This window comes from Falco peregrinus, chromosome 1 (genome assembly GCF_023634155.1).
Source record: "Falco peregrinus isolate bFalPer1 chromosome 1, bFalPer1.pri, whole genome shotgun sequence".
Taxonomy (NCBI): Eukaryota; Metazoa; Chordata; class Aves; order Falconiformes; family Falconidae; genus Falco; species Falco peregrinus.
This window is the reverse complement of record NC_073721.1, coordinates 47,450,418-47,573,669: the sequence shown is the minus strand read 5'-3', so window position 1 is coordinate 47,573,669 and position 123,252 is coordinate 47,450,418. Positions and strand designations below refer to the sequence as shown.

Below are 123,252 nucleotides of genomic sequence, written 5' to 3'. Positions count from 1 at the left end.
TACCAATATTGTCTTTCGGAACAGCTAATGAACACCTAATATCCAATTAGCTGTCTGTTTCCTCAGATACAGTTTAGGAATCTGATACAACCACAGGCACAATCCTAAATCTTATGAATCTGAAATCCTTACTCTTGGTTCTTCTGGACAGTAAGAATTCTGACAATTTTTTTAAAATTACTTTCCAAATGAACATTTCTGTGTCTCCAGCAAGGCCATATGAGCTTTTGACTTGTTTTTAGGATTAGCAGTGAGACTGTTGATAAATGTAAGCCTTCAGAGATTCCCCTGCTTTGCTAAGGGAGGTAAATCTATCTAATCATAGGTTAATTACCAGCTATTTTCACACTACCTAAACATACTTAAAAAACAAATCAATGTCTAATAAATGATTTGTGTGTGTCCAATAATTAAAACCCTAATGCTCAGCACTTTCCAACTTTTACCATGCTGAAATGGTCAAAAGATGCTATTTTATTCTAGTGATACCAGCAGCACTATCCGTTTACATAACCCACTGATTCTTGCATAAGGAAATAAAATTGTCGTACATATGATTATTTAAACCCTCTCCATTCTAAGGAGCTATAACAGTTGCTGGCATAATAAATGAATACGGAGTTACTTTGCTTACTGGCACTATCGGCTACATTCCTATTTCTCCAGGCAAGGAACACCAAGAGATTTGGCTGTACTGAATACAAAAGTGAGCTGCAGACAGGAGTAGGGGTCATTCTGGGGCCAGAGAAATGTTAAGTGTTTTTTTTTTTTTCCTTTCTATGTAATTTTAGCCTTCTTTTGATATGGTTCTTAATTAACTAGTAAACTTGTCTTTTCATTTCCAATTAAATGTATTGATGGTGCATTCTGACTTGGCTTGTAATCTGCTGTTTTCCCTTTGATGTAATCAATACAGAGTTGCCACAAAACTACAGGTGACATTAAAAAGAACTTTTCTTTATCCCACATAATTAATTGCACCTCTCTCTCCATTCAATTATATAACCAGTGTAATAAAGTAGCTTAGAAGGCTGCTTTGTAGGGAAGGTGGGCCTAATTTTTTCAGTAGTAGTGGGTATCCTTGGTTGAAGCAGAGCTTGAAGACAAGTCCTGCAGTTTGGAAAACCAGAGCTTATTGTTTTGTATTTGAGATGGGCTTTTAGGAGAAACACACAAGAATCTGGGAAGCCTTCATCTCTCCTCACCCTACAATTTTTGTGCTAGCAAAATGTCCCTTCAGTGCTTCAAAATAAATGCAAAGCATGTGGCCGGTGGCTAGTACCCTGGCTGGTTTCAAAGCCAAGATGCGCAGTAAAGGAGAAAGCGGGAGGGAAAGCAGTAACAACAGTGCTGTCCCAAAGAACGAACCTGAAGTTGGCGAGCAGCCCAGGTTTGCAAGTTAGGCATGCGGCAGGTAGATCTAAATTAAACTCACTGCCCTCAATCAGAGCCTTACCGCTGCCTCATTTCTGTGTGCTCCGCAAAGTCCAATTGCCCTGGAGGAAGGACAATTCCAGTGTCGGAGCCCATTGCCAGGGGGATGCATGCTGCAGTCTGTGTAACTGGTTTCAGAGCTTCCATTACCCAGAGGAGCACTGTGGCTGCAGGGAGAGGGGCTCCGTGCATGCACGCGTGGTTATGGGAATGCAGCATCCACCCGGCTCTATCAGGTTTTTGGCTCATCAGGTCCTACGTTTGTTTCAGAAGCTTAAACTCACTGCAGAGTTTATGCCAGCTTCTGCAGGGATGAGATGAGGCTGGGGTAAGCAGGAAGAGAAGGTGTGAAGCCCAAAGTAAGTCTTCAAGGTGAATGATTTAGCTTAGTTTGCAACTGGTTTTGCCAGACTTGGCAGCTGTGGTTGTAACCTAGAGACTGAAATCCAGAGGTGGTTCTGGGTGCTGGTGCTGGAGCTGAAGCCCAGGTTAGTTGGGATTGAAAAGCTATTGGAAAAAAATCAAATTCAGACCTCTTTTATGTTTAAGAGGTGGCTGGGTCATGCTCACTGTAGGGGTACAGCTGCAGGGTTACACAGCCCTTCAGAAAACTCATACGCACAAGATGGGGCTGAATCAAGTTGTTCAACAGGTTGACTTCACGCTGCTTCTCTTGTCAACTCTAAAAGTACTTGGTGATAAATAATAGATAAGTACTGGAGGATAATGTTGCTTTGCTGTCGTGAATTGCACGGTGCTTTTATTGTCTCCTGACACAGACTATGTGGTGGGACTATTGTGCCAAATCCCAGAGCTTTTACCTGACAGAAGGAAAGCACAAAAGATGACGGAAAAGGCAAACAGAGGTTATAGTTTTTGTTAATTAACTTCCTTCTTGGCCTTTACTTTCACTACCACCAGCAATCCAATTCCCTGCTTTGTCTGTAAAACCCTACAGCCACAGGTGACTGATCCTGGGGGGAGTTTATGTTACATTTCAGATAAACATAAGGCTGCAGGTAAGCCATAGGTAATGAGTTTGGAAGCACTCCCTGGAGCAGCTGGGCAAGGGGAGCTCCACCAGCCAGCCTGGCAGGGCAGGATCACCCAGCAAGGCAGGCAGCACGCAAAATGGGGCTGGCTGAAGAGTTGGGGCATGGAGAGCAGAGGGGACAGGCAGCGCAGGAGGAAGATGGAGGCCAGGAGAGCTCGGGGACCCGGTGGAGCAGATGAACGCAGTGTGGAAATGGAGGGTTCAGGCCTGGGGGCTTTCTCTCCCTCTGGTACAAGCGTGGCACGATCCCGGCAGGAATCACTGTGCTGAAGGCCTGTCCCCCGTGGCTGCAGAGGTGACGGTGGCTGGCAGGGTGTGACAACAGGGAGCAGGCAGGCTGCCTGCTGCTCTGCCCCCGCAATTCCCTCAAAAATCCCTCAGGAAGCACCCGGGCAGCCACCCCGCCATTCCTCCTGAGGGCCAGCGCCGTGCCCTGAGAGTGGAATAAAATGGAGCCCGAACATTGTGTGGCGGGGATCTCGCCGCCCGCCTGAGGGGGGAATAAAACGGTGAGAGAACAACGTGTGGCGGGGGTCTCGCCGCCCGCCTGAGGGGCTGCCAGCCCAGCGCCTCAGGGACGCGCGTTACCGGCTTTCCCGGCGGCGCGGGCGCGGTGGCGCAGGCTCTGCTGCCCCCTGTCGGCCCGGCCCCGCCGTGCGCCCAGCCCGGGCCAGGCCCCATCGATCCGCCCGTATATTACCCCGGCGCGCTGGCTGGCGGGGCCAAACCGCGGGGTTTTAGAACAGGTTCACCAAATTGTCAATTAAGTGCAAATCAATCCTGAGCCATTTATCACTGTGTTAATCCGTCCACGCAGGCCGAGGCGAAAAAATCGATCGGTTCCTGTCACCGGGGACCAATCGAGGAGAGCTGGAAGACCAACATCTGCTGTATCAGGGCAACAGCTGAAATTTGTAATCTCGGAGAAAAATTGCCGCTTGCCAAGAGGCCCATTAGGAAGTTGGGGAAGTTGAGCGTGCACGGGGGGAAGGGGCCGTGGCAGAAGGCCTGTGTGGGGAGCCGTGGCGCCAGAGGGTCTTGGCAGGCCCACCAGGAGCCTGCAGCCTGAGGAGCCACTGATTTATCCAAGAGAGATAAATAAAGATTATTGTTAACTCAAGATCAATGAGTTAATACGTGTGGCTTGGAGGCTTCCAGGGCATAGCGCGGCTCAGTGAAGGGCTCTGCAGGACTCCCCGCCGGGGAAGGGGGCAACAGACCTCTGGCCCACAGCTGCGCACCAGCGGGCATTTGCCTCCCCGGAATAAATCCCTTTCAATCATATTTTCTATTCTCAAACATATTTGTAATGACTGAGGTAGCCTTGACATGAAGCATGTAAGTAACGTCTATCACACCGGAGTAATCATGGTCATTAATGCAGCAACATGCGTTCTATGGGCTGTGCTCAAATGGACACGATGGGGTGAATGCTCCTCCAGCACGGCTTTGGCCACCGTCATTCCCACTGTGGAGCTGCAGCCTGCAGGGGAGCTCTCCGGCTTCCTTGGGACCACCACACATGGCAGGGGGATGCCCAGGGATGGGCTGGGGCAGGTGGGTCACTGCAGTGCTGGGTGCGTGCTGAGCAGCGTCGCTTGGGTCAGGGCCAGGGTCTGGGCTGCTTCTGGTGGACAAGGGAACTTCTGGGCTCTTTTCATCGTAGAATGATTGAATGATTTCTGTGCAGTTAGACCAGCTCCCAAGTTTTGCCTGAAAAATCTGTGCCGTCACTTTCCACTGGTGACATGGCCAGGGAGACCTGGCCGTGCCTGCGCAGCCAGCATGCCTCTCCCGTGCCACCTCGCTGCACTGCACAAACCACTGCATTTAACACAAACATCTCAAGGGCTCTCCAGAGCCAGCTGCTTTTAACACAGAGTGGTGTTAGGAGCATCATCATGGTTACTTTTTAAAACGCCCACAAAACAAACAGGGTATTTTTTATTCATATTTTTTTTGTGAGGGGAAATAAAACATCTCCATTGTTCTTACCTGGAGCTACCAGGATTGCTAGAGAGGGTGTCAAAATGCCTTCCCTGGAGGCTTGCCAAAGGTTAACGTGGGCAGAGCCTCTTCTGGAAGGGTTCACCAAGAGAAGTGACTGTATTGGGGAGCTCATTTCTTGAGCTTCCTTTAGGGTCTTACTGAATGCAAAGCTTGAAATCATAAGCACAAGCCAAGAGCTGGGGAATTAAAATGGGGAAGTGATTATTAGCTTAAAGAAGTGAACACACAATTATTTCCCCCGAAAAGGATGACTGCGGGCTGTGACTCTAGAGATGCGGGGCCCTGGGCTGGCTGTCACAGGACTTGGGGGCTGCGATTTCTCATTTCTCAGCGGAGGCTGAAACAGCTTCTCTGGCTGCTTTGGGGAGCTGGCATTGCTTCTCACAAGGAGCACAGAGCAGCAGCGTAACTGTGCTCTCATGTCAGCTGGGCTTCCCTTGGTGCAATGCCGAGAATAAGAGAGAGAAACTCCGCTCGTAAAGAAAAATTGAACCAGACAAGAAAAAGTGTAGTCAAAACCCTTGTGGTTTTTATTCCTTTAGTCTGAGTGAAAAATATTCTCTTTTTTTTTTTTTTTTGGTCTATAGCTGCGTGAAGGTCAAGAAGTTTGATTCGAGACCCAGATAAACAATTACAAAACCAAATTTTGTTCTAAAATTTTATATCGGCAATTTTCACAGCTGTAATCACACTGCGTTTCAATATGAACCTAATTGAAAACTGCCGTTATGTTTCTTAGTTTGTTCCTTGCCAGAATCATAATTGGTTAGGTACAGTTTTCTTGCAGAAAGGAAATCTATGTTCAATCAGGATTTGTATTTTTTGGTGATCATTATAACATTATAACATATATATATAACATATAACATTATAACAATCTGGTTATAGATTAAAAAACCAGCTGCTGAATATATTATTGAACTGTTTAGAAACTGCTGTATTTCAACTAAAGAAAAAAGGTACTTGCTAGCTTCTCCTGCCATTCTCATGCTCTTTATCCATAATACTGTTTAGTTATTGGACTTAATGGGAGGAATGGAGAGTTATGTGTGGATCTGCTTACATCCAGCAACTTTCACTGGAATGAAAAAAAAATACTGAAAAGAAATCAAGCCCTGTTAGGTGTGTGTGTACGTTACATTTTTCTTGTAAAATCTGGTAAAATATCACTCAGAATCAGGTTGGTTGGTCTTGGTTCCCAGATTAAGGAATTAAAGATCGACTAAACTCTTCTCAAGTATTTAAGAAATGAACCATCTGTATAAGAATCTAGGACAGATTACACTTAACCTTATTCTGAAGCAAGAGATTAAGATGAGAACAGCTACTGTAATTAAGATTCTGCAGATGCTGTTCACTAAATATTTAGCAAAGGAGATTCTAGACCCTTGTACTGCAACAGAGTGAAAAATAACACAGCATCTTTTCTAAAAGAGCCTTGATATTTTGTGAAAACAGTCTCACTCCAATAATTCTTGACTGAACCTGTTACATTTTCTCATGCAGTGCTGTGCTAGTGATTCAGCACAGGGCTCACATCCCGTGGATGTTTGCCACTGAAGTCTCAGAAACAAGGGCAGGTGCCTGTCAGAAGGTTGTTCGCTTGCCCAATTTCTGCAAACGCTTCTGGAAAAGGGCTTTAGTCCCTTTGCGGGAAGTCAAAGGAAAAGGGTAGGCTGTGCCAGCCCACCTGTACAGCTTATTTTGGGATTCCTAGCTACAACAGATCCTTCTCTTACCTTTTTCTAGGCAAAATTTGCAATTTATAATAAGGGATATTACTCAGGAGCAAGGAACTCTTGACATTAAGATAGGAAGAGGGTTGGTTCTTTGTTTTTTTTTAGTTTTCAGTTTGTAAAGGTTAATGCAATACAAGAGTTGTCATGAAACCTTTTTTGAAAGTCAAGTAAATAAGTGACAGTATGAAATTCTGTATGTCGTGTGTAGAATCTGTCTATCTTGTATTTTGCTGGACAAAAGGACTCCTTGCCAATGTCTGCAAGAAGTCCAGGCTCCTCCTAACTGCAGTGAGCTACATGAAGCATGTCAGACCCCATGGGAGTACATGGGTATTGCTGATTTAGGGATTTTTCATGGCTGCACATGAAAGTCATTTTCTCTGTGACCTTTTCTGTCTGGTAGCTAAGGAAAGATTTTTTGGCTACTATGACTCTTGGGCATAAGGTGAAATACCAGAGCATCAGTTTAACCGGCCTTGAGAAAACCACAAGCAGTAATCTGCTTCGCATTGGGAAGCCCAGTCCTGGAAGTGAGCAGAGTATTTCCCAGCGCTCGTCTGTAAATCGTCTCATAATGCATCAGTTTAATGGTTAATGAAGTGGTTATTATACAGCAATTTTCCAAGTTGTACTAGTAAGACAGAACTAAATCCTTAGAAGTCTTCCAGCACCTTGGGCTCCTAAATAAGACAGAAAGTAGAAATAAAACCAGGAGTGTTTTTTTTAAACTTGTTTACCAGCTTTGGTACAGAGATCTAACTATAAGCAGCAAGAATTTTCTTTCACTTCCCAAGTGGGAGGTTTTCATTAAAAAAAGAGAAAAGACACTGAAGTGTTCCCTGAAGGAACTAAAGTTATTTATCATCATCTGAGTGGAATTCAGAGGCATTCATTGTGCACTAGTGAAATCAACCTGGGAGAATGACCATGGGCTCACGCTCAGGTGAAATTGTCTGGGATGCTCACATTTATCAAGTGAAGTTATCTAGTTAAGCATCACTTTTCCTGCTAGCAGGAGAGCCTTTCCTCATTAATAGACTTGGTCTACATGAATATTGTCAGGGAGCAAATATTTTCCTAATCCTTTCCCAGTTCAACAGCAACCATTGCCCTTCAGGTCAAACGGGCTTCATGGAAGAGACAGTGCATTCCCTCAGCTGCTTTTAGAAGGCTCTGCTGTGACATGCTGTGTTTGTGCTGAGCTTTTCATGCATTGCTGGTTCCAGAAATGCTAGTCACTGGCAAAACCACAGTGCCTTCTTGACTGGGGTGGGGTAGCTGCTATACCAGCACCAGGAAATAATTCTCCCTGTTGCTTTATGCCAAACACGGAGCTTGTGCAGTCCTGCCTGTGCTTCGTGGACATTGCCCAGCCAGGCCACCGTACGAGGCAGACCCGTGTTCTTATGCTTTGTTATTTCAAAAGCCTCACCTGGAAGGAAGGGGGAACATCTTCAGAATATTATCTGTGCTTAATAGAAAGCAACACATTTGAAACTGCTCCAGAAATGAGTTGTGCATTATTTAAAAAGGGAAGAGTATTACTACCTTCCTTGGATCTCACTCTTCTTGCCTATCAGATTATTTTATTTTTTTTTCCCTGGGATGGCAGGGAGTTGCTTAAAATGAAAAATTGATCACAGTGAACAGCTGAAAACTGGTTTGCATAAGTCACAGTTATTATTCAGATATTACAATGCAAGGCAGTGAGACCCATGAATACTTGCATGGAAGCATTTAAATGTAAAAGCTTAGTACTTCCAACCCCAAACAATCCCTGCAGCCTGCCAACAAACGAGAATCTTACTGGAATACACATAAATCATCTTGTTTCTGACAAATCCTGAAGAAGCAGGGGGAGGGGAAACAGAATCCCTTGCTAATTCCCCCAAGCTGCTGTTTATTGAAATTAGGCAGCAAGGATAAACTATAGCTGGATCAATAATTATCTGTCTAATATAATCAAGTGCCTCCTATGAGAGTCTGCCGTTAAGCACAACTTCCTGCCAAACCCTTGGACAATGTTTCATGCCATGAACTATCAGGTGATTCAAATGACGGGAATGCAAACTAGGACGTGTCCTGCTGGGTCGCTGCATTTCTGGAGAGAGGAGCTCCCTTACGCCGTGGACCTCTTGCTTTGTGCTGCTGCTCCTGCAGCTATTACTTACTGCTTGCTTGGTGACAACATGGTGCTAGGTACCATACAAACGTATGGGAAGAGATAGGCAAAGTCTGATGAACTCACAGGCTACGAATTACCTTGGTCCTGCAACAGGCTTGCAGCTGAAGCCAGGCAGGAGTGGACAATCCCTTCACGTAACACACAAAAGGTTCATTTTTTAGCATGTTTTTCATGTTCCAAGCCTTTCGTTCAGTCTGTTCCTGCTCAAATTCTGTGATTCTCCTGCCACCAACTTGCAGGCTTGCTCAGAGGGGTAGATTTGAGGGCCTGCATCTGTACCCGTGAATGACGGGGTGCTCTGACGGAGCGCAAATCTTCTGTAGAGATAAGGCTAGAAACAGAGAGCGTGGCTGTGAATCCCAAAGTGCGCTTAACCAGCACTCCTATTGAAGCAAATGAACTGTGGAATAGAAAGAAGCAAGAAACATTTCCTTGAGTGACAAAATGAGGGGCAGAATCCATTTTGCCATATTCTGCCCACAAAGCCCTGTCGCTTGAAGCCACTATATTTGCTATTCAGATAATGGAGTTGCTAAGGCTGCAGAAAAGCCTGTGATTAGATAGCTGTACAGACAGCACTAATTGAAACTCTCTGTGATGAGGATGAAAGCGGAAAGGTATTTTGCTGTTTTTCTCCTTCTCTAAAATGCTTTTAACATTCATCAAGAAGTTCCTTGCATTTTTCTGATTTTTAGGCTTCCTACTTGAAGTTTCACATCTGAGAGTTATTTTGACAGACAACCCAGTTAAACTGTGAATTAGGCATTTACAAGCAACTTTCTTCTGTTTCCACAGTTCAGCTGCAGAATATTAAAGGCTTGTAGGTGTTACTGATAGTCGTATATTGCAGCAATAATGTGTCCTACTGCTATGAACGTCACTGCAGAATTCATCAATTCCATGAAAAATAGTTCCACGTGCACGAGTGTGTAAGTTCACTGCAGCGCTTGTGCCTGGACTGAGCCGACGCTGCTGACGGCAATAGACATAGATCACTTCGTGACACTGCTGACTGCTTCCCCACATACATATGAAAATGTCTCTCTGAAATGGAATTCACAATTTTGGACCCTCCCCAACACCCCCACAGGTACATATGTTCTTGGAGCAAGGTAATGTACGTTCTTCTAATAGGCACAGCCTTATCTTTAATATCTTTGTTTAAGATAATCCTGCCTGTTTGCTTGTTCTCAGCTTGGATCAGTGTGGTGCAGGGATGGGTGTCAAATCTCCAGAAGTTCTGGGTTAATATAGAGATTCTTATTTCTTTTGGAAATTTGTGTTTCTTATAAATGAAAAATAATGAAGTAATGAACATGAAATCAAAATAAATACACCAGCAAGTATACACTTGCTCAGTACTCTGGTTGGTGTCATCTGCAGATGTAGCTGCTTGCTAGATCCAGTCAGAACAAAGACTATGTATTTTATAAATAATATCATAAACGACAAACAATCTCTCCTGTTGAAGAAGGCCACTTCTAATGCAGATGTCCTTTCTCTAGAGAGTTTGCATTAGGCATTTAGACTTTACTAAAAGCAATAAGCTAATATATCTCTATAACATGTCCTATTTGGTATTTGCTTTTCAGTTGGCCATACAAATCTGAGCAGACACAACAACATTCAGATGCAAAGTCATTTCCTAGCTAGCTAGCAGAAGTCCTAATTAATTCTGTACAAAGTGGTTTATGAGACCAGCTTACTAAACCTCTTCCTACCAAGCAGAACCATGCTGCCTGCTGGGCAGAGGAGCTCTCTTCACAGCCCGCAACTGTGCAAATGCCTCCAGGTGAATCCTATCCACCACCTCCCAGCCAGCCTTCTGCTGGAGCTGGGAAAAGTCTGTTGAGACCAGCAGGCAAAAGAAAGGGTAGCCTTTTCTTTCCTTTCTGAATAGATAATGAATAAACCAAATATTGTCTGTCTCAGTGGAGCTGCGAGGGCTGGTTCTGCTGGAAGGTACAATCTTAGAATGGTTTGGGTTGGAAGGGACCTTAAAGATCACCCAGTTCCACCTCCCTGCCACGGGCAGGGTCACCTGCCACTAGACCAGGTTGCTCCAAGCCCCGTCCAACCTGGCCTGAAACACTTCCAGGGATGGGGCATCCCCAGCTGCTCTGGGCAGCCTGTGCCAGTGTCTCACCACCCTCGCAGTGAAGAATTTCTTCCTTATATCTAATCTAGATCTACCTTCTTCAGCTTAAAGCCATTGCTCCTTGTCTATCACTACATGCCCTTGTAAAATGCCCCTCTCCAGCTTTCAGGTACTGGAAGGCTGCTCTAATGTCTCCCCCCAAGACTTTTCCAACTCTCTCAGCCTGTCTTCATAGGAGAATTTCAGATTTTCAGAAGGATTTCAGGAATGATATTTATTTTAAAGGAGCACAAATGGGTACCCTAGATATTGTTGGCAGGTATAAGCTATGTCAGTTTACAGAAATACCCTATAGAAGCCCTGACCTATGGGGATCTGAGTAGATTGAGCTCGTTTGCTCTAAAGGAAGAATTACTCCTAAATAAAACCTTGTCTTCAGAAAAAGGCTCCTTAAACTCTCTCAAGAATAGGAGACTAATACTGAGCAGATAAAATCAGCTACCAGCTTGTGAAATCTGGCCTCTCAGAAACTGCCTACCAAATGAGTGCGAGAAGCACTTTAAATTCTGATGCTCTGGGGCTACTTTCTGATCTAATTTTACACTTAGGTGAATAAGTTGAGCTGCTTTGAATTTAGCCAAGTGTAATTTAGATAATGAATTTTGCTCCCTCCCCTTCTGTAAAGGTGTTGGGCAAAATGTAAGACTGCTGCTGAGACACTAACCTGTGAGGGGCAGGACAGCTCCAGCTGTGGTCAGAATTAATTCATTTGGGGTGCGTGGATGCCACCTGTGCTTTTGCAAGCTTTTCTTTATCATTTAGCTTTAGCTAGTAGAAGCTCTAGCAATAAAGAGCTAATGAACTTTTGATAGGTATCTACAATTAAAAAGAAATGTAAATCCTTTTGATTCTAGAGGGAGAAAAAGAAATTGGGATCTCTCCGATGTAACAGCAGTTTGGCTGTATAGGTACATGGAAGGAGCCTCAAAACTGTTTGTAGTACTTAGACCTGGTGATTTCTGATTCTGCTGTTCTGAGAGCTCTTATGCTCAAAGGGTTTTACCTAGCCAGAGGTCAGTTCTGGCTGACTTCTGAGAATATAAGTCAGCAGTAGTAATATGTAAACTGAGAAATATTTGACCTCTGGACTGTATTTACTGATAGGCAGAGGGCATCTTTGGCTGTACCTCAAAGTAAGAACGTGCAAATAATAAGAGATGTTAAATTTAAGCCTGATAGTCTTTCACTACTGGATGTCTGTACTGGCTTATACTGAAAACCCTCTGCAAACAGAAGTCCCGTTAACAATGAAATAACTGAGCTCAGTAGGGACACGTGTAAAGTCAAACATGCAGATGTATACTTAGAGGGCTGAAGCCCTCCACAAACACCCCACTCAGTGAATGCAGTGCTTGAAGCCATGAATAAAAGATCTCCATTTGCCTCAGTGGTCTCTTCAGGCTAGGTTCATTTCTACTTATGGATTATTACTCACCAAATGTGTAGTCTATGGAAATCTAACTAATGTGTTGTTGTTTTCTGGTAGCTGCATTCTGCCAAGTTATGGATTGCCTGGACTCAAGGTATGCATGTTATTGTAATAGGCTCCTGAGCTGCTAGCACACCATTGATTCAGTGTTTCTCTGGAGCAAAAGCCTACTGCCAAGGAATTTCCAGGCACTAGGAGGCTGTAACTATTTCTCTATAAATTTTATTCTCAGCACTTTGAACTCAGAGAGAACTCTTCTAGTTGCTGCCAGAACATTTCTCATTATTAGCAGCAGGAGCAGGAAACTGATTAAAAAATGAGAGCAAGAGAAACTCCTCTTCTGAAGGAAAGCTTCTAAACGTGTTTTACTGACTGACCCTATGTTCTCTGCCTCACCCAGCCCCTATGCCAGGGAGGCAGGACACCTCCATGACTAGAGTCCAGAAGCAGTAAATAAAAGCCTCAGTTTTGACCCCAGCTCTAATTTCAGCTGCCTCTATGACCCCAGAGTCAGTCCCGCTCAAGCTCTTGAGATCCGAGGTTACTCGTTATTCTTCCAAGCCTCAGTTTCCTGATTTTCTAACCAGAATCTTGATTCTGTGATTCCCTGTCCACAAATGACCGCGGTGCTGTAGCTCAGGAGCTCTGCACCGTGACTGTTTCACAGTCATTAAGCACGTTGAGTTGAAGTGGGCTAAAAAAAGGCAGTTTGCTCTGTGTTTTGCCCTATGCTTCTGTAATTGTGGAAAGGAGCCAGAGGTCTACAGTGGCACTGCTCAGCAGGTGCCCCCCAGCACCCCCCCGGCTGATGGGATTCTCTTCCTGCGTGGCTGTTGCTACCGGTGCTCCCCAAAAGTGTTACTCCCATTTCACAGGATAACATGCAGAGGTTTCCTCGCTGAGCAAGGACTGAGTAAAGAGACAGAACAATCCTTGTGCACTGTCTTCATCGTTAGTGAAATACAGAGGTAATCAGGAAACATTTAGGAAATGACCATGTGCGTGTTACAATTGCAGGCATCGGTTGATCGCAAGGCTCTGCAGGGTCACAGCTGGAGATTCTCTAACTTCTCACATACACACTCATGTCCAACTGTGTGCTTGACTTTTCTTATTTCGGTTGGCAGAGTACTTCTTGCAGGAGATGTAACATCTCTCATGGAATAAGTGACAATGGGTGGGGTGAGGGCTTTATAGTCGTAAGTAAGGATCAGCTCGTATTTGCCCGCATGGTTAATCCCTCGCCTATTTCATCACTGATTCTCCCAGCTGAGCAACAAAGCCTGCAAGGAACCAACTTAAAAAAAAAAAAAAAAGCAACCTGCATGAAACTAAAGGAAATCAAAAGCAAATTATTTTCCAGATTATAGCCCTCCAGAGCTGCTGAGATATTGCCCATTTTTCACAGCAGACAAAAACATTTTCCTGGGGATCAATTTAGCTTCCAGAAGTCGGCTCCTTTCAACCCATAATCCATCATATTTCCCCATTTGCAATCTCTCTGTGTCTGAGTGTTTTAAGTTTCCTATGAATTATTTTATAAAGAGTATAAAGAGGCCTTTTTTCCTGCTGAAATGAGGGAGTTGCCTTTCTGCCCTATCAGGTCAGATACCATTAGACTGTTGTACAAGGGGGCCCTGCCATCCATACCTCCATATTGGCAACTACCTTAGTAGGCTCATCTGTCAAAGAGATCTAGTAATCAATCACTGCAGTGATCAATATGCAGCTTATGCATTCATCATTCCTTTGAGGAGACTATTAGGATGAAGTTGTCAGTGGAACAGGAACAAAGGGAGAAATATACCGAGATGGCTGAGGGGTGTGAATGTGTGTTGGGGTAAGAAAGAGGAGCTTAAAAAGAGGAAATACAGCTCTACTGAATTAGGGAAAGAATTCTGCACCTTGAGGGAAGGAGAAGTGTGTGACAGATTTATCTGGATGCCCAGGAACATGGTGCAGAAGGTGACTCATCTTTCAAGAGGCAGAGTGGTGTAAAAATTTCCAGATCTCTTGATTGGTGTGTCACTATGATTTGTGGGCTGCTCTGCCAAGGTAAAATGGGTACCACGAGGAGCTGGGCACAAGTAAGCCAAGGAGGAAGATGCAGGAAAGCTTGCGAATGAATCCATGAGAAACACATTGAGGCAGGGAGAGGACTATTTATTTATTGCTCTGAACTTGTGCCTTTATTCCATTTAATCTGAGCCCAGGAATTATTGCAAACATTGATGATCACTTCTGCCTTGAAAAACACACCAGGGTCTCTCCAGGTCTCAGCACAGACACTTGGAGGCATTTCTGATGAGCCTAAGCTCCCTGCCTGGGGCACTCTGTCCACAGGCCCCCGAAAGCACGTATTAAATCTGCCTCTGAGACAGGACTACATTTCCATCTTTGCCTTGCCAGGTGATGCTCTGTACCTACCCTGAGCTCCATGTCCACAGTGGCAGGACATATTTGCACACTGGAGGGAGACAGGTGTGTGAATTGGTGGTGCCAGGGTCTGTACCTTCTGGCTGTGCTTCACTGGGAGGTGGGTGCCCAGCTCTGGCTGGTTCTGTGCCTTGGAGAGTGGGAAATACAGGACGTATCCCTGTGCTCCTGAGCATGGCCCCCTCAATCAGGTGAAATGCTGGCCTCTCTGGGCAGGTACCCCAGCACGAGCATATTTGTCTTCTTCCACTGCTTCATCCACATCCTTCCCTGATGCAGTGAACATCCAGTCACTCTTCTGACCTTGCTATTGAGTTAAGCTGTAGCAGTTTGAGATGTTGCCTTCCTCTCCGTGTCTGCCATTGAGGCAGCGGGGCACCTCAAGAGGTGCAGGGAGAAAGGTGTTTCTTAACTGGTGCCTAGAAGGACAGGTGCTGTGTCTGTCAGCAGGCAGCTGCAGTTACTGTGACTGCTCTGCTGTTGCTCAGACCTTCGTGGATGGTGATAAGAGCATTGGATCAGGCAGACTCAGCTCCTGCAGTCAGAGGAGGAGGGCTGGCACCCAGCTCTCACCCCAGGTCCAGTGGTGTCAGGGGAAAGGGTTAATTCAGTTGGACCTTGGGAAGTTGCAGGCTGGCTTATGATTATTCCCTTATCTGATGGCAGAGACATTATTTAGTCACTGCAATAACTTACATTAATTGGATGTAATGCATAACAAATTTATGAGACTAGGGCTAGGCTCAGCTTTTGCACAAAACTCATCAATGTGATGTGCTGACCAAGCACAACAGGCTCAGATCTGCCAGTCAAAGGAGAAGTGCTGCTGGCCCACGTTGCCTGGGGACAGAAGGGAGACATGGTTGGCCTTGGGCCGGTGTGCAAACGTCTCTCCATAGCAAGGCCATGCAGATATGTAAGGCCATCCCAGGGAAAACACAGGCAAGGAAATCCAGCCTTTGCATACATTTGGATGTGGCTAAAAACCCTTCAGCTGAGGTTGCTGTGGGTCTCTGATCACCATTATCAGTTATGGGTATGTCTCTTCTGCAAGCAGGAGCAGTAGGTGAGAGCCCGTAATAAAACAAATGCAACAAATAAGTGAGAGTGTATTCCCACTGCCTGCCAGCCACCAGCCTAACGCCCATGGAAGGCCCTTGCTGGTCCCTGAGGCTCTGCTGTCCTGTGTAGGTGACCAGCATCTGCCCCATCAGACGGCAGAGTGGGGCAGAGTGGCCCATCTGGTGTCCTCACAAGGGAGTAAGCACAGCCAGAAAAAACACAAGGCGATGTGCTGTAACACCGACGTCCTAGTTTCTCGATCTCTAAACGTTCAACACAATCCTTTCGTGTCAACTCCATACAGGTCATTTTTGAATGTAAGTGTGTATCAGGACTGCCACGAGGAAACAGCATGCCACACCGAAACTGGTTTGAGGGGATCTGATTTCCTTCCTAGCTCTCCAGATCTCTTTCTCCTGCTTTTGTGCTGAGCTGCAGGCACAGCTCGCACCATTTGGAGAGAGGGATGCAGTTGTGTTTGCCATAGGCTGTCTCCTGGCTGGTGGCAAGTTCAACTGCAAGAGGAAGAAACCTGGAGGTTTGTTCAGCTGCATGTCTGAGCTAAGCCAGGGGTCTGTCAGCCAGCTAACTGCAGGCAAGTGGTGACTGGGAGGCTCTGATTGGGGGTCAGAGAGGACCTGGAAACAAAGAGGAAAGGGAAAAGCCGGTGATGTGATCCCTGGTGCTAATTAGCTTGACCCCAGTGATTGTGTCTTAAAGTAACATTGATGACCTCTGACCGCGAGGTTCTTCAACTGTGATCCAATAAAAGTTGCAGGAATGAATTTTGCTTTGCATGTGGCCCCAGGGTATTTGTCTCTTAACTAATTTGTAAGAAACCTGGGAAAACATAGAATCCTTCCATTAACCTTCATATCCTTACTTTACAAGACATAGTTTCCTTCTCAGACCTAATGACCATTCATAAAAACATCAGTCACCTCTAACCTCACAGCTCAGCAGCAAGACACGTGCACAGGCATGGGCTGCTCTGCTGTGTGAGGGCCACGTGGCTGTGACAGATGCTCCAGCATGCCCACCCAGATAAAAGCTCTGCAGTCGGTTCTCTCTGGAGGTTCTGTAGCTGTCAGCATCGCCGTACTTGCACACAGCGTTTACCTTCCTGTAGTTTTCCTCAGGCACCTTAAGGAGCCAAGTGATTATCTTGCATTAAACTTCATGCTTGACCCTCTCTGACCTTGGTGCGCTGATTTCACGGGCTTTTTCTGTACCTTGCATTGCTCCTCTGAAGCAGACCCTGAATTTAGCAGCAACAGTCCAGATCTTAAAAACTGGTGCAGACAAAACTCTCATGCGTGAAACAGATTAGGGTGCCAGCCAGAAAACAGCAAGCAAAACCTCCAGGTCAAGTGGTGCAGGTTATCCATCTTTTAGGGCCACTTTTGCGCTGAGATAAAGAAATGTCATCCTGGCATTTCTCTAGGCAGGATCCCTGGAAAGCAATGGAGAAACTGTCTTGGCTTTCTCCGAAGTGTGGAGCAGAACTGCCGTTCACAAAGACAGTAACGGCCCCTGCAGAGGCACTGTCCTGAGTGCAAAGCACCACAGAGAACAAGGAAAGGATCTGGCATCTCTTCTGCCCTGTGATGGTCCAACCAGCGTCCAAGAGTCTGAAGTCTTTCTCTCTTGACAGTCTCTTCTAGGGTGCAATGTATCTTAGTCATTTGTACTAATAATTTATTACAGAATTAAGTGTATTGCATAGGAAGTATGCCAGTAATGCTTTGCCAGGATATGTACAACACTTTGTTAATTAAAAGTATTAGGCAATATAGACTCCATTGTTATGAGTTAATCAGTTTAATTATGAAGAGGATTAAGTATCAGAGTTAAAATAATAACTTTTGTCATACACCAAGGTGAATGCTTTGCATGTGATACATATTTTTTTCCTCTAAATAGTAAATCATTTCCCATGTTCATGTTTTCCTTTGCTGCTGCACTGTGGGGTCACCAAGCTGCTGCCAAGGCGGAGCACGGGGGGAGCAAAAGGGAACGTGCTCCTGTTTCCCCCTGTCTTTAGCCCACCCAAACCCTCCTTGGAGTTGCTTTTCAAAGGATGAGATCCACTCGTCCTCTTTTCTTAGTGCAGGCTGAAAGCTCCAAGTTTTCTGGGTGTGTTGCCTGTTCCAGTGAGGTGGCTGTAAGTCTGAGCCCAGGGGGGAAGAGGGTCATGGACAAAACCCCTCACCTGCACCGTAGTGCTGCTCTTTCCCTGGCCCCTTCTCTTTTGTCCACCCTTCTCCTAACCCAGTAATCATGGCCATAGACCTTTTTTTCTATTTGGGATAGTGGGATCTTTTTCACTCTAAGAGGAAAAGATCAATTTGCTCTCTTCATTTAAAAAATGATTTATTCTCCTTTTATTTTCTTCTCGTAAATCAACCCTGGCCCAGGCTCCAGGAGGACAGGCTCTAGAAAGAATAAAATGCTGAAGCTTGGGGTTGTAAATAAAAACTGAATCTCAAACAGATTCCAGGCATCCTCTGGAGCCAAAGATTCATCTCAAAGAAAAATAACAGGATGGCACGGGTGCAGGGCAGTGACAACCTCCCGAGCTGTGATGTCGCATCACTTGCACAAGCAGGCTGCAGCAGCTCTGCACTGATCCTGCTACCAGTCACTCTGGAGTGACCCCGCTGTCCCCAGCCAGCAGGTATGAGAGAGACAGAAAATGACTCTTGGTGTGAGAGAGCAGCACTGCGGATCCCACTGCACCCCAGACTGCAGCTGCTCTGCAGACACCGCTCTGCCGAGCCAGGGCAAGCCTGGCTTCACCTAGGGAGGTCCATTTGCTTGGGCAGCTCTGCGTGCAGAATTCACAGGCACCAGCTGCGCAACAGAAGTCCCAGGACTTGCTGATTTGGTAAGAGCTGCATGTGCCTGAGATGCAGGGAAGTGTGGGAATGGGGAGCAATCCCTCGGCTGGTACGAAACCAGAGGCTGCCACAGCTGGGATGGACAAGTGCCACATGCGGTGCAGAGCTGTCACTCCTCCTGCTCTCTCTTCAGACCTGCTGGTATTCAGGCAGAGTGCCTGGAGCCCATGTGACAATCTCACAGGGCTGCTGGAGGTATTGAAATCTATTTTTCCTTATTTATTTGGGGGATTACTCTTTTCTCTCGGGTAGGAGTGGAGTGCAGGGGGGTTGGAGGAGGTTTAATCCCCAAGACAAGAGGAAACCTTCAAAAAGGTTAATTGCTGGGCTTTGCATTTTGTGTAGTGTGGCTGCTCACGTTACAGCAGCGATGCCATCTGCTGAGCATGGCCGGCTGCCCTGCATAATTCACCAGCTTCGCATGTCGTGTTCGGATGAGCGCTCGTGGGCTATTCATGAGGAAGTTACCTTTAGGCAGAGCTCAGGTAACCGGTTACCTGACACCCCAGACTGACTTCTGCTCTCTTGTCCTTTTGCCCTTATTGTTCCTGGCCCCAGGTTGTGGGAGTTAATAGCCAGGGAGGAGGCGGTGGAGAGGGGCTGGCTGGGTGGTCTGCCCCCAGCCGCCTCCTGCAAAGGCACAGGGCACTGTGGGGTCCCCAGCCGGTGCCGCTCCCCACCCCGCCTTCCTCCAGCATTGCAGGCTACAGCCCTTGAGTCCCTCGTTTGGACTGGAATAGCAGCTTTGATGCTATTCCCTATCCAACCCATCTCCTTGCCCTGTGTGTGTGAGCATGGACACGTGCCATGCAAGGACATTTCATTTTTCTTTCCCCGTTAAAAGCTCAGCCCATTTGGAAATTCCCTCTTGCTTCTTTAATGGCCACAAGCTCACGCAGGACTCCACCGGCTGCCAGAGGCGTGCTTTAGGGCTCCAGGCTGCCCAATACACCACTTTACTGATGACATTCAGGTAATAAATGTGCTTTGGCAGCACAATGTGATTGGGATTTTCTCCTCCCTCTCCATGCCCAGGCCTTACGTGGGGTAAGTCATTTCCACGAGGGTTTTTAACTTGATATTGAGTCAGTCTCCTCTCCCAGTGCACCCTTCTCATCTCTGCTGTGTAACCTGAGTTCTCGCCCCTAGTTTAATAGCTACCTCTCCATGAATATTTAACCAAGGATCTTAGCAGATGAGCTCCAGCTAACATGTGGCAAACAGATTTCCAGTACAATAGGGCCTACTAAAATGATGATGCATAAAAGAAACCCTGGAAGGAAAGGGAAGGTTCACGTTCTGGAAAGGGAAACACAGTTTGTCCACAGCGAGCTCCAACTGGCTGCTCCAATTAGCTGAGCAAGAGAGAAGGGAGCACTGGGGGCTCTGGCGGAGCGTGCAAGGAGTGCAGCGGTGAGAGACAGAGAAACAGCTCCAGCAAATAAACTGGGGATCTTTTGGCTGGCCTAAAGCCTTATCTACATGAGCTCGGAGTGGTTTAACTGATACCCCTGTAATATGGCCCTGAGGTCCCCCAGGTGCAGGAGCCATTCAAACGAGGCAGCAGCAAATGCGTTGGGGAAGAGTTTGGAAGAAGGGCCATCCTTCTGCAGTTTGTTGCTGCCCCTTCAGCAACCCACTTCTAGAGACCTCCTGGGTTGAAAGCAGTAGATGGACATATAAAGCACAAATTCAGTCTTCTTCTAGCTCCTTCATAGTGACAACTGACACAACATCCTCCAGCAGCGAGTTCCACAGTTCATTAATGCTCTAGGGGAAAAAAAAATCAGCCTACTGTCTGATAAATTTACTGTGTGCCACTTAATTCTTCTACAGAGAGAAACCCAGAATAATTATTTTTTACTCCTTTTCTTGGATAGTCTTGATTACAGACATCTACTGTATACAGTTTCTCAATACACTCTACCCAGGTAGGTCTGAGGTTCTGAGGTTCATTAATCATGAAATTAAGGATTAATTTCAGATCTAATGACAGATTAATTTGGCAATTTCCCTTCACCAATGAGGTGAAAACCAGCAGTGCTGTCAATAGCAAAAGGTCTTTCTGCTGTATTGAACAGCCTGAATATTAACAATAATCTCTGCTGCTCTCTTCAGCCAAAAAAGAGATGCTCTGACCCCCACTCCCCAAGGACTCATTAATGATAAAGGACCCAGATTACCAAATGAAATGGAATTACTTTGACCCAAGTAAGGGCAACAGGTTAATTTTTGCATAAACCATGGCCATGCTTGTGCCTGAATTGCTCTCCAGTCCCATGCCCGGGTGTGGGGCTCAGAGGACACTGAGAGGTGAAGGTCTCCAGAAGTCTGTGTGCTGCTGAAATATTGGTTGTTTCACTAGGTTTCCCTCGTGAGAAGGATGAGCAAGATTTACAAGGCAGGGCTGATCTGAACTCAGCCATTTGCACAGAATAATTTCCTTTTCAAGCCCTAAATTCAGACTTTATGGCTTCCCCTGCTCCTTTTGGTCTGCCGGGTGTTCTCCCTCTGTTCCCACTTGCCATTCACATAGCTCGAAGCTGGAGGCTGGCCTGCCAGGACCATGGAGAGGTGGGAGTAGCCTGCACTCACAGCCTGGCAAATGTCAATTGGGACACTCGTTCCAGTTTGTAATCCCTGTATGTCATTGTATTTCAAGAGAAAATACACCATGAAGGGCAGGCAGTGAGAGCAGGGCTGTGCTGGATCCATCTGCAGGGCTTGAAGCTTTTAACAGAGATGGACTTTGGGTCTGAGAATCGAGACACGGCTTCTTGGGAGAGGAATCCAACCACTGATGAGATGAAGGCTTGGCCACCTCTCTGCAGGTCCAGACAGGAAATCTGGCATAAAGCCTGTGTGAACTTCCACACTTCTGGGACCAACAAGATTCTCCCTCCTAATACACACTTAGGATTTAAAACAAATCTGTTATGAAATGGAGTCAAGAAATCCCTCAGGAAAACACATGAGGCTTTGATAAAGGAGCTTCAGCAGTTAGGGCTCTCGCTTCAAAATAAGAAGCAGGGTCTGCCCAGCCCAGCCTGCTCCTACCCACCTCCTCTCCCAGGTCCTCCTTGCTCCTTCCCAGCTGCTTGGATTCCCCAGGGCGAGGGGTCCTCCAGGGCAAACCAGGGTCCTCTGCGCTGCAGAGCCTGGGGTGCTGCTGGAGGTGGCCCCAAGGCAAGCGGGGTGCAGGCTGCTCCATGAGCAACTTCTCCCTTTGTGCTAAGCTCCGCAATTTATTGGTGTTAGTCAGGTTAATGTACTATTACTTTGCATATTAATAATATCTTATTACATTTGTTCTTAAGAGTGGTATCATGTTGAGGCAATGAGGATTAATGGCACCTCGGTAATATTTACATATTTACATTATTAAAAAGCAATATATCTTTTAGACAGCCCTGTGCATGGTCTAGAATTGCAGATGCTCTTCCTAAGCCCACCGCAGCCTTCATCCCATGAGACCTGTCCAGCTCACAGCCATCCACCCCGGGTGTTCAGCAGGTTTAGCCAGAGATGGGCACCTGCTGGGAGAGCCTGTGGCTCCCGACACCCACCTCCTGCTAAGCCCACTCATCTGCTTGGCCATGCCCCTCGTGTCTCCCTCCTGCTCCATCGTCCCAGGGAAGACCTCAGCTCTCCCAAATGTCTGAGCAAAGGGTGCCCAAACCACCCATACCCTCAGCAGCGGGGAGAGAGTTGGGGGACACAGCAGGATGGTGGTTCCCTCCCTGGCATAGCTAAGGACGATGGACAAGGGGGCAAAGGTTTCTCCCTCACCAGCAGCCCACGTTGCTCCCCCAGGGAAAGGCTCTGCAACTCAGCTAGAGGCTCCCAGTCACCTCTACAGTCCTAAACTTAATTAAAGCTGCCAGCTTCTAATTAAACCACTTAATTAAGTGCCACATTGTCAGTAGGTAAAGATGGAATAGACTTAATTATTTAACACAATGACATAGAAGAAAAAACCCACTTTAAAAGCGTGACACCGCCTAGGTGGGCAGAAGCCCACATAGCCTTGCCGTGTGCCACCCCACAGTGCCAGCAGCCCAGCCAGCGTGCCCAGCTGCAGCCTGGTGTGAGCAAAGCCTTTTGGAGTTATTTTGAGTTTCTCCAGTAAAGGAGACATCTAAAATTTTCAACAACTGCACCATACCAGTCCTGCCTGGGACACTCCGAGCGGGGTCAGCATCCATCTTCTCACCAGCTCTCTGCTCTCCCAAGTTGCTCCCAGATGTGGATCATAAACCCCGGGATGTGGGGGTGGCACCCTGACCCACTGAATGGATGAGCAGAACCCAGGGGCCTCCCCAAGGCCAGGTCTTTGCCTTCACAAACTTACAGAGGCTGCTCGGTGGACACTCTCCCTGACCCAGGGCCTCCCAGAGCAGCACTCTGCTTCACCCACCAGCTACTTTGTCTTATTTCAATCTTCCTTTTAAAACTTCTCTGGCTAAATGCTCCTGTCTGAAGGGGTGATGTAACCTAAGTAACTCCCAGGCTGGCATTCTGCGGGTAAGATTAATGGCAATGTCCTGTCAATAAATCCATGAAGACCCCAGACCGGGTGATGAACGTGCAGAAGGTAAAGGCAATGGTTAATATCTTCAAAATAGGCCCCAGAGCCTTTGAGTGCAGGGAAAGAGGAAAGCACCAGTGACCCTTGTTAATCTTTTTATTGGCTCCAGCATCTATTGGCACCTTTCGTTGGCCAGAAATTTGCAAGTCTTTGGGGAGCAATGATTTCACAGTCGGGGTCTCTTTGAGAGAGAAAAAAAATTCCCTTTGCTCCTAAAATGGGACCATTCTTCCAAATGAAAATTGACATTTTGGTTTGAACTTTGTGACCTCCAGTAATCACACTAATGGTCTTAGCTGGCTGGCTGGGATGGAGCTGGCTGTGGCCAGGACTGATGGGACCTGTATGGATCGCTGGAAATGGGCTGGGAGATGAGGACGGGAGAGGCTGCTAACAGTGGGCTCTAACTAGCCGAGGCACTGCAGGTTATTTCTGAGCTGCTCTAGAGACTTTCAGCTGCATCAGGTTTGACCATGGGTATTGGCAAAGACATTGGGAAGGCAGTGACTGAGTGCTCTCAGCCAGCCATCCACGCACCCATGCGTCCATCCATCCATGCTGAGCTGTTCCAGCTAACGAGCACCCATAGAGCTGTCTGATTAGCCACAACAGTGTCAGGAGCAGGGCTAGCTGGGGGCAGCTCCTGATCCGCACTCACTGGAGAGCAGACCATGGCTCCCAGCCTTTCTTGGCTGCTGCTGGTGCTCCTCAAAGACCAGCAACCCTGGGTGAGGCTGGAGAGGGGCTCCCTGCCAGCCCCCTCAGTGCCAGGGTCCCAGCCCGGCTGTGCATGGTGGTGGCTGGGAGCAGTATGAGGATGCCGGTTCCCACTGCCATGGTATTACAGGGGCAGCCTCTGCCAGGGTGAAGCTGGAGGCAGGTTCCCCTTCCACCCTTCTACAGACACACGGTGAGCAAAGGTACCCCCTTCTCCTCCTCGCTGACTTCTTTAAGCAAATGCACTTTTCATGAACTCTTAACGGAAGGACAAATTGTTTAGTCAAAAGAGTTGCTCCCTGCAGTAATCTGTAAAAATGAAGGGGGAAGAAACACAATACACCAGAGTCAAGACCATAAACCTGACTGACCAAGCCCTGAGCAGCCCCAGCCGGGTCACGTTAACTTCCAGGCTGAACAAGTTGAATTTATATCTTTCAGCACTTAGCAATTCCCTCCCTGCAAGGGCCTGCAGGCATTTTTTCTAGGTTATTTTCAGACTTCCAGTGTATTTTCACTGGGAACATGGGAGGGTTTTGTCTTCTCCCTGCTATGTTTTTCTTTCATTGCTGATTTTAGAAAACTCGTGTAAACATCTCTCTCATACACACACAGAGAAAACTCCAGTGCAAGCCTCAGCAGCGGGCACCAAGGTCCTGTCCACCGAGCCTGCCAGCCTTTCCACCGCTTGGCCCCGAATCAAAAGACTTCAGGGCGAGGAGGGGGCACAGGGGCTGAGACAATTCCATAGGAAAAGCCTCATCCCTCTGAAGCTGCTCCATTTTATAGCTTGTCCTTGGGTTTTAAAATTAGAAAACTTTAAAATGTATTACGCATCAGTTGTGATCCATCATGGGCTGCACCGGGAGTTGGTCACCCTCCAGGGCCAGGCAGCGAGGTGAGCAGAACCGCTCTCACCTCTTCCGAATGCCGCTGCCATCACGGGAAATCCCGGCAGGTGCTGGTGTTTATTGGTGCCTCTGCAGCAGCACTGCTGTGTTTGGAGGAGGTGATGGGAGAGGTGATACAGAACAGCCATTTCACCCAGCTAAAGGGGTTTTACACAGGCTGTCCTCCCGTGTGTGGGGGAGTGTGTTGGCTGGGCACAAGCAGATCTGGAGGTGGCGAAGGCAGCATCGGGTAAACTCCCCCACATGCCTTATTTTCATGGGTGCCGATTGAGGACCTGTGAGACCTCCCTGAGTGAGGTGTCACAGGTCTGGGCAGGAAAAGTGATGCTGTTACTACTATAAAGAGGGGAAATGGTTTGGGAGTCAGACAGGAGGGAAGCTCTCACCAGCCACCCAGTACCAGCAAAGGTGACCTGGGGGCTGGAGCACTGTGCCTTGGAGCGGCCAAGAGAAGAGTCTCTCCTTCCTCCTGTTCACACAAAACTCCCCTCCATCTGAAGTGTCTGCCCATCAATCTGCTTAATACAAAGGACCGATTTTTAAGTAGTATTGAATAAATTTAAATGAAGTTGCCGCCGTCTGGAGGCGTTATGCAGTCAGTGTGCCTTGAGCTGGCTGCTCCCACTCTCCTGATGGATGGATTCAGCCCTGCGGCAGGCAGCTCGGGAGGACCTGACACACACCGCCAGGGCAGCTCTGCTCCTCCAGCACAGCCCAGACTCCTGACAAAGTTGAGTTCTGGCATCAGATAAAAATTCTTGGACCGTTCAGATGGAAATCCCTGCGGATGGCACACTGTTGTTATCCACCTACATCATGGTAGCCAGGTCAGCAATTGGCTGTAGCTAAGAATGCAAGAGGGTCCTTTTATTTTATTTTTGTAATTCCTCATTTAGTAGGTTAATATTCTATGTTATTTTAGGCTGCTTTCTCCATGCATCTGCCATCCAAGCCCGTACAGATGTTTTAGGATTCTTTAATCCTGACAAAGGACTTAGCGTTAAGGAAAAATGGGTTACATAAAGATCCTTATCTCCTTAAGAAATAAAGCATGTTTTGGGCATATTGTGTACGAAACAAGACTAAAATAGAGGCAGAACATTCTGGGGCCACTTACCAGATGTCCAGGTTGGAGGATGGGGGTCTGGTCTGCCTGCAGTCTTCCTGCCTGTCTCTTGGATCAGCACTGCCGGGATGCCCCGTGGCAGAGCAGCAGCCTGGGGCACGCACTGCTGGGGGGAAGAGTGGGGCAGGGTTTTGTAGGAGGCAAAAGTACCAGCTCTGACATGGCACAGGGGAACTATTGAGCTCTTAGAACTTCTCACTAACAGCATCCTCCTGGATTAGACGGCAAGAGTTTTGCTTGGGAGAGGACTTTTCCCAGGACAGTAACAGCTCAGGCTGATGCTCATTCCTCTATGCCGAGGGCAGGAAAGATCACCCCAAGCTATGCTCCCCTCCCAGCCCTGAGCTGCCGGAGCTTCCAGGTTGACATACAGTATTTCATCCTGTAAAATTGACAAAGTTCTCACATTTTCATGACTCCAGTGATTGATCCAACCCATGTAAATTACAAAAAGGAGTTGCAATCCTCTGGGGTCTGAGGCAGAATATCAAAAGAGCATGGGCTTGTGCTGCTTTAATTAAAACTTAGTTTAATTAAAAACCTTGAGAGCTTTATTAGACTCAGTAATTGATTTAATTTTCTTGTGGAATTCTATTACAAAACACTTCCAGCACGCTGGCTTTGGGATCCTGGCTCCAGGATCATACTCCTTCACGAACAGCATCTTTGCCCTCTCCAAGGGGCAAAACACAAGCTCCTTCTGGGCCAGCCAGATGTCCAACCCTCACAGGGCATTCCCACTCAGCACGGGTCTGACGCCTGTTCCTGGCTGAAACAGGCAGCAGCCTCAAAGCTCTCATCCTTGTAAAATTAAGTTGCTCCCTGCCTCTCAGCTAACAGGGCAGCCAAACTGATCTCCTTCAAAAAGGAATAGGGGTAATAGCTGCTTGCGAGACTCATGCAATCAAACATGCTCTGATCTCTCTGAGGTGACCCAAGAAACCCTCTGGATTCTCTCTAGGGCTTTGCATACTTTGGCACTCTTGGATAACCATGTTTTTCGCAAACAGCCTATTTGCAGGGTGAAGGTAGGAAGACCTAATCCGCATCACAGAAGATTTTGTAGCAATTCCCAAAGGCAAAGGGTACCTGATGCCTCATTGTGCTGCCGAGCTGGGCTGGCACACGAACTCTTGGCCTTGCTAAATTCCCTTTTCACTCCCAGCTCTGCTCTCCACTTACTGCCTTAAACTAAGGTGGGTGGCTCAGTGCTGGGAATCAGCTGTCACATTTTGCCCAGCCCAAGCTGTATTTCTGTGGCAGAAAAGACTGGGCAGGGGAAAGAGCTCAGTGAATTGCCCCAACATCACCTCCCCATCCATCTGGCGGTGGGTGCTCCCCAGAGAGGTGCCTGGTGTTAAAGTCTTTCTGGCCAGGACACAGGGAATCAAACTGTAAAATAAGAATAATAATAAAAAAAACCCCTACCACACAATGATTGTCTGATCTATATTTATTTCATAACATCCAGAATTAATAGGATACAGGAGTTAAAGCAACCATGGCAACTGAATGCAGAAAGGGCTGTCCTTGTAAATAAATGAATTCATAAATAACTCACAAGTGCTGATATAAAAAGTCATGGGAATCTAATGCAATGCTAATGCAATTCAAGCCTTCCCTTTTTTACATGCAGTATTATAATATTAGGTGCGCCTTGCTTTGCTCTGTGCTACAAGTGTCATTCTTAAGATAATAGAACTTGCTAATTGTACGAGGAGCCAGGCTGTGATTGATGAGGGCTTTGGGTTTTTGTCTCCTCCGTGTTCTTGCTAGCAAAACGTTGCACCATTAAGTTACAGGCTGATCTGCTGGCAACAAATTCAGGAAAGTTAGGGAGAAAGGAGCATGATTCACCCTGCTGCGCTGCCCGAGCAGGGTGCTGCAGGGACACCCACCAGCAAAATGTGTCCATTCAGTGGATTTTAGGGCTGTATTTTTGGAAGCAATGTTCTCAGCTCTTATTCCTGTGCTCCCTGTAGTGATAAAATTATATTCCTTACTGATGGAGATGCAATTTTGTCATGGACATCCACATTTCCCCAGTTCCCAGTAATTATAAGGAGAGGGGCAGTGCTCTGATCTACAGCAAAATCAGCGTTATCCCATTGCAGTAGTTTTCCTCCAGTTAGAAAAGACATGCTATTAAATATTGATGTATTTGAAGATAGTTTTGTCTTATCAATCCTTTGTTCATTCTTTCTTGATCATTTTTATTGATATGGATATTGCTGCTGTTATGATGCTGAAAAGTAATTTTCTGCTTTGGGCTGCGCATAAGCAGAAGTGTAAGCATTAGAAATGTCCAAGGGACTCCTGAAATCTATTAAGCATCAGAAGTTTCTCTCAAACTGCCAGCAAAGCGTTTTTCTAAACTGAGGCCAAACTCTTCCTCAGACACCTTGGGCAGCCAGTTCCGATTCCCCTGTGAACATGGGGGCACAATTCAGTTCAGCAAAAAGGGGCAAGGGGTGCAAAAGGGACAAGTTTGCCCCACACAAATGCCAGTTTGGTTTATCCCCCAGGAACCAGAGGCAGAGATGGCTCAGGGGCCTGCAGGGCCACAGACGATGCAGGGGGGTCCCACAGTGGGTTCTTCCCGCACGCACCCTGTTCCCATCTCACATCTTCTTCCCATCTCACATCTTCGGTACAGCAGGAGGGACGGGACAGCCATCACCCGGGGGCTGAGGAGCGGGGGAGCCTGGTTAACCCCTCTTCTCTGCAGAGAGGCTTTGCAAAGCCTTGGAGAAGAGGCTTCGCGCTGCGTAACGCGCTAAATTCAAAGCTCGGAATTTTTTGGAGTTGTTTTTTCCCCTGCTCCCTGCTTCTCCGTTTCTGCTGCTGGCGCTGCGGGGCCGCAGCAGCATCCCCGGGGCAGGAGCACCGCCATGTGGGATGCGGCCGCAGGCACAGCCCTGCTCAGCCCCGCCACGGGGACCCCACGGGGGACACGTTGTGGGGACCCCTCCGGGCCTTCCCGTGCCCGGGGGGAGACGTCGCAGGGACTCGGGTCTGATCCTTGCAATGTGCTTCCGAAATGGGAGGTGGTGCACCCCAGGTTTCGGTGTGAGACTTACTCACCTGCTCTCCCCAGGTGGTTTAAAAAAAAAAACAACGAACTCTTCATTTCTCTTAAAACATTACGGATATATTTTGTGCACCCTAGTGAGAAGCGCTGGAGTATTTCTGGCCCAGTGAACCCTCTAGTGCTGAAAATGATGCCATCACAGCTAATCCTGGCAAGTGGGGCGCTTGGGCACTGACTGATGCTTTATAATGATGCTTAAGAAATATAGGCAAACCCTGCTTTCCATTGATCTCAGAAAAATGAATGCTGTCTCTAAGTTTGACATTTAGCCAATGCCCAGAGTAGACGGCTTCATTGATTCACACCGGAGAGATGGGGGCGGCAGGCAGGGGGAGCTCAGGGAAATACACCTTTGCCGGGAGAAAGGTTTGTCTCCACTCTCTCCTGTCACTCTCCATCTTCCCCAAGCGCCAGCCCTTTCCGTGCATGCAGGTGTTGAATAACTGAGGCTTAAGCATCAGAAAACGGATAGAAGGAGACCTGTCTGGGGTAAAAGTTCAAGTCTGCCTGAGTATCTTGGTGGTGTTTGTATTTTTTCCTCATTGTCTTTTTTTCTCCAGGAAATTGTTGAGGAACGATGGAATGAGATCAGGTTTGTTTCCTCACTGAGGAGCTTGGTCTCAGTCCCCACATTTTGCCCGGTGCAGGGCTCCCTGGGTGGGTATCAGCCTTTAGCTGCTGGTGCTGCTGCTATTTGTCTGCAGAGCTGTACAAACCCCCTGCCCCAAAGCCTTTCTGCTCTAAGTGCCGGCGTGGTGCTGAGCACCCTCCCGGGGTGTTAAAGTACCTCTGAAAATAGAGACAGGGCACTGGAAATGATAGAGACAAGACATGCCCCAGCTCTGCTGCTGACCTGGGGCAGGCTGCTGTTGCTAAAATCACCCTAGAGCAGATCGATCTCCTCTGCACAGACCCGACAGAGCTATGCAATGAGTTTAAGAGGACCCGTCTGCTACTACCAGGATACAATTTGAGATACATTCAGTATTAATGAATGGAAAAACAGGGAACCCAGATTCCCAGAGAAAAGGTGTTACTTTGCCCTGAAACATCACCCTCTGAGAGGTACTTGGCAGAGTCAGAGGAGTTGGGAGGCTTCCCGAGCCTCCCCGCCAAACCTCAGCCTCACAAGGCAGATATGGATTAGGCCTGTTTTAACGCCTCGTGCTTACATTAGACCTAGCCTACAAATTAACAGAAGGCAATAATGACACTTCTCCATGAGAGTTTTCTGCATAACAGGCAGTTTCTAACATCAGCCAGATCAGGACTAGCCAACATGATGCAGCAACAAGCTTTGGCAGGAGTCCTGTCCCTGGCAAAGCATCCGATTCTATTTTCATTTGTTTTAGAGACAGTTTCTCCACTCACCATATGTGTGCAGCTGGCTCCTGCTCCAGCCCCTGGAGGTCAGCAGGAATCTTTCCATGACTCCAGCATCTCTAAAATAACTACCTGCCTGTTCCTCCGGCGGTGGAGGAATAGTAGGAATAGTAAAGCTCTGCCTTTCACCATGTTATCGGGGCAGTTAAGTGTCCCCACTATAGGATGACACACATTTTTTATCTATATCAACCTTTCGCGCCTTCACTGGGATCCCACTCATGCTGATGCTGGTCTTCGTCTTTCTGTCTGGTTTCGTGCAGTGGGGTGGGTGCAGTCTGCAGGGGCAGAGGGGAGGCAGGCTGCCCCCAGCCCCACCGAACATCCCCTGGCTTGCCAGCTTTGTAGTCTGGCAAGGGCTGGCGGCACCACTGGGCAGATTATTATGCCAGAAAGCATGCTGATGTGTCACGTATATTGAATACATCAAACATTACTGTCTCACCATGCCTCACACGAATCATTTATTTCTTTAGAAACTGCAGACGGGTCTAGTTTTATATTTCGCAAGTCACCTGTAAAATATATATCTATAAAAGCGTGACAGGAGCTAGGATTCCTGCAGGAACATGGCAGCCTGCCCTCCTTGTGCTCTGCAACCTCACCATCTGTGCTGGGGTTTGCATTTGTACCTGGCTCTGCTGCTTTCCAGCTTTGCAGTGTGTATTTTAGTTGGGGGGGGGGGGGGGGTGTGTGATGATGCATTGTACATCACTCACTCCCTTGGTTCCCAATGCTACCAAAACCCCAAATAACACCACAAGCCCAGGCCACCGCCTTGCAGCCCTGCCAACTTCCCAGGGAGGTGGGAGAGCCGGCGAGCCGGGGGCTCTGTGGGCTGCTCAGGGGCTAAACGCAAGTATTGCAGTGCTGCAGAAGTGGGAATTAGTTCCACTTTCTGCTACACATATATTTATTTGATTAGTCTAATATACTGCATTATTATTTACCACATGCAAATCTCTTCAAACTGATTAAAGCTGACATTTCAGCTAAGAGATGAGATCTGGAAAGAAGTAATAAGGAAAAATTATTTCACAAGCTTTTGCACTTTAGATTTGCAGGGAGGATCGATTACATTTAAAATTTAAGGCCCAGATCTGGTCCTAAATCTCCTTTAAGGAAAAGGAAAGAATTAATTCCCTAATTTGTTATATTTCAGCTTTACAGGCTGGCTCAGCAAAACCCAAGGGAGTTTGCACAAGATGCCGTTGGTTTTGAATGGTGGTTTTGGATATGACTGGAAGGCAGCAGTGAATGCTAGTTTGAAAAATACCATGTTAACACATTTATTATCTTTAGGACCTTGAGAATTATGGCTATCTATATGGCTATAGAATTACTGTGGAACTAGTTGTTTCTGGGTCACCAAAGGAAACTTGTTAGCTATCTATCTGGATATACTTTTCATCACACAGGTTTTTATTTACTGCTTTCTTCTGGTGACCAAATAGTGATCGGTGCTATACATTTATAAAGCACAATCCCCATTTCAAATAAAAGGTGACAAAAATGGTCAGTTAGACTGTGGAAAGTATATTTTGCAGAGAGAAAAAGAGAGGGAGAGTTTTGCGGTGATGAGTTCATTCCCACAGCAGCTATATGGCCATTGTGATTTTTCGTAAAACAGGCGTTGAAAGGTTAAAGACCAAATAAAGGTCTAGTTTTCAGAGGTCCAGGTATTTTATAGGGTTGAATACCCTACAGCCTCCTTCGCATGAACCTGTAAATGAGAACCTCCCCATAAAACCTTGCTTACGCTTGCAAAAATGAGATGTTTAGCTCTCCACAAGTAATAGTATTGAAAGCTTTTTCCAGACAGGGGTCAGACCCATTTTATTGTAAGTGCGCATCTATTCAAAGTGCAAAAGGACTGAGCTAAAGGACATCTCAATATTACAGGGTTGTTACTGCAGCTCCAGACTAAACAACTTGACCGAGGCTAAAGTATGAATTGGTGCCAGAAAGCAGGGCTGGAAGTCACAGTCCCTAGCCTGGCCTTCAGAGCAAAAGATGACATTCACAAAATGAGTAAAAAATGTGGTGGGCAAGTCTACGTAGGTTTGACATCTTCATTCGTCTCAGATTGAATTGAGATTGACTCTGTGGGCTAACATTGAAGTCATTCATCCAGACAAGGTCTATCCATGACAGGCATTTAAAGCCTTTACTGGAAAAAATTCCTCCCCAAAATGGGAATAAGAAGAAGTTTCCATTATAAAATGATTGTGACAACTCAGCTGTTACTTTTTTGCCCTCAGCCTAGAAAGCATTTCTTGCATTCTTCTCTCAGCACACTACCTTAGCAGCCCTTCATGTGCAGCACCATAGTAATTTATCATTACCCAGTCTCCAAATTATTCTAGTGTTGATTAAATTAGTAAATGCAATCACAATCTGATGCAAGTTAATTGAGAGAATTTATTTGGCCCTGACAGTTTTATGCATGTTTGATTAAGTATTATAAGGTTTGTTTTTGATTTTGCATAATTTAACTTTAAATCCTGCACTGGGGGGGGCCATCAACTATTAATGACCAAAATAAACTCTTTTAAGATGCATATATTTATGATTTATTTCTAAACGCAATATCTTCCAGATTTTTTTGTTCTGTTGCCAAAGTGACAAATATGTTTAAAGTAATATTTTGAGCCATTCGGTTCACGCTATAAATCTTGTGAAATATATACAATTCATTAAAAGTTCTGAAAGAAGTACAAGTTAGCATTTATATTGCAACAAGTGACATATAAATGTGTATGTTTGTCTTCGAAGCGTGCCATAAAATATATCAGCACTAGCTGGCCGCTGTGACTAGTACTAATGGCCCGCTCTCTGGGCTGATGATAAGTTTCATCACAAATCTTCAACGCTGTCAACACAAAACTGTTCAATCAACAGGAATATGAGTTGTGTCTTTAGTAAAATTAGCACAGGAAAGAAATACAACCCAGAGCGCTGCTGGAGTGTTGTGGGCGGGTTCCCTCCAGGCTGAACTACAAGCCCTGCTTCAGGATCTTACCTCTTTGAATGTCAAAGCTTCAATTCACGCCTGACCCGAAAACAGTTTATTTTTTTATGAAGATACACATGCATTGAAGCAGCAAAGGGGTCAAAGCATTTCAGGCAGAAAACTGAATAGGGCCATCTTGCTCTTTTGTCATCCTGACCCAAGAAATTAAAAGGGTCAGTTTTGGCACAGATGCTGCTGCGCCGCCCCCTTGCACACAGGCATTTAGGTTGTGGGGTTGCTCAGTGGAGCTGCCTGGTTTTTTTATTCTGGAGGATAGGAAAGACCTTTCCCACTCTGAGGGGTTCCTTCAGGATGCCAGGAGCGCCCCTTTGCAGCACTTGCATTCAGCAGCATCCCTGTAATTCTCGAAGGCGAAGCTGCAAAGCCAAAGCACCTTTTATAATTTTGTTGCTTGGGCTGGAAATCCCACCTCTGGGCTGTGGCACCAGTCCCAGGCAATGGCGGAGGGAAATAAGTGGAACACGGCTCTCCTGTTATCTTAGTCACCAAACAGATGTTCCCAGTTTCATGCTATTGGGAAAATGCATCGGCTTTGCACCTCCCTTTCTCCCTCCCACCCAAAGCTGTGTGGGAGACACAAGAAATGGCAATTTGCTAGGAGTACACCGCCGCTTATTACCTTGCCTATAATTTCCCCATGATGTACATCCTGCACCTCAGGCCCTTCACTGTATTTGCAGAATAAAACTGCTCCGTGGGGCATGTGGATGGGGCGGAACTGGAACCGAGCGTGAGCAGCAGCGAGGCAGTTGGGATGCTGGGAGGTATTTGGCTTGGTGCCTCGGCTGCCTGTGCAATGCAGCAGGTCTTAGCGTTGGCAGATGGCTTGAGTTATTGCTATTTAATGTTTTTCCACTGTGGTAGTGCCTAGACGGCAAGTAGGGCAGGGAGCCAGTGAAAAAGTTCTGTATTCTTTCCATTATGGAAAGTAATTTGTGATTAATTCTAAGGGAAAAACAGCAGGGAGGAAGTTTTATGTTCCTTCTCTATATATCGCTTTTGAATTTTCCTCCACCTGTTTGTTTTTTAAGAACTTTGTGGATCTTTTTGACCTCCACAGACATCTGGGGGTCCTCCGTTTGCAATTTTAGCACCTTGCTTTTCTAAAAGTGCTTGAGTGCCTTCAGTGGGGCAAGGCCCTGAGTGAAGCATGGCCCCTCCGGGAGCACAGGCAGGATGGGCTCTCCTGGGACATGGACCCCTACTACGTAACTGCCAGCGCTGCCCCAGCCATCCTGGCTCAAGGGTTCTGGCGGCATCCACCTCGCCACGAAACCACACTCGGGCAGAAAAGGCCTGAGCGGTGAGCGACTTGGAGAAATCTTTGCCATGCTGTTGTTTCAAGCAACGGTGTACGTGCTGCAGGGGATCCTGCTGCAAGGGATCCTGCTGCAGGGGATCCTGCTGCAGGGGGTGCTCCAGCACCCTCAGGACAGGGCCCTGCCCTAGGCCACGGGCAGTTGAAACCCCGCCATGTGATGCCGGGCTGAGTCGGGCCCTCGATCCCCTCAGCGGTCGGGTTAACGTTCGAAACGACCCTCCCAGGCCTGGGCTGCCTCGGCCCGGCGGTGTGCCACCCCTGCCCGCCCCACAGCCGGCGGCGCCCCCCCCGGCACGGCCGCGGGCGCAGGCCGCTCCCCTCGCCCCCACCGCCTCCCCGTTGCCCGGGCAACGCCGCTGCCTCCCGCTTCCGGCCGGCGGGGGCGGCGCGGCGCGATGACGGCATCGCCGCGCGCCTCCCCGCCTGCTCCCCGCCCGCTGCCGCCGTCGCCGCCACCGGCCGGAACCGGAGCGCCGCTGCCCCCCGCACATGCGCATTGCGGCGCTCGTCCGTAGGCCCGGGCCTTCCATCAGCCCGGGCCCGGGGCGCCTGGCCTCGGTGGCCGCCGCCCGACACGGGGCCATGGGCAGGACGGTGAGTGCGGGGCGACGCCCCGGGGCTGAGGCCGGGGGGAGGCGGCGGCGGCGGCGGCGGCGGTTGCCCGGGCCTCGCTCTGCTGCGGCGGCCGCCTCCGCGATGGGTCCCGCGGCGAGGGGCGGCGCGGGCGCCGGGCCTGGTGGGTGCGGCAGCGCTCGGTCACCGGCCGCGGGGGGCCGTGGGCCGCGGGGTCTCCGGGCCTGGCCTGTCGGCGCGGCCTGCGGGTGCGGGCCGGCCCCGGGGCCCCCGCGCCCCCCGCCCTGGCCACGCCGGCGGAGCTCTGCCCCCCTGAGGTGCGTGGCAGCCGTGCCCCGGTGGCCGTGCCCGCCTGTCACGGCCGCCCGGCTGGCAGGGCTTCACGTTGGCTGGGCTGGGACCTCGCAGGCCGTGGGGAAGGCCTGGCGGAGCTCCCTGCCCTCAGGTCCCTTCCCAAGTGGATTCGGTTTAATTGAGGGTCTGGTAGGATGTAGGAGGAGTTCGAATTTCCCCTCCTTCCGCTACTCCCGCTTTGATTTATCAGCGTTAACCTTTATTTGTCATTGTCCCTAACCTTCTTTGGCTCCTTCTGGAACACTTTGGGCTCACTGGTCCTGACTGATGGTGCTGTCATCTGCAAACGTTGGGGTCTTTCTGTCATCTTTTCTCCTCCAAGAATTATGAGCACCCTGAGCACCAGCAGACCTTGCCTGCAGTGTGTGAGATGAAGAGAAGTAGCACTCCATTTTGGTAGCTTTCTCATCATACGCTCTAATTTTAAAGGAGAGGGAGTGAAAACTCATCTAAGTGAAGAGTTACTCAGAGTTTTAACTTCTTGCTGAGGCCACCGTTAATGTGATGCATGGGGTAAACGGCAGCGTGGCTGACATCAGGTTGCCAGGGCCTTAGAGCTGAAATCCTTTGAGCTGTAGGATGATACCCAGAAGAGACCAACTCGGCTTTCCAGCCTCACAGCAATGTTCTTTAAAATAGAAAGGCCCGAAAAAATGGTCTTGAGGAATGGGTGTCCAAATCTGTTTCTAGGCATTGTGTGCCAGCACACAGGCTGGGGGCCTGCCCTTCTGTATTCTGTTTGGAAAACGCTGGCTGTGTGTGCTCTCTGCATTGTGTTTCACGTGCCCTGGATGAACGGTGATGGCCGTGATGATTCTGTGATTTTTCTCTGTTTCCTGTCTTTGTGTATAGCATTGTGAATACAAGCTAGCTGATTGTTTCCAGCATGTATCAGTGAGCTGTAATATGTGTATTCAGGAGTGCATGATTCTTGTCAGAGTCTTTGTGGGATTAAAAATTCATGCTTGGGGAGGTGGGGCTTGGAGTTCTCAACTTTTTAACACACAAGACGAGCAAATTGAAACTTACTCTCTCATTTTATCTTTTAGATCAACTCACATGTAGAGTGTTGTGAGTCTATGAAGCACCTTAGCAGTTTCTTTCACTCTTCCTAGAAGGCCAGGTATCACAGAAAAACTTCACTTTTTTGTTACAAGAATTAAGTGGCATCCAGAAACGGCAGCGGATTACCGACCTTCTGCTGAGTGGATGGCAGCACCATTAAAAATGTAATATTTCAGGAAGTTTATTTTATTCTCACAATGTTCCTCTGCTCTCATGGCTGTTTCAGTGTTGATATTTGAGTTTATCTCTACCAAAGGTTATTTGTTTATGTGGTGGGCACAGTAAATGGGAACAAGCTGCTGCTGCTCATGAAGAGTAACTCTCTGCAGCTGAGCCGCTGGAGTGGTTCTCTTGGATTTATCTGTAGAAGGTTTTGTCAAAATGAAAACCCCTGTTCTAAAACAGGGCTCAGGTATGAAGCTGGTGTGTTGTTTGCCACGCAAACTGCAGCTCGTGGAAGCGGAGTTTGTGCTCTGTCACTCAGGCATGGTCTTGCTGAGCACTCTAATAATTGCCCACTGATTTCCTCTGGCTGCTGAGGGACTCAGATTAAGTAGCTACGTAAGAGTTTGCTGGAAAATGATGAGCTGTCTTTTGTGTCCTGGTGAAAGTGGTTGTAAGGAGAGGCTGCATCATCAGAAATTGAATGCTCTGAATCCAGAGTATGTGGGTTTAAACCTGTCTTGTGAATTTAGTTCTCAGAAAGTATCTCTGGAAACACTTAGCAGTATACATGCAGCATGTGGGAAGCATGTTTGGTTGCATGCTCCAGACACAAAACTATGTTGTTTTTCAGAAGTGTTGGTTTGGTATTTGACCAATTTGTGTGTCTTGCAAAATACATTCTTGTAACACACTTCTGAGCTGCTTAGTATTTCCTTACAGACAGGAAATTATGGCAAAGAGGCACCTAAAATTATGAGGGTGTCTTTGGTAATCGAGAACAGACTTCAATTTCCAAAATTCCTTAATCATAAGTCAACCTGTTCTCCTTTTTATTAGTCCCTGGTTCATGTAGAGCCAGCAGGTTGCCTGTAAATTTCTGTAATGGCAAAAAGGAATTAGAACCTGGGGCCAAGCAGAAGAGATCAGAACTGCAATTTCCATTTACGTGTAATCTGAGGCAGGAAGCAGTGAACAGACTTACCCAGTGATGCACATTATATCAGAGGGGTTTGATATCAAAGCACAATTTCCTGCAGCCTTATAATTTACTCTGTGATTAGTTTTGTTAGTAACAAATTAAAAAAATCCTGAAGTAACTTTTAAATTACTTTAGTTTTTATTTTAAGAGTAATAGGATTTCTGGTTCAACAGAGGAAAGATCTGGCCAGATCAGACCCAGGCATTCAGAGCGCCTGGGTGTGTGAGGAGGCTGGGGAAGTCCCTGTTGTTTTCTAGCATTATCTGATGAATGTATTGTCATTTCATAATTCCCGGAATTTGGCACATCATAAGCCTGGGGTGAAGCACAGAGCAGCTAACAGGCTACTGCTCATCACTCACATAACAACAATGGGTGTGTGGAAGGATGTTAGGATTATAAATCCTAAACACTCCAGAGATCAAGATATTTCACTTATCTCTGCAGGTCCCAAAGGGAGAAATAAGCTAGTAGATGTCTTTGAAAGGCTGCCCTTGCCATTGGGTGCAATGACAGTGAGACTGCAAGGCTCGTCTGAGCAAGGGGAGGTACATCCTGTAGAGTGTGAAAAACATGATTGCCTCATTGTTCTTGCAAGACCTTCCATTATTTTCAGTTTGTTTATTTGGTGAAGTTTTGCCAAGTTTTGCAATGAGCAGAAATCTAGAATCACTGCTGTGTCTGGGCTGTGGAATTCACTTGCAAAAGTACTTAGAGAACTTTCTTTTTTTTTTTTCCTTTTAAAAGAAATATAATCCAATGCAAACCACATATGTTACTGCTGCTGCTCAGATGGGTGGACTGTTGCAGGATTGCTTTTCAATTAAGAAGGATCTGTGAAGTAGCTAGGATAATTCCAGAATAAAGTTCTTGTCTTTCCTGCATTAACGCTGTAAAGCTTATAACAGGTTGTGGCTAGCACTGACATTGCATGCTACCAGGGAGCCATTTGGAATCTGGTTTGGTGACGATGGAAACAGAATTGTATTTCTGTATGTCTGCCTCGTAAACAATGACCAAAGCAGCAAAGCAAAGTTGTTTTAAGCAAAGAAGTTGAGTTTTGCAAAGCAGTTGTAAGTAACCACCCAGCCAGAGAGTATCTGCCGTGCTGCCTCTCCTCCTGCTGAGGCTACTTAAATGTGTTTCCCTTCTCTGCCTTCCTGCAGGTCTCTTCCTTCCTGGAAACTCAGCAAAGAGTTAGCATTCCCAGGCTGTTGGATCTCTTCCATGTTAATGGATAATATTTGATATGTGCCCTGTAAATCCTGCCCTGGGACTCCGTGACCGGTGGGGTGCCTGATGCCTGTAATCCCCATTCCCCGCCGGGTCCGTTCGTTCCACGGCCCCCACACGACCTGCCTGCATTCGGCCTGTGGCCCGGTAAGGACCACTCACTTGGTGCGTACCAAGTACAACAATTTCGACATCTATCTCAAATCCCGATGGATGTATGGATTCATTCGTTTCCTGCTGTACTTCAGCTGCAGCCTATTTACCTCCATCCTCTGGGTGGCACTCTCTATCTTGTTTTGCCTTCAGTACCTTGGCATCCGGATCTTTCTGCGTTTCCAGTACAAACTCTCCATCATCCTCCTCTTACTGGGGCGAAGGCGTGTAGACTTCAGCCTCATGAATGAACTGCTCATCTATGGGATTCATGTGACCATGCTGCTAGTGGGGGGGCTGGGATGGTGTTTCATGGTATTTGTGGATATGTAAATAAAACAAGCGCATGTGGGCTGAGAAGGTGACTTTTCTTCTACCCAAAATGTGTCAATATCCTCTTTTCTTTTTTTATATAAATTAATTTATTTCAGTGCTACTTTTTATTGATAAATTAACGTACTTGTCTCTGGAATTTGTATTTTTTGGAGGGTTGAGGTGCCATATGGATTATCAAAGTGCAACACTTGATTGCGTGGTTTTTTTCTTTGCACAGCGCAAGTTAATAGAAGTTTCTTCTAATCCATAGAAGCTTATCTTGCTGCTGTTCCTGTATTCCTGTGGGCATGAAAAGGGCAGTGATTTATCTGGAGGACAGAAGCCAGATAACTTTGCACCCCATGCTCTTAATCCATCTTCACCTTTTTCCTAAAAATGTTCCTTAATGTCTCAGGTGTGTAACATGTATCCTACTTGACCAATGTTATCCTTTCTCTATGTAGTTTGCATTTTGCATATTCCCTACTAAGATTATGGGGCCAAATTCAGCAGAGTGCAGGGGTTTGGGAGGGTTTTTTCCTCTTTTGTTTTTAGATTTGTGCAGGACATACATTTGACCCACTATACTGTTCTGTTCACTTTAACATAATTACATAGGTTTGAATGGCTTTGTCCTTTGCAGGCAGTTAGTGCTGAGTAATTGAGTTTTACTGTAAAAGAACGAATCCACAGGAATGACTGGGAGCAGAGTTTGGGATGTGCTCTTGATATTCCCAGTCATGGCAAATATGCTATCATTTCGCAATGACTGAGGGAGAACCCGTTGCAATGGTCCTTAGAGTTCAGATTGTGGCGTTTGGTTCTACTTTTTCCTGAACTGATTAGTTCCAGTTTTCTCACAGAGGTATCTCTGTCAGATGGAGGATGGCAAGATGAGACTGTCTTACCTAGGAGAGACTGAAAGCAGAGTACAATTTGAAATGGTGATAATTGTTCTCTGCAATTACAGGAAACATTCTTCTGCCTCCCCAGCGGTACGAGTGGGGTCACTGGAGAGCTTTACTAACAGCTCAAGAAGGGAGTTAAGCCTTAAAGCTCAGTTTTACAGGTCTTGATCTAAGGTGTCAAGATTGTTCACATGCAGTCAGTCAAGTAACTTTATTTATGGAGCCCAGAAGCTGGCCTAAAGCTTATTTTTATTCTGGTTTTGTTTGTTTGTTTTTTGTTATAATGGAATATTGCTCCTTTTCTGGTGTTCTTTAAAGAACTGTTGGTAAAAACATTGTTAAAAATGACAGAAACCCTTTTCCCCCCACCCTCCACTCCCTGAAATCATTGGAGTCAATCATAGTGGAATAAGCAAGACTGGAAATACGTGACTGTTCTTTTGTGATCTCTTTGGTCTGTGATATGAATGTGGTTGAGAAAAAAGCGAGTTTGCACACAGGGAAGGATGCTTCATATTTCAGTTTGTGAGTATCTCTTTAGTCTCTTGCTGACATACTTTGATTTGTAGGCTTATGGATGCAAAATAGAGACACTTCTGTCTAAAGCCCAAAGCTAAAGCAAACCGAGAAATTATCTCATCAGGTGTTACAGATAATGCAGACTGAATGTGTGGAGCTGAATAAATAATGGACCATGCTGGTGTGAACTTTAGATTAGCCCCCTGAGAGTCAAAGGCTGTTTCTGCAGGGAAGATGTAGTATCAGCATATGTCACAAACTGGTGCCTGGAAGTTTCCTCCTAACTGTTGAGCCCCCCCGAGCTTTTTTTTGGGGGGGGTCGCTCTCTGGACTGCAGGTCCTCTGTATCCTGCAGGTCCAAGCTACAGCTTGCTCTGTGGGTGGAGAGAATTCCCAGTAATTCCCAGCCCAGTGCTTTCCTACCCGGTACAGCTGTCAGCCTGGGGCATTGCAGCTCTGGTGTGCAGACTGTGGGACTCTTGGGGTGGCTATGCTCAAGAATTTCTGCAGGAAACACGTTACAGATGGCCAGCAATCAGCCCTGGTGTGAGCTGAGCAACCAGCTCGGAGTGGCTCTCCCTCTCCCTTCGCAGGAGGCGCAGCAGGCAGGCGTGTTGGGTGGTAGGACCTTGTTTCACCTTGGAGTGGCTGTATTTCAGCACTCCTTGTAACAATGAGTAAAAGGGTGGTTTGTGGTACGAGTGGGCACTGCTGTGCTCCCCGCCCGTGCCTGCCTCGGCTGCTGGGTGCCCTTTGTGACCCATACACTTGTCTGCTTGACCAGACTTGTGGTAGTTTGGTTCAGGCTGTGAAGGAAGTAAAGGTCTAGGCTGTGACCGGGTCATGAACTTCTCTAGTTGCAACCTGTTCTTTGAAAACCCACGCAGGAACAGGGTGACACGGTGAGCTTTGATGTATATGAGCTTGGAAACCGGAACACTGATCATGCGATTAACACATGAATAGCAGGTGGTCCTTCCAAGACTAATTTGGTCAAGGAACAAAGGAGGTTGTGGGTACAAGGAGTCTCATACTTACCTTTTCCATTGCACGTAATTTGACTGCGAGCCAACTGCTTTATTCCATAAATATGACAGCCTGAGTGAGCTTTTTTGAGCCCTCCCTGCTTAAGCAGCTGGGTGCAATGGTGGTGATCTCGCTTTGAGTTGGGACACCTCTCAAGGTTACTCCTTGAGGCTGAGAGACCCCTTAGCAACTGCACATCTGTGGTAAGTGACTGATACTGCGCATAACCTTGTATCACAGGGCATTAAATTTTTGTATTGGTAACTTTGAATCATTATTATATCCTCTGTGCAGTAAGTAATAGATTGAACCTTGCCACCGGACTTTGTTAAGCCTCACTTTTACAACATCTTACTTCAATAAAACCACTTTTGCGGCTACCTTTGGTGGTGGTTCTTTAAGCAGTCCAAGTCTGCTATGTGACACTCCTGCAGGGACAATTGAGCAAACAAGGGCTTCTGTGTTGTGGTTCATTGCTTTACTGCACAGACTTCCCATCAGCCCTCTGCAGCCAGGGTCAATAGTGCGTACCAAGGAAAAAGTACGTGTCCTTATTGAATCACGAAAAAAGTAACGTTTGCCAAATGCCCAAATATTCTTCGAGAGAGACCTTGGGGCCGAGTTGCTTAGAAGACAGTGGGAAGTGATTCTCCAGTCGTCTTTCACAAAGGTAGCCAAGTACCTACTGTCAGAGTGCCCTGAAGCTCCAGTCTGCAATGGCACACGAAGGTAGACAACCCCAAGGTTAAATAGTCGAGAAGGAGACCTCAAAGGGGCTATGAAGTTCAAAATACTCTGATTCTTGGTCACTGCCAGCACTTGGCCACCTTGCGGTGCTCGGGTGGTGTGATCCTACCAGCGCAGTGGGGGAAGTGAGCCCCCTTTAAAGTCATGCTGGCAAGGAAGAGGAATTAATTTTCAAATGATTTGTTTTATGATGTAATAATTTGAACATTTTAGATTTACATGAGTGGAGCAGCATTTGGCACCTTTACGGCACTTCTCAAAGCATTTTCCAACTGGAGCTAATTAAACCTCACGACATTCTCGGGAGATTGCAGAATAAGTAAGATCTTGGTAATGGTTCAGAATTTAAATTCAGTGGTTTTAAATCTGATATTTTTTTCAAAGCTTTTAGGATTACTTTGCCAAAATATTTTTTTCTCAAGGAGCTGAGATTCTAAAACTTTCTTACAAGCTCAAGGGGAGCCAAGTTACAACTGAGGGAGGGAGGAAGAGGCAGGCTAAACATTGTATTAAGTATATGCAAAGAATAAACTGGGTTGGTTTTTCCCCCCCATTTAGTTTAATTGAAAATCCTGGCATTTTTAATAAGGGGGGTGGGGTGGGGGGGTAACAGGGGACCGTGAACTTTTTGCTTCAAGAGTCAAACAAATGGCTTATAATGATATTTGCCAGAAATATTTCATGCTGAGCAGGTACTTGTGAACTTCCCATTGGGGAAGTTTTTCTTCTGGAGTTTTTAATCTTCCCAAATTCATCAGTGCTGGGAGAGATGGATCAGGCTCCAAAATGCATTAAGTCTTCCCTTCTTACTGTCTAGATGGCTATAACTAGAATTTTTTAAATTTTCTATTTCATTCCTTCACACCGATTCCATCCCAAACAGCAAGAGCAGCTGGTTTGTTCCCTGTAATTTTAAAATTTTTTTCTTTCCATGTTTGGGCTTTAAATGCTACTGTTATGCTTACTGGGTTAAAAATGGCCTCAAGGGTAATTAAGAAAATACTAGAAATACTGATTTGGGGGAGTGTATCTGCGGGTCTGGACCCATGCTAACCCCTTTTTAGAACTTCCCCCATGAGTCCTGCTCACTCCAGAACTTTCCAGGTGTTTGAGCAATGGGGGCTCTGGCTGTGCTGCAGATGTAAGACCAGGGATGACAGTGATGGTATGTGCGGTGGCAAAGCTGCCTTGGCCTGTTGTTTAGCCTGTGAATGTGCGAACGAGACTGAAGCGCTGGAGTTTCACCTTGTTAACTCTTCAGAACATGACACCAGCTGGTGTTTTGGGTGCCTGTGAAATTCTGTATGAAACATGCCTCCTACATTAAACTTATTTTTTTAACATGTTGATGGATAGATTGATTGCTTGAGAAGAAAAAGGAAGATTTTTGTGTTATGATGCTGTTGGTGGTGTGATGTGGGGATGTCCTAAATCCTCCTCTGCTGTTTGCACGGGTGCAAATAGTCAGAGCAAGGGCATGGTCGAGGAGAATCAGGCTCTGTGTGGTTGTGCCTCAGAAGCAGCATCGAGAGTTGGGTGGAACACTTCTTTTTACATCCTTGAAGGGTCATTCACCAACAACTTATGAGAGGAGCCAGGAGCACAGCACAGCTGCTAGCTCCAGGGCTTTAACTCTGGTAAGCGGACTGTATTGCCCACCACGGGCATCTGAGTGACTGGAAGGAACTGTCACTTCGCATTGAGGTGCACCTTGATGAATTAGTAGAAGGTGCTGTCTTTCCTTATGTGGAGCTGAGCTTGCAGTGCAGAGCTGTATCGCTTCAGGACACAGTTATGATGCTTCCTAGGAGAATAAACAGGAATATTCCTACTGTGATGGACTTTGTAATTACTGTTATTCTTACGTGGGAAGTACTACAGTGATGTGCAGCAGCATAAAACCCTAAAATAGATGCTGGATGGGACTTGTTCTCCAGTGAGCGGCAAGTTCAGAGCCAGTGGAGGCACAGGCTTCAGAGAACCAGCACAGAGAGGACCCCTGAGACCTAGCTGGAGGTGACCTGGAGAAATATTTGTGTGGATAGAGCAGCCCCTGTCCCCATGCATGTAGGAGATGCTCCTTTCTGCAATCTCAACATAACAGCTGAAGACTCACAGTGGAGGGCTTGAAAGAAAGTGGAAGGAGGTTTCTGCAAGAGAATTATTTGGGCAAGGGTGGATATATTTTTCACTTTCAGTATTACATAGGAAACCATAAGCAACGCTCAAAAATATGGCTGGCACAGATGGCAAAGTTGGTTGAGTGTCAATAGGACAAGAGGAAATGGCCTCAAGTTGTGCCAGGGGAGGTTTAGATTGGGTATTAGAAAAATTTCTTCCCTGAAAGGGTTGTCAAGCACTGGAATGGGCTGCCCAGGGACGAGGTGGATTCACCATTCCTGGAAATGTTTAAAAAAAGCGCAGCTGCGGTGCTTGGCGACATAGTTTAGTGGTGGGCTGGGCAGTCCCGGGTTAAACAGTGGGACTTGATGAACTTAAAGGTCCTTTCCAGCCTAAATGGTTCTATGATTCTGTGAGTGCTGTGGAGTATTGGACTCAATGACAACTAAAGGCTCAGGAATGGCCTATATAAATGTGCATTTGCTATTATTGTTCTTTCTAAATATGTCTCTTGAGCCTTTGCTATCTCCTAGGGAAGAACCGGTTTTCCCAGTTCCTGGAGTGAGCTTTTACCCCAGGACCTCACCATGCCAGTGCCACTGACCCAGACTGGGATGCTGGATGACCTGGTGCCCCAGCCAGGGGAGCAGCCTCGGGGTTCCTCGAAGGCAGGCTCTGTGCCCTGCCAGACACTCAGCTCACTCCCAGAGCCAGCTCCAAGGGCTGAGCTTTTTGCTTCCATCTGTACAGCTTTAGGATTGGGATTTCCATTTTCCATAACAAGCCAGCTGGGGGTGGCTTGTGGCCCAGTCTGCAGGTGTCAGTGGCAGAAAGGCACTGGAACCAGACTGGAGAAGGAGGAGAGACAAGTCCCTTACCTTAAAGGGCCCTACCTGGCTGAAAGCTCGCTGCAATTCTTCCCAGGGTTCTCATAAATCATTGGGTTTGTTCCTTTCCTTCCTGGGAAGATAGGAAACAGCGTTTACTACCAGTTGTGGAAAACAACACAGCACATTTGCTTTCAGGAACAGCTTTGGCTATTCTGGAGCCTCTAGCATGCACAGATAGCATACTGTTCCAGTGAAGAAATTGCTGGAAAATATGAAGCCTTGTTATCTTTCTCCATTTTTATTTAGCCAAACAAGGTTTCCATAGCTCCTGGACAGCTCTGCTGCTGGGGAAAAAAAAAACCAAACACCCAACCAACTCGCATTTCTTCACCTGCCAACTCCCGGCACTAATTTTGTCTTCCTGCTTCAAAGCAGTCATCGTGCCCAGAAAATGTCAGTTCAAAGCGAAGTTTTGTCCAGTAATGAGCCAGTGAAAATTGTTTAGCGTAAGATCTTCTTGTACAGCTCTCAGAACTGTGCTTAGGTGAGAGCAGAGCTGGGCTGTCAGGGTCTGCTCTGAGCTCTCCAGTTGGGTGGCTTGAAATCAAGACTGCATGTGTGTTGCGCTTCAAGGCTAGGCTCCATGCTGGTTTACCATAGGAGTAGCTTTAAGTTAATGTAGATGAAAGGAGCATCCCTGCATCTCCCGCATCTTTCTCAAGCGATAAATTCATCTACTAGGGGAGGGGGAAAAGACGGTGTAGCTTGCCAAGGGCTGTACGAACACGATGCTTTGCTGAGCTGATGCATGTCGGGTTTTGGAGAGCCTCTTGCCCCACTGACCTCCACCCCACACTCCACTGTCTGCAGAGACTGTGCTCCAAAAATGTGTGATGTTCCCGCAACTGGGTAAGTGTGCAAAAGGGAGCTGCTCCTCTGCCACTAGCTCTGCTCCTGCCAGCGCTCAGCCTTGTGACAGGGGCTGGAAGGGCTGCATCCTGACCTTGGATGCAGAAGGCTGTAGTAAATCACAGTCTCTAATGCATCCGAGAGCCAACTTTCCCCTGCATGGAAAATACTGTATGTAACACCAAGAGACAAATACCAAAGTCCTTAGCTGGTTCTTTAAAAAAAAAATAAAAATCTCCCATTGGCCCGGGTGAGAGTTTTGCCTGAGTAAGGACATCAAGATTATGCATGCTAATTAAATGAACGACCCATCCCTTCAGAGTCTGCTCTCTGCTGGGAATTCCCCTCTGAGTAACTTGCTCCCAGTGAGGAAAGGAGTTGCATGAAAAATTTCCCAGATGGTGAATCTGTTAGAGAAAATCACAATCTGTTTGTGGCTTTTTCAAACAAAAAAGAGCACAGGAGACACCACGGAATAAATTTGTTGTTGCAAACCATTTGCTCAGTAATGGGGAGAATTTAGATGGGCAAAGAGCTTTCTTTCAGAGGAGTCTTACCTCCCTGCTGCTAAAAATGAGCAATGATTTCAAAAATAAATTACAGCAATGTATATTTTAAAAGCCTGATGCGGTTGCTTTAATGATGCCTGTTCATTTATTCTGACATCAAGGGTGTCTGAAGCTGCCGGGGGACAGTGGCCTCATCCATGCAAAGCTCCCAAGGAACAATTGCAGCTGTGTGTACGCCCGGCTTTGTGTACCCGCCCTGCACAAAGGAGCTGTTTCACACAGAGCCGCCGTGTCCCGGCGAGTCTCCTGCCAGCATCCCGGGGCATGGGGACCCACGCAGCCCCAGGACCCCGGTCCACCCTACTGGATGAGTGCAGGGCTGACCCTAACACTGTCTGTGAGTTGGGGCCAAAGCCAACCCCAGTTGGGGAGGGGGCTTGGGGGTGCAATGGAGCAGCCTTTGGCTGGCGAAAGGCATCTGGGCTGGGGCAGGCGTTGGCAGAGCCCGGCAGCGATCCCAGGCAGGTCCCTGGGATGGACGGGGCCGCCTCGTTGCAGGCTCAGCAGAAGGGGACACACGTGCCTGCCAGCCCCTTGGCAATCGCTGTGCGGAGTGGGAGTGCGGTGAGGTGCCAGGCTGTGCCCGGGGGGCTGTGGGCTGCTGTTCCTTCCTGCCAGCCTCGCTGGAAGGGGACGTTGCCTGGGGAGGGGACCAGTGGGTGGATGGCATTGGGGACCACTTGGATCCCTGCTTCACCTGTCAGAGCCCGAGACACCACTTCACTGCATGCAGCCTGGCTTTGCTGCATTACTGATGTTGCCTGGACACATTGCACTTAGAATCTGAATTTCATAAAAAGCCCTAAGCTAAGAAAAATTCTTCCAAGTTTCTTTTTAATTTAAACTTCAAATACACACTGCTTAATAGTTTCTTGGAAACACAGTTGCTTTGCAGTTACGTGCAATGTAGGCACTGTTACTTCCTTCTTTTCCATGTGACGCTGACTGCAAACGGTCTGGTGGCAAACATGAAACCTGCCGTTGTGCAATGCAGCGGGGCTGGGGCCGAGGCAGGCGAGTGAGGAGCAGCACACGCAGCTAAAACGGGCTGAACTCGAAACATAAAGTTTTCTTAGCCAAACTGATGGTGAATTCTTGCGTACATTGATGTGATCAGCCCGTATCTTTTTAATAACTTCATCCTTATTGCTAAGAATTACATAAACGTGTGCTTCAGTTTTGCAGGGTTTGGTTTAGGAGAGATTTATGTGCCTTCAGGATTTGTACAACTTGCTGAGCTTCAAGGACTGAGGGTCCATCACGAGGCACAACGGGGACTTGCACGCAGTTCTCCTGTCCTCCAGCCTTTCCTAATGAACCAAGCTGGTAGTGCTGATTTGCCAACAGATTTCCTATTTACTGTTCACCAGAGCATCAGTTGTGACAAATAAACAGAAGAAGGCAGCATTTCACTGAAAGCATTTTATGTACTGATTAAGACACTATACGAAGAGAGCTCCTCTGGGTACACGGCGAGGCTTGATTGCAAAGTAGCTATTGCAGTGCTTAGAGGGGCTGCTCTTAGGGCTTTGCAGCGCTAGCCAGGTCAAAAAAACCACATAAATACATATATTTCTGCAATCTGGCTGTTGAAAGCCAGGGGAGTGCATTCCTCTTTACGATAGCAGGGGGGTGGTTTCCACAGAGATTGTTTGTTTAAATTAATGCCTATATTCACACACTGTGAATGCCTTCAGAACGGGATGAATGCGGTGCCTGGTTTGGAGAAACACAGGATAATTTTTATGATCAGTAACGACATGATAGCAATGAGCTACAAATACAGGCAAGCAAATTTCACGCTTCGAGGACTGTAACTGCTTGCCAGGGAGGGCAGGAGGGGACTGATGCTGCTTTTTCCATTCTTAGGGAATGGTGGCATGCATGAAAAGGGCTATAGGCATTTTTTGTCTCTTCCTTTAAAGCATCAAGCACCAACAAAGAACAGAAGCAAGAACCAAGACCTGAAACCTGGTTATAGCTCGGGAGAAACGTCTAGTTCTGCTGGAGTCAATGGCAAATTCTCAGTGCTTTCAACGAGGTCAGGATTTCACCTTGTGTTCTTCTCAAACAAAACTGCCTGTTCTTGGGGAAATAAATAAAACATTTGAAAGCGATGCCCATAAGGTCAAGTTGCAATGTGCATACGTACAGAAGATGTACATTGCTTTGTGTCAGCGTGTAGCACAAGAAATATGAGGCCAAATCCTGAAGTCCCTCATTTCAGGTCACTAATGTGGGTTTTTTCTGAGGCTGACTTTGCTGCCGCTGCTGTAGCTCTGGCGTTGCTGCCTTGCTTCCCGGCTTGCACAGAAACACCCCTGCTGCCTTTGGGAGCAGCGCGTGGACGGGGCCATCAGGAGGAAGATGGTTTTGCTTTTCCTATGTGAATGGCAAGCACAAGGGGTTGCATTGAGCCGGAGTGCAAGCTGCACCTCTTTTGAGGGGGGGTGTCCAGAATCCCCCAGCATAAGTGTGCGGGGCCAAGCCCTGTGGCTCAGCCCCTTTTGAAGAAGCCACCCCACTGCTGCCGGTGGGCGAATGCACTCATCACCCTCAGCTTGTGCTTCACGGCAGTGGACACGGTGCAGTGAAACCACCGAGGACAGAGGTGGGCCGTGGCCAGGTTTGTTTGCAGCCTGCCTGTGACCTTGAACATCATTTACAATCCTTCCAGCGCATGATTTGGGGGAGAAAGCAAGGGGCGGGGGCGGGGGCACAGCATCGAAACGTTTTGTTCAGCAATTGTTGCAAAAAAAAAAAAAAAAAAGAAAACTTGCTTCAATCTGCAAAGATGCAACTGAATTTTGTTTTGTTTTGGTATTTTGGAGGCAAGCCAAAAGCAGGATGTTGTGAAGTCTTCAGCAGCTACTGCCTGCTTGTTCCATACCAAGCATAACTTTGTATATATTTTTATCGTCAAACTCGGTCCCCACGCATCTTGATGCGCAAACAAGAGCCCTGGCTGCAGGGCTGCTCTTCCAGGGTGCTGGAGGGATCAGAGCCCTTTTCCTTGGCTGGTATCTTAAGCGAGAGTTTCAGGAGCTGGCCTGCAAAGGTAGCTTTTTTTTTTCCCTGCCAGCTGCTAAGAGGAATAGCAAGGGGTTGTTTTCATTGGAGAGGGAAAGGAAAACAAGTTCTGCACCCGTTGGCGTCCCTGCTCCCCCGTCTCAGTCCAGGGGACATTTCAGCATGGTCCTGCCTGCAATTCTGCAAAGGTTGCAGTGGATTTAGGGTATTACTTTTTACACTTCACGTGGGGAAGAGGCACGTTTCTGCTTTGTCCAGCAGAAGGGCCCTTCTCTCCCTCGCACAATAGAAAGCCGCCGGGTATTAATAGCCTTTCAAGCCTGTCACCTCGGTGACTTTAATGGCGATGCCCTGATTTAAGCCCTGCTTCCAGAAGATGCTTCAGGTGTGTGCTCTCCCCCACGGGACCGAGCACGCATTGAAATTAAACGCCTGTTTAAGAGTCCGTAAGCAGCGACACGCTAAGCCCATGGTTTAGTGCTTTCCAGGGCTGAGACCGGTGCGGGGAGGGGAGAACCGAGGCTGTTGTTGCTGTTGAAGCACTACAACTGTTGCCTTCACAAAGGATCAGTGCTCAGAACAGGGAGACATCTTAAGAGTGTCTGACAAATATATGTACATTCGGGGACCGCGAGCCTTGAATTCATAATACGGTGAAAGGTATTGAACATGACAGAGCTCCGCAGAGGATAAAGCCGGTGCTATACCTGCCTGCCTCAGCAGGACGGGCTCGAACAAGCTCCTGGCATCTCCGGGGGGGGATGGGCAGCTGCTAGCGGGGGGCAGGATGGGTGCTCAGCGCCCAGTGGGCACAGGGGGGATGGGTGCTCTCTCCTGTCCCCCTTGGTCATCTCCTGCCTCTTCATGGAGAGCTTCACAGCTCACTTTCGTCAGTGTTTTCCAGCGCTGACCACATCGCAGCCCCAGTATCACCTGGGGTCAGTAACCGTTATTAATTTAATAATAATAATTAATGCTTTATCTCCAAACATTTAACGTGCGGGCTGGGCTGGGTGCAGAAGCCCAACCCAAGGAGACCTGTGTCATGAAAAGCTGGCCCAGAAGCACTGTGATGGGGTGGCCCAGTCCCACCTCTTCCCTCACCCCCTTTGCCCTGCCTGCATCCCATTGCCCCCTTTGTTCCTAAGAAAAGCATCCGAGGTGACTATGGATGCCTTTTTAAATGCTCATCGTCACATTATCCATCAGATACATATTTACAATCATTCATTAAATTAGGATGTACGTTTCATTCTTCTTTCTTAGAATATTAATGCCTACTCCTGGCTGAAATGCCATATGAATATTCATTAAAAAATCAATCAATTCCTGTGCCAGGAATGATGTCATTTGAGCAATAACTGAAGCAGTAATCGAGCATGCTATGAAAAAACGATGAATGCCATCAGATCAAATGTTTATTGAACTCCGTGTGGGTAAATCACAGTAGGTTTTTTTTCCATGCTGTTGTGTGCATTAACTGGTGCTCCAGTTCCTCCTGCCTGGTGCCAGTGAGCCCAGCCAGCCCGGCCAGGAGCGGGAAGCACCTCGGAGCAGGTACGAGACATCCCACGGCAATGGATGAGTCTGGGGGCCGGGCGGGCCGTCACATTGCTGCAGAGCTCCTAATGAAGAGCAGATTAGAGATTTGTCTTATCACAATGGGGAAACAAAAGCTCTCAAAACTGTTGTGGGAAAACTGGAAAAATTAATAGGCTGAAGTCTTCTTTCCAATAGATCTTGGGCTGGTGAAGCTCTTTCTCATCACTTAGAGCATTGTCCTGAGGGAGTTGAAGGGATGGCTTTTCTTGGGTTGTCCTCTGTTTCTAACAGTGGAGCTACCTGGGCAAATACAGAATAAAGATTAACGATGCACTTTTGGAGGATCATTCTATTTCCTCGAATCAAGACTTTCTCACCGATAGCAAAGGAGCCACGCCAGTGCACAGGCTCTGAGTGTGGCTCCCGTGATAAGATCACGCTCTGGTGGTGTGGGAAACATTAAGAGTTTTGGCTTGACTTCAGCAGCAAGAGTCGCTCTGGAAATCTTTTGTGTGCGATGCACCAACCTTCTAAGAGAGGTCACTGTCAGGAGCTGCTTTTTGCCATAGCTGCCATTTTAAAATCCTCCATCAGGTCTGCAGAAAAAATTCCCATGGAGCATTTGTCCTGGGAGGAAGTTGGTTTAATTGTAACTAATGTATTTTCAAAGATTATTAGATGAGATTTTCACCCAAAGAAATCTACATTTTTCCTTTGTATTTCACTGAGGTAGGAGAAGGAGGCATCGAAGTGCAACAAATTTTTCTTCTTTTATTTTTCCTCCTCCTGATTTCTGCCAAAGAGATACTAAAATAGCCTGAGTTTAAAAAATGAGCAAAACCTTGCTTGGCACTGACAGCCCACCATCAGTTCTGTTCTGCGGGAGCAGCATGCGCTCCTGGCTGCATCCACAGTGCTTCAGGGGCTGCTGCGTGTGCTCAGCTTTATTCCTCGCAGGAGTTCAGCCCTGGGAGTGACCAGAGCACTAAGAGGCTCCTCCAGAGCACCAAGGAGAATTAAAATGTATTTTCTGATGGACTCGGGGGTGCTGGAGTCATTCTCCGCTAGGTGATGAGATGCCACATTTCCAAAGAGCAGAAAATCTAGACACAATTGTCTCCTCAAAATCTCTCTGTGTTATGCTGGATGCTCCTGATTTGGCAGTGCAGAGGTCAGGTACAGCACGGCTGCCCGGGAGGAACGCCTGGGAGGAATGCCAGTGTGGCCACCGTGCCACCAGCAGCTCTGGAGTGCAGTGGTGGGCTCGGCGAGCTGCCATCGGATGAGCCCAGCAGGCAAATAGCTGGCTCCTCTTGTTTTCCTGAGTATTTGGGGGGGGGGGGTATGCCACGTTTGATTGTAATTTACACCCAGCCAGCCCCTGCAGAGCATCCTCTACCTATATTGTTATGTGTGAAAGGCACCTCGTGGTGCAGGGCATCTTTCCCATTCGTCATTTCCCTGCCCTGTGTGTCTTGCAGCTGAAAGGCAGATGTTTGATCCTATAATTTGCTGGGCACTTCCCAGTTCCCACGCTCTCCTCTCCTGGGAGAGGCTGGGCTGAGCGGGCAGAGGAGGTGGCAAAGGAGCTGACAGTTGGGCGCTCTTCTCTCAGGACATTCTCACAGCATGTTGGAGCTAAATTTTTAGGAAATTTCACAGTCATAAGACATTCAGATTCTTACTCTGAGTTATCACTTGATCATTCAGAAGATCACCTTGATCACTCAGAATAAAAATCCAGACTATCCCATGTCCAGCAGCACTGTTTCAGGAGAGAACCCAGAGCTGCGGGGAGGCAGGGCTGCTCCAGCCCCTCTTCCCACTCTATCCTCGCTGGCCCTCACTGGAGAAGACTGTTTTAGCTGTCCATATGCTAACATTAATAGGCAAAATTTTCAGTGGGTGTCAGTGTGGCTGTTAGCCTATTTCCAGTGGTGAAGGAGCCGCTTCCCAGTGGTACCTGCCTGTGACACCAGTCCCAGGGCTCCCGGCATAGCAGGAGCGGGGCTTGCCGCCCTGAGAGCCAGAGATGCCCACCTCCACCTCCAGCACCAATGCATGGATCCTGCTCTGACCGCAGAAACTTGCTGCATCAGCCCCGTCACAGATGCTTCAACCCAAGATGTTCTGCTACGGAAAGGAAGGGGAAACCCAGAGCGATTATGCCAGTCTCATTTACGCACCTAGCTTAGAAAAATTAAATGCCTGACTTGGTCTCGAGCAGTTTCACACTCTTATTGAGGGCGTCATCATCTCCTGCAGAGCAGAATGCAGCCACCTCGTCCCCTTTCCACCTGCGAGAGTTATTTGCCCCTCAAGGGTGACCGAGCTCCTTGATGTAAGGCATCTTGCTTGTGTTTCTGTGCATCTAAATCCCAACATGGTGTGGGCTGTAAGAGCATCTCTAGGGAGAGGCTGAACACATTTATCTGCTTAGCTGTCAACTGAGTGGTCAACTTTAAATTAATTCAAATGATTATCCAAGAAGGGCTTTGAAAAAGTGATGGTTGTATCAAAGAAATGAGCCATACTATGTGAGAAGCCTGAGATAGTCTACAGGGAGTTTTGGTTTGAGATACGTCCCAGTCAGTCCTGTGCTGGCAGAGTGTGTACTCACACAGCCAAGTGAAAGGTGATGCATCTGGGGAGCAGAAACCATGGGCACACCAGAAAGGGAAAGCAGTCAGCCAGAGAAGGGCTTGTACAGTCCCGTGAACTGTGCCAGTTCAAGTTCAATACAATTTCTGAGCAGTAAAGGCAATTAAATATCAAGATTATTTACAAAAAGAGGTTCTATCCTCCAACACGTTGAGTCTTGCAGATGAATGTAGATATTTTTCTGAAAAAATTATTTTAATGCTGCTCCTGGGAAAACATTCTGCAGCCTGTGTCTGGGGAGGTGAGGAACCTTCCTGCAGCAGAACTGGCAACTTCAGCTACGCCAGGGCATTTAGTACCTGCCCATGGATTAACCCAGCCAGAGCAAAAATGCCTCCTGGGACTGGGTTTTCCCTTCTGCTTGCACACTCACCACACCTTTCCATGATAAATAGCTATTCAAACAGGCCAACACTGTGTTATTTTTGTTGCTGTCCCACTCTCACCTCGTGGGACCCAGCTGGAAACAAGCGGTGCCATCCCTTCTGGAGCAATTCTCATGGCAGGATCTGAAGGACTTCTCTGTTTACAAACGAGTAAAGCCATTTTACACGCAACCTTGTCCCAGTTTAGTTAGGACAACACGACCACCTTGGAGACACTCTCATTTCTGTTTGTTTTAACATATTCCTAATCATTTTAACGTAAACCGAATAAGCCTGGTTGTAGTTGAAGTAGCACCGTTTGCACCGTGACAACTGTGTGGCATAGGGTGATGCCCGAGCCTTGCGTAAAGAATGTAAAGATCTCAGAACTTTATTTATTTATACAAAATAACAACGCTAACATCCGATTCCATCACATGGGCTCGCTCAGAGCAATGTCATATCCCATGAGCGGCTTCGTCGTGTTGCTGGGGATGCTGATGTGGGAAAGCCCTGCCCAGAGGAGTGAGGTGGCAGAGGCTGTAGCGGTGTTTCCCATTTTCTGGTTGGCATGACGTGAGCTGGAGCCGACAGAGGGTTGGGATAACTGGGGCTGTCACCCCACGCTCAAAGCTGGAAAGGAGAATAGCTGGCAGAGAAAAAATAACTGGGCTGAACAGGCACCAAGGACAACAAGTGAAAGGCTTCCTTGGCCAAAAAATTGTCTTCCTGGATCCTGCAGCTTTGGCTGAGCAAAGATTTCAGGGACTGGTCCCAATATGCAGTGTTGGCACCCCATCCCTCCTCCAGTATGATGGGTGACTGGAGGGCGCAGCGAACACGCCACTTGTCATCCCATCACGTCCCATCACGCCTGGCAATTGCAATTACTAATGTTACAAGTGGGCTGCGATGGCAGTTATCTGCCAGGGTCATGGTCTGGTTCAGAGAGCTCAGACACCGTCAAAATGCCAATTCTGAGCCCTGGGCCTCCCAGGAGATCTCTGCGGGGCTGACATGAAAACATTGCTGGGCTGGAATGAGACCCTCCGTGACCCAGGAGAGATTTACTGCAGCAGGGTTAAAGCTTTCCCAGTGAAATACATGCCGGCAAGGCTCCCTAATGGGAGCAGAGTGTAATTCTGGAGTGGGAAGTGAAATGAAGACACCACAAAGCGGTCAAGGAGCAGAGGGAGCAAGAGACTAACGAGGCAGAGCCAGCAGATAAATTACCGGGATGGTCACAGGTTGTCATTTAACCTCTTTATCTCCATTTTCCAAAGGGAAAGGCAGGTGGAATATCTGCCTTCAGACCCGTTTTGAGCTTCATGGCTGAGAGGTGTGTTTCTAGGCAGTTCCTGCTCTGTATGGCCAGAACCCATGTATCCTCCCACACCACTGGGCTCTGCTACGCTGATTGCAGCAAATCCCCCAAGGAACCAACCCTTTCCTCACTTACGGTGTTTTAATTGTCTACAAGGACATTAAAGATTGTCTCTATTCTTGCAGGCTGGAGCACAACAAGCAAAACTCATCATGTGGTGAAGTCCACTTGGTGGGTACGATGAGGAGAGGAAAAGGCAAATCCCTTTGCCATAAGTATGTAAATGAGGGTTTGTGATACCTTTATTTATTTTTTTTTTTGGTCATTTGCTGCTATTCATGATGGTATGTTAATCCCAATAAACTTTATATGGCTGTAATATAGCTGCTATGTCGTCTCCTCTCTCCTATGAATACCAATTACACTGAAGTGTTAGCTAAATGTACCATCAAAGTAAAGGTTTCTGGTAGCGAGTAATTTTACCAGCTTGCCTTGTAGTTCACAGCACAGCACAAATAGTAGTTGCATGTGTTAGGCTGGGTAGATAATACTGCTTCTACCTACAAAGGAAACTTTTGTCCCAGTTACAAAAATTCATCTTAATATGACAGCTGATCTGCTTTGCAAAGTCCTCTGAAGGATTGCTGCCGAAAAATGAGTCTTTCAAGGCAGACTTTAATTTTTGCATTTTTTCCAGCATCCTTTTCCAGCCCGGAGCTGGGACGTGGTGATTCCCGCAGCCGCAGAGTGCTGGGGAGCAGGCCAGCCTGGCTGGTGGCAACCTCGGCCCTAGCACCGGCCACCCCGGCAGCGGCGCCTCTGGAGGTAGGAAGATGAGGAAGACCTTGCAGGTCTTGTTCATGACTTAGTTTGCTGGAAAGTCGCGTCTGCACAAAATAAATTTGTCCTCTGGTTTCTGCAGAGCTTGGTGCAGCAGTGCTTTGCCGTGGGCTCCCTGACAGCTGGGACGCTGGTACCCAGCCAGGCCGGCTCCCTTGCACAGGCATTCAGAAATACGACTGGAAAGCAAGATGCAAAGCGTATTTGAACCATCTTCAGCGTCCTCAAAACCCAGAATTTGCAGAAGGAACAAAACCTCTAACGCTTTGCAGGCAACAGCTAACGTATAACTGAAAAGCTGCAGCCAGGAAGGGTTAAACGGACGTGGGATACTGCGGGATTGTTTCTTCTGCCTGGGTAAACTACTGTTCTGCTGGAAAAAAAAAAAAAGAAAAAGTTAGCTTTTCTCCTGCAAGAATGTAAATGTTGGGTATTTTATCAAGTGATTTCTTCAGCCCTCAAGCCATTCTTCAATTTGAAATGCTAGTTTAAAAAAAATGCAGGGAAGAGAGAGAAAGAAAGAAAATATTTTCATCAGCCTAAGAACACTTTGCAGACATTATGGAAAATGTTGCCTATTTTGTTTCCTCTAGTCAGTGAACCAATCTTTTGCATTAAAATCAGCATAGTAGTAAATAAACATGTTTTCTCTAGCCCTGGAGCCATTCTGAGACATCAAATGGTACTTAAGAAATGTTTCTTTCTCCATCACAGAACATTTTTACAATGTCCATGGCTGAAGGGAGGGAAGAGGCTCTCCCGGCTGAAGCATTAGCCGCCTTTCTGCTCTCCATGAGTGGGGGGAGGCCCTGGGCAGAGCTCGGATTTTCTGTCCCACTGAAGCACTTGGGAAGAACAGGAGTTTCCCAACTGTGCAGCATCTCCCAGCTGCCTGTGGATGCAGCTGGGTTTCCCCTGGAGCTCGGAGAGGTGCCGGTGGCTTCCCAAATCCATGCCACCGACTCCCATCCCTGCACCGAGCCCGAGCTCTGCTGGAAAACCTGGGCAGCCAGTGGAGCGTCACTGGGGTCATGTCCCCGCATCCTCTGTGAGATGGGGATGCTCCAGTGTGGGCTGTGGTCCCTCAAGGAGGGACAAGGGGAGAGCGCTGGCCATCCCCATGGGGATGCTCGCCCTGAGGAGCAGCGCTGCAGCCCTATGAGCTGGATGCAATGGTCCAGCCGGGGACACACGGGGCACCCCCAATGAGAGGGGGAACTCCTGCAGGAAATATTCCACGTTTTTGTGCCGGAAGGGAGCTCAGCGGCTCCACTCTGCCCAGAAAGTGGCCAAATGGGGCCCCCAGTGCCCCACTCCTGGGCGGGTGTCCACGTGGGTGCTGAGGCGTTTGTAGCATCGCGTTGAGATGCTTCAATGATAAACGAGGGAGGGGAGCTGGGAACAGCGCGTGTTGCGGGCAGTGTGATCCCGTTCCCTCAGAATTTTGGGACATATTTCTCATGCATCATTTCTAAAAAAAAAAAAAAACCCCAGCCGATTTTATCTTGTGCAGCAAAGAAAATGTGTTTGTCCTGACCTGACACTGTTTTTTAAAGTGTCAAGTGCTAATGAAATTCCTCAGCCTTGAGCAGATCTAGGCATCCAATGTTGATTTTTAAAATATGGGGATATTTTGCTGCAGATTTTAAGGCAGCCTCGAAATGATAAATGTTTGGGAGTGTGAGAGAAACTTCCAGATTCAAAGAAGTTCTGACACAATCTTGCATGCAAAACAGACAGAAAGAGGCTCATGCTTTAAAGAGGTTTTTTGTTATTCCTTTGAAATTTATTTAGAAGACGTAGGGCTAACACTGCGCATTTTAATCATGCAAATAGGTTTGCTGATTTTAATATTTTGGGCTTAAAGAAGCAACAAAGCGAAATGACTTTTTTTTTTTTTTTTTTTTTTTGAAGCTGGAAGATGAAATTTGGAATGGAAATTTGCCTGCAAGTCTCGAGCAGTTCCACCTCAGATAACTCCGCTTTTGTCTGTGACACTGAAAAAAGGCTTTTGCCTGCAGGAGGAAGGTAGGGAAGGCGGGAGTGGAGCTGGAGCAGCCCGGGAAGCTCGGGCTCTGCACTTTTGCTGGATTTGCTGGGTTCATCTTCCTCTGCCACTAAAATCCGGGCTGCGAGACCCCCGCAAACCAACCCCCCGCAGGCCAGGTTTTGCTGGGGGTGGGAGCTCTGTGCCCCTGTGGGCTTCCCCTTGAGCTCGCCATGGGCCGTGGGTGTGCAGCATCGCTGCTGGCCTGTCTCCTTGTCCACTTGGAGCGGTTACACCTCCCGAACAGCACCCGTCACCCTGGCCCCTCGCCCACCCCCTCCCTGAGCACGGCAGCTCCTGCACGTGGTGGCTGCAAGGAGCATCCCTTGGGATGCAGAATCCCTTGGGATGCAGCCAGTGGGATGCAGGGATGCCCTGGCCCCACAGAGCCGAACCCTCACCCACGTGCAGGGCTCAACACGTGCACCGATGTTTCTAAAATCAGGGTGGAAATGAGCAAAGGGTGGCAGGGCTGGCGTCCGCGATGGCACAGGCGGTGGGAGACGGCAACGGGACGGGTGCGGGTGGCCAGAGCTCATTAATTAGGGGAATAAATGAGATAACGGGCTGAGAAACCACTGGGTTGGCTTCAAGGAAGAGCTGCAGGAGCGGGAGGTGGCTCAGCGGGGTGGCCTGGGACACGGCTGGGGACACAGCCAGGGACACACCAGCATCTCCCAGCAGATCCCACAGGATTCCCTTTGCACAGGGCAGCAGCCCCAGGAGGGACCCTCCGCCAGGTCCCACGGGAGGGGAGGGGGGGGCAGGAGGAGGGAGCAGCACCCCCGGGGGGGTGCAGCCCAGGGGGGCCAGCAGCCCCCACAGGCCCCTGGGGGTCGTCCTATAGGAATGGGGTGTCCTATGGGAAATGAAATAAAACAAAATGAAAAAAAGTGAAATAAAGAATAAAATAAGCAGGTGGTTGGCAGCTGGCCTAGGTGGTCATTGTAGGGCCCTTCCAAGTGGGCTGTGCTACTTAAAAATAATGAAATAAAAATTTGAATGGAGGAAATGTAAGAAAGAAATAAGAAATGAATAATAAAAAAGAAATGATGCAATGAAAAAATTAAACCGATAAAATATAATAAAGGTAAAAAAAAAAAGATAAAATGAAAAATGATACAATGAAATAAAAATAAAAGATTAGAAAGTAAAAAATAAATAAAAATAGGAATGAAAAGATGAAATAATCAAATGAGACAAAACATAAACCAATAAAACAACAACGAAATAAAATCAAGTTAAATAAAATAGAATAGAATAAAATAAAATAAAATAGAATTAAAAAATCAAATAACATGAAATAGAATAGGACAGAGTGAAATAAATACAATAGGATAGAATAAAATAAAATGAACTAAAATAGAACAGGATAGAATAGAATAGAATAAAATAATAGAATAGAATAAAATAAAATGAACTAGACTGGAATAGGATAGAATAGAATAGAATAAAATAATAGAATAGAATAAAATAAAATTAAATAGAACATAATAGAATAGAACAGAGTAGAATAAAATAGTAGAATATAATAAAATGAACTAGACTAGAATAAGATAGAATAGAATAGAATAATAGAATAGAATAGAATAAAATAAAATAAAATTAACTAGGCTAGAATAGGATAGAATAGAATAGAATAAAATAATAGAATAGAGTGAAATAATATAATAGAATGAAATAAAATGAACCAGAATAGAATAGGATAGAATAGAATGGAATAAAATTAAATGAACTAGACTAGAATAGATTAAAATCATAAAACAAAATAGAATAGAATAAACCAGAATAGAATACAATAAACCAGAATAGAATAAAATAAATTAAAATAAATTTAAACAGAATAAAACAGATTAAAATAGATTAAAATAAGGTGGAATGAAGGAGCGAAGCGCGCCCTGCCGTGCCGTGCCCGGCCCCGCCGCCGGCCCGGGGGTGCCCGCTCGGGTCCCGCCCCCCGCGGTCCCTCCCCCCGCCGGGCCGGGGGCGGCGGGCGGTGGCGGGAGGTGGGGCCGGTGTCCGCCCCGCGCCGCTCCCCCCGCCCCCCCCGGCGCTCCCCCCCCGCGGCGGGGCGGCCCGGCCGGCGGGGCCGGCACTGCGCGGCGGCGGCGGCTGCCGGCGCTGCTGGGCGAGGTCAGGGAGAGTCCATGTGAGAGCGGCCGGAACCACTTCCTGCTGCCGCCGGGACCGCGCCGCCCGCCTAGGCCTGGGCAGGCTCCGGCGGCGCCCCGCAGGTGAGCGCCGCGGCCGGGCCGGGGCGGCGGGGGGCCCCCCGGGCACCGCCACCCCCGTCGCGCTTTAATCCCCCCCCCGAACCCGGGGGGAGCGCTGCAACACACCCACGCGCCTGCCCCCCTTATTCCCCCCCCCCCGTCCCGTCCCCCCCCCCCGTTATTATTCTTTTTTTTGGGGGGGGGGCACATAGCGCGTCTACCCGCGGGCACCCCCCGCATCCCCCTGCGGGCACCCCCCGCATCCCCCTTGCAGTCACCCCCCTGCGGGCACACCCCTGCATCCCCCCTGCGCTCACCCCCTGGGGGGCTCGGGCACTCCCGGGGGGGGCTCAGCCCGGCCCAGCCCAGGGGGGTGCAGGATTTTGGGGGGTGGGGGACCCCACCTGGGGAGCTGGTTTGGGGTGAACTGGGTTAGTTCCTGCGGTGTTTTCAAGTCTTGCACGAAGGTGGAAAATGGGATTTTAGGGATACCCTGGAAGGGGCTGCGGGGCCGGCTGGGGCGGGGGGGGGGCGGTTAATGGCAAAAGGCAGGAGCAGGCTTGGACTTTCCCAGGGAGGAAAACGCTGGGAAAAGCGAGATATTAAAAAAAGCAAAGCATCCAGAACCCAGCCGAACGCCTAAATCCGGCGCTTGGGAGTGATGCTGGCCGCGGTGCCCGGTGCCCCCCCTGGCAGCTGGGGGCTCCCGGTGGCATGGCTGGGGGGGGCTCCCTGTGGGACGGGTGCTGTGCCTCCCAGCCGGTGAGGGGCAGGGTCCTCACCTGCTTTGATAGGAAAAATTGGGAATTTATGGAGCGAGCGCTGGCGCCTTGCCCTGCCTGCTGCAGGCTGCGGGCTGCTCTCCTTAAAGTGCGGCTGCTGCGCTCAAGGACTTCTCCAAACATCTTCCCGGCTGTTGGAAAATAACCCGACGGCGTCCATCGCCTGCTCCGCCAGCTCGCTCGTACCCACCGAGGCAAAGCACAGGATCCCTTCCAGTCAAGTCTCCATTACCCGCTGGCTCGTTAATTTGAATATTCCCTATTTTTCCCCCCCCTCCTTTCAGGAGGCATTTGCGAGCTTGCAGGCGGCTTGATGGGCTCGGTGCCTGCCAAGTGCTTGCCTCGCGCCCTGCGTAATTGAGGGGCTGGCGGGCGGGTTTAGCATCTCCCGCTGAAATATTAAACAGGAGGAGAAGTTGGAATCGGTAAACAAACGGGAATGATTGCTGCCTTCGTGGTGGCTTCTCGGCGGTGGCTGCTGGGGTGGCCCTGGCAGCGGCAGCGCAAACCCGGCGGGGTCCCCAGTGCCCGCTGGGGGTGGATGGGAGAGCCAGTCCCGCCTAAAAGTGCGACGTTCAAGCACAATTACCTGCCTTACAACATGCTATTAAATAAACCCCTTCAACTAAAAATCATAAAGCCTTTCCTCATTAGCTGAATTGATGTTGTTTACCCAGCCTAGGACAATAAGCCTGTGACCTCCAGGTGTGGGTAATGGAGGTAATAATGGTTTGATCTGAAGTAAGTGGCAAATATAAAATAATTAGGGTTTTCTCCTCCTCCTCCTGAGGATAAATGGCCTTCCGTGGCTGCAACTGTTGTGGTTTTGGGGCTTTTCCTCCTGTAGAGGCCTTATAAATACAGCTTCATGGGGGACGAGTTGTAGTATTTGGATGCCGAAGGGTGGGGATGGATTTCTAGAACTTAAAATTTGTCAAAGAAAACTTCCAGGGATTGCTGGGCAAGACGAGGACTTGGCTGAAAGTCAGGCGTCGGTGAGCGCGTACGCCGGAGCCCTGCGCATCCTTGGAAGGAGCCTGTGGGGGCGAGACATGCGGTTCCTGCGCTGCCCTGGCAGCGTGCTGCCCTGGAACACCTCAGGGTCCCGTGCTCAGACCCCCTTACCCAGGGGCTCGGCTGTTGGGCTGGACCACCCTTCCTCTGCTGGCCGGGAACAGGCCCCTGGGGAGATTTTCCCTTCCTGCCCCTCGTGCCTGTGCTCAGGATGCTCAGGGTGCTCGGTGCTGGCACTGGGGGGGTTGGCTGTTGAGGGCTCCCCAGGCTTTTCCCAGAGCCCTCCTCTGTTCCTAGGAGATGATGGACACCTTTAGGTAAGACACGTGTGTGTCGATGCTGGATGGTTTTGGAAGTGATGTTCTCGCGGCCCTTTTGCAATAGCAAAGGCTTTTTGCTCCCCGGCTGTAACTCTGTGCCTCCCTGAGGGAGCCCCCTTGGGTTTGGGGCAGGGGGGGGCAGATTTTGGTCCCTCACAGATTTCAATCCCTTGCAGCAGGTGCTAGTGACAGGTCAGCATCCCCATGGGCATCCCTGCGGGGCAGTTGTGCTGCGGGTCCGGGGGCCATAGAGCATGGTTATCACTGGTGAGCCCGGAAAAGAGAAATCCTTTCTCCTTGAACTTGAAGGAGCCTGCCTGTAAAGTCTGGGTAAGTCCTTTCTGGATTAGGTTTTGGTTCAAATCCCACGTGGAGGTGTCAGGTGTGAGGCTGTGTTGCTGATTGGCACTTGGGGAAGACGCGCCAAGAAATCTGCCAGAGCCTGTTGGACTCTGGGGTGGCTTCAGGGAAACCTCCGGACTGGCATGCACTTAGCCGACAGCGGGGGCGAAACCATCTCACCTTGGGATGGAAATATTTATTTTAGATTGTCTTATAAAGTCCAATTTCCCTGCCAGGCCTTCTGGGGGGCTGGTGCTGGGCCTGTGGAGCTCCGCAGGGATGCGCAGTACCTTGATTGACACACCTGTACTTAAACTGGTCAGTGAAGGCTGGCGGAGATGGGCGATCAAGAGCCAAACAGCCTGCGGAAGGGTGATGTGACTGCTCTTGCTCTGTACGATGCCTGTGTTTAAAAATACCCAGGCCTGACAAAATGGGGTTAGGAGGAGGCTCGTGCCATGGGTTGGAATTTTCTCCCCGGCTTTCTGAGTCAGCCAGCTTTTTAGGTGGGGAAACGGGGTGGGCTGGGCTGAAAGGAACCGGTCCTAGAGGGCTCCAGGGATGCTGAAGAGCAGGGGGGCTGCCCCCCCACTACCCAAACCTTGCCATGCAAACCTACTACACTTCTATTTTTTTTAATTTCTCTCTCCCCCCCCCCCCCCCCCCCCCCCTCCCCATTTCTTTGAGTTTAGTTGAATGCAATGAAAGAGATAAAATACAGGCATTCAGCTGGAGGAAATTAAACTGAATTGTCAGCTCCCTGCCATACCTAATGGCCAGAGGGAGCATTGTGTCTTGCTGCAATTAGCCCTCCAATTGAGCCTGAGCCCGTGGTTGCCATCCGGAGAGCAGCCTCCCAGTCCAGCCCATCCCGTCTTCATCCATCCCATCCCATCCCTTCTTCATCCAGGGAAGTGGGAGCAAGACCCGACAGCCTTCAGCACCCGGCTGGATCGGGCACACCTAAAGGAGGTGGTGTGTGGCGTTTTGTTTTTTTTTAAACCAAGCCTGCAGAGCAATTGGGAGATAGGTGAAGCATGCTTAAAGGAGGGTGAGGCTGTTGGTTTTCTCTACCTGACTTTATTTGTGAAGTGACAGGAATTTTGACAGGCTTTGTGTCTTTTTTAGCAAATCAAGTGTCATGCCAGGTTTGCCTGTGGATGAGATCATTTGCAAAATATGTTTCCCAGCTTGCTTCAGGCATAATTCATTGTGTCAACTGCAATTGCTCATTTGCTAGGAACTGTGATTCATTAGCGGTTTGTTTTTTTGGTTTTTTTTTTTTTTTTAAGTTCAACTTGTTTTTAAGCAAATGTTTGGAGGCAGAACAGGAATTTTGAAAAAAACCCTAAATCCTACAGTCTTTGTATCCACAAATACTGCTGCTAAAGGAAAACTTGCTAAAATGCCGTGATTCCAGGGAGGGAGAGGCAATCCCCGGGCGAGCTCCACTGTGCAGGATTGCACTCATTTTTGTCATGTGCTTACTCCTAAATGGGGACGGAGGTAATAAAAATCAAACTGCTGGGACTGAGCCTGCCACGTAGAGTCCTGGGTGATGGAAGAAGTGTGTGGAGCTTCCTCCTTTTCCTTGGCCAGTGGGGTTTCAACCCACTGAAGGTACCACACTCTTCCTCATCTCCGGATTCAGCTGGAGTGGAGGCTGCCCTGTGGGTGGACTGATGGATGGGGGGGAGGTTGCTGGTATCCACAGCCTGTGCACAGCACCAGCTCCTCCTCTGAGCTCCTTGCTGGAGGAGGCGTTGGGGCCAGTGGTGACAAGAGCAATTATTTGGTATGGTGACCGAGACCCCCGAAAGCTCACGGCTCAATGGGATAAAATGAAGATAAATAGCCCTTGGCACAGGATTTGTGCTCTGCGTGTTCCTGGGTTGTTCACAGACGTCGCAGTTTGGCTTCAGTCTTGTTAGAGGTCCTCACGTCAGACTTCAAAAAAAAATATTTGCATGTCAAGTACATTTTTGTGTTGCATTTCCTATGAAGACAAATATTTCAGCACATTTTTTCCCCCTAGGTGGGTGGATGGGGGGTGTGCAGAAATCACTGCTCCTGCTTCAGCAGCCACGAACTCCCCTCCAATAACAAACCAGTGTGTGGGGGCTGAATAAATTGATATACTTTTCACAAAAAGATTTTTTTTTAAAAAAAGTTCTAAGCAGTTATGAATTGTGCATTTAAACATAAATAACTATAAATAACTTGACAGGGTTTGTTTGTGTGTCGTCGTGTCCCGTCCCGTCCCCCCCCCCCCCATGTAACAGTTCTCTATAAAGTACTCTTAAAATGTTTGGGGGTTTTTCTGATTATTTGTGTATTCTCTCTGGTTTTCTCCCAATTTAAGGCATTTTTGGGGGGATTATAAGCCCCCAAAAATAGGAAAGGGGGGAAGAGAGTGTACTAATGTGGGGAGTCTGCTGACTGCTGGCTCACCGGCGCTGTGCCCAAGCACTGCCAGTTTGCTGCGGAGGCTAGTGCCAGGAGCGAAGGGCAGCCGAGCGTAAGGGGAGGGAGGTGACTCCATCAGAGTGACCATATATAGTCACTGGGATGAGATTAAATACTTCACCTCCCGGTGTCATCCTCACAGCAATAAAGCCAGTATCAGGATCTATTAATCATTTGCAAAAAAACAGGAGAAGAAAAATCCTCCTTTTCTTTGCAGCATCTCATTTGTGGCAATCAGGGCTCTTCTGGATCTATCGATTCGGGGAGAGGAGCCAGATGTTTTTCATCCCCGGGTGTCTGGAGACTGAATTTCGGCAGCACAGTGAAGAATAGCGTGTGCGAAGGATCGCAAGTTAAATACGACGGAGCTTGTGCTTACTCAGGCTCGTGGGCTCGGTGGCAGAGCAGTTGTGTGGAAAGGGTCCTGTGTTCGAGTGCCAGCGCTGGCTCGGCTCCATGCGCGCGTTCCTATCATGATATCCACTGGGGAAGCATATGGCAGCCTCGGTTATATATATATGTATTTTGTGTGGGGGGACGTGTTTAACATGCCAGTTCTCTCTGTCATAGGACAAACATTTACGCTCCGATTATATGAGGCATTAGGAAGAGGAGGGTTAGGTTTGGAAATAACATACTTCCTCGCAGAGATGCTGTAGAAGACGCTGTTTAGTGATGACACGGCAAAGGAGTGATAATGTTTTGGTGCTCGGTGCTTTGCAGGGCGCTAAGCTCTGGAGGGATTATGCTGGGTAGAGGTGTAACGGGTGGGTGTGGGAAGGGTTGGTGTTTCAAGGCAGAAGGCGACGGCCGTGTGCCCGAAACACATGGGGAGTGAGGTCTGATCTATTTGAAGGTGGTTAAAATGCCTTGATTTCCAAGGGATGGGGATGGCCAGTGTCGGGTGGGAGACGTCCAGTGGGCTGGGCTGGGCCACCCTGGTGGGCCACAGACCCCTCCTGCAGTGTGGCTCTTGGGTGCGGAGCTCACAGCTCAGATCCTGCTGGCAGGAGATGCCCCCAGGCAGGGGCAGCCCCTCTGGATAGGTGCCCCTTCGCTGGAAACCTGCAAAGTGCTGCGCTGGCTGTGGCCAGTCCTTTGTAGGACTCAACCTGGGTATGAGAATCTGCTTTTTGGTTACGTTCTGTTACAAATATGGCTGGAGTCACGCTCTTGTTGCGAACTCTAGGGTTTTGCAGTTTGCCAGGTGCTGGTGTGGAGGGTTTGTATCACTCCGACTAGATCATCAGAACTCGTTAGCAGGGAGATGGACTGCGAAGTGAAACGCTGCGGGTTTTGCATGGCTCCTGTAGCTGCAGCCCAGCCTCGCAGGCAGGTCAAGGCATCTGTATCGCTCAGTCGCTCGTTTCTACAAAGAAAAGTTGTTTGAAATTTCATCTGTCTGCTCTGCAATTACCTTCTTTTGTGCCTCCCTTCGTTTATACATGCTAACATCATCAATACATGCCCATGCTTAATGAAACATTACTGCTTAGGTTTAATTGTCTTCTAATTAAGGAAAATAAAATTTTGCACGGTGGTTGTAACTGCATCTTTCACGTCTGAATTCTGCTGTGGCCGTGGTACCTGAGCCTGCAGAGCGGTGACAGCAGCGTCGGTGCCGTTCAATAAAGGGTCATGGTCAGCAGCAGCAGCAGAAGCCTCCTCTGAATCTTCTGCTCTGGTCTATCACCCTGATTAAATTAGATTAATTGCAAGGTTTAAAGCACGCTTTTTTTTTTTTTCTCTTTTGGCTAAATCTGTGCATGCATTCGGTAATGTTGCCTGGGTTATTGCTTCAGCACAGCACAGCTGAAAGGCACGTATCTGGGGTTGTGCTGAATATCTGGGGGAGGCAAAGACAGGGCATGCAACTGTAGTGCTGAATTTTTGACTCTTGTCTGAGCACAATTCCTACTCTTAATGCATCATTAACACGGTTTTCTGCATTTCATTCAGTTCCCATTATAGCACTCAGTTCCGTCTGTTAATTTTGGTATGTTGATATTTTTGTTGTCAGCAGTTTTTTTCTTTTTTTTTGAAGCATATAAAACCATTAGTGTGAAAGAAGATTAAAAAGATACATTACAATTAAAATGTTAATGAAATCAGCATCATACAACTTTTGAAACCATTTAGGCATTAATCTTTCTTGGTCTTATGTCCATTAACTCTGGCGATTCTTATTCTACACTGACCCCTGCTGAGAGAGTCGTGCTATAATTGGATTTTAAAAACTGGGGGGGGAAGGAGAGAGAGAGAAAAGCCTTTTAAAAAAGTAGAAGTTGGGAAGGTTGTGTTAGCTTTCTGCGTGGGCATCCATGGAATTGAAGCCGACAGAGAACAGCCTCATCGCTCCATTCCTCCATCCCTCCCCTGCCGGAATCCCCACCGGGGCAGGGCTTGCCCATCAGCCGGAGCAGCAGCCGGTGGCTGGAGCAGACCCCTGGGCACCCCTGGGCACCCCCAGGCTGGGCTCCTGGGTGGCTGGCTGTCACCCTGACCTTGAGCACCAGGCTTCCCTTTGGTTTGTCCAAGTGTAATGTGAGAAGGGCCGTAGCGGGATGGTGGGAAGCCTTTTTAAGGCTCTCAGAGGAAGGGAATGGGAGAACTTGCTGTTACAGCTTCAGCTTTCCCCCATTCCTCCAAAACAGTAATTCTACAGCTTAACTGTTTTGGGGTTTGTTTTGGTTATTTTAAATAGGGTTGGTTGTTTTTTTTTCCCAGTTTACACAATATTTGGATGGGGGCCAGGCCCCACTCCCCACCCCAGGCGAAAGAGGAGGATTGACTAATTCCCAGGCTGTGAATTGAACAGTGGGACTTCTTGACTCATCAGACAGCTCCCAGGATCCATGCCACGGCTCCGTCCGGGCCAGGGGCTGCACTCGGCCGCTCCAGCCTTGCCAAGGCTCCAGCCCATCCAGGACACTCTGAGCTGCTCCATCCAAGGCTTCTGGACACCTTCTCCAGAGCTTTGCCCTGTGCTGGCCAAGAGCTGCACATCTCCCTCACCTCCCGCGAGAGGCTGGAGAACTTGGGAAGGGCAGGTCCTTTGGAGAAGCAGGCAGCTGTCCTCACCATCGGGATGGGGCACTGGCGTGTTAACAGGGGGTGTGAGCTGCTAAGGAGGCTGTGATGCACCTCGTGAGTGGATGAGCTGTAAGTTAAGGATGAGCTGTAAGTTAAGGATGAGCGCATCCCAATGAGGGAGGAGTGAAGTACCAGCCCAGCTTGCATTTATGCTGCGAGTGTGATTTTTTTATTTATTTATTTTTTTTTTAAAAGAAGCTAAATAGGAATTTGGAAGTTGCAGAGCTGTTGCCTTCCAGCTGCTCCACTCTCCTCTGAGCTCGCAGTGCCGTTGCGTGGTGCTTTACTGCGCAGGCAGTCAAGTGAGGGAGGGGATGTTGGGGTGCTGGCCAGGAGGCCGGCTTGAGCTGAAACATCTGCAGGGCTTGGGAGAGAATGATGGAGCTTCTTGGGGCTGGGCACATGCCTTGTGAAGTGAGCCATGAAGCACAGAGCGTGCTGCTGGCACCTCACCACAGGGACTGGGATACTGGATGGCCGGGGTGATGGAGGCGCTTGCTTGGAGCTCTGAAGTAGCTATTGACACGCAGCAGAGGCTGGGGTTTCATTGTTTTATTTTCTTTTTATGTAGGTAAAAAAATAATGTATACTGTTGGTGTTATTTGTCAAGTGTTGAGGCACTGCATGGTTTTGTAACCTGAGAATTTGGGATGAGGATCCAAACACCATCTTATTTGACAGGAATGGAGGAGACCTCGCCGGAGCATGACCCATCTGTGTCCCAGCTGTGCTGGGCAGATGAACTGGGGGTGCACTGGCACAGGTGCACCCCAGGGTGCTGCTTTGTACCTGTGGGTGAAACCAACAGCGTTTGTGCCAGTCAGGTTAAACAATCTCAGGGGCTGGGAGGGGACGGGAAGCCTCACCAGAGCGACACAGAGCCCAGCAGAATATCCCGGTGTGCTCAGGCTCTCTCTGCCCTCCTCTCCTACAGTCCCATGGGGATTCTGCATGGGGAGGGAATTCCTGAGGGCAGGGGATCTGGAAGGCTCCTGAGGGTTACCTGGTCCAGAAGCCCTCCGAGATACAGCCAGGTGATGACCACCAGAGAGGCAACCACACGGGACGGGAGCTGCGGCACGTGTTGCATGCTCCTGTTCCTGCGTGGGCACGGAGGCTTCCCATGCTCTGCCATCGCTCGGCGTGCTGCAGGCGCGCAGGCAGGGAACAAAGGAATTACTGTGTGAAGCTCCTGGCTTCTTGTATTGATGTGCGCTGGTGGTTGGAGGCCAAGGAAGAGGGAACAAACCAAAGCAACCCCAGACGTTCCCCGTGCATGTTCCTGGCTCAGCACACAGGTGGGATTTCTAGCAAGGTGTATTTCTGCGTTGCAAAGCGAGTGAGAAGGACACCAGGATCAATATTTGAGCAGTCCAATAAAATCTGTGGGAATTTCATTTCAAGTCATTTCAAGCAATCTAATAACTGGTCTTTCAGATGACTCTTGGGTGGTTTGTTTTTGGGTTGTTTGGTTTTTTTTCATTGGTGTTTTTTATTGTGCGTCTCTAAAAATGTAGATTGAGCCCAAGGTGCGTGCAGTGCAGGTGTGGAGCCTGAGGGTGCTTTACCACAGAGCGGGGCAATGAGGGCTGGAGACCCTGTGTTGCCAGCTGGGGTGGCTTGGCTCTGCGTGGTTTTCAGGTCCACTAATGGTGACAACACTTCTGCTTTCAGATTGCAGTGCTGATTTCAGCATAAAGCAGCTTTTATATCCTTGCATGGCATTGTTAAGATTTCTCGTCCTGTATCCTTGAAGATTCATGAACCAGTTTGGGGAAGAGACCGTAATGTGCTGTCCCATTCTGCCTCCCAGTGGGCACCAGCCTGGAGAGGAGCACAGGAGCCGGTGCATCTCAAGCCGTTGCCTTGTCAGAGCCCATCACAGTTGTAAGGTCAGTTGCTGTCCTGCTGTCAGTGATACCCTGGTAGTGTCCATCCCTCTCCATGGGCTTACATGGCTGCCTGGTGGTCCCCGCTTGAGACCCTTCAAAGGCTTGGACAAGCGCCTGTGCATTTCCCTGCGAGTTGGTGGGCACTTCTGCAGAGAGCTGGAGGTACCCGAGCTGCTTGGTATCTTCATGAATATTTTTACAATCAAATTTAGCAAGTTTCCTCATTTACCTTCCCCTTAAGATCCCAAACTGGCTGTTGTCTTGTTTGAGAGTGGCCTTAGGGGAGGTGTATCCTGCAGTACTTGCTGACTGCTCTGGATTTGGCACAGGAAACGACACAGGAGGGAGAACTTAACTTTTTGCTCTTTGGAAGGGAGCTGTGGCTGCTGCGGGTGGGATAGGAGGGCAGTGCAGCTTGGAGCGGGTGGAAGAACTGAGTGATGAAATCACAGCATGTCCTTGGAGGCAGCCGTCGTGTGCGCAGCAGGGCTTGGAGCTGAGCTGTCCTGGCAGTAGTCGCGCTGCACGGAGAGGTTGTTTTCTGCAGGTAGACCAGATCTCTTGGTTTTTTACTGAGGCTTACTGACACTGCTAGTTATATTTTTTAACTCAAGTCCAATGGATGCTTTGAGAAAGATCCAGTCTGTGCTCGCCTGAGTGCTGCCAGCCCCTGCAGAAGGTCTTGACGGCAGGGAGCTGCTGCCTCCTGGCAGCTCCTGCCTGAGAGATGAGCAAAGATCTGCAGGCTTGTGAGTACCACCTGCCTGACACCGTGGTGAGCTCTGGACAAACCTCACTCATGGTCTGCATCCAGAGCAGAACCTGCACTGTGTCTGGTCCAGGCCATGCGCCCCACCACAGCTCGGCAGAGCATCGGGCGTTACTTTTTTTCTGTATGGCCACCAGCAAAATACAGAGGACCAGTACAGCGGTTCGTGTCCCCGGGTGATGTCCATGGTGCATCGTGTCACTTTTTAAGTGATTTTTAAACAACAAAAATGTTCCAGGTAGCCTTTACTGCTTTATAAGGTTTCATATAGTGAAAGTCATGATGTGTTTATACCACCTGGAGGAACAAATGCAGCTCTCACACCTCCACAGTGGTATTTCCCCCCCGCTGATTCTTAAAGCAGTTTATTATACGGTTCAATTGCAATATTGCAATATAAAGCAACACAAGTTAATGCCGAGTGCCAGCCCCACAGGAGCCATGCTCTCGCAGCCTCCCTTGGCTGTGCAGCACGGATACGCGCTGTAGAAATCGTTGGAGTGTCTCACAGGCTCGCCACCCTCCAGCCTGCTCCTGACCTCTTCCTCTGTGCCTCAGGGGTGTGTAAAACACAACATCTAGCATTAACGATAGATGTATTTGGTTCAGGCAGTTCATGAGGCAGTTCCTACACCCTTGTCATCTCCCAGGTGCACGTGCTGACAGCTGCGGTGGTTGCTGGACGTTGGAGAAGCTTTCCCTCTTGGCATCCAGGTGATGAGGCATGTAGGTGTGTGTGTGTGTGGCATATGAGCTGTGTTTGGTGGTACCATGCACTGGTGTGGATGGACATGTCAGCTGGGGGAAGGGAAGGAGAGATTTGCTTGCAAGTTTTTGAAAAAACAAAACGACAAAAACCACCCCAAGTTCCCAGTGCTGCTCGTGTTGCTGGGTGTCCCTGCAGAGTCAGGGCATTAGGGGCTTCACCCCGGGCCCCACCGTGCTGTAGCATCATGAAGAAGGACCAGTTGTGATCTGGAACTCAGAGAGTGGGCAAATTCATTGCCCACACTACTGTTCATGGAGACTCTTCTGCAGGTTTGCTGGAGACGCAGCTGGATGCGGCCAGAGGTGCTGGTGGCTCCGTGGGCAGAGTGGCCACCTCTGTGTGGGCTTTCTGTGTGACTGCATCCCCTGCGAGCCAGTAGCTGGGCTTCCCTGCTGCAGTCACAGCTCGCATCTCTGCAAACCAAGTCAGCTGATTTTAAATCTGCTTATTAGAGAGTTGTAATGAGTGCTCTGCCCAGCACCAGATCGGTGGCTCCAGCAGCTGCTGTGCGCCCTGAGCCCGTACTGCCGTTCAGTGTGTGCCGTGGCCGCAGGCATGGTCTGCACTGGAGCACAGCAGCCTGGGGCAGCCACTGATTTCCCCTTCTGCCAGCGTTGCATCCATCGCTGGGTTTCATTTCGGTCACCGTTGCACGAGTCTGGGAGCTGCAGAGGAACCTGATGACCTGTCTCCAGCACAGAGACGAGGACACCGCTGCTAGTGGGTTCAGCATCGGTGTTTCTGGTGATGGGAGGGCAAGGAGTTTGCAAACCCATTCGAGGAAGCCCATGGTGAGGTATAGCAAGGAACTGCTTGAAGCTCGTTAAAAGGTATGAGAAGAGTGGCCAGCAGGTCAAGGGAGGTGCTTCTCCCCCTCTGCTCCGTCATTAGACCCCAACCGCAGGACTGCGTCCAGCTCTGGTACCCCCCCAAGATAAGAAGGACATGGACTTGTTGGAGCGAGTCCAGAGGAGGCCACGAAGATGATCAGAGGGCTGGAGCACCTCTCCTGTGAGGACAGGCTGAGAGAGCTGGCGTTGTTCAGCCTGGAGAAGAGAAAGCTCCAGGAGACCTTAGAGGACCTTCCAGTACCTAAAGGGGCCAACAGGAAAGCTGGGGAGGGGCCTTTTTACAAGGGCATGTAGTCATAGGACAAGGGGCAATGGCTTTAAGCTGGAAGAGGTCAGATTTAGATTAGATGTTAGGAAGAAATTCTCCACCATGAGGGTGCTGAGGTGCTGGCACGGGCTGCCCAGAGCAGCTGGGGATGCTCCATCCCTGGAAGTGCTCCAGGCCAGGCTGGACGGGGCTTGGAGCAACCTGGTCTAGTGGCAGGTGACCCTGCCCGTGGCAGGGGGGTGGAACTGGGTGATCTTTAAGGTCCCTTCCAACCCAAACCATTCTGTGGTTCCATGGTTCTGTGGTAGGATGGGGTTGGAGCACTGGGGGGGGATCAGCCTGAGCTGCTCCCAGGCAGGGTGTGCTGGCACCTGGCAATACACTGCAAAAGTGTCTGGCCCCACACTGTGCCCCACAGCCTGGTGGGGATGGAGGGGGTTGTGTCCGCAGTGCTGGAGCATCTGTGGGTACAGCCTGGTGTGTGGCGACTCGAGGTGCTGAAGGCCCTGCAAAAACCTCGGAGCATGTACGTGGGTTGATGGCACTGTGACAGCCAGTGCCACCAAAAGCGTCTGCAGAAATGCTCCCCAAACACTTTCTAGCTGGTCTGTGGCCTGAGAACTTACTCTGGTTGTTCTTCTCCTGCCTGTTGCTGAACACGGCTGGACAAACTGCAGGTTACCAAAACGTGTAGGGGAGAGGAGTGACCACAGGCTCTGTTACGCTTTCTGCACCAAGTGCAGCTGTTGCACACACAGCTGCCTTGCCGAGCGCACTCTGACGGGCAGGAGGCTGTTTTCTCCGTGCCTTGGCTGCCCAGATCTGGTATTTGAATTTTAGACTTAGTTTTGTAGGTGGGGAAAAACACCACCCACCCTCAAGGCTGAATGATGCCCTGTTGTATATGTCAGAGACGTGGGTAGCACGAGCTGGACTATATGTGCTCTCTTCTGTGGTCCTGAGGATGCTATGGGCAGGGGCTGGGGACACTGGCTCTCTGGGGTACATACCATACTCTCGGGAGCGCAGCCTACGCCGTGGATCCTGCCTCATGCTTTCCTCCGAGACTGTTACATCATTGCTATGATGAGAAATAGATTGGGCTGAAAGCGTTCTCTGCCTTTGCTTCATCGAAGCGTACGACTCCTGCATTTTATTGCCTTGCGCAGCGGTTGTCCCAGGAACCTCTCTCTATTCCTTTCGCAGTTTTATTTTAGTTTGGGGAAGGTTAGCTCAGGTTTAAACCACTTGGTTGTGGTTAAGTCTTAGTGACTTATTAAGCATTTAATATCCCAGTGCATTAGCTTCCCACCCACATCCCCTGTTTGAGATGGGCTGAGGGAAATAGCCGGTGCCCACATCTAATAGGTTGCTGCTCGGCAGGCTTGTATAAATGGCTTCCTCCTGGACCTCTTCTTTTTATGTTTAGTTCCTGACCTAATTAGGCATGAATGATGGCGTTAGCAGAGATCTTGTGACTGCATCACACAACACCTAATCCCTCGGAGAGATTTTGGGAAGATCGCTGGCTGCCGGAGGGGACACCTTTTTGTGCCGTGGGGACGTGGCAGTGGTGGCACAGTCATCGCTTCTGGTGCTCTGTGCGTGGCTCTGCAGCCCACCAAGCAGGAGTGACCCAGATAAACCAGTGTCCCCAGTACCTGGTGGCAGTTGGGGTATGCCCCGGTGCTGCCACCTCCACTCGGTGTTCCGTCGTGGCGTGGCACAGCTTAGTGACGGCGCGGCCGGGAGATTCTGCCTTAATTACTGCGGTACGTCTAATTGTGTTCCATCTTAATTTCTAGGTCCTTGCTTAACTTGTGCAGTACATCAGAAGCTCTTGTGAAATGTAATGTGCTGGAGCATCAGCACAGGAAAAAGCTCTGCCTTCTGTGAAGCCAGACTGTTGCAGTGTAATTTGTTTTGTAAGATTTTGAAAGGCAGTGTTGCAATCTGTAACAGTAGAATAGTGGGAAGATGGTCAGGTGGTTCTTGGGACTTCAACAGACAGATTTCATGTCTGTGTGTTTTTGCAACACCTTTCTATAAAGGGAAACATAATTTAAAATATGATTACTTAGTGTTGTAACAGTCTTCTCAAACGTTTTTGCATTATGCAGAGATCATTATCAGAGGCTGATATTAACTTGCAAAGAATATTATGCAAATCATTCTCCTGTTCTTCTAAAAAGAAATTTCCTTCATAATGCAAAGCGTGACAAAAAAAATTGTGCAGAGGCTTTTGGCAAAATTACATTCAGAAGATGTAACAGTTTTTCTGCTTACTAGCACAATCCATTTGTGCCTTTCTACTGGATTTTCTCAACTCAAGCTGATAAAGGATGAATTTTAAAATGAGGGCTGGGGCTGGGGGGGGAGAGTATTGTACCTCATGGGCTCAGGAATAGACAGGCTTTTCGCATTTAGATCGTTGTTTTAAATCTGTACTGATAGTCAGTACAGGCTCTGACAGCGTTCAGCTATTCATTGCTCTCTGGAATTATTTGGTGGTGTGTCTCGTCTTTCCAGTGGGCAGGGGTGCGGAGCATCGCCTTCACCATGAGCAGTGCTTGTAGCTGCCCGACTTATTTTGCAGTGACAGGTTCCCCAGATGTTCAATATTCCACATTTATGGCACTGTTAAGGTTCTGTATCACTGGGACCAGTAAGACCATCCTGAATAAAAGGCACTGCCTGGGTGATGGGAGGTGGGACCACAGATGCCCGCAGTGGGACGGGTGGTCCTGTCGTTTTTCTTCGCATTTCTCTGAGCATCATCAGCCTGTTCTTGGAGGAGATCCTGGCCTGGCTGAAGTCATTGTGGATTGTGCCACTGACTCTATCCCTCCTCCATATTCTTTTTTTTTTTTTTTTTTTTTTTTTTGTGACAAACTGGTTGTATCAGTTCAGAGCTGCCCTTTTCTAATACAGAAACCAGACCCTACTCAAGTAGAGAGTATTATTTTATAGGTATGTAAAGGGATGTTCTGCTCTTATTATAGATTGATTGACAAAAATAGACCCTAGTAAATATTGTAACGGGTTTAAATGACTGAAATATTTACAGGCTACGGATCACAGTCAGAATTGGAAAGGCTCATTCACTGTAGGACCCTATTTTTCAGGCACTTAAGATCATTTTGAAAAATGGTAGCCTTTGCCCTGAATTTTTTTTAGGCATTTCTTAATACAAATGTGATTGATAAAACTCAGTAAAATTCAGAAATATATATTGAATTGTAGCACCATAAAATGGCACAGGGAGTTTTCATAGCATGGGAAATTTTCAGATTTTTTTTTTGTGTGTGTCTGGTTAGATAACTCAATATTTTAAAATCAAACCAAATTAGATAAATAAGCTGGGAGTTGTAGTTAGCATTCGTCAAGCAACTTAGGCTGGATGTTCAGGCATTGACTGACTCCACCTCTAGCTGCAGGGTTTCCCTGTTATGAACGGGTGAATACTAATCCTTGTTTATTCTCTGCTGCAGAGAAATGGATTCATCAGTAGTTTTCGATCTTGAAAAGAGGCCCTTGGTGAGAGCGGGGTCGGAGCGCCCAGGGCAGGGGGATGCAGCAGTGCCACGCACATGATGCTGCTCAGCTGGGTACCACTGTTTGTACCGGCTCCCAGTGCGAGATACTGTACTTCGGTGGCACGGAGGAGAACTTTTAATACCCTGAAAGTGGCCCCAGGGTGTGGTTGCGATGTGATAATTACAGCAGTGAGCGATTACAAGAGTCAGCTCTGCCCTGTGCTTTCCATGGCCTGCCCCGGGCATCTCCTGGTACCCTGCTTGCCCCCCACGGCGAGCTGGAGCGTGGAGGTGCACGCTGGAACCCACTTAATGAATTCCTGGGAAGGGGTGACTTTTTTTACTTTTTTTCCAAGATTACATGGAAGGATAAATCAAAGTAGCGTGGTGTTTTACTCTAAACACAGTGGCAGAAAGGAATCTTTTTATCTTCTGGCATTCTTTGTCTCCTGAGTGTTTTGTGGTGCGGACTTGCTGGCGGAGCGGTGTTGAGCACTTTTCTGCAAATTTCTTCCTGGTATCCTCTTGAAAACAGTGATGCTGCCAAATGGAAATAAAATATTTAGCTCTAAACTTCTTTTTTTTTTTTCCTCTTTTTTTTTTTTTTTTTTTTTTCCTGTCCTGGGTGGGCTCTGTCCTCAGAGGTGGGCTGCGCTGCTGGGCTTGCTGGTGTCGAATCTGCCTGTGTGCGTGCCCAGTGCTGGCTTCAACTGGGACAGCAGAGTTATGGCTCATGCTGGACAACTGATTTCTCTTTTCCCATGTTCCTCTTGTATTTCCAGTTGGAAATATATCCGGGAGTATTCCATGTCAAGGGAGTAGGGTGAATTTTTTTTCCCTTGGACTGCTATAATGGTTAGGAAATTAAAAAACCCCACCAGGACTGCATATAAGTGGCTGTTTTTTCCTTTATCTTTTGAAAAAGACTGTAAATGCAAAGATCAGGGTTGCTGTATGGTGGTGGACTCAGGTGTGAGCCCAGCATGGAGCTGGGTTGTGTCCAGAGCAGCACCTGGACCTCCTGGAGAGGCTGGGTGCCTGTTCACATCAGTCACCTATTTCCCATTGGGAACCTGCCCAGTGATGGGTCAAAACACTCAGAAAAGCTTGTCCAGGTTGAAGGAAGACCTTAGAGTCTTTTAAAATACAGTGAAATTTTCTAGACTCAAATTCTTCTTTCTGTAGGTAAGCCCAGCCTCTGAGATGGGCTGCAGCGTGAATTTCTTTGGGGTTTATAGTATTTCTTAAAGAGCATTTGCAGCACTAATCATCAAGCTCCTTCCCTTTGTTTTCTCCCTTTTCCCAATTAACCTCATGTTACACTGTGCAGATCAACAGTGGCTTTTATCCGCCACTGCTCTTTGCCGAGTTGTTCATCCCTGCCTGCCTCGCTCCAGCCACGCCGTCACCATCACGCATTGATAGAACCAAAGCGGGGGCCAATGTGATCTGCTGCTGTCTCTGCTGGAGGGACACTCTTCCCAACAAACAGCATGAGAATGGCAACTGGTTATGTAAATTACGGGCAAGGAATTAAAAAAAAATAAATTTAGTGCATGGTAGAGGTTACGCCAACGTGAATTAGGTGCTTGCCCATCTGCAGGTGTGATGCTGGCTCGTGGATGTGGAAGCAGATAGTACAACCTTGAAGAATCTTGTAGGACAGAAAAGTTTTAATTAAAAATCTGGCTCGGTTGAGGGTATTTGGGTTTAGTATGAATGTCTTCATTTCTTTTGAAAAAGAATTAAATGAAACCCTTAGTATTTTTTTTTATTTCTGCATATTTATTCTTGAAGTTGAAGCATTAGAAAATAATTGAGTAAAACAAAATCCACAAGGCTTCAAATTACCTCTAGCTTAATGTTTTATTTAAAAGGTTTGCTAACTGACATTCTTTATAATGAATTAGGTCACGCGGCTCTAAAGAGTGTTGTCGGTTTTCTTTTTTACATTTAAATTTGAGGCTGCTTCCCTCAAAACTTGGGCTCCGCTGCCATGAACCGCTGTACGATTGTGACTCCCCGGCTCGGGGAATCTCGCTCTAATTATTCTCAATCACACTAGTGCAAATGAATATATCCATGTTTGGAGGATCGAAGCGGTGTTGTCATGGCAATCTCCGTAAGGTCATGAGAAACTCATGGATACTGTTCGCCTCCTCTCCCAGGAGACCCCTCTTACCTTTGCAAAACTATGGATTTGGGAGGTTTGGGTAATAACTTTAAAGCATGATTTTGTAATGATTTGGCTAAAAGGGTTCTCTGTTTCCTACTGGGTAGCCGAAGGCGCCGCGGTTCAGGTGAAGGTGATTATGGGCTGTGGCTCATGCCTCATGTGCTGACTAGTCATCTTCCTCCGGGAGCTGCAGCTGCAGATCCCGGTACGTGGACCAGGCTGGCTTCAGGAGGCTGGATCCTTACAGACCATGGCAGTGGAAGGGACCCATTTGGTGGGTTCTGGTTAATGGTGCTGAGGCTTGGGTTTTGTTGGGATAGGGCTTGCTTAGATGCAATTAAAAAACACCCCAACCCAAAAAAAACCAACAAAAAAATCCCCACCAAACCCCCAAACCAAAAAAAACCCCAAACCCAGCTCTGCTTGGAGGTGATGCGAGCTGGGGCTGTAGCAATAGGAAGCCCTCAACGCTGGCCCTGTCCCCCAGTGTGGCTGGGGTTGTCACACCAAGCCCGTCCCTTCCCTCCGTGCCTGTAGCAGCAGTGCGGAGCGCTGCGGTCACTGCAAAGGAGTGTGGGCGATGAACCGCAGGTGCTGCTGTGCTGGTTGGGAGGGCACTCATGGACCAAGTAGGTGAACAGTAAACGCTGGAAGAAGTGGAAAAAGCAGCGAGGGGCTGTTTGCTCAGCCTGGCTTGGGGAGAGCTCCCCGAAAAGAAATCGTGGCAGAGTCACAGGGCGGTTTTATTTGGGTTCTGCAAGGTAAAAAAAAATGGATAACAAACTGCGTCTACGTGGGTGCACAGCAAGAGGCTTTACGGCTGCAAGTGTGAGTCTTTGCTTTTGTGAACTTCTGTTTGGGAAAGGAGCTAAATCTTAAATCAGAATTAAGGCTAAATTAAAAAAATAAAAAAAAAAAAGTCAAAGTGACCCCCACAGTTAGTTCATTCTGCTTCATGAAATGTGTGGAAACCTTTTGCATGTTTGGATTGCAGCAGCAACACCGATGACTTTACAAATATCTTGTGTAGTAAGACAAATGAGTTCACGAAAATTGTCATTTAGCAAATCTTGGTTTAGGCGATCCCTGTAGTTGTGGGGTTATGCTTTTGTCTTTCTGAGTTCTTTTTGTTTTGTGTTGGTTTTTTTTTAAACAAACAACACACAAAAGAAAACGAAAAATAGGTCTTAGTGATAGAGAGCCATTAAAACATTTTGATTTGCAACTGAACGCATGTTAAATCTGCAGTTCTTTTGCTAGCCTGGAGGAGTTACACATACACACGTACCTACACACACCCGTCATCGTTTGAGCCTTTAGACAGGTTTAGCACACCATGCAGGTTACTTGGTTTGAAAGATCTAATTTGATTTCATGATTGGTAGCAGTATTCTCAATAAGGTGTGAGATCTGTGTTTAAAATTCAAAGAAAATCTGAAGTTTTAGTGGCTATGGCAGAGACGTGGCTACGCCTGTCAGGGTGACATGTAAGCCTGTTACATTATATTCGTTATCTACACTTAATTGTTTCTGGTTGCCACGTCTTTCAAGATTTTGAGCCTAGCCCGCCTTGTCCTTTCACACCCAACGTGCCCTCACGCGTCAGAGGAGGAGAACAGGTTTGCACGCGTTGTTGCCCCGTGCAGGTGCAGGGAGCGGTTCCCCCTCACCGTGCAGAGCCCCAGCTCTGGGCAGTAGCCGTGCCCTCCACCACGGGCTGCCCTGGCACGCCAGGGACACCCCGACCATCACCTCTGCCATCACGGGGTCTCTTTTGACCTGACTTTCTCTAGAACTTTACAAGCACGTTATGCTAAAGGATTTTAAATTAGTATTTTGGGTAATTGCTGTAAATCAGAGAAGGGCTTCGCAGTTTTGAGTGCAGGTATGAGTTGGGTTTCAAAAAAACCGCCAAGACGCTAAGCAAGTGGAACTTAGGATTAAAAGCCTATTTACATGTAAAGAATTATTTTAAATTATCTTTCTCTCTGCTTTCTGCGGAGGGATGGAGGAGAGGCTGGGCTGACAATGAAGCTGGTTTTCTCAGCTGGCCTCCTGGCATTGGGCTTTCTCATGTCCTGCTGCCTCAATGTGCACAAAGGGCTTAAGCCCATCAGCTTGGCACCTCTAGTGTATCTGTTAGTGCTTCGAGGTCTTCAGGACTTGCTGAGAAGCCCTCTAAACAACTTTTTCTGACCTCTTCTGGCTTGTACACCCAACGCCTGGAGAAGTGGCCAGCAAGCTGCTGTCCCGTGCGAGGGGCTGGGTGGGTTAGCAAAGGCTCGGTGCAGCCTTTAATGCTGGAAAAGCACTTAACGGCAACGTCTGCAATATTTAACATTGCTTCAGGAACCTCCAGTTATCCCTGGTGTTGGCTCTTGTCAATCGTTTGGTTGACTGTAGCGTGTTCCTTCCAGCTTTGGTGACAAGAGCGTGTGAGTAAGCAGAATAGCCAAATTTCTGAACAATGGCTCGTGGCGATTTCCTAATTTCCTGAGCAAGTGCAGGCTTCTTGGGGTTTCGTTCCTGTGCCAGAAAGACTATTTGCTCATACAAAGTTCTTCGTTGTAATAGGAAAAAAATCAATTTGATTACTTTCATGTCAGCATGCATGTCTAATGGCTTAGAAGTTATTGCAGCCATAAAATATACAGTATCATTTCTCTCTCACTCTGAAATTTGACAGGATTAATATAGTCAGCATGAAATCTTAGTCATAAAGTCGACCATAAGTGATGGTAAAATTAGCTGCTGAAATCGTCTGCTTATGGAAAGCATCTTCTGTTTTTCCTTCTGGGAAAAAATATCAAGGGGCTGGCATGCGGATGGGAACGGGGAGCTTTCTGCATTTCAGGCTTTAATACAAATGTGTCCATTTCATCTCACGTTCCTCTCAAGAGAGGTGGCGGGCGCTGCTGGGCTCCGTGGTGGCCCAGGCAGCCTGTGGAGCAGTGTTACAGCCCGTCCATGGGGTGGGGGGGCGGGGGGGCTGGGTTCCACGGCCAGCGCAGCAGTGATGGGGGGATCACGGCTCTCCCGCATCCTGTCCCCCCGTAAGTCATTCCCTGGGTGAGCCGGGGTGAGGTAGAGCCTGAAAAGCACCTTCCTCTTCGGGGTCAGGCTTTGGGTTGGAAAGTGGGGTGGTGTGGGGGGTGCCCCCCTGGTGGTGTGTGTCCTCCAGCGGCAGGTAGTGTTTGCCCAGGGAGGGGTGGGCGATGCACCGATTCATCTCAGGCACTGCAAGCCTTCTCGTGGCTGAAAAGCAGCTTCTTTGCCTGGGTCAGTGCTGCGGTGAGGCTGGAGGGAGGTGAGGTCCAGGGGAGCAGAGCTTTGATCGTGCTCTTCATCTGTGGGCTTCCGTGGATGCTCTTGCTGGTGCAGCCTGGGTGGTCGCCGCTGTCCACCTCGCCCAGTTCCCTTGGGAAGCAGGGTGGGAGAGACGCCCCGTAGGAAGCTGCCTGGCTCTGAGCTGAGATGGAGAAACCTCTGCCTGAAGCAGAGTTTCCTCCTGGCGAGTGACCATGCCGGGTGCCAGCGGAGGAGCCCAGCAGGCGGCTGGAGCAGCCGCCCCATCCTGCTCATCCACCTCCAAAACTGCCTTGGGAAGCGGAGGTAAAGCATGGGGGGCTGGGCAGGGGATGTCTGCTGACATGTTAATCCTTCGCCAGCCCAGCCTTTGAATGACTTGTTACTGGTTTTGTTTAATGACATCTCATTGTGTAAGGTGCCCATAGCTGTTTTTTTCTGCTTATGAAGCTGCTTCCAGAAAAAAGTAAGGAGATGGGTGCCGGTGTCTTTAATATCAACTTTAAAATTAGACCAAGGGCAGACAGCATCTTGCATCCAGGGGTCACTTACCCACCCCCATAACGTCCAAGACCAGGGTTCTGTTGCTAGCCCTTCTTGGCCCGCTTGGCTTTGCAAGGGGAAATTTCTCCTGCCTCCTGAGCAAAGACATGTGGGGTTTAACTTCTCGGGGGGTGGGGTGGGGGTGGGCTTGGGGGTCCTTCCTATTGTATCCGGATGCGCCCGCCTTTGGCTGGAAACTGTCGTCCTGCTGGTTTTGCATGTTCTGCCTCCCTTGGCAGCCCCGTTGTGAAAAGTTAATATCTGGTCATTGGTTTTGGCTGCATCTCCAAGGCAACTTCATTCACACGCCAGCTCCCGTTCATACCGATCAGGACATGCCTAGATGACTAACTCTGGTCTCCTGTTACGCCATCCCAGAAGGGTTGTTAACTCCTTCAGCCCAGGTAGGTGGTGATACAGCAGGGAATGGGCCGACAGAGCAGGTGGATGCTGTAAGCACCCAGCAAATGCCGACTTGCTCTGTGCCCCCTCCATCCTTTCTGCTTTGGTTTGCTCCCCAGTGTCCCATCCAGCCTGGAGAGCAAAGAGCTCGTCACTATTTGAGATCCTTTTCTGTGCAGAAAGGTCTCAGAGTAAGTTTGTTTCTCCTGAAATTATTATGCTTTATTATCCTTTGGTTTGGGCAGAACACTGCCTTTGGGATCTAAATTCACTGAAAAATTTCATTTGAAAAAAAGAACTTGGCTGTACACTAGCAATACACTCTGAAATGTAGCTAAAATTGAATTTTGCATTTCATGCAAACCGAAGCGGGGGGGGGTCCTCCAAGGGACAGGTGATGGCAGCAAGACCACCCAGTTCCCAGCATGTGTTTGGGGTCTGTGAACCCCGCGAGACAGAGTTATAACAGGTTAAAATGTGGAGATGCCCAGCGCTGCTGCAGCGCCTGGGCCCTCGCCGATGTGCCTATTTCTGTACGGGTTTGTCAGATACAGATTTACAGCCCCCAGAGACTCCTTTTGATTCTCACCAAAAGATGTAGGAAGGAGGAAGATAAGCCAAACTTGGGGGGTTGGGGGGGGGGGGGGGGCGGCGGGTTTGCCATTTGTTTCTCTCACAGCAGTGCTGAGAGGTGCCGGGGACGGGTCCCACAGCACCCAGTGGTTCCCCCTTGGGGAGAGTGGCCGGTTCCCAGGACAACATCCGAGCGGAACACAGCAGGTCTAGCTCACACCAGCACCAAGCAAAGTGCTTGAGCTTGGTGGGCATCACTAGGATGCGATGCAGTGCCGCGCTCTTCCCTTGATGTGTTTGAATACTGACGTGGGTCATGTATCCAACCGGGATGTCGTGATGCTGCTTTTCTTGGACTTCTGGAGGGGATTTGGCAGGTAGGAGAAGCAGGTTGGGTTTTACTGGGCCACATTCCTGGCCTCCTTGCAGCCTAAGTGGGGTATCGCAGCAGAAATCAAGCATCAAGATAGCCCTGAGGATGGCTGCAGCATACAAACTTGAAACCCTGTTAATTTTTTAATGCCCGGTGCATTTTAGGAGATCCTTTACGCTGAAACATCAGGCAGAGAATGAAACACGCTGGGAATATGAACCTGCCGTGGCTCGTGACCGTGCCTGAGCGGGCGGTGGTGCTACACTGCGGGGGAGCTCACTAGAGACATCAGAGCGATGACCCCAAGGACCTGGGGTGCAACACCCGGTCGGGGAGCATTACCCCGTGCACCACGTACAAAACCCACTGTCTCGCCAGCCTCCCTCTCCAGCTGCTGCTTTCCCTTCCTAGGGAAGGAAAAGTGCTGTAGGACTGTTTGCAATGTAGCTGCTATAACTCTTAAATTTTAATAATAGATTACCATTAGTATCAGCCTTATATAATGCACACCTCATTATTGCTTACTCAGAATAATTTTGCAGCCTCCTTATAGAACCTTGGAACTTTATTTGCTGAGTATAAAATATGCAGAAATGCATGAATAGTTTTAAGACTTGGTACCCTAAACTAATACACTGTGCTTTTTTTTTTCCTGCACCATGATTGAAGTCAAATTAACATATTTACCTTCAGTGCTCCCAGGAGTAGCATTAAAAAATTCAAGAGGTGATTCAGAATAGTCTCCGATTTACTGTGTTTAAAGCTGGATTTCATTTCTCAATAAACCCATGCAAACACTTGACTCCCTTTCAGCTTTGCAGCCTCTTCCCTCCCTGTGCAGGTCGTTGGACTTATCAACAGATGGTAGCAGTATTATTAATGCTGCATTCCCAAAAGGAAGCTTTTTATTTTATTTTATTGGTTTTTCAGGATGGGGGAGAAAGCAGGGATAGAGAATAAGGGAGAGAATGAGTTATAACAAATAGCACAGAAGCAGAGCTGCTGTTTTAATCTGAAATAGGGAAAAGTATCGAGTGTGATTTTTGTCTTCTGCCTGCCAGCGCTGGTTCACTGTGTAACGTTGGTTACGTTATCATGCTCTGCCTCAGTTTATCTGTGAGAACTGTTTCCTAGGGCAAATCATGAAGCTTAATTTTTGCTGTATGTTGACATCTTCCCAGGAAGAAAAGCTGTGTAAATGCAGGGGTAGGGAGTGGAAATGGTTGCTTTATTGCCCAGTGGTTTCTTTATTCTTACCAATGATTACCCAGGAGCTCTCCTGCCTGTGCCGTGATTTATTCCTACAGCTATAGGGTGTAGCTCCAAGAGACCCCACGACAGTTGGGTTCAGGGGTGGAAATTCCTGCACCAAAGCCCCAGGCTGCTCCACCATCGCCTCTGCCGTGGGCTCCTATGGGGAAGCACCGTCTCTTAAGCGTATCGGTGCTGCAGGGAAACCTTCGATGCTACTGTTCCTGACCAGGTAATAAATATTCTGGGGAGAGGGTCTGTGTAAGGAGCCATTTGCTCAGCTGGGGCGAGTCGGTACCCTCTGAGTGGGACAACTCTTCTTGAAAATTCAGTTTACTGTGGGCTGGAGAGACTGCAGCGGCTTCTTTTCCATGCCTGCTCCTAGATTAGGAAGTTATTTCAGCAGATGTTGTTTCCTAAGAAAATGGGTTAATGCTCGGTGGTTAGAATGGTGTGGCAAAAAAAGCTTACTTGTGTGAGGTTTTGGCTAATTGCCTTGCAAGTGTTACAGAGCGTTGCAGCAAATTTCCTGGATTTCGCAATCGTGATGGTTCTGGTTTAACTGGCCAGAAAGATTTTTCAAAAATACACGGAGAAATGGAAAAAATAGAGGCAAATCACTTGCTGTGTTGCTGCAAAAAGCTGAAGGACCTGGCGGCTGGTGTGAAAAGTCTCCAGGTGTCTGAGCAAGTAATTGAGATCCGGGGCTGAACAGATCTCTCTTATCGTCTTTTAATTGATGAAAGGCTGGTGTTGCTCAGGGGCAGGCCAGAACGAGCCCTTCTTAGAAATAAGCAGGAATTCCCTGGCAGAGAGCTCCCTGGGAGAACAGGATTGTCTGTCATTCCCAGTTCATAGGAATTGGGAAAAGGGCTGTTGCGCAGGAAGGGGAGGGCTGCCGGCATGCAAACCAATCTCTGCTCCCAGGGCAGGGACCTTGGGGGGTCCCAGCTGGCATGTGGAAGCTCTTTCTCAGCATGGAAAGCCCTTACAGGCCATATTCCCTTGTTTTGTCCTGGGAAGGTCGGTGTCTGGGTGCTGAGGGGCTGCCTGGGGCAGCTGCCACCCAGCTGTGCTTCGGGGATGCTGCTGCAGGGGTACCCTTTGGTGCCCCCCATGTTCTCACGTGCACGTGGTACTTGGCCCCAGGGGGGGCTTTTTTCCATGCCTGCTCCTACGTCGGTCCCCAGTGAAGGACCAAGGCTTGTTCTCCGGGTTCCCCAATTTGGGGGCAAGTGAGGTGGCTGTCAGCGCCCCGTGCTGCCACTGCTGCCTCCCGCTCTGCATCCCCACCGGCTCCCCGGGAGCAGGGCACTGCACGGCAGGCGGCGAGGGATGCAGGGGAGGTGTATTCACGCGCTTCTGAAATGCATCTGCCAAAGGTACTGGTGCAGGTGAAAGCAGAACCTGGCCTGAGAAACGGGTCTGGTTTGTGTTCAGTAATATCTGTGCAATGAGTCCTGCTGCTCTGTACGGCGACAGCAGCACCGTGTACCTCACTGCCACACTGCCACCTCGGTGGGGACAGCTGCCTGTCCCCCATCTCCCCGCCGGCATCCCAGCTGCAGGACTGCTCCCCGCTGCTGCCTCAGCTTTCTGGTCCCACCCAGGGCCGGCGGAGGTGGAAGATGCTTGGAGCTGCGGGGACAAGGAGGAGTTTGTCTGCACACAGTGAGGCCAGGAATTCCGTAAGAAAGGCAGGTGCGCAGGGAAATGCAAATCAAGTATTGCTATTTCTAAGAGCATCGCTGTGAAAAGACTTACCGTTTTGAGGAGTGTGATGGCAATGAACTGCAGCCGGCGGGGCTGGGAGGGAAACCTCCGGCTTTCAGGGAAGGGTGGCTGCAGTGTCATCCTTCGACATGTCCTGCCATCCCGTGCCATGGAGAAAACCATTTTCCAGGCCAGTGTTCCTGGGGCCACGTGCCAGTGCAGCCGTGGGCCAGGGGCTCGCGACATCAGCCAGCACCACATCCCCATGAGCAGCAACGTAAAACAGGAATAAATGAACTTGGCTTCACAAACTTAGTGCTTAAATATTTTTCCCAGGCAGGAAAAAAACCCCAAACATTTGTTTTCCATGCAAAACAAATATATCTTGGGAAAGTTCCCGAAGTTGCGTGTTTAACTGTTTGGATCTGTGCATTTGTAGGAGAGAAGTGATTATATCCTGGTACAATTATTTTTCTTTTTAAAAGGAAGCTGAAATGTTTGCGAGGAAGACATTTTAAGTGACTGCTGGGGATGCATGAGAGCGAAGGGGGAGCCGGGTTTGATGATGATTGCTTTGCTTCGCTTTATTGCTGTTGGGAAGGACGCACCTTCCCTTCATCCCCTCCCTGCAAGGACTAACCACAAATGCAGCCTTTTACTGTTGTGTTTTGGGGCTGTTTCTGCTTGTCTTCTGAATTTTATTGAAACCTGTGTCTGGTTGCTAGTGTCTTTTCAATCCTACCGAAATATGAGAGCTGTTACTGGAGTTTATTTAGCACGATGGAGTCTTTTGCATAGTTAAAATTGCGGATGCTGTATAAACCAGCAGCTCTCTCTGTCCTTCCCAACAGCAGGAGATGCTGCAGTGGGATGCTCCTTCAGGCGATGTGGGGAAGGGGTGAAAGGGAAGGGACAGCCCCCTCCAGCTGGGGAGTGCGTGGAGGGGAAGGGCTGTCGGAGCCGATTGCCCCTTCCCCATTCCCTGTGGCAGCAGGTGAGGGGTGCCCGTGGGAAACGGGGGGCTGACACCCAATGGGGGGCTTCTGTCTCCAGCCACGGGTACCACTCACCCAGGATGGAGATTTCCAGGGTGGTGGGTGAGCTCCCTGCAGAAGGACCCATCAGTTCTTTCCTGCACTGCCCCTCCCTTGTGCTCACCTCACGAGACCCCACTGTAACTATATAAATACAGAGATACAGAACTCAGATTTATTTTTGCATGAAATCACTGTTTTATATAAAATCCCCGAGGAGATGGTGTGGAGGCCCATCACCATGGCTGGCGTGATGCACAGTTTGTGTTGGCATCATCCTGTCCCTGTCCTGGGGGGGCAGGACCCCCAGCCCCGCTGTGGTACTGGGATGCAGTTAGGGATGGGGACTGGAGAGGATGGAGAAGGGAGTCTGCGGTGACTGTCCTGCCTGGAACAGGTCAGGATTTGGCATGAGGACAAGTGACATGAGTTTGGTGGTCTTCTGATTTGATGGTTTGTCAAAGCCAGATTATCAGGGTTTCTCGGAGCTGGGAGAAGGTGGGATTGGGGTGCACCAAGCAGGAATTTGCCCAGGACAGCAGGGTGCTGGAGGAGGCTTTTCAGCACGTTGGCCCTTCATGAGCACTGTGAACACACCGTTTGAAAGAAGCTAGAAATTAAAAACATGCCACAGTCTACTCTGCAGAGGAAAAAGGAAAAAAACCCAATAACCTACATCCTGCAGCCTCTCTCCATGAGCGCTTTCTGCACGCTTTGCTGTCATTAATAGTCACCATTCCAGAGCTAGAGATGTTTAATTTATTTGTGTTCTCCTAACACCTTTCTGTTTCATAACAGTAATCACCTCTCCTGGTTTGGCCGGGAGGCAGTGGTGTCTGCTGCGCTCCCTGTAATCCAGGAGTGAATCAAAGCAACTTTTTACAAAACAAGATTCTCTTGCTGTTGCAAAAGAGCTTTGGGGAAATCTGGTTTTTGTGGTTAAGGATCTTACTCTGATGCACAAGGAAAATTATGTGTAGCTTTTATTTGGCCCAAAGGATTCTTACAACATTATCCGTATTTCCTTTAATTTGTGGGATTTCTAGTAAATGGGCTTAAAAATAGGTCCGGGCAAGATGCCAGGGTACATACGAACAGCAGAAAAGCTTTGCAGGCTGTGAGCAGCTCGCTTTCACTTCTCCCTCAGCACGGGCTGGGGGACGGAGTAAACACTCACCTTTTGGGGTTAAATTTAAGGATGTCTTGGAATTCTTTGGAAGTTGATATTGCAAAAAAGATTTTTCAGCTCTTTAATAGAACCAATGCGATATTGTTGTTGAGCTGGGCACAGATCTGGAAAGGGGCAGGATGAGCTGTAGCACCAGGGGAGGACAAGAGCATGGGGGGACCCTCACATAAATCCCTGGACCCACTTACTGATGGGATTTGAGGACACTGGAAACCTGGTGTACAAGTAGGAGCAGAACATGGTGATGATAAACAGTTGTTTTTGGTTTTTTTTTTTCCTTTCAGCTTTGCATTCTCAGAAGTCTCTTTAAGCTTTTTGTAAAATGGGAAAAATCTAATAAGGGAGAGGCGATGGCTTGGAGCCGCACTCCCAGCCAGGGTGACTGGCGGGTGCCCGGCTCCCTTTGGTGATACTTAGCTGGCTCTTTCTTCAAAATCAGTCTCGGTTCAAGTGACTTAAAAATGTATTTTTCCCTGGGGACAGCCACCCACAAAAGCCTTTCATTAAGATGTAGTGGGTTTATGCAGCTGGAATCCCAGCGGTAAAGGGAAGGTAAGTGGGAAAGGATGCTGGCCGCGCCGTGTGGCAGCGAGCCTGCCTCGCTCCGCGTTCCTCTGCTGGGCACGGGCGCCTTACGGCTTCCCCAGATGTGCAATTTGTGTCCTACTTTTGCAAAATTTAGATAATTTTAATTAAATCTTTGGACAGAAATCCATTAAACTTTATTTTATTTTGAGTACCGTGAAAGTTGTGCCCCTCTGTTGCTAGTAGCTTGTTGGGACATGAAGAGGAGGAGCGGGGAGATGGATGAAGAGGAGGAAGGTTCAGCAGCAGCAGTGTGTTGGATCGGTGCAGTGGGCAAGGAGTGATGTCTTGGCATGGGGAAGGGCAGGCATGTGGCAGCAGGGCCAGGGTTGAGTTGGGGTTGTAGCAGGTCCTGTGGGTCATGGGCTGAGGAACCCACCCTGTGGGGAGCAGCGTGTGGGTGCGAGCTCACACTGTGCCCCTGCCAGTGCTCTTGAACTAAAAATGGGCATTTTCACGTGGTGGTGATTGAGTTTCATGAAATCAAGAGGACCCCGGTGCCTGATGCAGAAGCAAGCTTGTTAAAGGGGAGTTATTTATGCCATTGGCCGTAATGTACTAATAACACTTTTCACCCGAGGATACCAAGTAGCTTTACAGATATTGGGTTCTGGGATGCCTCTGTGAAGTGGGGGAAGTGTGGTTAATTCACTTGTACAGGGGAGGACACCAGGTCTCATCTCTGCTGCCAATCCGCTCCAGTGCAGCCTGGCTCCTCATCCTGTGCCGCACCAGAACCGCGCTTTTCCTGGAATGGGAGTTGTTGTGGAGCCATTCCTCCGGGGTCACGGGGGCTGCAATCCCACGAGCTGTTAATGACACCACCCAGTTCCCCAGTACATTCTCTGGAGGAGGCAGGTAGATTTGCTGTGGCTCTTTATTGTAAGGGATAATGTTAGGGATGTGTCTGGAGGGCACCCGGCTCTGGAAAGCCCAGCCGAAAGGATGGAAACATCGGATAGCATTGCTGGCAGTTGGGTGGCACCTCGAGCCTTTTCCATGGGATTGATGTCAGTGGGTGCCGCGGGGCAGCTCCCGGTTCAGAGGGCTCTTCCATGTTTCAGGAAAAAGCAGAGCAGAAAAAAATGCCCCATGCCACCTGGGCACAGTTTGGGTACTTTGTGAGCAGAAATCACCTGTTTCCCTCTGGAACAGGGAGCTGCTGAGTGCGGGCACCCCAGGACACCTCTTTTCTCATGAAACCTGGGGATTTGGCAGCTCCCAGCCCTGGGACCGCTTCCCCTGCTGCGCCAGCTCGCGATGCCGAAGCACCGCGCTCCAGCCAGCCCAGCACCGTGGCAGGAGTTCACATTCAAGCTGATGCTTCAAATTTACCTCCTTCGCTGGAGATCAGCTTTCCCAGCTGCCCCTGAGGAACAGGCTCCTGTTGTTTCTTCAAAGACCAAGGTTAAATGAGCAGCTGCAGCACAGCATGGTGGGAAATGCAGGTTTTTTAGGAGTTTGGGAGATGAGCCGGTGCCAGCGCTGGCCCCAGGGGCTACGGCTGGGGTCCGTCGCTGGGGCTCGCATGTGTGAACCCCCCACTTAAAACAGCATCCTCCCTGCTACACACACCTATAAGCCCCTTTGATTTTTCTTTTTAAAAATAATTGGGTTTGTGCGTGTGTGTTTTGTTTTTTGTTGTGTTTTTTTTTAAAAAAAAAATCTTAACGGAGAGACAGCAAATTTAATATTTTCAGTGTCTTGGATGTGTTGTGATTTACATTTGATTTTAGGCATAATTAGAAATGCAAGTAGAGCGCTTTGTGTTTTACCTCTGCTTCAACTATTTATGGCATGATATGCAAATGAAGCAAGCTATGAATATTAAAGATTAGAGTATGTTACAAAGTATCACTGTCTTTAATGAGTTCGGTAATGGGCACAGGCTTTGCACACACTTTAATATGGAGGTATTTTATGTTGTGTGCCGTCTCCGCGGCTCTGCAGCTATCGATGCCGTGTTCGGTTACATCCCAGGAGAATGGGGCCGTGATTTAAAACCCATCGAGCCCCGGATCGGCTGCAATAGGTAGGTGCGATTTCCAAGCGTGCCCATGACAAAGGCGGCTGCGGCTGGCGAAGGGTGTTGATGGATTATTTCACAGAGAGTGTTTCAGTTCTCGTCTAGGTCAATCCGTTTCATCTGCTGCAGCGTTGTAGATGGATCTGAGAATATGAAAGCGCTCGTCGACCTTTCAAGGTGCTTTGCAGCACTGGGAGGGAATCTTAAACACGCTCCTGCCAAAATGGAGCTGCTGCCTGGAACATCACATACAGCCCCCAGAAATTAATTTTGCCCTTCCTCTCCAATTAGCCTTATTGACAGAAAATTATTTTGGGGTTTATTGACACATCCGAAGGGGAATGTCTTAGCTGCTGGGTAGCAGAGGGTTGGGAAGTGGGGCTCCTGGGATTAACCCCTTCTTGCCATAGGGCAGCCTGGTTAGCACGGGTTTATCTCTAAACCAGTGAATAGTTTTGTCCCCAAAGTAGCATTGTGGTTGTAAAAGAGGAAAATAACGGTGTTTTGGGGCGCTGCAGCACACGCAGAGGTTTCATCCACGGGTAATCCGAGGAACAAGGTTCTGCCCAAGCACGGGGGCCCCTGGGGGGCGATGCTGGGGGGCTGCGGGAGGTGGGGGGAAAGCCAGGCAGATATGGAAAGCCACGGGTTTTGTGCCGAATGGGGCTTGGGGAGGGTGGGCGGTGGGGAGGGAGAATGGAGCCTGCCCCAGGGAGCGTGCTTTTCAGATTTGAGGTATTTAAATTACAAATTTTGATGAGGAAGATTGTCAGCAGTATTCAAAACAGTGCTTAAATTCTTTTGAAACACTGTCGAGCTGTGCTGTGGCAGTTGAAAAGTTTGGCACACAAGAACTTGGCCCAGAAGTTGCTGCTTGGGGTTTTTTTTCCTTTAAAACTCAATTCATCTGTATTCAAGTATCCCACATGCTTAAGAAAAAAAAGCCCCACCAGGCTCATACTGGTTTGAGACAGACCCTTGCATGCGAGGGAGGCAGCAGAAGTGATTGATCTCTAATTTCAGGGGGTTGCCTTGTTGGTTAATGAGCATTAATAACTATTTGTACTTGTGTATTTAAAAAACATAATAATTTTATAGTGCTTGTGCCTACCTCATAGAAAGAACCAGCAAACTAAACAGGGATTTAGAGTATGCTTGTGATCCACTGGATTATTAATCCATAGGCATTAGCTATACTTTTTTTTTGGGGGGTGGGGGTGGGGGGTGTCAGTTGGTGTTCATTGGCATGGGATCAGCTCGGTGTTTGCAGCACGTGTCTGAAGCGTGTCCTGAACGCTGGGGAGACTTTCTTACTTTCAACCTCTGCCCGTCCTCTGCTGCATGAGGCTTGCACCTCCGTAAAACCCCCAAATCCGAGCCACATATGTGCTTTAGCTGGGGCTGTGCATCAGCGGGGCAATCCTGGGGACGTGGCTGGTCAGCTGTGGCACAGCAGCACAGAACCTGTAAGGTGTTGGTGTTGGCTCCGAAGATGTACTTGAGCATATATCTTTTATATATATATATTTAAAAATATATATAATAGATTAACCTATTATTCTATATTCTGCTATCATATATATATAAATACTCAGGGCTGCAGCGTTGTCTGTGGGCGTTTTATGGCATGTTACAGAAATAGTCCCATCCTGAAGCTTTGGGCAGGATTTGTCGGACCAGTGAAGGGTTTTGTTGCAGGAGCAGAGAAGGCAGAAATGAAAAGTCAGGGTCGGGTCTCCTGAACTTCCCGCCTTGATGCTGGGAGTCGGGGATGAGTCTGCAGGGGTTTCCCCACCACCACCCCACCCCGGGAAGAGGGGAGAGATAGGCTTGTTTGCTGAAGTGCAGGCAATTAATGCCATGTTGGAAAAATGCAGGTTATTTGCTTTGCCCTGTCAGCCTGGGGAGAGTGGGCAGCCGGCTGAGGTGACCACCTCATGTCACAGATTCTCGGTTTCTCAGGTTTTTTGGTCAAAGATCAGAAAGCTCAGTTTTGCAAAACATCCTGTGCAATCTAGTATTTGCTTCTAGAACTACAGAGTTAAATTTCTGCAGTCTGTAACTTTCCCTTTCTGCAAGCTTATATTTCCATTAAGGATCAAGCTCAGATGCAATTGTAGCTTCACTTTATAGAGTATTAAAAGTTTAATGTATAAATGTCTTCCTTCGCCAGAACTTTTTGGCAGTAGCGTTTTCCAGTCTTGAAATTTCTACAAAAACATGAAGATCCGGGTTGCTGCAAGGGCTCAGCTGCCCTTGAAGGGTTAATTATATTATGCCTACTTTTTTTTTTTTTTTTCTTAAAGCAGGGAGAATAAGCTGTAGCCAAAAGTAAAAGTCATTAATTTTAAGACAGAGATGTAAGCAAAGTTTCCTTCCCCTCTGCAGGTTGGTCAGGGTAGGCTATGCAGTAATTGAAAAGTAAAGGCAATTGAATTACAGGCTCCTGTCCAAACGGAGCGTGATTTCTTCTTTTTTTTTTTTTTTTTTTTTTTTTTTTAACAACCTCCATTGCATCAGAACTAGGCAGTATTCCTGATGTTCTCATGTGTGTTAATGCTGACTCACAGACTAACTTCAACAAGAAAAAAAACACACAGGCAGCTCCACCATACTAGGTAATGAGCTCTAGCAAGAAGCAGCGTCTGATGTTTTGTAAGCTTTTTTAATTGACCTTTTAAGATATTTACTTTATTTTAAGGCTTTCTGTTCCGTAGTGGCACGCTGGTAGAACTGAGTCATGCATGTTATATATTGCTAGCTCTGCTGTTGTGTACTAGGAGCGAGGAGAATACAATTCAGCATGGCACTTGTCTTTTTGATGTGTTACGGATGTGAATTAACATTTGCGATGGGATGCAGGCAATGCATGCATTGCAGAAGGCATGGTGATGGGGTGCTGTGTGCTTTCTGATGGATGTAACTTAAGTTGGGGTCTGGAGTTTTTTTAGTAGGTTGCAAAAAATGAAATTCTGCAGAATAATTGTAATTTTTTTTATCCATGTCTCTCCCTTCCCCTTTTCCTTGCAGCAAGCTGAAAAAAAAAAAAGAATCTAAAATGTTGCAATTTCTATTTTTGCTTCTCTTTGCTTTGAGAGCTCTTAAAATCAGTGATAGATAAGGCGGGGGGGGGGGGGGACGACACGGACCTAATTAAATAATAATGGCAATAACACACTTCGCCTTGGCTGAATGACGGCACTTTTTGGAGGCAGCAGCCTGCCGGGTGGGTGACCTCGAGCGGCGGTGGTGCGCCCAGTCTGCTGGTGACTCACCTTGCAGCAGGACAGAGCTGCCACCAGTGCCGGGGTCCCCCCCAGCATTGCTGCCGGCACCCCATCCCCGGGCTCCCCTGCCTGCACGTGCCGGCTGGGCTGCATCATCAGCATTAATTTAATTCACTTTTCCATCTTTCCCCTCCAACCCCGCTCCCTGCACGAGCCTCCAGGTCTTTACTTTCCGTGCAAATTTTTTGGATTATAAAGCAAACGGAGCTGCGTGCTGCATGTCTGCTGCGTGTGCCTTGCTTGTGTTACTTAGTAATATTTGCAAATTCAGTTTCTGCTGTCTTAATAAGGCAGAAATAATCTTCTTTCACCCATTGCCACTGACTGCCACGCTAAAAATAGGGTACGCTAGCACCGCTCGCTGCTTGCCACTTGCAGCATTTCAAAAATAAATACTTCGGAGCCGCAGAAATAAATGCTGCAGGAGAGAAGAGGAGTCTCGCTGTGACTTGTCATTTGATTACCGAACTTAACCTTGTTTTCTTTGCCCTGCCGAAGACCGGCATTAAACCGTGGGGCGATCGCAGCATTCCACACACTGCCCCAGCCCCTCTCCCTTCCCCGGCACGGGCGAGGGGATGCTCCTTTTTGGGGTGGGGGGGTGCAAAGACTTGTCTGGTTTTGCTCCTCGGTTCCCTGAACACCTTGACCTGTGGTGCATGGAGGGGGTATGCACAGCCTAGACCTGAAGCGCCTTTTATTTGACTTTATTTTGACTTTATTTTACTCTTTTATTTTATTTAAGGCGTCACAGCAGCTCCGTGCTCGGGGAATGGTACTTCGCCGGCGAGTTTTGCAGTTAGCTGTTGCTTTTTTTCCTTTGGGCTTATGTAAAAATTGCATTTGCTTGTCATTCAAAGGTGGGGGCACCCTGACAAAAAGCTGTAGCAAGAGCTAGGCGGGTGGCAGCCCTGTTCCCCGGGGTGGCCAGGGGTTTTTGGGGAGCCCCTAGCCGGCTAGGTGACACCCCCCTGCCAGCCTCAAATCCAGGGGTGGGATTTTCCCCCTCTCTCCTCATTTACAGAAGAAAGGGAAGTTTCCTTTGACCCTTTGGGGCCTTCAAGGGCAGGACTTTTCAGCTCTTTTCTTTTGAGGGGCTTTGGCTGGGTGGGGGTGACAGCCCTCGGCTACTTTTGTCTCCCACCCCCGGAGGGTCCCGCAGCCTTTGTCCCAGCCCCAGCTGCTGCCCCGCGCACCTTCCAGCCGGAAACCTGCGACTTTGGGGGCTTGGCTTTGTGTGTTATTTTTGGGGGGAGTGAGGGGGTGAAGCCTCCAAGTCTCATTATACGTTGGCTAAGAAAAAAACCCAACAGTTTAAATACATTATCTAATTATTTTTGATTACTCCCAGGGGAGCTCTGATGCCAGCATCTTATTCGAGGTCGATGCTTTTTCCCTTTGTTGTTGTTGCCTCGCCCCGACCTTTGAGGCCTCAGAGCAGGAAAATAGTTTGGGAAAGAGCAAACCTGCTTTTTCTTCCCCAAAGCATGTGAAGGCAGAAACTGAGAATTCTCAAACTCCCGTGGAAGTCGTGTCAAATAACGGCTGCTTTTTTTGTGAACATCTTGGGACAAAGGCTATGACTTTACAAAAATCACGTAGGCATGTACAAATGGTCCTGCTACATCCAGGAGCTGGGGAAAGAGGATGCCATTAGAAAAGAAAATGATGTTTTGCTGGAATGGTCACGTATCTTAAATAATCAGGGTGGGGGTGGTGGCTGGTATTAATCTGGTCTTGTTCAAGTTTTCTCCTTTGGCAGGAGGTGTCCATCTGATGATCTGTCACCTGTAGGACATGGCAGCCCGAAGGGGACTGGGGTTTTTTTGGGTGGCAATGGTGCTGAGGGCTCCTCCTGCACCCTGGGATGCAGCTCAGCTTGGGGGACGAGATTGCAAAATACAGTTTACATCTGTAATTGCTAAGGTCATTTTTCCTGCAGCGAGGCTCTTCCCACGTCAGATGGGCTGAAGCCATTCTAAACCATTCAAAAGTCGCTTGGTGTTGTATTTTTTTAAAAAAATAATAAAATCGTATTTCATAGAGGAGATTTTTAAGTTAGACATTATCAAGTGTTGTTGCATTTGCTGTTTAGTCACGGTAATGTTTTGGTGCTGTTGTTTTTAGGGGCTGTGCGGGTCTGATGGTGAGTGGGTTCTCCTTGCTATCAAGACTGCCTGCTTTTATTTCTGGGATTTTTGAGGGGATTTGGCTTGTTGATGAGTTCGGGTTATGACCTATATTCTGGTCATAAAAAGGCAGAGGCAGGAGGAAGAAGCAAAAATCCAGCAGTCCTGGGCTATGGTTTACTGAAGTGCTTTGGACTTTGCCGCTTGGTGGTACAGCTCTGTTCCTGTTCCTTGATGCTCTTTCTAGACCAAACGTGGTTTGGTTTTGGGTTTGGGTTTTTTTTTTCCCCCACCATTTCCCTGTGAGCACATTTCAGGACCTTTTTTCTCCAGGAGAACTGGAGGTTTAGACCATCAGCAAGTGCCACTGGCAAGCTCGGCCATGTTGTGACCACAGCTACAAAATCTGCTGGAATCGGCGGAGAGGCCACAGGAGCTGGGGTGATGTGATGTTGGGGGTGGGATCCCTTTGGGGCGGTCAGGCCAGGCTGCAGTCCCGTGGCAGGCGTACCTCGGGCAGGATGAGTTGTGGGGAGCATTTCTGGTGTCTCATGGAGGTTTTACATGAAATCTGCGGATAATTTGCTAGGCTGGGGCACTCTGCTGCTTCTCTCTGGCTTAAGCATACCCTGAACCGGCACAATTTTGGTGGTTTTAGAGAGAGACATGGGTTCCTCCTGGCACGCCTGGCTTGTTTATAGAGCAAATTCTAAGCAACATTAATAATTGATATCTGTTTTAAGTTGGTTTGTTCTGCACTCCCAAGCTGTCCTTGGCTGGTCCCACGCATCCTGCCCTGCCGGCTTTCTCCAAGGCAGAGCGTTGGGAGCGGGTCCAAGGAGACCCCCTCCAGTGCCCCCCTGGTCTCTCCTCTAGGTCTAAGAGAGCTGGAAGAAAAGAGGAGGAGATCCCCCTCCACCCATGGTCTGCCATCACCGTGGATGAGGCTTCCTTCAGGTGCCTGAGCGGTGAAGTTTTATTTCTGTAAAATAAGATTTTTTTCAGTAATTTTCACAGACCCAGAGTGGATCTGCATTTGCCAGGGCTGACTCCTTTCCTTCCCCAGCAGAGATTAGCAGTGTCATGGGTGGAAGAGTTCTTGGGCTTGGCTGTCTTGGTGTCACCGCTGACCTCCTCGCAGGATGTCACCTTGGTCTCCTCTCGGTGCCTTAACCTCCTCCTCGACACCAGGCAGAGATCCCATTGACCTGACGCGGGGTTTGGATGAACCCGTTGAGCGCTTCCAACGCGTGGAGCTCCCAGCGGTCCTTGGCTGGGAGCATCCAGGCACCAGGATGCTGCGGGTCCTGTGGGGTGCAGAGCAGAGGTGTTAGTGCTGGGTGCTGGACAAGCAGGGGAAGACAGCCAGCTCCGGGCACTCGGGGTGACAGCAGTTTGCTGCTGTGGAGTTGAACTTACTGCACCAAACATCTCTTTGGGCGGTGGAAGCGGAGGAGCATGATGGAGCATCACCAGCCCCATCTGTCTGCACTCCCTACTGTTATCCTCCTCTAAGGATGGCTTCACCTCTAATCTCCTAAATTTTAACTGTGTGTGACCATCCAAGCAGAGCTATTGAAACAAATCCGAGACCAAGAGGAGAAATAAAAAATGCTCTGGGCAAGAGAGAAGTAAGCAAAGTGAGGCCCCACCCTCTTTCCCAGAAAAAAGCACCAAACATGCTCAATAAATGCGAAGGTAATTTAAAATCTGAATCCAGGAGACAATGTGACTAGGATTTCATTACTTAAGCAAATGGATTTGCTTTTAGTGGATTCAGCCACAGACTGAAAGAAGCTTTCCCCAAGGGGTAAACATTTTTCCTGCTTTTGAAAGGCTTTCTTGTAGGGGTGGGGTGAGGGGGCTGGGGGGGGCAGCAGTCAGGACTGTGGCTGCCCAAGGAGCACCTTTATTTGGGGCAGATTTGGACATTCCCAAAGCTGTCCTTTTGGGCGGGTGGTTTTTGGGGAGCCCCTGGGGTGGGATGCAGGGGGATGCGGGGTGATGCGGATTCTGGGGGGATGCTGGGGGGCTACTGGAGGATGCTGGGGTATGCTGGCCGCCCCCGCCCTGCGCCTTCCTCCCGGCCGCAGGAGTTAACCAGCAGCAGTGCCAGCTCTGCAGACTGTTTGGAATAGTTTAAATGCTTTGACACTCTGGATGTACTAGATGGCAGGGGAGGCAGTTTACAGCGTAATTCATATGCAAAACTGCACTATAAATTTAAAACCTGTCTCAGTTGCCGTGGCACCACTAAGCATTTCATCAGCATACAGTACAGTATTTCTGCCATCTTTGTTTGCATTGCAGTGACTCATCAAAAGTCTGTCTTGTACCAACACTGAGAGCATTCCTCTGGCACTGATATTTCTCTGTTTTTAAAGCTTCGGTTTGAAACTGGCATTTACTTCAGGTCCCTAATCAAAGGGCTCTATTCATTGCAGAGAGCAGCCTGAATGTTAATCTGCATCCGGCCTATTCATTTAGATGCTGTGCGCTGCCGGGGAGATTTGACTTGGTAAAAGCTTGAGCTACAGCAGATACAAACCCAGGGTTTGATACTATATTTTTTTTTTTTCCCTCCTCGCTGCGTATAGCGGGGCGCTACGGGGGACGCAGAGCCCCTCCGGCGAGCGGCTGGGGACAGGGGCTGCTGAAGGTACGTTCGCTCCCTGCCAAGCGAGGGGACCGGGAACTTCCTTGCTCGGAAGAATTTTTTTTGACCATGCAGATACAATTAAATTGGCTCCGAGTGTGTTCCCTTTTCTTCCTGTTACCCCGTGGCCTTGCAGATAGGACTTTTTTTTTTTTTTTTTTTTTTTTCCCCAGCAATGGGAACAGAGCCGCTCTTTGTGGGTTATTATTTTCTTTTCAGTGATTTTTTTTTTTTAAATCTTTCGCAGATAAACTTTTTTTTTAATTTATTTAATATTGTTCTTACCAGCTTTCACGACTAGTTAACCATAGTTTTTCTTCAGTGGTATTGAAGGCAAACGGGATTTGGAAATCTCCTGGAGTCTTGCGTGGAGCTTGGGGAGGGGGGCCGGGGGGGTTTGGGCTCCCGGTGAATCCGCAGTGATTTGCTTCGCTGGAGTTTCGGTGCACGGGCTGCACTGACTCTCCCTGCTCCGCCGGCACAGGGGGTCTGCACGCCAGGTCCCTCTGAACACAAGGCATCACCGGCTGGGTGAAGGGCAGAATTATCCCCATGGCCCAAAGGTACCGCGGGGATGCGCAGCCGGAGCCGTCGCCTTGAGCCCTTTCCCCGGGAGGTTGCCCGGAGGGTCCTGGGTACCGCTGGGATGGTACCCCCCAACCGGGGGTGGTGGGCGGGGGGGGGGGGGGCAGTGGGCTGGGCTGAGGCTCCCCCTGCCCCGCTTTGGGTCTAGGGGAGAAATGAAGAAGCCAACTTGGTAGGCGGCTGCTGCGGCACGTTGGTTTGTTTTATTGGGGCTCAAATATCTGGCTTAATTTGGAGATAAGCCTCGTTTTGTTGGAGGATAAATCTGTTGAGAAGGGGTTTAACTGTTGAAATGCTCCCTCTTTCTGGTGCAAATGGGAAGATTGCTTTTCAAAGTGCTTTTTTCCTGGGAGCTGTCACTTGAGCAGAATCCTGTATTTATTTCAGGCAGAACGGCACATTGTTTTATAAATATCTTTTCTGTAGTTTCAACATAGCTGCTGGTTGTTGTGTTTCTTATATAATGCCACCCGAGATCTGTCTGACTATCTTACGTTTGCTTTACTGTTCACTCCTCTCCCATTACCGTTCAGGTTTTCCTGCATAAAGTAAAACCCTCGGGGGAATAAATCAGCGGTGCTTATTTAAACAGACCGCAACTTGAAGAAAATACTCGCGTTTTTGGAATATCCTTTGCCATCCGCCAGTCGCGTTTCCTACGTCGTTTGAAAACATCGATAAGTAATTTTTATAAGTGATCGCTTTTCCGCACGGCTCTGCGAGCTTAGCGTTGAGCCTTTGATGTCGGGTGAGGTGGGTTCCTCTGCTTCTGCCTGCTTTGGTGAACTGTCTAAAAACGCTGTGCCTTTCTCCCTGCCTTCTCCGTTTTTCAGATGTGCCCTACTTTGGATATTCCTGCATTGAATGTCTGAGGAGCTCCAGCCGATCCTGAGCCATGTCGCAGATGTTGCACATAGAGATTCCCAACTTCGGGAACACCGTTCTGGGCTGCCTGAACGAGCAGCGGCTGCTGGGGCTGTACTGCGATGTCTCCATCGTGGTGAAGGGCCAAGCCTTCAAGGCACACCGGGCGGTCCTGGCCGCCAGCAGCCTCTACTTCCGAGACTTGTTCAGTGGGAACAGCAAAAACGCCTTTGAGCTGCCGGGTACCGTCCCCCCCGCTTGCTTCCAGCAGATCCTCTCCTTCTGCTACACCGGGAAGCTGACCATGGCGGCGAGCGAGCAGCTGGTGGTGATGTACACGGCGGGCTTCCTGCAGATCCAGCACATCGTGGAGAAAGGGACGGACTTGATGTTCAAGGTCAGCTCTCCCCACTGTGACTCTCAGACCACCATGATCGAAGACCCCAGCTCGGAGCCGCAGAGCCCCTGCAACCAGCTGCAGTCGGCCTCGGCGCCCTATGTCATGTCCCCCTCCATGCCCATCCCGCTCCTCACGCGTGTCAAACACGAGAACCTGGAGCTGCAGGCAGCTGCCCTCTCCGGCCTGCCCGGCAAGCGGCCCCTCGAGCCCGGCACCCGCGAGGGGGCTGGCGGCGGCGGCCCCAACACGGGACCCCTGAAGCTCTCCCGCGTCTCCTACTATGGGATGCCCAACCTGGCCACTCTCATCCCCAACGTCCAGCAGGTCCAGTACTCACAGGGGGAGCGGACGAGCCCCAGCGCCAGCAGCATTCCCACCACTGACAGCCCCACCTCCTACCACAATGAGGAGGACGAGGAGGACGACGAGGCATATGACACCATGGTGGAGGAGCAGTATGGGCAGATGTACATCAAATCCTCCGGAGGCTACTCTGGTAATGGATGGTCTCTCATCTTGGGTTTTCTGCTCTCCTTGGTCCTTCTCCAGCCGACACGGGTAGTTTGGGGCTTGTGCGTCTAGTTTTTGTCTTCGGGGGCTTCGTTTAGTTTATTTATGTAGCATGGTGCGGAAAGTGATGCACATGGTGAGCTTGTGCTGGTGTCCAGGTGTGGCAGGGGCAGGTCCTCCGTGTTGGGCTGTGTCCCCAGTCTTCAGGCGAGAGGCTGTGTCAGCCGCCAGGGCTGGCTTAGCCCTTCGCTTTTTGGCTGAGGCTGCCGTGAGGAGCCTGGTGGTTATGGGAGCCGTGGGGTGGTGACACCCATCCCGTGGTGGTGGCTGAGCTCCCCTGCCATGGGTTGTCCAGGAGGGACAGTCCCCTGTGGGGAGGGAAGCGTCAGCCCTTGCCGGCCCAGCGGCGCTTAGGTGGTCGGTCTGTGAGTTAGTTTTCAGCGAGGTGCAAGGCACATTCCTTCTGTCCTGGCTTTTTAGAATAAAAATTTTGTAAGTGTCATGAACATCTGACATTTGGAGGAAGGGAGAAAGACATCACATAAATCATTATTTATGATGTAAATCACAAATATGGTCCCCCTAGGGGGAGGTGCCCGGCTGGGTTGCGGGTGTGCCTGCATCCCGCGCAGATGAAGCTCGCAGCATCGCGTGCAGAGGCTCGGCTTTGGCACAGCGGCTGCCCCGTCGGAGCTGCAGGTGTCTGTGGTGGCAGCTTTGATCCACGGGCGCTCCCCAGGGAGGGACATCTTCCCGCCTGCTCTGGCTGCACGGAGCATCCTCCTGCCTGGAGCCACTTTCCCTGCTATGGTTCCGCGCTGAAATTGCTGGACTAATTTTGCAAATATTTAACTCTCAATTGTTGAAGAGCTGGCATGCTTTCCTCAAAGCCGTTTGATTTTATTCTTAAATGAGGGAGACGATTTGACAAATACAACCATTTCTGTTACTTAAAGCCAGGCTTTCCCTAATACTGAGAACGAGCTCATCCCCACACACCATCCCATCCCATCCCATCCCATCCCATTGAGCCTGGTGTCCCCTTGGTGTGTCCCTCTGCCAGGTCAAAAGCAGACAAGCAATATTTTCCAAGCGTTTTTACCAAGCTGTTTGCAAAAGGGGGAAAGCATACTAACCAGTGTTACTATTTTAATATTAGAAATATTTGCTGAGAAAAGCGCATGAGCCAGTTGTTGAAAATGAGCCTGAAGAGCCTCTCTCCTCTGTCTGCCGCGCTTCAGGTCCCAGTGGTCCATACTGGGTGGGCAAGGAGGAGTGGGATCAGGGGATGGGGACAAGGTCAGGGTGTGCTCCACGGCTGCCCACCCAGCAGGAGCTGGGAGGGGTTGGACGGATCAGAAATCAGGCTGCTTTCCCGCACACCGCTTTTGGGTTTATATTGCTTTGCGCTTCCCCGCTGTAGAGCATGCTGTGAGTAATGTGGGTTTGCCGTCGGCGCCAGGGCTCGCGGCGTTATTCCTCAGAGCAATGGGATTATACCCTTGGACATGGTGTTTTCCTTCCCTGCCACGGGACCAGTTCAGGCAGTAACAAAACAAAATTAATTCAAGAGGCAAGGGCAGGGCCAGCCCCGGAACGGTGCAGGCAGCAGCTATTAGGCTGTACCTAATTCTTGTGGTGCAGGAGTCATCCCGGTGGGAAAAATGAAAATACAAGCAGCTTTCTGGGATGTCACTGGAGATGCTGCAGCCGTCCAGCCCTCGCACCGGAGCCGGGCATCCCGCAGTGAAGTTTTCCTGCTTGGTTTCTGTAGGGGGAAGACTTGAACCGCGTCGTGATGCTGAGGCAGGGGCCAGGCAGGGAGGAGGCAGGTCAGGAGCACCAGCCCCGCTGTAAGGCTGTAATATACCACATTTCTGCTAAAATACCTTGTCCGCACCAGCACATTTCAAGGGAGTTTCCTGTTTTAAATAAGCCAGCTATAGTATCAGGCTTCCTGCAAAAGAAGGCACACAAAAAAGAGATTAAAAAAAATAAAACCTAAGCTATTCCATTATGGTTTGGACTTGTACAGCTAACTGTGTTTTAATTACTCGGGATAAACTGTACCCTCAAAAGGTGCAGAATAATAAAACCATAAGATGGAAGAGAGAAGCCAGCTAATCCTGCTCCTGGCATGTAGATCCCGACAGCCTTACAAAGGCCTGGGGGAGGGGGGAGCCCTTTAAAATAGTGATTGCCAACGTTTCCAAGAGCCCCGTTTATAAAAACAAAAACAAAGCCAAAGAAGAGCGCAGCAGTGAAGCCCTGAATTTCAGAGGGTTGGGTTTTTTTTTCCTTCCTCCTTCCTTTTTTCTCTGTTCTTTCATTTCCCAGATGAAGTGTTGACTGAGCTAATGCTGGCGAGCATGTGGTAGGGCACTGGTGGCTGATGCTCTTTGCTTCCCTTGAGCATCACCCACCACTCCCAAGGCCGGGGCAGGGGAAAGGTGCTCAGCAGGACCCTGCCAGGCCTGGGGGTGGGGGTCACAAAGCCTATTCTTGCCCCAAGACTTTTTAAAATTTATTTTTGTTCACCCCTTTTTAATAGTCAGTACTGTGGTGAATCTCCAAAGTCGGGATCAGGGATGCATCTGCAAAGCCGGGATCAGAGAGGCAAGGAGCACATCACCACCTTGGCCAAGGGTTTGCTGGTGGAAGAGGGGTGCAGAGGGGGTCTGGTTGCACGATGTGCCTCCTGCAGTGGTGGCACTGGGGTGATGGACCACCACAAATGTCAGACCTGCAAAAGGAGCAGCAGATAAATGAAATTATAAACCCAGTCTCAAATGTGGGCTGATGGGAGGGTGAGGTTTAGGTGTCGGTAGACAGGGCACCGGCTTGCAGAGGGATGTAGGAAAAGGTGCCTCAGCTCCCACCAGCCGCTGGCCATGCTTGGTGGCTGCGGTGTCACCGCCGCCATCCCTGTCTCCGCCTGCTGCTGCGGCAGGCTGCGAGCATGGAAAATGGCTCCTTATTTTATAACTGGGTCTGGTTGTGGAGAACATGTGGGCCTTGAGGACATGAGTGAGACTTAATGAGGTTTCTAGCATCTGATCTGAAGAACGCACAACTCCAGAAAATATTAAACAAAAGCAAAGTATTTTTATCCTTGTTAATTACAGCGTCGTGGGCCTGATCTGAAGTGGGTTTCAGCAGGACTTGCAGATGCTCGGCGTTTTTCTGCACTGAACCGCGTTCTTGTCAGTCAGCTTGCTGCTTAGCAGATGCAGTTAATTTAATTTTGACAGGCGCAAGCGAAGTTGCACGAGGGTCCGTCCTCCTCCCCTGCTCCTGCTGCACTAGTTTGCAGGGGAGAGGAAAAATCTTTATGCAGCAAATGGCTGGAATGTAAAGGCTGGACTTTAAAGTTACGAAATCCTGAACTGACAAGAGCACACTTCATTAAAAATTCATCTAAAATAGCCATTATAGAATAGTTGTGGTAATTAGCTGAGAGAATAGTTTTCTCTCCTGGCCTCTGATTCCTGACAGTAAGGAAAGAGGGCAAGAAACAACCCAGAATCCATAATGAGCAACTCCGTGCAGCATCCCGAACTGAGCCTGGGAATGACACGCTGCAACGATGTAAATCACAGCTTGCGACACCTGATAATTGCAGCTGTAATAAAGTAGCTGTTCTAACCGCGGGAATAGCGATGTGATCCTGCGAGGACGAGTGCCGTGCGGTGCCAGTCCGACAGTGCTGCACACGGAGGGATGCTGGCCAGCAAAGAGCTGGCGTTTTTGTAGGAAATAATATGGTCGAGCAAGGATGCCCTGTTTATTCCCCAGAGCACTTTTCCTTGGGCTTTTTGCTGAGGGTTTCAAACAGCCCTACTGCTGGAAGAACCAGTGTGCCGACGGGAGACGGCCGGCGCCAGCATCACCCATCCTGCGTGGGGACCAGTGGTGCTGAGCAGCGGGAGGAAGGCAGAACCCACGCCAGGGGTGCTCAGCCTCTGGCCTTTTTTGGCATTAAATTTCCAGTCCCAGTTTTCTCACCATAAAACACAGATGTTTAATTTTAGGCTGGCAGATGTTTCACTCCTGGCTGAGATCTGAAGCAAAGGCAAGATAGGGGTATTTATAAACCAGTAATATTTTTACTATACTAATTCCAGATTACCTCCCTGTATAAATAGGTCACAAATCAAATCTCTGCATCCCAGTACGTTGTTATAAATGTACTATTTGTAAAACATAAACTATCCTGATTGGGACTATGTCATATATCTGTCCCGTGGTGTGTGTGTGTGTGTCCCCTGTGGTACAGGTTTACACACACAGGCGGATGCTGGTGATGCCAGGGCTGGGGCAGGGATGCTATTTTTGGGGTAATCCCACTGCCAGTGGAAAATAGGCTAATGGGATAAAAATGTTTGTAAAATATTGCTGTTTGAAAAGAGACTTCTTTTCAATGTAGAGAACGAAGGGGAGAATTATCCATGCGTTTGCATACGTGGTGGCTGGTGGTGGAGCAGGTGGAACTGGTTTTGCAACCCTTAGGGTGGACCAGGGCTCGTGACTTGCAGTTTCATGCTGGAGCTCTGTAAATGTTAACTTTTGGGTGAGGGACCATCCCTCTGATCTTTCTGTATCTCATTCCTAAAATGGAAAAAAGTTGTTTCTTACCCACGGGAGTATGTTGAAGTTTATATGTGGTAAATGGTGAAGCAGAGAACCCAGACTGGTGAGAACTGGGGGTTCACGAGTAGTTTTGAAGCCCTGGTGTTTGAATTGTTGGGAACTAAGGAAATAAGTGAAGACTGGTGCCAGGTGTGCGGCCAGAAAATCCCAGCGCTGCCAGCCCCTCAGCACCTGCCGGAGCACCTTGTTGCCCATCACCGATGAGGGTCAGTGGGAGCTGTGCAGGGCTCAGCACCTCTGGTCCCAGGCATCTCAGGTGGGATGTGCAGATGTGCAGCTGTCTTGGCATCACCAAAACCATGGTGGGCTCAGCACATGTAACGGACCCCTGGGCCGGATGGTACCTCTGAGCCGGATGGTATGTTTTAGGGACAACGAAGACACGTGCCCCTAGTGTCACGCAAAACCCGGAGCCATGGATTAATTCCCACAACTCCAGTTTTCCTCAGAGTGGGGACCGGTGAGTTGGTTTGAGGCTGCTGCTTCAGCCAGAAAACCTGGGATATTTCCCGTTATGGACCACTTGTTGCCAGCTGCAGCATCCATGTAAGTTTGGGATGAAAACACATATCTGAATAAATAAAACATACCAGTGTTTGGCTGGCAGCTCCCGTTGCTTCCTCTGTAATGATTTCCTGCCCCTCTCCGCTAGCTGGTAGGCTCCTTTCTTGGTCGAGAACAAAACTGTATTAAACAATACTTCACATTGTTTGCCCTTTCATTCAAAGGGAAGGAGCCGCTGCTCTCTGAAGATACAAATTAATTAGAAGCGAATACTATCCTGTTCTTCAGAGCATAAAGGCCAAACAGACGGGCTTTCTTTGAAAACATGGGACCAAAGTGTCTCTTGTATCCTGCTTCTTTACATAACCGATGGCTATCTGTTGAATTGAGGTGGCACTGAAAGGCCGAAATCTTTGGTCGTTTTTGTTTAGTATCGTTGAATTTGTGCTAGTGCTTTAACGGCAACAAAGTCCAAAAAATGATTCATGCCTGTGTTTAATAAGAGTTTTACAGACAGCGAGCCAGAGGGACAGATGTAACCAAAATAGAATAGTGGGATTGAGTTACCCTTGGTCTTTTTAGCCTGAATTTTAGCTTGTTTTATGAAGTATTTGATTTCACAGGAAGAAATGTAAACTTCTTGATGGCTCTGTGTGTAGGAAGCGAAATGTCTTCCAAAGCAAAGAGTTTCTGCAAGGCAGGATTGTCACCAACCAGCGCAGCAGCATTGTCTTCCTGAAAAGCTGCTTTTCTTTCAGGGAAGAGGTTTGACACCAAATCCTTCAACAATTTTTCCAGGAGGGCAGCATGAACACGATGCTTGTGCCGATCTTTCTCTTGCCTGCCTCATTACTGCTACCTTAGGGTTTCTTTGCCCAAATATTGTTCCTTACTGAATGTTTGCCTATGGAAAGTGGTGGAGCAGGTAGGTTTGTCCTTGTCCGCTGTAGCTGTTTGCTACTTGGAGGTGTTTAATTTCTCCGGTGACAGCAGCCCTGATGGAGAAGCAGGCAGGAGGGCACGGCTGATGGCTGTTCAAGTCTGAGTTCTCTCCTGTTCCCTTTACAGCAATATCAGGTCACAAGCTGTGAGGACCTTCTCCTGCCTCTCCTGCTCTGAACTCTGTCTCATTTCGGGTATTGATTGCAGCTGCTTTCACTGGAGACCCACAGCCTTTATATCGCTTAAAAAATAAGAAACTGAGAATCTGCCCAGCTTCCCTTCAGCAGCTTGACATCTGCTGGTTTTTAGGTGGTGATGAATATCGTGGGCGCTTTTGACCTGAGTCATTAGTTAAGGGTAAAAATGAAATATTAAAAATGCAGTTTTGCACAGCCTGGGTGGAGCGTCGTGCTCGGGAAGGGCTGGGATGGTTTCCCTGCTCCCGCCGGGCAGCTGAAGCGGTGACTCCATGGAGAGCCCAGTGCTGCTGAATGCTCACCCTGACGAGCTGCCTGCAATTAGTAGGAGCCCCGTGCACGGGCACGGCCTCATCCTCACCTGCCCTGTTGTCTGACGGCTCAGGGATGTGCATTTAGCACAAAAAACTGTTGTCAAATTCTGTTTTACCCCTAATAGCATCATTCACCTACCTTCTGTTGCTGCTACTGAGGACCTTGGATGCCCCAGGCTCGTGTGTGGTGTATATATAATTTTACCTTTTAGTTCAGCTTGGGTGTAACCTGCAGAGGACTCTGGGGGGGGAGCCGGCTGTGGTGTCCCACCTCCTGTTTCCTCTCCCCTTGAGATCTACATTTATTTTGCCATGGCCCTCGTGCTGCAGCCTGCCTTGGTGACCGTGCCTTGCCAGAGCCGAAAATCCTGGGAAGGACAGCAGAGTGGGGCCCCCTGGGTCTTGGTGCCCCCAAACCCGGTGCCCCTCTGCTTTTGATTTCTGTAAGCTGGAAAATACTAGTATTAAATTGGATATACTCTGTTTATTGCTCTTTGAAAGCATCAGAAATACAGCAGGTCTTTGAGATGCTTCCTCTGCCTGAGCAGAAGATTACTCCTGTCTCCAAGGAGAGGGTGCCAGGATGCTTGGGAGCGCTATTCAACAGGGAAATACTGCAGCTGGTGAAAAATTGGTATGTCAGGGGGACTGCACATCAGCCCTACAGAGCCCTGCCACTTTGCGTGAAGAATCGGCCAAGAGAAGTTGGTTTAAAACCATTGCGTGAACGGTTCTGCTGCTGTTTGGTCCTTAAGCGCTGAAGGAAAGGCTCCTCTGCTGCGGTGCGGCTCCACGAGCAAGGGGCATCCTCCTGGCATGCCGACTTTTTAGGGAAGGAGGGAGCAATGAGGGTGGGGATGCTCCCAGCCCCGTGCCTGCGATAGGATGCCACGGCACAGCACGGCGTCGTGGGGCATGTCCTAGTTAGAACACTGCTCCCATTGTACGGGAGCCATCGCCCTTTGGTTACTGCAGCAACAAGTCTGCAAAACTTGTTATTTTATCTAGAGAGAGGAAAAGTGCCCCCCAGAACACCGAAATAATTGCAGGAAAAGACATCTCTTGAGTAGGAGACATTTTGAGTTCAGAAACACTAATTGCTGGGGGTTTTTCTTCTCTCCGTATTCACAGATATTGGAGCACGGAGCTGGCTTTGATTTTATGTGTGGCACTTGCCACATTATCAGAAAGCTTGGGGGGAAAAAAGATGGAGCGTTGTAGCGCTGGGCTACAATTCAGAACTGTAACTGCTCCCACTACGTCCCCGTGCAGCTGGAGTTGATGTACACCCATGTCAGTCCTCTTTTGCTGTCAAAAATCATCATTTTAAGCAAGCCTCTGGACTTGCAACTGTAAATGTGCTTTAGGAAGTGCTGGGTGCTGGCAGGACAGCTGAGTTCTTCCAGCTTTTCAGTGTTACCGGTTGCTGATGGGCAGTGGTGGACTCCGGGGGTGGCACGCTGGGGCGAGTCCCAGCTGCACCCTGGCAAAACATGGTGATTTGGGTTTGAAGCCGCAGCTTACTAATATTTTTTTGACCGGTTGGTTGGGCTTTCTCTCGTTGTAGAGAGGACATGTTAGCCTGCAAGAGGCAGAGTAAGGACAAGGCGCTTGGGAGAGTGAGTTGAGCTTGCAGCAGGTGGCTGGTGGGTGCCATCCCTGGGGAAGGCTATGATGACCTTTCTCGGTGCAGTGGGTCTCTGCAGAGTCTGGTTTTTCACTTCAGCAGGGAAGAAAAAAATCAGGGGGAGCAGTTACAGTGCTGATGCAGGTATTTGTCAGTCTAGTGCCTGTTTTGGAAACCCCCGGTGAAGTAACCTGCCGTTCTTCTGGGAGCATTTGGGGAAGCCAGCTCCGTATGCTGCACTTGCACAACAATGCCAGCTGTGCAGAGTTGCCCATTTTCATAAATGATTAACTTAGGAAAAGTTAAAGCATAATTAGATTCTAAGAATCCCTCTCACAGAACCTGAATGTGCATATGAGACCGCTGTGGTAGATGATGGGGGAGACCAGGGGATCTTTCCGTGCTTTCAGGTGGTATCTGCCCTGCATTCCCGTAGCCCTAGCGAAGGGTTGTGCTTCTGGAGGGAGGAATATTTCCAGCATCTATGTGAAAAAGTCAAAATCTGACCTTCTGTTAATGTTGTGCCTGCATAATAAACTGTTTTAATGGTTTTCCCTTTTAATTTTGAAGTTGCTCAAGAGAAGCCAGAGCAGATCCCACTGGAGAACCGTTCCTGTGTCCTCATACGACGGGATCTAGTTGCTCTCCCAGCCAGTCTTATCAGTCAAATCGGATACCGTTGCCACCCAAAACTCTACTCGGAGGGAGATCCTGGAGAGAAACTTGAGCTTGTTGCAGGTAACGAGGGGGTAACTTTGCTTTGCTTGAGAGCGCCTGGGGATCGCTGATATTTCCCTTCCTGAAACATGTTCTTCATCTTGCTTGCACCATTGCTGGAGTCATGCATCTGGTGTGCCCTTGCCATGCCTTTCTGGATTATTCATTCACCAATCATCTTTTTAAAAGTTCTAAGTTTCCTTTAATTTGCTGATAGAAAAATGTGTCATTAACAGGATTTATTCAATTGAATTAATTTAGCATTTTAATTGAATTCTCCAGCTTGTGTTCTTCCTGACTGGTGTGGGCTGCATCGCAATTGTGTTTTGATTTAGATGCACAGATCTAAAAAAAAAAAGCCAATGGGGAAAAAAACCCACCCTATCGCATTATAAGATTTATAAAGCAATGGAGATAAAATTTGTGTCAGTGAAGAAGCTTTGAAAAGCCTGCAGAAGATTTTTAAAACCTGGGTGCGTTACTAAATGGTCAAACACTGCAGTGGGAAGGAAGAGAAGGAATTGGGTTTGGTCCTTTCTTCTATCTCCATTTCCATTTTGAGGGGGGGGAATTTATAATAATGGGAGAATTCACTCCTCCTCTATCAAGGATTTATGGCCAACTTGAGGGGGAAGATGGTGCTGTTTAGCTCTTAATGATACTGGTGGTGCCAGAGCTGGATAAAGAGTGCAGTCTGGTAGCCGTGAAACAGTGGCCGTGCCAGCCTGCAGCCTGGTACCCTGAGAGCTGCACGGGAGGCGCATGTTTGACCGGAGAGTCCAGGTTAAATTCTAGTTTCAATAATTATATTCTGCTTTTTTAAGTTTCCCCCAGCTTCACTTTGCTGCAGTGGTCTCTCAGCTCACAGCCATGCTGTTGTGTTTTCCCTGGGATGCAGCACTGTTGGGATGGAGCGATCTTTGCACGACAGCCCGTAGCGGCAGCCTGGGCAGGGAGGTTTAATTAATATCTATCAAGCCCTTGGTACAAAAAGGATGTGTGGCAGTGCCATCAGCGCAAATCAGTTGTCCTTTCTGGTCCTTTATCTCTTGGTAGGTAGCATAATTTTATTTTTGTCTGTAGAAGGAATCAGGATTTCAGGGGATGCCCAGAACGGTTTCCATCTGACGGAGGATGGGGCTTTGATGGAAGTCAGAAGTAAAATGCACACGCCGCAACACAGTGTACAACCACAAGTATTTATTTTGTATCTGGAATATTCATTTTGTACCCATTTCCATTTTATGTGAGACTTCTTAAAACCATCGAGTGGTGCAGGTTATTTTCACAGTGAGAGCTGCAAATTGGCTTGAGGCAGCTCTGCTTGATTTACATTTTTCAATCTGGGGAAAAAAGTAGATTAATATCACTAACCGGTCGTGGCTGCCTGGGTGATTTTTTATTTATTAAAGTGAAGTTACCCTCGGTAGCATCTGGCGTTCCCCGTGATGGCTTACCTCTTAAAATACCGCTGCTGAAGGAAGCTAATTCCTGGCTCAAACCTGGTGAGACCCAGGAGCGGGGATGACCCCGGAGCACGCGGGAGGATCCCGCGGCAGCAGTTTTTCCCAGCTCTCCATTCAGGGTGTTTTCCTTTCCCCTCTGATGGTTTTTCATGCCATGATTCGATTCCGCAAACTTCAGCAGCTGCCTACAAGAAGGTCCTCAGCCAGCCTTGCAGCCCTGGTGGTGTGTCTGATGGATGGATGCCGTGTGTGGAAGAGAATGTGGAAAAGCCCTGGCATAAGCGGGATGGCTCGGGGATCCGGGTGGCTCAGGGATCCAGAGCAATGCTGGCTATTTTCCAGGCAGGAGGGGTGGCCTGGGCTGCCCGCGATGCCAGGGGGGCGCAGGCAGCCATCCCTGGGCAGAGGGTTGGGCTGGGGTTGCTGCTGGGTGCCTGCCCTGGCGCAGACCCTCCGGCGTGGGCTGCCCTGAAGCTCTGCCTTCATCTGGAAGATCAGGGACAATCACCTGTAGGCTTCCCTGGGAATCCAGGAGGTAATTTTATTTCTCCGGTAGATGTTTTTATATCTTGAGAACAGAGTATGTTCTGGATCTAGATACGACCCATTATTTAATCTTAATTAAAAGGAAATCCCATAACCCTCTCATATAACAGTACACTTGAAAAATAGGATGAGGTCTCCCTGCAAGCCAGTGCTGAGGCAGGAGCGGTTTGGTCTGTGGGAGCTACGTGCAATGTAGAAGGGTTTTTGATAAGTAACCTGCTGTAAAGCACTGCCAAACCCCTGGACGTCTAAAGCTGCTTTGGCAGGGGCTCGGTTTTTTTTTTTTCCCAGAGAACATCCTTGAAGGCAGCGTGTTTCAAAGTCAGCAGCTCCTGAGCATTAGAAGGAAAATTCCCTGCTCGCCGGAAGTATCCAGAGGTGATGGGCTGAGGTTTTTGGAAACTGTTAGATCTGTAGTGTAACCAAGTACCTTTTCTGTGCTAGCCGGGGTTTTTTCTTTCCTTTCTAGCTGTATGTTCTACGATCTTTCACTTGAGAAAAGAAAAGGCCAATTGGATTGGGGTTTTTCTTCCTTCAGAAAGAATAAATAATCTGATCTGCACATATAAAACCACAGTATAAAGCCTTGCGCTGTGTGTATTTGCAAGAGAAAGAGAGTCCTTTCACTGAATTTCCATCAACTTCCTTTCTGTACAGATAAAATTAGGAATTATTATTACCCGGGACTTGCCAAGACCCCAAGGGAGTGCAGTAACAGTCCTTGCTAGGCTTTTCCAAACATCCTGCCGTCCTCGTCGGGTTTTTGCAGCGGCATATGAGGAACGCAGAGCTCCTGTAGCACCCCAGCGCCCCAGCCTCAGGACCGAGCAGGAGCGGCCCCAGAGGAGCAGTTTGGTGGTGGCTCGGAGGTGATACTGGCAGCGAGGCAAGGGTTTAATTCGGAATTCTCCCTCTCCAACCCTTCCAGGCTCAGGTGTTTACATCACCCGGGGGCAGCTGATGAATTGCCACCTCTGTGCCGGTGTCAAACACAAGGTCCTTCTGAGACGTCTTCTGGCCACCTTCTTTGATCGGTATGTCCCCTTGCTCTGTGTGCCCCCGAGGGGATTGGGGTTGTTTTCTGGTGGTTTAACCATGTGAATAGATAAAGTGTCACGGGTGCTTCATCCTCTGTATGTGCTGTAATGATTTCTGTGCTTTTTCTTAATGATGCTTGAACCTGAGCAGGAGGTTTTCCAATTCCATACCTTAAAATCGCGTGATGGGGTGATCCCTCCGTAAGAACCTAAAGGGAAGAGGACAAGGCAGCGGCTGTGCCCTGGAGTCCCTGGTGTAAGGATCTTCCTTTGCCTTTCTTGCAGGAACACACTTGCCAACAGCTGCGGAACTGGAATCCGGTCCTCCACGAGCGATCCCAGCAGGAAGCCCCTGGACAGCAGGGTTCTTAATGCAGTCAAATGTAAGGAGAGAGATTTACTGCTGCTCTGTTGGAACAGCATGCCGAGAGCAAAGCCGAAACCTAAGCAGGGAAGGCCATCTCTGTTGCATAATAATGGGAGCTATATATGGTGAAATTAGGTTATAGGAAAATCTATTTATTTTTTTATTTTGCACTGTTTTGTGGGGCTCAAGTTAATTTTCGGTGGGTTTTGACAGTATCTTTAATATAAAACATTATTGCTACTTGACTGGTTTGCTTATTTTAAAGCCCTGATTTTGCAGTTAATTATTTTACTGGTAGGTTCTCTAAGAAGGAAATTGAAATTATGTTTTTGGCAATGCCCAGAGCTTGAAACCACTGAAACGGGTCATGTCTGTGTGTTGGCTCTTATGCCCCCAGGCCCTGGCTGGCATTCGGATCATCCGAGTGCAGGGCTCTGCCCAGCCCCCGGGTTTACTGGGGCAGAGCATCCTCCACGCATCTTGCAGGGGTGCTCCCCGCACTGTGCTGGGAGGTGCCTTGTGGTGCCCTGGATTTTTGGGTCTTCAGCAATAAGGGGGTCCCCAGGAATCAGGGGAACCGCTGCCTGCCTCAGCATGGGCTTATCTGCTCTCCATCTCACTGGTGGCTCACTGGTTAGTTTTACAGTCTTACTTCCTTGGAATATATTTTGTAAACTTATCTTTTTAAAAAAATACATCACATGAGAGTCCTGCTGCAAATAATTGCCTTTTAAAAAGGTTGCATGAAGCAACAGGAGCTTTTGGCTTCAACATCTGAACTGCGAAGTTCTGTGTCGTGCCAGGTGGCTCGGCTAGTCGGTCTGTCTTTCTGTAGAGCTGCTGAGCTCTGTCTCAGAGCTGGGGGTACGAAAGGTTCAGCTGTTTAACACCCCTTCTGCTGTGCTGCAGGTAAGATCCCCGGTGTCTGCATGGTTACACGGTGCCCTAACTTTAGCCAGGGCTGGGATGCGCAGGGCTGCCTGCTTCACTGTGCGTCTTTGTACCCGGTGCCTGGTGTTAATGCAAGAAAAGGAGGGGGTTGTTACTTCCATCAAGGTAGTTTAATTATTGACAGCAGGCAGCAGAAACAAACAGTTAAATAGTTGGCTCTTGCAGTCACCCCTGAATACGAAGAGCTGTTGTGAGACAAAAGGTGGAGAGTGAGGACCTGGGTGGTGGAGGAAACCCTGACGGGTTAGTGCAGCGAAGCCCATTTACCATTGGCTTGATGTACAGTGGAAAAGCAATATGTGCTCTCTCACCCCCACTGGATTCGGGATAGTAAATCTTTATGTAAATATTACCGTGCTGGAAATGAAACTCTAAGCATTTTTATTTTATTTTGAAGATTGGGAAGATAAACCTTTCCTCTCCCTAATTGTTGCTGCGCTGCTGAACTCTGGGGGCCTTCCAGCCACCCTCTGAGATCTGTAGCACGTGGAGAGAAAGGCTAAGATGCCAGATGTCCAATACAGAAAGACAAAACCACTGAAGTGTGCTGGTGGTGCTTACCCATAGCCTGTGCTCTCCTGAAACAGCCTCCCTGTTAGCAGCTTTGCCCTGGAGAGCCCTGGCTCTGGACCTTCCAGCCGTGGTCCTTGCTAAGGTTTGCAGATACCTTCAGAGGTCAGAAAGGCATCGCTGTTTCGGGACAGTGCCTACGATGTGGTGCCGTGTGTCAGGGCGTAAGATGACTTCTCACTGCCTGACCTTCCCCCTGCCCACAAGCTTTAGTTGATCATTATTCACCGTGGCAGTTCCTCGAACGTTGCTCTGTACCATCAGGTGCTTGGCCCCCACGGAGGAGCAGGGCTGCAGCCGAGGTGTTGCTGGGCTCCGGCAGGGTACGTGCCAGCCGCTGGGCTGGTGGAGGGATGCTGGAGCGGTCCATGCAGCGCCGGGTGGCTCTGCAGTGGCCGGCAGGAGGTGGGGGACAGGCAGAGGGACAGTCCTTTGGGTGGTCTCCTCTGCTCGGTCAGGAGCCGCTCTGACATTTTCCAGCCCCGCAGCTGTGCCTGCACCACCGTGGTTTTAAGAGCCCTTGATGGATCTACTGTTGAGGAGTTTGTGTTGACCTTTTCTGTGTCCATCTCTGCTTTTGGCCATCCCAGCGTGTTGCGGCCGGGGGTGCCATGCTCTGGCTGCAGGCTGCATCCTGCAGGCAGGAGCCTGGTCCTCTGGGACTCACCAGGTCCCCAGGGAGCAAGTGGTCCTTCTCCAGCCCCCTTCCCCACACCACTCCGGATTTTTATGCCTTCTGCTTTTATCCCTTCTTGATTGTCTCTATTTCAAGCCGAGGAGTCCTTGCCTGTAAGTCTCTCCTTGCAAGAGCGCTGGTCCGTGGGTGAGCGTGCGCTCCGTGGCACTTGCCCGCCGTAAGCCTCGTGGCAGGTCTCTAGGATGGGGCAGCGGCTCTGATCACCTTGTGCTGCTTTCGTATTGCTTTCTCTGAATCCTCAGCTCTGTGTATCCCTGTCTTTGCAGTGTATTGTCAGAATTTTGCCCCGAGCTTTAAGGAAAGCGAGATGAATGTTATAGCAGCCGATATGTGCACCAACGCCCGCCGGGTCCGCAAACGCTGGCTGCCGAAGATTAAGTCCATGCTGCCAGAAGGGATGGAGATGTACCGCACAGTCATGGGCTCCACCACAAACAGTGTCCCCCTGGATCCTGAATTCCAGCCCAACACTGCTCAGGTCTTTGAGCAGCGAATCTATGCAGAAAGGAGGAGCGATTCAGGAACTATAGTAGCCTTGAGAACTAACACGGTGAACGTAGAGCTAAGCAATGGATCCAACCAGTCCTTTGAACAGAGCGAGGATGCCGAAGGGGCTGGCTCTGTGATACAGGAGGCAGCTGCCACAGATGCTATGGCATCGGATACCCAAAGCACTCCGCAACCTTTTGAACAAGGTTCGGGTTCCTCCAGCCGGCCTGAAACTCCCGTGAGAAGACAAGATGGTACTTACGGAGGGACTTTATAAAGAGAGCAAACATTTCATGACCTATAAGGGATCTGTAATACTAAAGCTGCTTGCATGCATTACTAATACAAAACAAAAAATGTGATCAAGCCACTTACCTACTGAACTGCTACTGTTGCCTGAAAAAAATGTGATTTTTATTCTGCTTGTATTTAAAATTTATGAAGGAAATAATCGCATTCGTTATACTGTAAACGACTAGGTCTGTGGTGACCTACTTAAAAAAAAATATTGGGCTCCTTTTTTGATATTCCTGAGGTTAGTCTATAAGATTGTAGCTTTTTCTTTCTTTTTTCCTTTTTTTTTATTTTATTTTATTTTAAGAAGGGGAGGAGAAAAGCTAGCCACCCCCCCAACCACCACCACCCCCCCCGTCATCACCACCCCATCCATTACTCAGCTCAGAACTAAAGCCATCGTTAACCTTGTCCTCTAAAGAAAGTTTTACCGTCACTTAACAGGAAAGCAAGGTGTGTTAGGGTACAAGTGCTGTGACTGGTGATGTTTGTCTCTAGCAGGAGGGCTCTAGCCAAGTGGGACAGGGTGGGGGAAATCGTTAAAGGCTTCTGGTGTCGGAGGGAGCCCCTCGCCGTGGGTGCTGGCGGGCAGGGTGCTGCAGGGCAGGGTGCTGCGGTGCCCAGCCACGGCCGGAGGCTGGCGGGGACTTGGTGCCGTTGTCTCGGGGAGTTTTATCCAGTTCCTGGGAGCAGGGATGGTTCCGCGGGAGTTCAGGCTTGCACGTGTTGGAAGGACTGCGTGGGATGCAGGTGGAGACCCTGGCCAGTGTTGTGGTTGTTGTCGGGTTTTTTCCCAATACGGCTGGGTTTGGGGTTTGGTGTCTCTCTCTCTCCCTCCCAGCTCCTCCTTTTCATTTGTTTCTCCTTGCTTGCACCTTCATGTCACCCGCTTGTTGGGTGAACGGGCTCGTGCACCCCACTGCACCCCACGGCAGCAGGGTGTGCGGGCAGGCGGGCCAAGTCCTGGGGCCACCTCCCCCCCTCAGCCGCCGGCGAAGGGCTTTGCAGAGGAATCTGAGCATGGAAAGCACATTGTTCCTGCTCCAAAGGGCATGGAACTGGGAGCTCTTGGTGGTGGCTCCCAGCAGCATCCGCACTGGAGCGTGGGGCAACCGCCAGCGCATGGGGCTCGCCTGCTGCACCCTCCCCTCCTCCCCCGGCCAACCAGCCTCTCACTTTTTATTAATTTGGAGTCTATTGGATGCAAAAAAACTAAGGAAAAAAAAAACATTAGTTTTGTGCCCTTCTGTGAAGAGGTTTTGGGGAGGAGGAAGCATTTCTCCCCTTGCTCATCCTCCAGACAGGCCCTTTTGGGGAAAAGCCCAATGTTGAGTTATTTGTCTGTTGTTGTTGTTGAAAGCTGATGTCCCCAGGCTGTGTTGGCTTTCAGGGATCCCCCGCCGTAACCGTGATCCTTCCCGCTGACCAGGCCCTCACAGGGCGCTGGGCTGCAGCTTCGCCCTGGCTGCAGGGGGATGCTGGGCACCCACCGGGATGCTGAGGCCGGGGTGTCCCCAAGGGATGGGGACAGTGCGTGAAAGCCGCGTATGGCTTTTTTTTTTCCTTTTCTTTTTTAATTATTGATTTTACTGTGACTGAAGGGCCTGCTTTAATATTTGCAGCTTGTTCTTTAACACGTTTGGGACTATGAACAAGTGCAAGGTGCACAGAGTCACTTTTGAAGGCTACTGTGGCTGTGCTCTTCTTTCCTGCTTTGGTTCCTGAATCCAGACAGTGCTTTTTGCTCAGGGTTTTCTTCCTTCTTTGTATTTCCACTGGGAAAGGGAGAGCGGGGAGAGGATAACCCAACTTTTGGCTGTTTTGTTTTCTTTGATACTTGAAGCAGTTTTTCGCATTGGAGTAACAAAGCTGCCTGGCACTTCACCTGTTCCACTGCTCCTTGCCCTGAGAAAAAAAAATAAAATTGATGATGGGGTGGTTTCTGCCTCACATCTTGCACAGCTTGTCTTGGGCGGACTACGGTGCCCCGGAGCGGGTGCACTGCTGGCAGCGGTGGCATGGGGCTGGCGTGGGTGGTGGCATGATGAGCTGGTGCGGAGGTGTGCGATGCTTTGGAGTAGTGGGGACGAGCGCAGCCGGCGGCTCTATTTGCACTTTACCCAGATCAGCAAACAAAACTCATGCTCTTGGTGAAGCCTGGAGCTGGTGCCGCTTCTTCCCAGCCCGGCAGCACCGCGGGAGGATGCTCCTTCTGTGCGGTGATGCCCGGCAGTGCTTGCTGTGCTGGGGGGCATATGGCCAGAGGAGAAGTGTGAGCAGGGGATGTACCAGGGACCACAGGGCTGAGCTTGGGGTGGGCTTCTTCCCCAGCCACCCCCAAGGAGAAGGAGCAGTCCGGTTCCTTGGCCCTGGGGCTGTCCCCATCCCCCTGGGAGCAGCTGCTGGGGGACCAGCTCTTGGGCAGCTCGGCTGGGTTGGTGGGGCTCAGGGGGTCAGTTTTGGCTGAGGACCCCCCCAGCCCCCTGTTGCCTCCCCAAAACTTTGGGGTTGCCCAAACTTTGAGGCAAGCTGGGAGCGGATCTGGGTGTCGGAGATCAAAAGTTGTCCCTTCTGTGTGTGTCTGTGCGCATATTATATATATATATATGTATGTGTGTATATATATATAATAAAAGATATCACAAAGGATTCCTCCTCCTTTTTGGCGCTTGCTGGGGTTTGGTGAGCGTGCCGAGCCCTCCCGCCGGGATTTGATGTTGGCTGTAGGGATGAATTTGGACCAAACCCGCACCCAGACAGACGGCCCTGCCAGGCCGGGGGGGGCAGCAGCAGCAGTACTTGAATGGCTTAGGACAGAGAGTCTGGAGAGAGTCAAGTTGCACAGTGAAAATATATATTTTTATACCTAGCACAACTTCCTGTATATTTTGGGGGTTTTTTCTTTCTTTTTTTTTTCTTTCCTTTTTTTTTTTTTTAATTTGGGTTTGTTTGTTTAATTAATTATTATTACTAGGAAGGCAAACTTCTAAAATGTGAAGGGCGTTGGGTTTTTCCTTATCTGGTAGATGAGGGCAAGCATTTTGCACTAATGTTTCCTGTGTGTGGAGGATTAATGATATGTTTGAAAATGTTATATGGTGATGATTGTATTCTTCCGGGGAAAAAAAAAAAAAAAACCAACAAAAAAAGTAACCCCTTTCAAATACTGAATGTAAGGTGAGAACAGAGCAGTCCATCGATTGTATGCGGCTTTCCTGAGTGCCTTAGAATTTTTTGATCATTTTTTCCAAGGAAAACAGATTAAGAAGATCAGATCATAACCGACTCCTTCCTCCTCTTTGTTTACGACACTATTTTAAATTATAGAATTTGGGGCTGCTTTATAATGTGAATAGGAAACTGCATTCATCTAGGTCTGACAGTGTAAAATCAAAGCATCAGTATTTATGGTATGTCTGCACCTTTATTCTTATGCTTGACTATTAGCAATATTACATGTATATTATATATCTAAAATTATACCAAGCACCTTTAAAGAAAATGGAGTGTAAGCATACAAGTTACCTGCAGCTGCCATATAGTGTAGAAGCCAGCCCCTCTCCTCCTCGTTAGCGCCAATTAGCACCGCTGTCCCCAGAGCTGCTGCTTTGCAGAAGGGCTGCATGACCTTCTGCCGCTCCCCAGTGCCGCGGGTCCAGCTTTGGCCAGGGGTCGCGGTGAGCCCCCCCCCCAAAGCCAAGCCCCGGTGACGTTCCCGTGCTGGTTCAGTGGCGGTGATGCCGGCGCGGGCGGGAGCTGCCCGCGGAGGGGGTTTGGGAGGAGGGATGGTGCCAGCGGTGCCAGAAGATGGGGAGCGGGGTCCTTTTTGCCACCTTGATCGTTTAATTCTTCTAACTGTGGTTTCACCCTAGAGAGCCCACCCGGGGGGACTGGGGGGTGCAGGGTCGGTGGTGGGGAGCCTGGCCGCGGGTGGCACACACTGGGGCTCCCCTCCTCTGGCTGGGCGAGGGGTTCAACCCGCCCCGGCCCCCCAAAACTGGAATTGCCCAGGGCTGAACCGGTGTTTGAGGGAGCAGAGCATCCTAAAAAACCGAGCCCTTCACCACCAGGGTTTTGCTCAGATCGCTTGTTTTTCTGGAAATAGCTCGCCACCAGTAGGGAAGGGCCACTGGGCAACGGGGCCAAACCCCGGCCCCCTGCCTGACAGTAGATCCCCACCGCCACATTCCCAGTCCCCAGCCATCTCGGGCTTCAACTGCTGTTCATGTTGCTCCTGCTCCCTGAATCGGTCGTGCTGTGAGCAAGCGAGCCCCGAGCACAGGGAGGGGGGGTGGGAGGCGAGCGGGGGTCCCCCCAGCCCCGCTGGCCCACGGGGGGGCTGACGTCTAACGCACTCACATTGGAAACCCCTCAACTCCTCCTATGAGTTTCTTCCACTGTTAAGCATTTTGCACACAAAATTGTGATTTTTACGTCAAGGTAAAAGCCAAAACTTGCAATACTATTTTTAGCAGACAGAAAAAAAAGAAAAAAAAAAAAGAAAAAAAAAAAAGAAATTATAAATAAATAAATAAAAAACAACTGAGTATAAATGTATAAATATTTTTGACTTGAAAATTTGGATGGCACTTGATTCAAATAGAACATTAATCCTTTGGACAGAATGTTTGGGAAAAAAAAGGACTTAAAGTACAAGGTTGTTTTTAAAGCGTCTTCATAGGGTATTAAGTAGTACTGTAATTCATGACTGTTAAAAATACTTTCTGTGCTGTAAGGAAATCTCACAGTACCACTGAATTATGTTCCTCAACTGTCTCAGCCACGAACGATGCTAGCTTCTTTTTTTTTTTTCTTTTTTTTTTTTTTTTTTTACCGTGCATTATTCACTAGTATTTATGTGCTCTTACTCTGTATAGTTAAGACTGTTATTTTGTAGCCATGGCTGACACAATATATCAGTAGCTAAGAAAAAAGAGAAAAGATTAAGACCCCCGAGTTGGAACTGTGCTCATAGCTGTTTTCATATGAAGAAAAAAATACATATTAAAAAAAAAAAAACAAAACCCCAATGTGATCATTAATTGTAAAACGCTTTGTAAAATTCACATTTACAAAATAATAAAGTAAATTACAATTAAAAGCTTTCACTTGCT

At 48.7% G+C, this 123,252-nt stretch overlaps 2 protein-coding genes and 1 long non-coding RNA gene across 8 annotated transcripts; all 3 read left to right on the top strand.

Annotated features, from left to right (window-relative positions):
* Window positions 1-34,984: 34,984 nt before the first annotated feature.
* On the top strand, window positions 34,985-39,460 carry TMEM250 (transmembrane protein 250). Of its 2 annotated transcripts, XM_055800771.1 has the most exons (3): window positions 34,986-35,172; window positions 36,555-36,734; window positions 38,881-39,460. In XM_055800771.1, exon 3 carries the CDS (start codon window positions 39,014-39,016, stop codon window positions 39,431-39,433), a length of 420 nt encoding a protein of 139 aa, XP_055656746.1. In that variant the 5' UTR covers window positions 34,986-35,172; window positions 36,555-36,734; window positions 38,881-39,013; the 3' UTR covers window positions 39,434-39,460. The 2 variants fall into 2 exon arrangements, with proteins under 2 accessions (XP_055656751.1, XP_055656746.1); XM_055800776.1 differs by lacking the exon at window positions 36,555-36,734 and having other exon boundaries at window positions 34,985-35,172.
* Window positions 39,461-39,752: 292 nt separating this feature from the next.
* Window positions 39,753-59,918, top strand: LOC114010456 (uncharacterized). 2 transcript variants are annotated; one of them, XR_003551875.2, is made up of 5 exons: window positions 39,753-49,085; window positions 56,152-56,241; window positions 56,664-56,791; window positions 56,889-57,163; window positions 58,721-59,918. It is a non-coding gene; the product is annotated as an uncharacterized LOC114010456 (long non-coding RNA). The 2 variants fall into 2 exon arrangements; XR_008746682.1 differs by lacking the exon at window positions 58,721-59,918 and having other exon boundaries at window positions 56,664-57,843.
* A 930-nt stretch (window positions 59,919-60,848) lies between these two features.
* On the top strand, window positions 60,849-122,680 carry NACC2 (NACC family member 2). 4 transcript variants are annotated; one of them, XM_055800745.1, is made up of 6 exons: window positions 60,849-61,087; window positions 101,830-102,756; window positions 111,575-111,742; window positions 114,662-114,767; window positions 115,056-115,153; window positions 117,622-122,680. In XM_055800745.1, exons 2-6 carry the CDS (start codon window positions 101,892-101,894, stop codon window positions 118,119-118,121), a joined length of 1,737 nt encoding a protein of 578 aa, XP_055656720.1. In that variant the 5' UTR covers window positions 60,849-61,087; window positions 101,830-101,891; the 3' UTR covers window positions 118,122-122,680. The 4 variants fall into 4 exon arrangements, with proteins under 4 accessions (XP_055656720.1, XP_027633886.1, XP_005231297.1 ...); XM_027778085.2 differs by lacking the exon at window positions 60,849-61,087 and adding an exon at window positions 94,947-94,994; XM_005231240.4 differs by lacking the exon at window positions 60,849-61,087 and adding an exon at window positions 100,219-100,414.
* The last annotated feature ends 572 nt before the right edge of the window (window positions 122,681-123,252 follow it).

Excerpts from the sequence above, each read along its gene's own strand:
- TMEM250 (XM_055800776.1), top strand. The coding sequence starts at position 39,014 with ATGCCTGTAATCCCCATTCCCCGCCGGGTCCGTTCGTTCCACGGCCCC.
- NACC2 (XM_055800745.1), top strand. The coding sequence starts at position 101,892 with ATGTCGCAGATGTTGCACATAGAGATTCCCAACTTCGGGAACACCGTT. Across the intron at positions 111,743-114,661 it reads GAAACTTGAGCTTGTTGCAG|GCTCAGGTGTTTACATCACC; the intron begins GTAACGAGGGGG and ends CAACCCTTCCAG. Across the intron at positions 115,154-117,621 it reads GGTTCTTAATGCAGTCAAAT|TGTATTGTCAGAATTTTGCC; the intron begins GTAAGGAGAGAG and ends CTGTCTTTGCAG.